Consider the following 144,179-nt stretch of genomic DNA (forward strand, 5'->3'; position numbering starts at 1 on the left):
TTGCTTTTTTATCTGAATAAGCTTGCATGAAAAAAAGAAATTTATTCATTTGTCATTCGGACGGGTTGGTGGCAACAATGGCTGTAGTCGGTCTTGCGTTGTGTGTGTGCATTTTCTTGCAGGTTTCATCGGCTTCGGGTTCAGGGCATTTAAGCCTGAATCCCCAGTACCAGAATGTGGGTGAGGGTGGGACGGCAAGATTCACTAGTCGCATCAACTTTAGGGTTGATTGTGAACAATATACAATTCACTGGAAGAGGAAGCCAATTGACAGCGATAACTATACATTGCTGGCACGTTGCTCAGACATCGTCATTCTATCTGATTTTGAGAAATATTCAGTGTATCTGAATAGCACAAAAGATGCAACAGTCTACACGTTGGTTATTAACAATGCTACATTAACTGACAGTGGGCAGTACAACAGCTATATATTCGACGGTGTAAATCTTCTACCTTCCAACATTGCAATACTCAATGTGACCGGTCATCAACACATCTGTCAAACACCCCTGAACATATCTACCAGAGTTACCCAAAGCCAAGAACTGGTGGTGGGCGATGAAGGAGAGTTTGGCTGTGATGTTGACCCCCTTCCTGACTCATCTACGTTCAGATGGTTCATAAAGGGAGCAGGCAACCAGACTATTTCAATCAACAACACGGACAGAATCACAACTTCAGCCAATCGACTGATCATCTCTCCGTTCCTGGCTTCAGAAAACCAAAGTCAAATAAGATGCGAGGTTTCTGATCCCCAAGAATGTGAGCATTGGAGTCCTTGGCACCAGCTATTGCTGGATGCAGGGACCAAGTCCACACAGACCAGCTTCACTCTGAACAGTTTCACTTCAAACCAGAACAGCACCGATGCAACTCCAACCCCACACCCATTGCAAACCACTGGTCCCGATACGCAGCAGACCGTACCACCCTGGGCGATTATTGGTGCTACCCTCGCCTTGCTGCTCCTAGTAGCTACCTTTCTCGGTGTCTGCTTCTATCGTCGTAAGACTAAACCCAGACCGCGTCAGGCTGACCAAGCCACCCCGACTCTAAGATGCTCTGCCCCCATCTTAGCAAGTGCAGATGCCCAATCATCTGGGGAGGCAAGTGGACGGACTGCCACCCCTTCATCCATCCATCGCCCCATCCACATGCCTGCAGTCGGGGTTCTCTACACTAAGCCCGCAGTGCATCCAGGCCAGATGGCTGTAATGTCTGATGCTTCATCTCCAGGTACAAGTGGTTTGAAAGGAAACAGACAGAGGAGGGACGGGGAAGACGAAATTTCTCTCACACCTGCAAAGGTTGGTGAAGTTCAATCAGTTCAATCTTCTACAAAGCTCTCCGATGACGATAGCGAATCAGATGTCGCTCTTGTGCGATTTCAGGTTGAGGAAGATCTGTACATGATACCAGACAAACATTTTCCCGTACGTATTTAAGGTACACATGCACCTCCAACCCAACCTCATCGAGATAACGTTCCCCCTTCTCCATCATACTCGTTATCGTAGTCGTAGAGTAAGAAACACGATTTTGGTAATATAATCCAGAAAACATTTCATAAAACATTGTACTACCAGTCCTTTCATAGGACTATAAAGCTGTTATATTTAATAATCAAACAGGAATTTGGAACAAATCAAGCAAGAGTTTTGCTTGTAGGTCATGTTGCTCAATGTAACGCCCTCTGTACAAATGTATGTAATGCTTCGCGTAAAAATGATAGTAAAAACATATATTACATCAAGTTTTGAAATAATCTGGGAATTCGATTTGTAGAGGATCTCTGCAATGTCAAGTTCCTTGTAAATGTGTATAATCAAAATTAGATTTAAAAATCCAAATCTTAGCTAAGGGAACAATTTAAATGACAAGTTTGCTTTAAATGTAATTTCTTAAATTGCTCTTACAGATGTGATATACGGAATGGTGCCTTTTCAGTATATTCATAATTTTTGTCTGTATATTTTAAATAGACTTAGAACATCAAAGAGAAAAAAAGAGTAAACAGAATATTTCAATAGTGTTTAAAGGAACGTATGTATAAAAAAATCCCAAAAATTGCTTCGCATGTCACTTTTTTTACCAAAATTTTACAAGGACTATGTGCGCATTTGTTTTAATACCCAAACATCTGACTTCCGCGATGCTGAGCAGAGCTGTTTATTAACCCTAACAGAACTCAACCCATCAAACCCCAACGGCATGTTTTGTTGGAATCTGTCTGGATGGGTACAGTACCCCTAAACTGACGGTCTTTTACATTGGGTTGGCACACCTACAGAATCAAAGTCAGAAATATGTGTGTGCATTTTCCCATATATGGTGTTGGAATTTGCCAGGACGGGTATGGTTCCTAGTAAATCATGCTAGGGAGTTGGGGTTAAAGAAAAAAACCTTGAAAGAGGCATTTTCTATTTGCATTTATAGTAAAAAATATCATCAAACTAAAAAACCTATTATTTGAGCCAAATGTCTCTGTGTACTCTTTTGGAGGAATTTGCTAATAAAAATGCATACAAGTGATTTTGTTGGCCTTTACAATTATTTATTTTTGTGCCATTTATTATGCTTACAGTTTGGTTTCCTGCTTACTCAAGTACTTACACTCACCCACATGTTTGTATAAGACTATTTCAACTTGCAAAGCTAAGCACGGGACCTGTCTTTATATTACGCAAATGGTGAAACTCCAATGTTTTTTTCTGGACTTGTGTTTCCTGCTTGTGGTATTATCGGATAAAAGAGAAACTCATAATGCAAAAAGATTTATTTTGTTTCGGACTTTGCTCTTGAAAAAGCAGCTCCCACAGGGCTATGGATTCTAGTTCAACAGCGCTCTGGGGAGGGGGGGGGGGGTCTTTGACATTTATTCATGAAAGACCCCAAGTGGTCGATCCATGGCAAAAACAGTGTGATATTCTACCTAATCACAGTCGGTATCGCACTCTGCGTATTGCCTTACTCCAAGATGCGTGTGCCATTCCTTCTGCACACAATTGTACTAGAATATCCACTGAAAAGTTTGTGTTCCGTGTGCCTGTTCCATCTTTACTGTGCGTCACGTTTGCTTGAGGATAAATTTGTTATCCCACTGGCGCTCTGGTGCGTCTTGCGTCCCACACAGCTTACCACTCGTCCTTTGGCCTCGTGGTACGTGGGACACAGACGCACTACATTATTCCACGTTCCACTTGCGCTCGCGTGATAGCTCATATAATAATAAAGAAAATAAATGCAATGGTGTTTACATATTCAGAACCAAAAGTTATCCTTCTCAAAGTCATCTCTCCATGTGTTTGCTCAACGATTCACTTTTATTTTCAATGTAGCATTTCCTGTAATCAATCTAAGAATGTGGTCATGTAGGAAGGCTACCTTTGATTTAAATCTGAAATGATTACTTCCTTATCTTAAAAAGCTTGCATGAAAAGAGAAATCTAAAACCTGCAGTTGATTTCAATTGTCATTCCGACGAGTTGGTGGCAACATGGCTGTAGTCGGTCTTGCGTTGTGTGTGTGTGCATTTTCCTGCGAGTGTCATTGGCATGGGATTCGGAGCATTTCAGCCTGAATCCCCAGTACCAGAACGTGAGTGAGGGTGAGACGGCAAGATTCACTTGTCGCATCAACTTTAGGGTTGACTGTATAAAAAATGCAATTCACTGGATCAGGAAGCCAATTGGCAGCGATACCTATTCATTACTGGCTCTGTTGTCATTCTATCTGATTTTGAAAAATATTCAGTGTATCTGAATAGCAAAAAAGATGCAACAGTCTACACGTTGGTTATTAACAATGCTACATCAACTGACAGTGGGCAGTACGTCAGCTATATATTTGATGGAACAAAGTTTCTATATTCAAACATCACAATACTCCATGTGACTGGTCATCAACCCATCTGTTAAACACCCATGAACATTTCTACCAGAGTTACCCAAAGCCAAGAACTGGTGGTGGGTGATGAAGGAGAGTTTGGCTGTGATGTTAACCCCTTCCAGACTCATCAACGTTCAGATGGTTCATAAAGGGAGCAGGCAACCAGACTATTTCAATCAACGACACAGACAGATTCGCAACTTCAGCCAATCGACTGATCATCTCTCCGCTCCTGGCTTCAGACAACCAAAGTCAAATAAGATGCGAGGTTTCTTATTCCCAAGAATGTGAGCAACGGAGTCCTTGGCACCAGCTGAACAATTTCACTTCAAACCAGAATTTGACCACCAGCACGAGCAAGTCGACGCAGTCTCCAGCACTGCACCCACTGCAGATCACCTCTGGTCCCGATACACAGCAGCCCGTGCTAATCTGGGTGCTTATTGGTGCTCCCCTCGCCTTGCTGCTCCTTGTAGCTACCTTTCTTGGTGTCTGCTTCTATCGTCGTCAGCATAAACCCAGACCGCGACAGGCTGACCAAGTCGCCCTGACTCTAAGACGCTTAGGAAGTGCAGATGCCCACACATGGGTCTTTCCACGCTCAAGGGGTACAAAAGTCTGACAGGGCATTGGGAAGTAAAGCAGGATAATAATATCAAGTTGTTGTCCTCTTTTCCGCTTGTTGAGGATTGTGCTCACCAAGACTTTAAGAATTTTCAGGCAAATTTTACAAGATGTGTATGCTCAAAATGTTACATTTGCAACATGGACAGTAAGTTGGGTAATATTGAGAGAAAGATAAAATTACCACAAATGTATTTATCCAATTTGTTTTCCTTTTCATTCTTATCCCTACATAATTGTTACCTGTAAAAACCAAGACAATCTACTGTGTATTTAAGACGTCACACGGTATTATATTCAGATTACGTACGTAACATGGACAGAAATTTGTCACAAATTTCTGTCCACGTTACGTACTTCATTTTATCAACAGTGTATGATCAAATGCTTTATACTCAGCGAGTTCATGTTTGTATGTATGAATTCATTTTGCTCTTTGCCCTAGTTTCATATACATGTACATACCAGAACACAGGCCAGCAATTTGGCATGTTGCCAAGTCTTTCACCTAATTAACTGGATCACCTCACTCAGTTCTCCAGCCTTGCACAGCTGCACTCCATTACCATATTTGGTATGCCAGTGAGAGATTTAGATATGCAAATGAAAAGACCAACTTTGAACCAATGAAAAAAATTGTTTTCTCTTGTGTGGCTTAGTGAAGTGGTGGCCCGAGTTTGAATGTAACAGTGGGCAGTGCTCACTTTTGTCACAGTCATTGAGACAGCAAGATCAGATTTCATCATGGGAGTGTTTCCCATGTACAAATTGATGTGACCGGTTTGCCCAATCATCGGTATCCAGCACAGTTATGAATATGGAATAAATGGAATGAATTAAAAGTTTCAAGTGACTGTGGCAAAAATTCAAACCTGCAAGTAATTCCAAGTGTTTTTGTTATTTGAGTCTAAGTATCAATAACATATAACTGTCTTAAAGACCAAGAATGATGTGCATTAATTGGACATTCATTTTTTTATTCTCTTGGTTTTCAATTCTAACCGACTCTACTTTGTGCTCACAACCAACGAATAAATCTTTTATTATTTGTTTTACCTCCAACCCTGTCAGGAACCCAACAAACTAAATAGATTCATAAAAAAACTTTTCAGGCAATAAGACGCTGTGCTAATGGCAAAGGTATGGAAAATAATCTCTAATTTTACTCAAAGCAAAATCCCAGAAGATGCAAGAATATTACCTTTCATCATATCAGGAGTCTATGGTTTACATTTACTGGTTTTTCATGGCTGTCACTACAGCCAAAACTTCAGTAAACTGCATGGTGCATATATAATGTCAACTTCATATTGTAGAGATGGTCTTTTTTTTAAAGTGATATCCACTCATGATAATCTCATTGCAATAAACAAAACAAGAGACAATACGCACTAGGCATCAATCAGTTTAGCCATCTATACAGGTGCAACTGCACTTTTTTCTTCAGATTTTTAGTTTTGCTGACCGACCACCCATAATTCAGAAGCAAAAAGTATGTGAACCGTAGAAACAAAAAGACATGCACTTACACTAATCTAGAAAAACAGACAGTTTGAAGTGTACACAAACAAATGCAATGGTTTTTACATATATATGTCATTTCTTTGCTCAGCAAACTACTTTCATTTTCAGTGTAGCATTAAATCATTCACTGAAATTAGTCATTCAGGAAAGCGAACTCTGACTGTTTTCTTCAACGATTACTTCCTTATCTGGAACAGTTTACCTGAAGTAAATCATTTTTCATTCGGATGAGTTCATGTCCACAATGGCTGTAGTTGCTGTTGCATTGTGTGTGTGCGTTTTCCTGCAAGTGTCATCGGCATGGGAGTTGGGGTATGTTAGCCTGAATCCTCAGTACCAGAGTGTGGGTGAGGGTGGGACGGCAAGATTCACTTGTCGCACAAACTTTAGGGTTGACTGTTCAAAATATAACATTCGCTGGGAGCAGAAGCCAATTGGCAGCGATGAGTATACAGTACTGGCACGTTGCTCAGAGTCAGACCGCGTCATTCTATCTGATTTTGAGAGATATTCAGTTTATCTGAATAGCGCAGAAGATGGAACAGTCTTCACACTGGTTATAAACAAAGTTATGTCAACTGACAGTGGGCAGTATAAAATCTACATATTAAACGCTGAAATTTTTCTACGGTGTAACATCGCTATACTCAATGTGACCGGTCATCAACCCATCTGTCAAACACCCCTGAACATATCTACCAGAGTCACCCGAAGCCTAGAACTGGTGGTGGGTGATGAAGGAGAGTTTGGCTGTGATGTTGACCCCCTTCCAGACTCATCTAGGTTCAGATGGTTCATAAAGGGAGAAGGCAACCAGACTATTTCCATCAACGACACAGACAGAATCACAACTTCAGCCAATCGACTGATCATCTCTCCGCTCCAGGCTTCAGACAACCAACGTCAAATAAGATGCGAGGTTTCTTACTCCCACGAATGTGAGAAACGGAGTCCTTGGCACCAGCTATTGCTGGATGCAAGGACCACGTCCATACCGACCAGCTTCACCGTTAACAATTTCACTTCCAACCAGAATTTGACCACCAGCACGAGCAAGTCGACGCAGTCTCCAGCCAGCACCGACGCAACTCAAACCCCACACCCATTTCAGTGGACCACTGGTCTGGATACCCCCAGCACGAGCAAGTCGACGCAGCTTCCAGCCAGCACTGACGCAACTCCAACCCCGAACCCGTTACAGATTACCACTAGTCCCGATACACAGCAGGCCGTGCCACTCTGGGTGATTATTGGTGCTACCCTCGCCTTGCTGCTTGTAGTAGCTATCTTTCTTGGTGTCTGCTTCTATCGTCGTCAGCCTAAACCCAGACCGCGTCAGGCTGACCAAGCCACCCCGACTCTAAGATGCTCTGCCCCCATCTTGGCAAGTGCAGATGCCCAATCATCTGGGGAGGCAAGTGGACGGATTGCCGCCCCTTCATCCATCCATCGCTCCATCCATGCCCATGACGTCGGGGTTCTCTTCACTAAGCCTGCAACGCGCCCAGACCAGATGGCTGCAATGTCTGATGCTTCATCTCCAGGTACAAGTGGTTTGAGAGGAAACAGACAGAGGAGGGACGGGCAAGACGAAATTTCTCTCACACCTGCACAGGTTGGTGAAGTTCAATCAGTTCAATCTTCTAATGAGCTCTCCGATGACGATAGCGAATCCGATGTTGCTCTTGTGCGATTTCAGGTCGGGGAGGATCTGTACATGGTACCAGACAAACATTTCCGGGTATAAACTTACGGTACACATGGACCTCCAACCCGACCTCATCGAGATATCGTTCCCCCTTCTCCATCATCCTCGTTATCGTAGTCGTAGAGTAAGAAAGATGATTTCGGTAATATAATCCAGAAAACATTTCATAAAACATTGCACTACCAATCCTTTCATAGGATTACAAAGCTGTTATATTTAATAATCAAACAGGAATTTTGAACAAATCAAGCAAGAATTTGGCTTGTAAGTCATTTTGCTCAATGTAACGCCCTCTGTACAAATGTATGTAATGCTTCACGTAAAAATTATCGTAAAACATATATAACATCAAGTTTAGAAATAATCTGGGAATTCGATTTGGATCTCTGCAATGTCAAGTTCTTTGTAAATGTGTATAATCAAAAATAGATTGAAAAATCTAAATCTTAGCTAAGGGAACAATTTAAATAACAAGTTTGCTTTAAATGTAATTTCTTAAATTTGGTCTTACAGATGTGATATACGGAATGGTGCCTTTTCAGTATATTCGTAATGTTTGTCTGTATATTTTAAATAGACTAAAAACATCAAAGAGAAAAAAAAAGAGTAATCAGAATATTTCAATAGTGTTTAAAGGAACTTCTGTATACAAAAAAAAAAAAATCGCCTCGCATGTCAATTTATTTTCGAGATTTTACAAGGACTATGTGCGCATTTGTTTTAATACCCAAACATCTGACTTCCGCGATGCTGAGCAGAGCTGTTTATTAACCCTAACAGAACTCAACCCATCAAACCCCAACGGCATGTTTTGTTGGAATCTGTCAGGATGGGTACAGTACCCCTAAACTGACAGTCTTTTACGATCGGTTGGCACACCTCCAGAGTTAAAGTCAGAAATATGTGTGTTCAGTTTCCCATATGGGATTGGATTTTTTGCCAGTATGGGTATGGTTCCTCGTAAATCATGCTAGGGAGTTAGGGTTAAAGAAAAAACCTTGAATGAGGCATTTTCTATTTGCAATTACAGAAAAAAATATCAACAAACTTAAAACCTATTATTTGAGCCAAATGTCTCTGTGTTCTCTTTTGAGGAATTTGCTAATAAAAATGCATACAAAAGATATTGTTCGTCTTTGTGCCATTTATTATGCTTACAGTTTGGTTTCCTACTTGCTCAAATGTACGTACACTCACCCACATGTTTGTATCAGACTATTTGAACCATCTGGACTTGTGTTTCCTGCTTGCAGTATTTATCGGATAAAAGAGAAACTCATAATGTAAAAAAAAGATTTATGCGTTTCGGACTTAGCTCTTGAAAAAGCGGCTCCCACAGGACTATGGATTCTAGTTCTCTTCGACACCAGCGCTTTGGGGGGGGGGGAGCCTTTGAAATGTATCCATGAAAAATTCTGATTGGTCGATCCACAGCAACAACAGTGTGATATTCTACCTAATCACAGTCTGTATCACCTTCTGCGTATTGCGCTACTCCAAGATGCGTGTGCCATTCCTTGTGCACACACTTGTACTAAAATAACCGCTGAAAAGTTGTGTACCGTGTGCGTGTTTCATCTTTACTATGCGTCACGTTTGCTTGAGGATAAATGTGTTATCGCACTCGCGCTCTGGTGCGTCTTGCGTCCCACACAGCTTACCATTCGTCCTTTGGCCTCGTGGTATGTGGGACACAGACGCACTACATTATTCCACGTTCCACTTGCGCTCGCGTGATAGCTCATAATATAATAATAAAGAAAACTAATGCAATGGTGTTTACATATTAAGAACCAAAAGTGATCTTTCCTCAATGTCATCTCTCCATGTGTTTGCTCAACGATTCACTTTTATTTTCAATGTAGCATTTACTGTAATCAATCTAAGAATGTGGTCATGTAGGAAGGCTACCTTTGATTTAAATCTGAAATGATTACTTCCTTATCTTGAAAAGCTTGCATAGAAGAGAAATCTAAAACCTGCAGTGGGTATCACTTCTCATTGGGACGGGTTGTTGGCAACATGGCTGTACTTGGTCTTGCGTTGTGTGTGTGCATTTTGTTGCAAGTGTCATCAGGATCGGATTTGGAACTGAAACCGCAGTACCAGAGTGTACGGGAGGGTGGGACGGCAAGATTCACTTGTCACATTAACATTAGTGTTGACTGTTCAAAATATACCATTTACTGGAAGAGGAAGTCAATTGGCAGCGATAACTATACATTACTGGCCCGCTGCTCGGACGTCATCATTCCATCTGATTTTGAGAAATATTCAGTGTATCTGAATAGCACAAAAGATGGAACAGTCTACATGTTGGTTATTAACAATATTACATCAGCTGACAGTGGGCAGTTCATCATTTCTATATTTGATGGTACAAAGTTTCAACCTTCCAACATCGCAATACTCAATGTGACTGATCATCAACCCATCTGTCAAACACCCCTGAACATATCTACCAGAGTTACCCAAAGCCAAGAACTGGTTGTGGGTGATGAAGGAGAGTTTGGCTGTGATGTTGACCCCCTTCCAGACTCATCTACGTTCAGATGGTTCATTAAGGGAGCAGGCAACCAGACTAGTTCAATCAACGACACGGACAGATTCACAACTTCAGCCAATCGACTGATCATCTCTCCGCTCCTGGCTTCAGACAACCAAAGTCAAATAAGATGCGAGGTTTCTTATTCCCAAGAATGTGAGCAACGGAGTCCTTGGCACCAGCTATTGCTAGAATCAAGGACCAAGTCCACACAGACCAGCTTCACCGTGAACAAGTTCACTTCACGGCAGAATTTAACCACCAGCATGAGCAAGTCGACGCAACCTCCAGCCAGCACTGATGCAACTCCAACCTTACACCCATTGCAGATTACCGTTGGTCCTGATACACAGCAGCCCGTGCCACTCTGGGTGATTGTTGGTGCTACCCTTGCCTTGCTGCTCCTCGTAGCTTCCTTTCTTTGTGTCTGCTTCTATCGTCGTAAGCCTCAACCCAGACCGCATCAGAACGACCAGGCCACCCCGATTCTGAGACGCTTTGTCCCCGTCCCGGTACGTACAGATTCCCATATATACAGCAGTCACACATTCCAACGAGGAACCGGGGATGTAAGTGGATGGAATGCTGCCCTTGCGTCCGTCCAGCACCCTATCAACACACGTGTCGACACGGTTCTCTACGCGATACCCGCAAGGCGTCCAGGCCAGGTGGCTGCAAGGTCTGACCCTTCATCTCCAGGTGCTAGTGGTTTGAGAAGTAACAGACAGAGGAGGCATGAGCAAGAAAACTTCTCCCTCACACGTGTACAGGTTGGAGAAGATCTGTACACTGTGCCGAGTAAGGTGAAATCTCGCAGCGTAGAATCGTCTAAGGAGCTCTCTGATGACGATAGCGAATCCGATGTCGCTCTTGTGCGATTTCAGGTCGGGGAGGATCTGTACACGGCGGTACAGCACAAGCATTTCCCCGCATGAACATACAGTGTACCCGCAACCCAAGTTCATCAAGATAAGGTGTCCATCACCGTCATCCTTGTTATCGTAGTCGTAGAGTAAGTGAGGCGTTATCTTGATAGTGTGCATGTAACCCAGAAAATATTTCATCAAGCTTTGTATTACACATATACCCGCTAGGATTACAACGCTGTCTAGTTGAACAATCACACAGGAATTTTGAACAAATCAAGCAAGAATTTTGCTTGTGATCATTTTGCTTGTGATCATTTTGCTTATAACGCCCTCTGTACAAATGTATGTAATGTTTTGCATTAAAATTATTGTATTATCGTGTATTACATCAACTTTTGAAATGATCGGGTATTCCATTGTTGAGCATCTCTGCATTGTCAAGTTCCTTGTACATGTATACAATCAACATTAGATTGAACAAAATTTAAATACTACCTAAAAGGGAATATACATTGTCTGTAAATGAAAATTTTGCTTTATATGCAATTTCTTCATTAATTTGCTCTTATAGATATGATATACGGAATGGTGCCTTTTCATTATATTTATAATTTTTGTCTGTATATTTTAAATAGACATAGAACATCACAGAGAGAAAAAAAGAGAGTTATCAGAGATATTTCAATAGTGTTTAAAGGAACTTCTGTATAAAAAAAACATCTTCGTGTCAACTGTTAAGTACTGGAACTCACTCTCCTTGGCTGCTGTGAACAGCGCAACCTTAGCTGATTGCAAGGGACATGTCAGTAATCTTTAATACAACTTTTGGAGCTAGCTTATTTCCACGTGCAGTGCGTACCCATGTTTGTTTTACATACGCTATGAAGACATTCCTTTGATTTCAAGTAGTTAAGAAAACTCGGTACAAAAAATAACATAGTTCAACCGTGAAAACTCTTTCAACCCTAATTTTTTTCTATGATTCCCTTTAGTGTTTCTCTTCATTTTGCCACAGATAAACCTAACCCCAAAACTGCCTCTAAACCTGTTTTCCAGAGAGGGCGAAATGTTATGTGGACACGGCTTAGTCCACATTACGTCAACACAACCTGCATTATGTGGTCATCTTTTGTTCACAAGTCCACATAGTGACTGTTAGACAAACTCAAGTTAGCGTTTATGTATCCGACAGAATATTTTCCTGACTGAAGCTATAGAGATGGAGATTTACAAGGACTTTGTCCACATTTGTTCAATGCCGAAACATATGAGTTCCGCAGTGCAGAGCAGAGCTGTACATTTAAGAAAGAAACCCTGATCGAGGCATTTTCTATTTGCAATTATAGAAAAAAAATCAACAAACTTAAAAACCTATTAGGTTTCTAAATCTGAGCCAAATCTCAAGTGTATCTGTGTACTCCTTGGATAAATTTAACAAAACCACCCGACTAATTTGCATACCGATATAATAATATAAACAGTGACTTACTGAAAACAACAGATGTTTTCTTTATTTAGCATTTTAAAAGTATTTTTTGCCATGCCATGTATTTTGCTTAAGGTTTCCTACTTACTCAAGTAAGTACACTCCCCCGCATGTTTGTATAAGACTATTTTCACTTGCAATGCTAAGCACGGGACCTGTTTTTAGAAGACGCAAATGTGGAAAGTCCCGTATTTGTTTCTCTGGACTTGTGTTTTCCTGCTTGCGGTATTTATCGGATAAAAGAGAAACTTGTAATGCGTAACGAATATTATTTCGTTTCGGATCTCACCCTTGAAACAATAGCTCCCACAGCACTACGGATTCTACAGTATGTCCCAAAAAGTGTTCGTCCGACTGTTTCTAAAATAGCTACAAAACCATGGGTCAATTTCGAATTTTTTCGCTTGTGTAGCTTGTGCTGTGTCCTAAACCTTGGCCTCAACCCCTATGAGTTTCATTTAATTTCAGTCACACATCACTGCACAATCAAAATTGAGCACAACAACATTTTTCGGACACTGTGACCAAGTTCCTTGCCTGAATGAATTTCAGTGCGTGTTGTGAAGAAAAAGGCTGATGGGGTTTGGGATTGGAATCATTTGCCCTTGAGCATTCAACTGAGGTCTTGCCATGATGACTGATAGCCCAGCAAATGATTCAATCCCAACCGCAGCCCTTTTCACAACATGCAGGATTTTACACAGCTTACTTAACACTGCACTGAAATTGAAAAAGGCAAGGAACTTGGTCACAGTGTCCAAAAATGTTGTTGTGATCAATTAATATTATGTGTAGTGATGTGCTACTGAAATTATATGAAACTCATAGGGGTTGAATAAAAAGGCTTCGGAGTATCTGCACAACCAAACATTTTCAAATTTGACCTCATGGTTTTGTTGTTATTTCAAATATAGTCAGACGGACATCACATTACGTGCACTTCACTTCCACATCACATGCACATGGCATGCACATCACACGCACACATATGCAAACATGTGTTCACCGTCGATCGTGGACGTCCTATTGTCCCTCTTTTGTTTGTACTCTAACTTTTTAGGAAGACTACCGGAGGTTTTGTGCACGACCTCAATCGCGGACGTATGCTGGGAATCGTGGACGATATTGTTCTCTTTCGTTCTCTGGTATTTGTCATCCACGGTTTGAAAAGATGAACATGTACACATACACACCCAATCACATCACATGCACATCACATCCTCGACTATGACACTGTTACTTACTTGTCAACGATGGGAGCCACTTTCTTATCTTGGCTGGTCCACCATTGCCGGACCATGGCTGGTAGATCCTCCAAGATGCTGTAGTACAGAGTGCAGGCCTGGTGCTGTATCTCTTCTTGAGTGGGAGAAATACCTACACAAGACGCAGATAAAGGATTTACTTATGGTTAACTTGTGACTGAACTGTGATTGACTTGTGATTGACTTGTGATTGACTTGTGACGGACTTGTGACTGACTTGTGACTGACTTGTGATTGACTTGTGACTGACTTGTGATTGACTTGTGATTGACTTGTGACCGACTTGAGATTGGCTTGTGATGGTCTTATGATGGCTTGTGACCACTTGTGATTGACTTTATGATTAACTTACTTGTAAAGACTGTGATTGACTTGTGATTGACTTGTGACTGACTTGAGATTGGCTTGTGATTGACTTGTGATTGACTTGCGATTGACTTGTGATTGACTTGTGACCGACTTGAGATTGGCTTGTGATGGTAAAATGATGGCTTGTGACCACTTGTGATTGACTTTATGATTAACTTACTTGTAAAGACTGTGATTGACTTGTGATTGACTTGTGACTGACTTGAGATTGGCTTGTGATGGTCTTATGATGGCTTGTGACCACTTGTGACCGACTTGTGACCCACTTGTGATTGACTTATGATTAACTTACTTGTAAAGACTTTGATTGACTTGTGATTGACTTATGAAAACTGTGAAGACTTGTGCATGACTTGTAAAGACTTGTGATTGACATGGATTGACTTGTGATTGACTTGAGATGAGACGCTATTGAATTCTTAGGATTTTACTTCAAGTTGCATATGACTGACTTGTGACTGACTCGTGAAGACTTGTGATCTTGTGATTGTCTTATGACTGATTTTTTATGACAGATGACATGACAGGTGGTTGGCTCGGATTGGCCTCTGATAACTTGTCATTGGCTTATGACTGACTTACGATTGATTTGTGAAGCCTTGGACCGGCTTGTGATAGAGTTGAGACTAACTTGTGAATGAACGGTGATGTGATGTGATTGAGTTGTGTTTGACTTGTGATTGAGCTGTGCCACTGGTGAATAACTCGTGATTGACTTGCTCCTGAATTGTGACTGACTGTGGAGGCTTGTGACCAACTTGTGACTGACATGAATGACTTGTGATTGACTTACGATGAGTTGTGATTGACTCGTGACTGACTTGTGAGACTAGATGGACTTTTGATTGACTTATTAAACTCCCTAGCATGATTTACTTCAAACCATACCCATCCTGGCAAATTCCAACTCCATATGGGAAACTGTACACACATATTTCTGACTTTGTTTCAATGTAAAAGACTGTCAGTTTAGGGGTACTGTACCCATCCTGACAGATTCCAACAATACATGCCGTTGGGGTTTGATGGGTTGAGTTCTGTTATCAAGATCGATCTATGATTTTACTAAGGACTATCTTGTAATAGACATGTGATTGAACAGTGATGACATGAGATTGACTTGTGATGACTTGTGATAAGGCCAAAAAAAACATTCTCGGTCTCTGATCAGACCAAAGTTCCGGAATAGATGCGGCGATGCGGCTTTGCTTATTTTTTTTTGCTTTTTTTTTTTTTCAAGCTTGGATTGTACAGACAAGGTGGGGTACTATTTTGCTTTTTTTTAATGTCCTCATGTACATTGGTGTCCTCCATAATTTGCCTTGGTGCCCTCATTTATTTGCCTTGGTGCAATTTCCCATTCCTAGGTGCTCTTTGTTAAAAAAAAATTGAGGAGGTGCGGCAATAGAGGGCGCTGTTGGAGCTACCGGAGAACATTTTGGAGAAAAAAAAGATTGATGCGCATGATTAAAATCGACGCGCGCGCTGACCAGAGACCGACTATTTTTGGGGGGGGGGGGGGGGGGGCCTAAGTTATGATCGACTTGCGATGACTGACAATCGAGTACCTTTAGCTTTCATTGTTGGAGCTATGCTGAACATGTTCCGTGAAGTCGATCCCTTGGTACTACTTAACATCGGCGGGTCGGGCATCAGCCTGAAAATATTCATCATTAGGCTAGACACACCGTCTATCTGGCGAAGGTAATTGGCGTACTCGGCCCTGACCTGTGGATGGGGTCAAAGGTTATACAATGCAAGGTCAAGATCAGAAAGCTCCGCCATAAGCCCCACTGAGCTATTGTAGTCACCTGACCAAAAGTCTCAATATGATTGGTTAATGTATGGGAGGGGTGTGGCCTAGTGGTTAGGGTTTGTGACTCATGATCAGAGGGTCAGGGGTTTGAATCCTGCTGCTGGCCATATGTTGTGTCCTTGGGCAAGCCACTTAATCAACAATCCTTTAGACAGTTAGACAGTCCTCGTGATCAGAGGGTCAGGGTTCGAATCCAGCTGCTTGTCATATGTTGTGTCCTTGGGCAAGCCACTCTACCCCAACTTGCCCTCTCACCACCTAGGAGTATAAAGGGGAGCCGGCATCAGCTCAGAGTAACCTGCGATGGACTGGCATCCCATCCAGGGGTATCAGAAATACTCTCAGTCGTTTCATGTCAAGAAAACCAAAGATGGACATCACTTTGCCTTAAAGCAGATTTTCCTTCTTTTTATGTGCACTGTTTGATTGACAAGTGGGAAGGGTCCACCATCCCTTTCCTTAATTCTTTAAAATAGGGTATAACAATTCCTGTGTCCATGAGCTAGACACGATACTCCAAGCAATTAAGGAACTGCTAAGGATGGTGGAGGATGTTCATGCTGAATTGTGGTGTAAGCAATTCTCAAATCTCACCTCAGCCGATGCAGCTTTGAATATCCTGAGGTATAGTCTCCATACCAGCAGGTAAGTCAGCACGCTGGACAGGCTCTGGTGGTAGCCAGCGCTGGTGGGATCCAGGGTCAGGCACTCGCCAACTTGGACATCAGCAAAGATGACTTCCATGTAGGCTGAAGCGGAGTCTAGGATTTCCTTTAACGATTCTGGTGGTGGTCTGTAAGTATCAGAAAAAAAGGAAACCAAAACGATGTTAATTTATGGTATCAGAGTCTTTTTTTAACGTTAAAGGTGGAAAGATTTCCATATACGAAGTTCACTCAACACCCTGTGTACAAACCCTATGAGATTGGACTGAAAAATTCTAAGTGTTTTCGAAGAAAATGCTTGTATTTTCTCACTGCTCAAATTGACTTTGATGACATGAAATTGCTATCTGGGGGCTTGTTAGTCAATACAGAGGAAAATTAGTGAACTTCGTATATGGAAATCTTTCCTTAAAGGCATATAGGATAATTTTGAATTTATCCCAAAAGTAACCTACCAAATTATAACCAAAACGCTTAATTGGATTAAAGATCGTACTGGTACTAAACACCCCGTGAAATTACTCTGTCTGGCTTGCTGTCATTTTATTGGAACACATCAAAAAATGTAGGTGATTTCCAAAGTTATGAAGAAATGCAGGTGATTTCAAAAGAAATGAAGAAATGTAGGTGATTTCCAACGATCAGTCAATTGACTGAGTTTTGGAAATAAAGAGTGCTATTGACGAAATCGTGTTTCGTGATCAAAAGGTTGTGCATGTTTTTTTTCACTATTTTCTCGAAAGTGTAATACCCACTGAGGCCAAGTTCGGGCAAGGACCATTAGTCGACTAGTGGTTGATTTGTGACGTACCTTACGCCTGCGCACTGATAGCAACATGCGAACGTCTCTAGTCAAACGCTGGTCAAAATGTCGTCGCAAAACTTCTGGATCCTGGCTCTCTGCTAGCGTTATGAATGCGCACGGCTATTGGTTACCAGCGAAGCAACCAACCCCAGTAGGCTGGTTCCAAATAGTCGACTAGCGTAGTCAACCATCGTCGACTAGACAGAGTTCGGGCAAACGTTAGTTAACCATTGGTCAACTATAGTCCTTGCGCGAACTTGGCCCATGCTGAAACTTCAACAGGTTGGGTTTTGAACATTCTTCTTGGTAGTTTGAGTGGTGTTATTATTGGAAACGAACAAAATGCGCAAAAAGCAAACGATTCTGTTTACGTTTTGAAAGTGCCAAAACAAAAAGTTCATAGTCTCTGTCATTGCTAATGAAAAAACCTATAAAACATTAAACGTCACAATTTGTTGAAAGTTTCCCTTAAAAATTACTTCTCCACATCATGAACATTTCAGGTTCTTGTGAGGTAAATTCCACTTAAGAACTTCACATCTTGAATTGCATACTTCAAGTAGTTGGAAATTCTTTAAAAATATGTAGAATTTTGGAACTGCAATTAATAATAAGAAAAATATTGCATTTTCAGCATCTAAGGCAATGCCAATGGTATGTAATACAGGTAGTTCAGTTTAATCATAAACTCAAAAATACTGAGAAAAAATGGCTCTTACAATGACGACTCTTCCTCCCTCTGATCTTTGTCACTGCTGGCCTCATCTTTTAGCCGTTCTTCGTCTGCTTTGGCAACTTCATCCATAACCCTGGAAAAATTATTTAAAAAAAACCACTTACTTGACAACAAATAGTACTCACAAGTCAAGTCATGAGTTAATCGCTATTTTTTCATTCTCTTCACAATTCCATAGGTTTTCTCTCAAATTTCATTTGTAATTTTCTTGAAACTCCTAACGTTGCGTTACCTGTACTATTCGAGTTTCATCCCAAAAAAGAGATTCCTTTTCTAAATTGCTATTTTTGAAGTGATACCAAAGTTATTCACTTTTGAAGGAGACATTGACCAAAAAAAAATCGGCCCATGTTTTTATTGAATTATTATTTGACAATTGTGACTTAGTGGCGGCCAGACAATAATTTTGTTCTCGTAGGATAGGCTGGTTCCCGCCCCACAATCAGTATCAATAATGTATGGACCGGGAACCAGTCTGCTCACAAAGTGGATCTGTTTGTGCCAAAAACAAAAAGCTTCTTTTCAAAGGCTTGCAGATGTCCCAAAAAGGAAAAAAAGGAGGTTTTATGATTGCAATAAAACATACAAGCTGAAAATTTATTGATACAAAACTAAACAGAATTTGTTGAAGAGCTCAGGGAATGCAATTGTAAACTGACTGTCTGTATATTGTCTAATTTCTACATGTTTCTTCAATATTTCAAGTGGTTTCCTGTACAATTCTGCAATTACTCCAGTCAAGGGGATATTGTAATCGACAAGTGGGCATTTTTTCCATTTATTCGTCAATTAGAAAAAAGGGAAGGCCTACATGTGTACTATATATTGAACCCCCTCCCCTCCCCCCCCCCCCCCCAAAAAAACCCATCCGACCGACAGACCCTCCTGATATTTTTCATTGGAGGACAACTCAAATATTTTTGGGCATTATACAGTACTGAGCAGTTTGGGGGCAGTATGGGGAGTTACAGGCAGGGCGCTTTGGGGCGATACAGGAACTAATAAGTAAAGCATTTTGACTTTATCTCCGAGCACTCCTACGTTAACCTTCTTTTCACCATTCAATCCCAAAACCACTTCAGACCCTGTTCCCCGATAGAGATCATTTCACTTGATCAATTGGATCGTCGGCAGGTTTTTCGCTGAGGCAGATCTTGACAAATTGCCCAATTACGATGGCTTTCTAACTTCGCTCGGTCCAAAGTGTAAAGACTATTTCGACATCATCGTGTCAACTTTAGTTCCAAGGGAAGGATTGAATTATAATAATTTCAAACAAAAGAAAACAACTGTTAAAGGGAATGTACAACATTTGCTTTTGCTGCAATTTTCAGAAATAAATGGATTTGGAGAATTAGTGTGTTATAGCAAATAGTGCTGAAAAGCCTTGTTTTACGTTGGGCTTGTAGATGCTGGAAAAACCAAGAAAACCAATCATGTTCTTGTAGTCTGGTTTCCTGACCCCACTTAAAATGAAACAGAGCAATTTATAGACTTTTGGGAATTGAAAGGTCAGAGAATCAGTCTATAAGCAGGCTTGTACCTCTTCAGAGGTGTGTAATCAGTTGCAAAGAAAACGTGGAATAACTAATTATGAAAAATTAGGAGCAGTTCTTGAAAAAGCCAGTAATCTCCAACGCCGGTCGGCCGACCAGCGTTGGAAAAATACCATTTTCCTTGAAAATGTCAGCACACCAGGAGCCACAATTTTACAGGATGCTTTAGACTGTCATTCCCTAACAATCCAGTAAGGTACATGTATTTCTTGACAATTTGATCATTTCGTTTTGTGATGTTTGCAAATGTTGTATCTTCCCTTTAAATGAGGTAAATGCAGAAGAAAGTTGATGAGTCCTTTTATATTCTTCTGGCAACTAAAAGAGAGAAGAGATAGAAAAAAAGAAAAAGAAAAAAATTGTTCCAAGATAATAAAATAATCATTTTTGAAATGAAAGCAAAAATCTTGTTAACTAACTCCTCCCCCTTTTGGGGGATTTTAGCAGATAAGCCATGTGTACCAAGTCTATCAAAATCCACCAGCACCAATGGTGGATTTCAACGGATTTAGCCCAGAAGCAATAATGTGAAGCAGAGTGGGTGATGGATTTTGACAGATTTGGTCTTCTACTTAGTAAAACTAAGTAGGGAGCTGGGGTTAATGAAGCAAATATCCAACATGTGGATAATGTTTGTGGTTTCTTTATTTTCTACTTTCAACTGAAAGAGAGATAGTGAATCCCAAAATGTTTCTCGAACGATCAGCAGAAATTGTAAATGACTAGAATTTGCAATTATTACCTATTAGCCATAAAATAGGACATTATTTGTTTTTAAATTAAAGGGAATATACAACATTTGCAAACATCAAAAACAAAACTACCAAATTATTATGAAACACCTTAGTGGACTGTTAGTGAATGACAGTCTAAGCATCCTGTAAAATCATGGCACCTGGTGTGTTGATATTTTCAAGGAAATTGTATTTTTGTATCAATTGCCAACGCTGGTCAGCAACCAGCACTTAAAAAAAAACTTTTCTCAAATACTGCCCCCTATTTACTATATTTAGTTACTCTGCATTTTGTTTGCCATCGATTACACACCTATGAACGGGTACAATTCCCTGACCTTACAATTTCCCGAAAATTATAAATTGCTCCATTTCATCTTAAGTGGGGTTGGGTAACCAGACTACAAAGAACATGATTGCTTCCTTGTTTTTTCCAGCATCTACGAACACCAAACTTCAAGCAAGTCTGGGTAACAATATTTGCTATAAACTACTAACCCCCCAAATCCATCTTTTTCTGAATATTACAGCAAAAGCAAATGTTGTATATTCCCCCTAAATCTACCATGCAACCCAGAGTTGCAAAAAGTTTGTAAAGAAAATATATCTTGAAAGCATGATAAGCGATGATTTATTAGCAAGCTTTAAGTGCTGTCTGGATGAGGAAGTAGTACTGCAATAAATGAATGTAGGTGATCACACTGTGAAAACAATTCTGGGTAAAACGAAAGACTGTGCAATTTTAAAGTGGCGGTGCCGTATACTCTGGAAGCGCAAATATTTATCGTCTGTTGGACCCAATAAAGGTTCATCAGGCTGGCGTTTATCTTCGTTTTCCATGGCATGAAATGACTGAGAATATTTTTATTACCCCTAGATGGGATGCTAGTCCATCGCAGGTTACTCCCCAGCTAATTCAATTCAATTCAAAGGAAACACTTATTTCCATACTTTCCACAAATTAGTCAAACTAATTTTTTAAATAAAAAAAGGTAATTAGATATAGTAAATAAATAATGACATAACAATGTAGTATAACGACTAGATATGTTAAATTAGGATGAAGAGTATGGGGCTGTTCATATAAACCGAAGCTTGTAGAGAACAGCCTTACACATAAGCGGACAATACAGGACAGTTTACACAGGCAATAGGAACAAACACGAAAACAGTCAAAGGGAAACTAAAGACAAGACAAAACAAAATTAACAAAACACGAAACGAGACACTAAAAACCGAGACAAATTGAATAGGTGCGATGAGGATAAGATATAAGAGACGATGAATTGTATGTAAAGAAGAGATGTGGCTATGGAGAGTGGCTGAGGAAAGAGAGCTATGTTACATATTGTGATAGGAGCTCCTTTTTGTACGAGGATTTAAAACAGCCCACGGACGTCATTGTTCTGATTTCGTTTTTAATGGTGTTCCACAAACGGGGACCATAGAAACGGATAATGCCGATATATATTTCTGATAATGTAGAGGCAAGCAGGTTGAGATAAAGTAGCTTGCTCAAGGACACAACATATGTGGCCAGCAGCTGGAAGCAGCTGGATTCAAACCCCTGACCATTTTTATTGTAAATCCCAAACACTAACCATTACGATCGTTTGTTACATTTATTACAATTTTGACTCCAAATTTGAACTTTTGTTTAACAAAACCACTTGTTTGCATTGAGTTAATTTACAACTTGTCTTGAACCATTGATGCATAAACTGTAATTGCAGAGATGTTTTGTACGACACGTAATTAACTATCTGACCTATCGTCAAGGGGAAACAAGGTACAGGATGGACCCAGGAAATTGCGTCCCTCTGTCGAGGAAATAATCGAAGCGCGTTGCTAAAAGCTGAAAGGACACGCCTGACCGCAAACGTTTTTCGAGGATAAAAGAGGGTTCATTTAAACTGATACAATTTGCCGACGTGCAGTTGCACATGCACGGCAGATGTTTTCAGGAAAATTTAGGTCAAAGTTGTGCCAGTATTGTCGGTGTGTCTTTTGGACGGTCAGGTTTCGCGGTTGAATGGTGCTGGTTTGAGAGAGCACTTATCGAATTGTGCTGCTCACTTTTGAGTGGCGGAGGAAGTTATCAATCAATTGTGAATGTTTTGAAGGCGTCAGTCTTTGCATGAGTGGGCAGTTCTTGTGCGTGGACGTTTCATGATTGGTTGATGGTGCAGTACAAGAAGCACGTACTGCAGTGGCACACCAGTATTCGTGCAAAATTACGACAAATTGTGTTCTAAAAAGCGAACAAGTCCATTTCTTGATAATGTCGTGGGTTTGTGATTTGGTGTTCCATCAATGAATCGGTCGAAGTTCAAGTCTTGACATTTCTCAGGAGCGAGGAGAGCCAATTTTTTTTCAGACATGACGATAAAAGCTTGAGACGTTAGGACACTGAGCACAGCAACTGGAGGAATATCTGTTATTCTTTATGTGGTGTTGGTGCATGCGGAAACTACACCAGAAACTATGGAAACTACACCCTTTCTGGAAATTCTAAATACTGCAACCGTATCGACTGGGAATAGCTCAGATTATGGAATCTCGCAGACTCCATTCCAAGTATTCGTTATCACCTTTGCGACGCTTGCAGTTGTGGCAAGCTTTCTTCTGAATCCGTTGATGCTTTTGACGCTTCGACGCGTCGCCAGCATTCAGACTACAACAAAAATCTTCATGGCGTCGCTCACGCTGTCGGATTTTTGCAACGGCATCTTTTGGGTCTTCAAACTCCCGGAACTCTACGCTGCGGAGTGGCTGCTCGGAGATTTCCTCTGCAGGGTTTCAGGCGTGATGGTCAACACGTTTCACGCGCTGGGGATTTTCTCCTTACTACTTTTGACTCTGGACCGCTACATCGCCATATTGTTCCCGCTGCGCTACCCGCGAATGATGACCATTTTCAGAGCCAAACTTGCAGTCTGCGTTACTTGGACTACAGCTTTCATTAGCTGCATTCTGCTCTTTGGGATATACGACCACAAGATTGTCTTGCAGGATACCCCGCGCTTCTGCGTCCGGAGGACGTACAGCGACTGGCGAGCCTACGTCGCAATTCTCGTAATTGCAATCCCCTTGGTGACAATATTCGTCATCTATGCGCATGTTTTGCTGATTGCGCGCCGTCACAGCCGGCAAATCGCGGTCGAGATATCAAGCGACCAAGATGGACGTCGGACACTTCACCGCATCAACCTCAGGTCGACCACAACCATCATTATCATAACTAGTACCCTAATAATCACTTGGGTTCCCTCTGCAATACTGCTACCAATATTAGCCTCAAAGAACTTTTTGGAGTACGACAACATTTTCTTTGCCATCATTTTGCCGAATGTTCTACTGATGTCCAACAGTTGGTTAAACGTCATCATCTACTATTTGCGGAATCGAGATTTACGAAGAACAATCCATGATGTGCTATCGGACATGTGCCACTTTCGAAAGACCAGAGATCCATGTCATAGTATTACATTATGAATAAAAAATTAGCTCATTTTAGAATTAGTTATGCCAAAAATTTGAGAATATTTTTGAAACATATGGACATTGGGTTATCAGAATTGCTAATCGCTACAACAGGTTCAAAAATAGGAAAAAACCAAGGATATGATTTCGTAAAAATGATTAAAACTTTTAAGTATTTGAAAAAAAGGAAGAAATAATGATACAAAATTGTTCCAACCCCCCTCCCGAAAATGGTTTTCAACATTATTTTTGTTTTGCTTTAGTGTTGAAACATCTTTCTGTACATCCAGACATTAACAGAAAAATTTCAAGGAACTCAAATTAGGTAATTTCTCGAGACATTATATGTGGAGTCAGTGCCATGGCCTCGTGGTCTGGAGCATTGAATTCATGGTCTGTGGGTAATTCTGCAGATTGTGGGTTGGAGTCCAGCCTGGGGTTATGGTGCGTGTGCCCTTGGGCAAGGCACTTTGTCACTCATTGCTTCTCCCCACCCAGGAGTAAATGGGTACTTGTGAGGGCAGAGATGGTTGGTTGTGGTTGGTTTTAGCTGCCTTGCGCCAAAATGGCAGCATTGAGCTGTATACTCCCCAGGGAGCTGAGATGGTATTTGGAATGTTTCATGGCCCAGTGAGCAGGGTAATAACGATGCAGCACCTTGAGCAACAATACTGATGGATACGTGCACTTAATTAACTGTGACTATTATTCTCCATGAACTGTTACCAAAAAGTACCCTGCACTTTTAGCATGGTAACCAGATGCAATAAAGTTGCCAAATCTACTCTGAACGTGTACCTAATTTGTACAAAACGATTTCCATGGAAACCATGGTCGTCATTTTCACCACGAGATGTGGATTAACAAAATATTCTCGATAGAACTTAATCAATTTTGCCTTTGATTGACAGCAGCCATTTTAAGTGAGGTTTACTGCACCCATTGAAAAAGGCTAATTAAGAACTGGAACCTGCCACAGCACAGAAAACAACAACAAACACATTAATTAATTCTGCATGAGTGAAGCAAAGTTTTCACCAGGCAGAATTTCATAGCAGCGCTTACGACCAAACAGCAAGTAAAGGGGAGGGGATGGGGGAAATTAAAAAAAAAAATCAATTTTTTTCCAAACCAGTAAAATTTGCCAATTACAGCCCTTTATGAGACACTGCTCTTAACTGGTCCCCTGAGCAATATTAGCACCGCAGCAATGACATAAAACTGGACTCCGTGTAACCGTCTTCAGCATTTCATCAAAATAATTTCTGCAAGAGTGCTGCAACTTTGCTATGTAATCGGAAAAGCAAGCATAATCCAGTTATAAATAAGACACTGCACAGTTGTACAAAAGCACTAAATTCACGGCTACTCGACAAAAGATTTTGGTATCATCAAATCTGTATCACGGATCATGAGCTTTGTAAAAGCGAAAGTGTTCGTTGCAACAGCTCTGCTGTCACTGACACTTGGGCAGGTTGGGGCGATGAACGTCTGCCCAAAAGGATGGGCGGAATGGAACCGGTCTTGCTACATGGTGACCGAGACGAAAATGACGTGGAGAGATGCCCGTTCATTCTGTGGTGGCCTCGGCGCTCGAATGGCCGTTCCCAGCTCGGCAGAAGAGAACGCGTTTATGGTTCGCGCGATGGCAACTTCCAAAATAACGTTTGGTTTATGGATTGACTGCACCGACAGCGACGCAGAAGGTTCATGGGTTTGTGCGGAGGATGGCGTGGCGGGAGCCGGCTACCGCAACTGGTTCCCTGGGCAGCCCAACGATTGGCCGATCGAAGCCGATTTTGTGATTCTGGAAGCCGTCGGGCTTTGGGGCGACTACAACGACCGTCCGGAATACTCGATGTGTGAGATGAAAGCAACGTGCATGCAATGCTGCGTCATCACAGCCGATAACAAATGCTACTAGATAACCAATGGAAAAAAAGGTTAGCTGCGCTATGCATCCTACTTACAGGTATGCAACTTGGAAGAAACAAAAAACCTGGGAAACTCCAATCTTTACAAGACTTTGTACAGTCTTTTTCAATTTTTAATGGCATGAGTGTGAAGTGAAAAACGAGGAAATCAGCTGATCCGAGGAAAAGTTGCATGCCTGTACTTAAGATTTTGCACAGTTTTGTTGCTTCGAATAAAAATACAAAGTTTGGAGAGAAAACGATTTACAGATTAGGCGCTTCAGTGCACTCTGTTTTTTCAACAGAAAAACACCTAACATGAACAGTGTCTCCCTGAAATGACATCACGACAACAGCGCCCTCAGTTGTCCGAAAAGCTTGGAAAGTTTTAAATGTTGAAAGAAGTGCACTTTTCAACACAATTAACCCAAAAGGAATATCAGTTAGTTTTCATACACTTAAGAGGATTAGAAAGTTGCGCAAAATATGTTCCCAAGAAATATTCACTTCATGAGCCCTTTAAAACAGGAGACGTTTTATCCAAATTTGTTTTCATACTGTCAGACCAGAACTGTAGATCTTATTCAGGAGGAAGCCATGTTTGATTGTGTTCCCTGAATCTATTTCATAAACTGTGAATTGTTGAGTGGGATGGTGCCAGACTATTTTATGATCTGCGTTCCAAGCTTCACTTTTATGGGTTTTTTTTTTTTAAATGTGGCTTGAAACATCGGGGCCCAATTTCATGGCGCTGCTAAGCACACAAATTTGCTTAGCACAAAAAAAGTCTGGCTTATAAAAGCAGGTTACCAGCCAAAACTCCACGTGATGTATATTGCTCGTGATTAGCATTCAGCTGTTGTTTGCTTAGCATGAAAATCACATGGAGTTTTGGCTGGTAACCTGCTTTTATAAGCCAGACTATTTTTGTGCTAAGCAAATTTGTGTGCTTAGCAGCGCCGTGAAATTGGGCCCAGGTATGTTCAATCATAAATTTTAAATTATTCATCAGATCAGACTGGTATTAATGTGTAATGAACTTTTATTTCATTGCTTTCACTTCTACTCGCAAGCTCCAAAAATGAAGAGTTACCTCACTTTCAATTTAATATGGCCGACTCGTGAATAAAGACTATAGTGTATCACAACTAAATTGTTCGAAAATTTGAATTTGAATGTTGAACTTGAACACGTTTGTGACCACACATGTAACATGTAAACTGCACTAAATGTTTGTTTTAACTTTCGTGATTTCTTCATCTTTGAGTTTTAGTCATTCATTTAGTTATTCATTAAAGCGCTTAACATTATCATTAGTGTGAGACAAAGTGGTTTCAAAAAATGAACTATGTGTTTGCTCATTTGCATGTTACACAGCCAAATAAATTGCACGGTTTCAAACATATTTTTCTCAAATATTGTTATTTTAGCTTCTGGAAAGGTGCCACAATTGCGACTTTTTCAACCATTTCTCAAAATCTAGACCGAGACTTAGGAAAAAAATAGCACTTGTGAGTTCCAGAACTATCTGAAACACATGATGGATCACATTTGAATAATCCGTTTACTTCATGCTCTACTTTTTAAGCCCGGAGACTTTCAAAATGTCACTTCTAATTTGATTTAAGAACTCTGCACTTGCTATTTGCAAAGCTAGCGTCAGGGCCTGTAATGTCCATGGCTAATATTTAAGCCAATTTGATACTGACGTTCTGTACTTCAACCGAATGAGGAACATATTCGTCTTTGCAAAGTCAACAAGCCACTTTCAAAAATTCATGAATGACCCATTTTGAATTTATCATTATTGATTGATTGTGATTGAACCTACAAATTCAGTGGACTGTTCTGGCCGAACCCTTCTCACATTTTTTTTCTTCATATCGCTCAAAATCCATCCCACACAGTATTAAAATTTCTTTCCTTGGAAATGGAAGTCGTGACTGGTACAGCAGAGCGGGACAAGGAATGACAAGAGCAACATATGCACCAACTCCTGGCCTTTCTGCCAATTTTTGTTGCGCCAGCAACACCAACTTTTAACAGTTGTCGTTGACAACACACTGCAGTAACGTAGATCAATAAACTCTCCTGGAATTGGAAACAATTGGAAAGACTTGAGTGTCAGAAAAAAATGTGGATTTTTTTGAAAAACATCGGGCTTCGAATCTAAATGAAAGATGGAACGCATAGTAAGCCATGAACACAATGATGAGAATGAATCTATGACGTCTCAAGTTGATAAGGAAGATGTCCCTAAAGCATTCTCCACGTTTGTCATCGTCTTCATGTCCGTGACAATCGCGCTGAACTTGTTCCTGAATCCACTGATGCTTTTCGTCCTGCGTCGCGTCGCCAGCATTCAAGCTACCACCAAGATCTTCATGGCCTCTCTCACCATGGCCGATTTTTTCACGGGCCTGTCGTTCCTTCTCAGACTCCAGGAGCTGATCGCGGGGCAGTGGCTGCTCGGTGATTTTGTCTGCGCGTTCAAAGGCGTGACAGAGACAACACTACAGATGCTGCAAGTTTTCTCTCTTCTGCTTTTGACGGCGGATCGTTACATCGCCATCAGCCGGCCTCTACGGTACCCATCCCTTATAACAGTTCTCAGAGCTAAACTTACGATTTCCGCCACCTGGGTGGCAACTATCGTAGTGGGTGTCTTAACCTTAGGGATTTTCACTCCCCAAACAATCCTCAAAGATGACCCGCAGTTGTGCGTCTGGGCCAGCTATCAAACTGACTGGCGGATGTACGCTTCCCTAGTGGGCCTTATTCTTTCACTAACCATTATACTCCTCATGTACGTCCATATTTTTCTAATCGCGCGTCGTCACTTGCGACAGATCTCGATCGCTGGAGCCCGTGAGAACCAAGCCTTACCAAGGGAACAGCGGCAAATCCGATCAACTCTAACTGTTGCCATCATAACGGGAACTTTAATGCTGACCTGGCTGCCTTTCGCCATCACGCTGCCGATAATTTCGGCGCAAAGCGTCAGGTTGGAAGTTTGGGGAATCAGTGCGACCGACACTCTCATGGTGTCCAACGGCTGGCTTAATGTAATCATTTACTACCTGCGCAACAGGGAATTACGGAAGGCTGTGCACGATTTGCTGTTGGCCTGGCGACGTTGTCTGTTTGACTGCTGTGATGTGGGCCATGGCATTTTTAACACTTGAAGGATGGTGAGCAGTGCCAGACACAACAAATATCAGGATATGATCAATTCAACAGAAAAAGTAGTGCAGCTGAACGTGGTAAATTTAAGAAATCTTCACACATGCCTTAACTACATGCATCACAACCTCAGTTGTGGTATCACATTATTAAAAGGACACAACAAGGCCTTTCATTCCAGTGGTGTCCCAGTGAGATGGAATGCAGTTGCTCCAAAACCCCTGTTTATTTTGGCTAAAATTATGGATTTTCAGCAGTTATTTTGGCACCTTGTTTTAACATGTAAAATGCAAATGGGCAATTCCACGGTTACTCACGTTACATTTTTGATGTACTTTTGAGTTTCCTTGGGCTGTAATTACCTTACTGAAAAGGTTTAATAACTGTTATCCCATGGTAGATAGAGTAGACCTAGACCTACCTAAGCACCAAAGATGACATCCAGAAATCGGTTACTCACGTTTCATATTTGTAACGTGAGTAACTGATTTTGTGCGTCTTGTTTATCAAACATAACACATTTTTCTGGATATCATCTTTGGTGCTTAGGTAGGTCTAGGTCTACTCTATATACTACGGGGATAACAGTTATCAAACCTTTTCAGTAAGGTAATTACAGCCCAAGGAAACTCAAAAGTACATCAAAGATGTAACGTGAGTAACCGTGGAATTGCGCAAGAGCTATTGTGATTTTTTGTTTTTAAGGCAGAGTAAAGGTTAATTTTTTATTCCACAAGAGGGTTTTTCCAAGGTGGAATTATAATTTCACCATATGGTTTGAATTTTGGAAACCAGATGTTCGAAACCAATAAGAAAAATTAAGCCTCCACTTTTTTGTGAGACACAAACTTAAGAAGACAAATGGTACCCTAACTAACGTAACTTACTAAGATCACATGTACATGTACGTGTCCTATTACAACTAACAAAACATGTCTAAATGATTTTACTTATGGCTGTGTTATAGTCCTGGTAAGATGTATTGATGGTACCATAATGGAGAACTGATACCCACACATGTTGATAAAGGAGCCCAAAGAGCAGTGCTGTAATGTAACAACCGTGGAATTGCCCGTATACATGTACGTAAAACTATGTAAATTTGGTTGTGCTTTTTATGACGTTGTACCAATTACCAGAATCAAATGATGGATCACACTTGAATAATCCGTTTACTTCATGCTCTACCTAAAACCTTGGATCCTTTTAAGATGCTACGTTAGATTCGATTTAAGAACTGCACTTTTTTAATTGCAACACTGACATCAGGGACTGCATCTCCCTGGCTAAAATTTAAGCTGATCTGATAGTCATCCGATAATTCCATCGATTTGGGTGCCTCTAGATTCGTCTCTGTAAAGTCAATCTAAAATAAAATGCCTCGTCGTGCTGAAAGCTTGACGACATTGCGATGCCATACTTTTGAATGACCCATTTTGAATTAATCATTATCTATTGATTGACCGTAATTAACACTGCGAATGCGATGGACCGTTCCGGCTGATATCTTTTCATTGTTTTCCATCTATCAAAAATTCATCCAAAGCAGTACTGAAATTTCTGTCATCGGGAAACTGAAGCCGCGACAGACAAAGCAGAACGGGACAGGGAATGACAAGACCAACAAAGGCACTAACTACTGGCTTTTCAGCCAATTTTTGTAGCTACAGGAACACCAACTTTTTAACAGTTGCCGTTGACACACACTGTAGTAACGTAGATCAATACATCCTGGAATTATTTGAAAAGTCAGATGAACTCACAGACAATTGGAAAGACTTGAATGTCAGAAAAAAAATGTTGATTTTATTGTAGCTTCGTGCTTCGAATCTAACTGAAGCATGGAACATACAGTAAGCCACAAACTCAAAACCGAGAACGATTCAATGACATCCCAACTTGACGATGAAGATGTCCCAAATGCATTCTCCACGTTTGTCATTGCCTTCATGTCCGTGGCGATCGCGCTGAACTTGTTCCTGAATCCTGTGATGCTTTTTGTCCTTCGTCGCGTCGCCAGCATCCAAGCCACCACCAAGATCTTCATGGCCTCTCTCACCCTGGCCGATCTTTTCACGGGCCTGTCGTTCCTTCTCAGACTCCAGGAGCTGATTGCGGGGCAGTGGCTGCTCGGTGATTTTCTCTGCGCGTTCGAAGGCGTGACAGAGACGATGCTAAAGACCATGCAAGTTTTGTCTCTTCTGCTTTTGACGGCGGATCGTTACATCGCCATCAGCCGGCCTCTGCGGTACCCATCCCTTGTAACAGTTCTCAGAGCTAAACTCGTGATTTCCGCCACCTGGGTGGCAACCGTCATAGTGGGTGTCTTAACCTTTGGGATTTTCACTCCGCAAACAATCGTCAAAAATGACCCGCAGTTGTGCGTCTGGGTCATGTATCAAACTGACTGGCGTATGCACGCTTCCCTCGCGGGCGTTATTCTTTCACTTGCCGTTATAATCTTCATGTACGTCCACATTTTTCTCATCGCGCGTCGTCACTTGCGACAGATTGCGATGGCTGAAGCTCACGAGAACCAAGCCTTACCAAGGGAACAGCGGCCGATCCGATCGACTCTAACTGTTGCCATTATAACGGGTGCGTTAATGCTGACCTGGCTGCCTTATGCCGCCACGCTGCCGATAATTTTTGCGCAAAGCGTCAGGATGGAGGTGTGGGCAATCAGTGTGACCGACACTCTCATGATGTCCAACGGCTGGCTAAATGTAATCGTTTACTACCTGCGCAACAGGGAATTACGGAAGGCTGTGCACGATTTGCTGTTGGCCTGGCGACGTTGTCTGTTTGACTGCTGTGACGTGGGCCATGGCATTTTTAACACCTGAAAGAAAGTGAGCCATGGTATGTTAAACACTTTGTGTGTATGGCACGCAAGGCTGAGAGAGCAGTGCCAGACAACAAATATCAAAATATGGACAATTCCATCAGAAAAATGGGCACAGTGGTAAATTTCACCAGTTCGCGTTGAATGACCTGTTAACACGATCTGGCTGTTTTGATAAACAGGCACAGCTGACAGGTTAAAACATCAAGCGTGCTTCGACTCGCCTCCGGGTGACGTCTAAACAAGCTTATTCTTCATTTGTTTTGCACACACACGCACATGTGTGTTCACCGTCGATCATGTACGTCCTATTGTCCCTCTTTTGTTTGTGCTCTAACTTTTTAGGAAGACTACCATAGGTTTGGTACACGACTCCAATCGCAGACGTATGCTGGGAATCGTGGACAATATTGTTCTCTTTTGTTCTCTGGTATTTTTCGTCCACGGTTTGAAACGATGAACACGTACACACAAAGTCTGAGAAGTCTGTGGAGGCGGACCGTGTGTTGACCTTGAACTGGGCCACTGTGCACGGCCTACGCTCCGTGAGCACACCCCGGAGAGTTGAAAAATATGAACGGCAAGCAATATCGTACGAATACTGTTGAAATGACACATGCGAATCAGTAGTTGTGGCGTTTGGCATATCAGAAGTTGGCTGCTGTACCGTATTTTGCCTTTTTGTGTGGAGGATTTCAAGTATATCTAGGCCTAAATTTATGCACGGCTGTGCTTAAACAACACAAGGTCCGGCCTATCACTTGACTTAGTTCAACTTCCAAATCCAGCCACACATTTTTGTCATAATCTCACTCCTGCAAATCCTCCGTCTCGCAAAGAGGATTTTGGAGGATTTGGGAAGGTAAGGGTTATTAAACTAACCGGGATAACATGTCCCATTACAACTCACAAAACATGTCTCAATAAATTTGCTTTATACGTGTATATGGCTGCGTTATACATGTAAGACCAGGGCCCAATTTTACGGCGCTGCTAAGCACACGATTTTCTGCTAACAGAGCCACCATCTATTTCATGGAGACCGTAAGCATAAGCACAGCAAAAGGTATGCTTACCTCAGAGGAAAATTTTGCTTAACTTAGTGACGTAACAATAGAAATCTCCATGCACGCGCGACCGTTAGCACACACACGCCGTGAAATAGTGCTTAAGGTTAGCAAATTTTTCGCCTATGCTTAACACAACTTTTCTGCTAACTGTTAAGCAGCGCCGTGAAATTGGGCCCTGGTGTGATGTACGGAATGTACCAAAATGGAGAACTGATAGCCACACATGTTGATATAGGAGCCAATGAGCAGTGCTACATTGCTTAACATACAACTAACCGTGGAATTGCCCATATACATGTACATACATGTCTGTATACTTTGGTCCAATGGTTATGGTGTTGGACTCGCGTGCCCTGGTACATGGGTTCGAATCCTGACCATGGGAACATCGTGTTTGTGCTCTTGAGCAAGGCACTTTACCATTATTGCTTCGTCCTTCAGGATGGGACATAAAGCCGAAAGTCCCGTGTGTTGTGCAGTGCACGTTAAAGAACCCAGTAACACTTATCGCCAAGAGAAGGGGTTTGCCCCAGTGTTTCTGGCAGTGGCTGCAATATGCGCCGCAGCACCTTGTAAACCCTTATAAGGTGCTACATGCTGGTCTCATATTGCTCATAAACTTTATTTACCTTTCTTTAATAATAGACATAATTTCCAGCGCCTTGAGTACCTAATTGTTGGTAGATCATGCGCTATATAAGACTCCGGTATTATAAACTATGTCAGTCTCTTCATGCTTTTCATAATTTTGTACCAATTACCAAAATCAACTGATGGATCACGTTAGAATAATCAATTTACTTCATGCTCTACCTAAAAGCTGGGAGCCTTTCAAGATGCCACGTTAGATTCAATTTAAGAACTCCGCCCTTTTTCAAATTGCAATGCTGGCATCAGATATTGCATGTCCCTGGCTAATATTTAAGCTGACTTGAAGCGGAAATTGTCATTCGATAATTCCATCGATTGGGGTTGCTATTCGTCTCTGTGAAGTCAACCTAAAATTCAATGTCTCATCGTGCTGAAATCTTGACAACATTGCGATGCCACACTTCTTGAATGACCCATTCTGTATTAATCATTATCTATCGATTGACTGTAATTAATACTGCAAATGCAATGACCTGCTCCGGCCAAACCCTTTTCAATTTATTTCCCATCCATCAACAATTCATCCAACGCAGTCATGAAATTTCTGTCCTTGGACACTGAAGACGCAACAGACAAAGCAGAACAGGACGAGGAATGACCACAAGCCTTCTTGCATTTCTGCAGCAACACCAACTTTAAACAGCTGCTATTGCTGCACACTGTAGTAACGTAGATCAATATATTGTCCTGGAATTATTTGAAAAGTCAGATGAACTCACAGACAATTGGGAAGACTTGAATGTCAGAAAAAAAAGTTGATTTTATTGTAACGTTGTGCTTCGAATCTAACTGAAACATGGAACATACAGTAAGCCACAAACTCAAAACCGAGAACGATTCAATGACAGCGCAAGTTGACGATGAAGACGTCCCAAATGCATTCTCCACGTTTGTCATCGTCTTCATGTCCGTGGCCATCGCGCTGAACTTGTCCCTGAATCCGCTGATGCTTTTCGTCCTCCGTCGCGTCACCAGCATCCAAGCTACCACCAAGATCTTCATGGCCTCTCTCACCATGGCCGATTTTTTCACGGGCCTGTCGTTCCTTCTCAGACTCCAGGAGCTGATCGCGGGGCGGTGGGTATTCGGCCATTTTCTCTGCGCGTTCAAAGGCGTGACAGAGGCGTCGCTACAGATCCTGCAAGTTTTCTCTCTTGTGCTAATGACGGCAGATCGTTACGTTGCTATCAGCCGGCCTCTTCGGTACCCAGCCCTTGTAACAGTTCTCAGAGCTAAACTTGTGATTTCCGCCACCTGGGTGGCAACTATCGTAGTGGGTGTCTTAATCTTTGGGATCTTCACTCCCCAAGCAATCCTCAAAGATGACCCGCAGTTGTGCATCTGGATCATGTATCGAAAAGACTGGCGGATGTACGCTTCCCTCGTGGGCCTTATTCTTTCACTTGCCGTTATAATCTTCATGTACGTCCACATTTTTCTCATCGCGCGTCGTCACTTGCGACAGATCTCGATGGCTGGAGCTCGTGATAACCAAGCGTTACCAGGGGAACAGCGGCAAATCCGATCAACTCTAACCGTTGCTATCATAGCAGGTGCGCTAATCCTTACCTGGCTGCCTTATGCCGCCACGCTGCCGATAATTTCTGCGCAAAGCGTCAGAATGGAACTGTGGGCAATCAGTGTGACCGACACTCTCATGATGTCCAACGGCTGGCTTAATGTAATCATTTACTACCTGCGCAACAGGGAATTACGGAAGGCTGTGCACGATTTGCTGTTAGCCTGGCGACGTTGTCTGTTTGACTGCTTTTAGTGTTAATTCACGCGTTTGTGACCAGCCGTCTGTAACAGTTTATACAGGATCAATTTTAAAACCCTTTTATTCAAAGCCATTAACGGTCTTTCTCCAAGATATTTACAGGATCTTGCTACTGTTAGGAAAGAATCCAGATACCATCTCAGGTCAGAGAACAGTAGACTATTTTTTTTATTATCCTAGTGGTAAAATGTTGCAACCCCTAAGCTATGGAATGAGTTGCCATGGCACATGCGTAGTGAATACAGACTTGCCTCTATTAAAAGTAAATGTTAAACCTTTCTGTTTAATATAGCATTTGTAAATAAATATGTGACTCCTTTTTAATGTTTTTTTAATGCTTTTTTTAACCAGTTCACGCCGGGATTATTTTGACAAAAACAGAAAAAGGCGCATGATTTATTTTCACTTGACCTCAAGCCAGGCGGGTTGAAGCCATCACCCTCGGGCAGCACACTCACATTTCTGGCCTCGCTTGCTGCGAGCGGATCGCTGACAGATATTTCCGGCCTCGCTCCCTGCGTGTTTATTTGTCATCCGTTCCGAATACCACAAAACCTTTGCATGTATATGCATCCTCCGGCACGAACTGGTTAATAGTCCTTATTTCTAATGTCACCGTGTCAGGTAGTTAGATGATTAATCACGTAGGTAGGGTTAGAGGTGTCTGTCTCCAGGAAAGATCAAGACATCACCGACGTCAGCAGGGTTAGGCTTGAGTAATATTTTCTCGGTCATGTCCACTTGTCTGTTGATAGGTTAGGGTACAAAAGGATGACGCTTCACCTTATACCTGAATTTTGTCGTAAATTTGTTTCAGTATTGTTCCATGTACATTATTACACACCGTTACATAATTCATTGCATTTTGCTCTGTATAATAAGTTTACACGGCATTGTAACATTTTATAGTATGGAAATGGCAACATTGAAATAAATGTTTCTACTACTTTCTACTAGTATATATTCTCCCCACTGGCGGGACAGACGTATTTCCATACTGCGGTTTGAGCACTGGCACGGTGAAATGACTCTATATTAATCATTCCGTGTCTTTTTCTTTTACTTTAAACGTAGTTACTTTCAACGTCGCTACTGTAATGCACTCAAGATGAAACAGAGCAATTTAGAGACGTTGGGGAATTGTGAGGTCAGGGAACCAGTCTAGCTGGCTTGTACCCGCTCATAGGCGTGTAACTGATTTCAAACAAAAGGCGGACTAACTAAATATGGGGCAGTACATTGTATTTGAAAAAAAAACCACATTTTTTTTCCAGCGTTGGAAATTGATACATGTACATACATGTAAAAACCACTTTTCTTGAAAATGACGGCACACTATGATTTTACTGCATGCTGTAGGCTGTTATTCACTTACAGTCCAGTAAGGTATTACATAATAATTTGGTAGTTGTTTGTTGATGTTTGCAAATGTTGTATAAAAAGGGCAGGGTTATTTTGACCACTAAGATCTCGGCCATCGAGTGACGAAAAATTCAGAAAATCGGTACATGCATAGAGCAACTCATCATGAACATGCCCAAGAAATTTCGTAACTATAGGCCTACATGAAGGTCAAAGGGTTTTGGAATTATGGCTAATTAATTATTCGTATGTACGAATGGTAATTGTGCTCTAAACAATGTACAGGGAAAAATTTTTGCTGCGCCGCAACCCGTGGTCCGATTTTTATGTTTTTGGTATCAAAAGATGCGCAAGGCTCGAGGCTAAAAAGTCATAACAGCTTGAGTCGCGTAAAAAAAATTTTCAAAGCCATCACGGAAAAAGTTGAGGCCGCCCCCCCCCCGGCCCTTTTACAGTTAAGATAATCTTCATACATGTCATAAAGCATCACAACATCAAATGTGGTATCAAATTATTAAAAGGGGACAACAAGGCCTTACATTTGAGTAGTTTCGAAGTGAGATGGCATGAGGTTAGGTTTTGGGGTTTTCCCCCAAAACCCCTGTGAATTTTGGCTAAATTATGGATTTTCAGCAGTTATTTAGGCACCTTAGTTTAAAATGTCTTAGTTCGACTTCCTCAAGGAGTTCTGAACAGGATAACCACCAAGTACAAGTATCAAGCAGGTCAAATACAAGAGCTATGCGAGTTTTTGTTTTTAAGGCAGAGAGAAAGGATTATATTTTATGCCACAACAGGTTTTTTAGTGGTGGGATAAACATCAGGATTTTTTAAAATTTGATTTGAATTTCACTATTCGGTTTGAATATTGGAAACCTTCTATTCAAAACCAAGTATGAAATTAAGCTTCTAGTTTTTAAGTGACACAAGCTAAAGGAGACAACTGATACCCTGCCCATTTGACTGATATTTTTAAGAATTAAGAACTGGTAATGACCATTAAAAGGAATGTACATCATTGGCTTTTGCTGGTGATTTTCAGAAATGAAGTATTTGAGGGGTTAGTATAATAGATCAAATATTGTTACACTGACATGTTTGAAGTTTTGTGCTCGAAAATGCTGGGAAAAAACACGAAAAACATAATGTTCAAGTAGTCTAGTTCCCTGACTCCACTAAAGATGAAATGGATCAATTAAAGGGAACCAGTCTAGCTGGTCTGCACCCGTTCATGAACATGTAACCAATAGCAAACAAAATTTGGACTGAAAAAAAAGGTAAATTTGGAGCAGAAGTTGCAAAATAGTTAGGTTTTTCCAACGGCGGTAGGCCGACCGCCGTTGGAAATGTTTAGAAAAATACCATTTTCTTGAAAATGACTTCACACCAGGTGCCATAATTTTACAGCATGCTTTAGACTGTCATTTACCAACATCATAGTAAGGTATTTCGTAAAAACTTTGTAGTTATATTTTTGGATGTTTGCAAATGTTGTATATTCCCTTTAAAACATTGAAATGGCATCTGCCCAAAATCAACTTTTGTTATTATTTCAATCAATTTTTGTTATTATTTACAAGTTGCTCTCTTGTTAACTTCTGACATAGTGTCCTGAAGAATGCCAGTTCACATCCAATTCTACTCAATCCCTTTTTACCCAACCAGCCTTGTAATGTTTTATTTCTGTAGCATGGACCAGGGGTTCTTGTCCCTCAAGACCGGTAACAACGGAAAAGGGGAGCGGACACAGGACTTCCAACAAGAAAACTTTTTATTTGATCAACAAAACTCAGCGGATAACCTTCCGCGCAACTGTCAGAACAACAACTACAACGTTACACTGTCTAGTGCTCTTTCAAAACACACTACAGATAGCAATGTATAACCATTGTCCTTGCTCTATGGTATAACAATGTAGAACAATCCACAGGCCGCCCAGGCACTTTGCCAAATCCCCTCCCGCGCCCGCCAGACCACAAGCGTCCCGAAAAAGAACCCAATTTCCGGTGCGCGCCCAGCACAAAAGAAACAGGTCAGGGCACTCTGCCGGAGGCCCTCCGCCGGCGGCCCTCAGCACCGCCGGCGGCTTACAACAGATTAACATGGCAATAAAAGGCTATACAACTGTCCGTTACATTTCCGAAAAGCACTCATGAGCTCTAGACTTATCTACATCAAATGATGGATCACATTTGAATAATCCGTTTACTTTGTGCTCTGCTTAAAAACAGAGCGCCTTTTAAAACACCTCTTCTAGTTTGATTTAAGAACTCTGCACTTTTCTTAATAGCAATGTTGCCGCGTGGGACAGCACGTCCTTGGCTAATATTTAAGCCGAGTTGATGCGGAAATAGTCATTCGATAATTCCACCGATTGGGGTGCCTTTTCCTTTCTGCAAAGGCGATGAGCCAGTCTTACATCTCACGTCTCGTTGAGTTGATAGCTTGACGGCGTTGCGATGCCACATTTCTGGAATGACCCATTTTGAGTTAATCATTATCTATTCATTAAACGTTATCAATACTGCTAATGCAATGGACTTTTCCGGTCAAACCCTTCTCGTTTGTTTTCCATCCATCGAAGATTCTTTTAACGCAGTCCTGAAATTTTTGTCCTTGGAAACTGAAGCCGCGACAGACAAAGCAGAACGGGACGAGGAATGATCACGAGCAGAGAGTGCACGAACTATTGGCATACCTGCCAGGTTTTGTAGCTACAGCAACACCAACTTGTAACAGTTGCCAACGACGCACACTGCAGTAACATGAGATGAACAATTGGAAAGACTTGAAAGTCAGAAGAAAACGTTGATGTTTTTCATAACATTGCGCTTCGTATCCAACTGAAAGATGGAACGTACAGGAAGCCACAAACTCAATGCTGAGAATGATTCAATGACGTCACAAGTTGATGATGAAGACGTCCCCAATGCATTCTCCACGTTTGTCATCGTCTTCATGTCCGTGGCGATTGCGCTGAACTTGTCCTTAAATCCTCTGATGCTTTTTGTCCTGCATCGCGTCGCCAGCATCCAATCCACCACCAAGATCTTCATGGCCTCTCTCACCATGGCCGATTTTTTTCACGGGCGTGTCATTCCTTCTCAGACTCCAGGAGCTGATCGCGGGGCGGTGGCTGCTAGGCGATTTTCTCTGTGCGTTCAAAGGCGTGATAGAGGCAACACTACCGACCCTGCAAATTTTCTCTCTTCTGCTTTTGACGGCGGATCGTTACATCGCTATCAGCCGGCCCCTGCGGTACCCATCCCTTGTAACATTTCTTAGAGCTAAACTCGCAATTTCCGCCACCTGGGCGACAACTATCGTCGTGGGTGTCTTAATTTACGGGGTTTTTACTCCCCAAACAATTCTCAAAGATGACCCGCGGTTGTGCATCTGGGTCAAATTAAAAAACAACTGGCAGACGTACACTTCCCTCGTAGGCGTTATTCTTTCACTTGCCGTTGTAATCTTCATGTACGTCCACATTTTTCTCATCGCGCGTCGTCACTTGCGACAGATCTCGATGGCCGAAGCCCGTGAGAACCAAGCGTTACCAAGGGAACAGCGGCCAATCCGATCAACTCTGACCGTTGCCATCATAACGGGAACTTTAATGCTGACCTGGCTGCCTTACGCCATCACGCTGCCGATAATTTCGGCTCAAAGCGTCAGGATGGAATTCTGGGCAATCAGTGTGACCGACACTCTCATGATGTCCAACGGCTGGCTAAATGTAATCGTTTACTACCTGCGCAACAGGGAATTACGGAAGGCTGTGCACGATTTGCTGTTAGCCTGGCGACGTTGTCTGTTTGACTGCTTTTAGTGTTAATTCACGCGTTTGTGACCAGCCGTCTGTAACAGTTTATACAGGATCAATTTTAAAATCCTTTTATTCAAAGCCATTAGCAGTCTTTCTCCAAGATATTTACAGGATCTCGTTACTGTTAGGAAAGAATCCAGATACCATCTCAGGTCAGAGAACAACGGACTATTTTTGTATTATCCGAGTGGTAAAATGTTGCAGCCCCTAAGCTGTGGAATGGGTTGCCATGGCACATGCGTAGTGAATACAGACTTACCTCTGCTAAAAGTAAACGTTAAACCTTTACTTTTTAATGTAGCATTTGTAAATTAATATGTGACTCCTTTTTAATGTTTTTTTAATGCTTTTTTAACCAGTTCACGCCAGGATTATTTTGACAAAAACGGAACAAGGCGCAGGATTCATTTTCACTTGACCTCGTGCCAGGCGGGTTGAAGCCATCACCCTCGGGCAGCACACTCATATTTCCTGCCTCGCTCGCTGCGAGCGGATCGCTGACAGATATTTCCGACCTCGCTCCCTGCGTGTTTATTTGTCATCCGTTCCGAATACCGCAAAACCTTTGCATGATCCTCCGGCACGAACTGGTTAATAGTCCTTGTTTCTAATGTCACCGTGTCAGGTAGTTAGATGATTAATCACGTAAATAGGGTCAGAGGCGTCTGTCTCCAGGAAAGATCAAGACATCACCGACGTCAGCAGGCTTAGGCTTAAGTAATATTTTCTCGGTCATGTCCGCTTGTCTGTCGATAGGTTAGGGTACAAAAGGATGACGCTTCACATTATACCTAAATGTTGTCGTAAATTTGTTTTAGTATTGTTCCATTACATTATTATACACCATTACATAATTCATTGCATTTTGCTCTGTATAATAAGTTAACATGGCATTGTAACATTTTAAAGTATGGAAATGGCAACATTGAAATAAATGTTTCTACTACTTTCTACTAGTATATATTCTCCCCACTGGTGGGACAGACGTATTTCCATACTGCGGTTTGGGCACTGGCGCGGTGAAATGACTTTATATTAATCCCTCCATGTCTTTTTCATTTATTTTAAACATAGTTACTTTTAACGTCGATATTGTAATGTGCTTAAGATGAAACAGAGCAATTTAGAGACGTTGGGAATTTTAAGGTTAGGGAACCAGTCTAGCTGGCTTGTACCAACTCATAGGCGTGTAATCGATTTCAAACAAAAGGCGGACTAACTAATTATGGGGCAGTATTTGAAAAATAAAACCATTTTTTTTCCCAGCGTTGAAAATTGATACATAAATGTAAATACCACTTTTCTTGAAAATGACGGCACACTATGATTGTACTGCATGCTTTAGACTGTCATTCACTAAAAGTCCAGCAAGGTATTCCATAATAATTTGGTAGTTATTGTTTGTTGATGTTTGCAAATGTTGTATATTCCCTTGAAGATAATCGTCAAACGTCATATTAGCATCACAACATCAAATGTGGTATCAAATTATTAAAAGGGGACAACAAGGCCTTACATTTGAGTAGTTTCCCAGGGAGATGGAATGAGGTTAGGTTTTGGGTTTTCCCCCAAAAACCCCTGTGAATTTTAGCTAAATTATGGACCTAAAAAAAGGTACCTTAGTTTAAAAGGTCTAAGACTTCCTCAAGGAGTTCTGAAGAGGATAACCACCAAGTACAAGTACCAAGTAGGCAAAATACAAGAGCTATTGTGAGTTTTTGTTTCTAAGGCAGAGAGAAAAGTTCATATTTTATGCCACAACAGGTTTTTTAGTAGTGGGATAATCATCAGGATTTTTAAAATTCGATTTGAATTTCACTATTCGGTTTGAATATTGGAAACCGTCTATTCAAAACCAAGTAAGAAATTAAGCCTCCAGTTTTTAAGTGACACAAGCTAAAGAAGACAACTGGTACCCTGCCCATTTGACTGATATTTTTAACAATTAAGAACTGGTAATGCCCATTAAAAGGAATGTACATCATTGGCTTTTGCTGGTGATTTTCAGAAATGAAGTATTTGAGGGGTTAGTATAATAGATCAAATATTGTTACACAGACATGTTTGAAGTTTTGTACTCGAAAATGCTGGGAAAAAACCACGAAAAACATAACGTTCAAGTAGTCTAGTTCCCTGACTCCACTAAAGATGAAATGGATCAATTAAAGGGAACCAGTCTAGCTGGTCTGCACCCGTTCATGAACATGTAACCAATAGCAAACAAAATTTGGACTGAAAAAAAAGGTAAATTTGGAGCAGTAGTTGCAAAATAGTTAGGTTTTTCCAACGGCGGTAGGCCGACCACCGTTGGAAATGTTTAGAAAAGTACCATTTTCTTGAAAATGACTTCACACCAGGTGCCATAAATTTACAGGATGCTTTAGACTGTCATTTACCAACATCCTAGTAAGGTATTTCGTAAAAACTTTGTAGTTATATTTTTGGATGTTAGCAAATGTTGTATACAGTCAACTCTCGTTATAACAAGGGCAATGGGACTAGCCAAATTACCTCTTTATATAAACAGGAATGTTGTTATAAAAGGACAGCGAAACAAAGAAACACAAAGAGAACCTGAGATTTGGGACTTCAGAATTTGCTCTTTATAAGCAGAACCTCTTTATAGAAGTGCTCTTTATAATGAGAGTCGACTGTATTCCCTTTAAAACATTGAAATGGTATCTGCCCAACATCAATACAATTTGTGTATTCATTTATTAACCTTCCCGCACAAGTTGTTCTCTTATTAACTTATGACACTGTGTCCTGAAGAATGCCAGTTCACATCCAATTCTACTAAATTCCTTTTTGCCCAACCAACCTTGTAAGGTTTTATTTCCCCAAAACACTTGTGAACTCTAGACTTATCCTCATCAAATGATGGATCACATTTGAAGATCCGTTTACTTCATGCTCTGCTTCAAAGCAGAGCGCCTTTTAAAACGCCTCTTCTAGTTTGATTTAAGAACTCTGCACTTTTCTTAATAGCAACGTTGTCGCGTGGGACGGCACGTCCCTGGCTAATATTTCAGCCGAGTTGATGCGGAAATAGTCATTCGATAATTCCACCGACTGGGGTGCCTTTTCCTTTCTGCAAAGTCAATGAGCCAATGTTTCATCTCACGTGTTGTTGAGTTGATGGCTTGACAACATTGCGATTCCACATTTCTGGAATGACCCATTTCGGGTTAATCGTCAATCTATTGATTGAATGTTTTTAATACTGCTCATGCAATAGACAGTTCCAGACGAAACCTTCTCGTTTGTTTTCCATCCATCAAAGATTCTTCCGACGAAGTACTGAAATTTCTGTCCCTGGAAACTGAAGCCGCGACAGACAAATCAGAACGGGACGAGGAACGATCACGAGCAGAGAATGCACGAAATATTGGCATACCTGCCAGGTTTTGTAGCTACAGCAACACCAACTTGTAACAGTTGCTATTGACGCACACTGCAGTAACATAAGATGAACAATTGGAAAGACTTGAAAATCAGAAATAAAATGTTGATGTTTTTCATAACATCGGGCTTTGTATCTGGCTGAAAGATGGAACGTACAGGAACCCACAAACTCAATGCTGAGAATGATTCCATGATGTCGCAAGTTGACGATGAAGATGTCCCAAATGCATTCTCCACGTTTGTCATCGTCTTCATGTCCGTGGCGATTGCGCTGAACTTGTCCCTGAATCCTCTGATGCTTTTTGTCCTGCGTCGCGTCGCCAGCATCCAATCCACCACCAAGATCTTCATGGCCTCTCTCACCCTCGCCGATTTTCTCACAGGCGTGTCATTCCTTCTCAGACTCCAGGAGCTGATCGCGGGGCGGTGGCTGCTTGGTGATTTTCTCTGTGCGTGCAAAGGCGCGATAGAGACGACCCTAATGATGCTGCAAGTTTTGTCTCTTCTGCTTTTGACGGCAGATCGTTACATCGCCATCAGCCGGCCTCTTCGGTACCCAGCCCTTGTAACAGTTCTCAGAGCTAAACTCGTGATTTCCGCCACCTGGGTGGCAACTATCGTAGTGGGTGTCTTAATCTTTGGGATCTTCACTCCCCAAGCAATCCTCAAAGATGACCCGCAGTTGTGCATCTGGATCATGTTTCGAAATGACTGGCGGATGTACACCTCCCTCGTGGGCGTTATTCTTTCACTTGCCGTTACAATCTTCATGTACGTCCACATTTTTCTCATCGCGCGTCGTCACTTGCGACAGATCTTGATGGCCGAAGCCCGTGAGAACCAGGCATTACCAAGGGAACAGCGGCAAATCCGATCAACTCTAACCGTTGCCATCATAACGGGAACTTTAATGCTGACCTGGCTGCCTTATGCCATCACGCTGCCGATAATTTCGGCTCAAAGCGTCAGGATGGAACTGTGGGCAATCAGTGTGACCGACACTCTCATGATGTCCAACGGCTGGCTAAATGTAATCGTTTACTACCTGCGCAACAGGGAAATACGGAAGGCTGTGCACGATTTGCTATTGGCCTGGCGACGTTGTCTGTTTGACCGCTGTGACGTGGGCCATGGTATATTTAACACTTGAGTGTGGTGTTAAACATATTTAACACCGCAGGGGTGCACGCACGTAAGGTAAAGAAAGCATTATCAGAAGCAGCAAACTTAGGATTTGTATACAGTTTCAAATATCCTGGTGTTTATCGTCTGTCATTTCACCGCTAATAAACAGTTACGTAAATAACATGGATACCAGTGACACATGGGTACCAGTGATACCTTTCTCACAGTACGTAAACATCTGATGTCATTTATGTGAATTGTAGCATTAATTAATGTGCATTATTTCAGCAGTGATAATGGTGGACGGTACAAGCGGCATCACTGGCTCGACAGAGATTCTTACTAATGTGGCATGTGACTTTTCTGACCAATCAAATGACAGAAACCACACGGACACCATAAACCCTATTAAAAAAATAGTCTAACGCACTTTATGTCACATCAAAGTCATGCTGTAGCAGAAATGAAATCAGTCAGCATTATGGAACACATATTACACAGAAAAAATTGCGTGAGTGAAATCAATGTTTTGTAGAAGACAGCGTCAAAACTGTGAAGTGTAGTAGCTCAAGCAGATTGTTTATTAAAAAGTTTTACATGTTGTCTATGCCATGTCACTGTAAAAAAAGACATTCTGTCTCAGATTTTTGGTATGAGGAAAATAGAAAAAATATTGATGTAAATAAATTTGTGAATCCAATTCTATGTAGCTTGAAACAGAAGAACAAGAAGGGGGAAAAAAAGAAAGAAAAATCAGAACAAAAATCAGAACAAAAATAAAGGCATGTCCAAAACTCTCCAGAAAAAAAAAGAAACAAAAATCAAAGCAAAAAACAAAAATTGTTCTGTGTATATCTGGAAAAGCCAACAATCAAAATAAAACAGGTTCTTTTGATGTCTCTGGAGAGGCAATTAAAAACAAAACATTTGTCCGAAGAATAAGAAAAATGGGAAAAAGCTTTTACAGACTTACTTTTCGAGGAGTTGGAAGGATGCCAATTTCACCGAACGGTCCGTCTTGAGGAGTACCGGGCACAGCCGTTCCAACAGGATGTGGATTGCATTCTGGGTAGCCGCAGAATCGCTAGACGCTTGCGGGGAACCGGGCACCTTCCCCGGTCCCTCGGAGAGCGCAGACTTTGGCGGGAGCGTGTGTTTCTTGAGTTGCTCTGGGGGCATTTGGCAGATCGCGTCCGAAGCGGACTGAAGCAGGTGATGCCGTGCGACTGTGAGTGAGTCGAAATCTGTCACCTCTATGTACATGAAAAATAGACATAACATTAAAGGCATATAGGATCATTTAGTCTTCATGCATTTTATTCTTTTCCAATAATAACACCACTCAAAATCCAAAGACGAATGTTCAACACCTAACCTGTTGAAGTTTCAGCTCAGTGGATATTACACTTTTCGAGAAAACTGTGAAACACAATGCACAACTTTTGATTGCGAAACATGATTTCGTTAATAGCACTCCTGATTTCCAAAAATCAGTCAATTGACTGATCGTTGGAAATCACCTACATTTCTTGATTTTTTCGAAATGATAGCAAGCCAGACGGAATAATTTCACAGGGTGTTTAGTACCAGTACGATCTTAAATCCAAGTGAGGTTTTTGATAATAATTTGCTCAGTTACTTTTGGGATAAATGCAGATGATGCCTTTTAAAGTCACATGTGTGATGTGTTTATGCAAAATAAGATGGTACTGGGAACATGGTAAACAAGAATTGTTGTACTTGCTTTAAAATTAAAACAAAGTCGTGTTTATACATTATAAAATCACGTCTCATCTGCATTATTATATCTTATTTTACTTTGCTGGCCTTTTTAATTGTTCCCAAGTTAAATTTATTTAATATACATACAGTACCTAAGAACACTTTCCTGGATGTTATGATTTATCACAGTTTATATGTTACTTGAATAATTTTGCACCAAAAAAATATTGTCAACGGTAAGGCCACAAAAAAAAATACTCGGTCTCTGGTCAGCCCGTGCGTCGATTTTAATCATGAGCGTCAACCTATTTTTTTTCTTCAAATTAACACGGAAGCTACAACAGCGCCCTCTATTGCCGCACCTCCTTAATTTTTTGTACCAAGGAGCACCAAGGAATGGGGAAATTGCACCAAGGCAAATAATAAAGGGCACCAAGGCAAATTATGGAAGACACCGATGTATAATGAGGACACATAAAAGCAAAATTGTACACAACTTGTCTGTATAATTCAAGCTTGAAAAAAAAAAAAGCCACCAAAAAAAAAACCGCGTCGCCGCATCAATTCCAGAACTTCGGTCTGACCAGAGACCGATTATTTTTGGGGGGGGTCTAAGAAGGGGTGCGTTGGGGGAGACAACTGGGAGAGACATGCGAACGCAATGCCGATGACACTTGATGCTCATGCGAAGACGAGAGAGGGCGATGTTTGACCACTTTTGTGCGCCACATGAATGGAACACAGAATAATTTGTCAGGCGTTAATATGTGCGGGGCCAGTAAGCGCACCGGTGTGTCCCATTCATTAGGCTCACACAAAAGGTCAAATATCGCCCTCTCTAGTTTGCGCACGGAGCCCATTAGAATACTGAATTAGCTTATTCTCAAAAATCGGGTAGTCTAAATATACGAGGGGCTACTGACCTACAATCGTGACAAACAGGGGTAGCATTAGTGTGAACACTTTGTCGCTGAAGAATTCTCTCCACTCCGTGCAGAGGTTGGCTGGGAGGGATGAATGGCCGGCGGGACTGCCCAACAAGGTCACGGCAGAGGTCAGAAGGTCAAAGGTCGCGCAGAGGAACGCGGTGAGGAGAGTGGAGGGCAAGGCGTGGTCTATACTCTGGCTGCAGGTCTGCGATGAAACAAAAGAGAATGAACCTGTTAGCAGCTGTACATCAACTCAGTGTAATACATTGTACTACAGTATAATACAGTGTACTACAGTGTAATACATTGTAATACAGTGTACTACATTGTAATACAGTGTAATACATTGTAATACAGTGTAATACAGTGTAATACAGTGTACTACAGTGTAATACATTGTAATACAGTGTACTACATTGTAATACAGTGTACTACAGTGTAATACATTGTACTACAGTGTACTACATTGTAATACAGTGTAATACATTGTAATACAGTGTAATACAGTGTACTACAGTGTAATACATTGTAATACAGTGTACTACATTGTAATACAGTGTACTACATTGTAATACAGTGTAATACAGTGTACTACAGTGTAATACATTGTAATACAGTGTACTACATTGTAATACAGTGTAATACATTGTACTACAGTGTAATACAGTGTGATACATTGTAATACATTGTAATACATTGTATTTATTCCCTGGTGTATCCATAAACCAATATGGTGCCGGGGTGGTTCTGGGCGGTAAAGCAGAGTTGTAGTCCAGTTCATCACAAGTCCAATCACAAGTAAATCACAAGTCCTGTTGCAAGTAAGAGTGGATGAACAATAAAGGAATCCTTTTGTCAGGTTCGGCTTGCGATGGGCTTATGATGGACTTGTCATGGCCTTGTGATTGACTAAAGATGGACTTGCGATGGACTTGTGTTGGACTTGTGCTGGACTTGTGATAATTTGTGTGATAGACTTGTGATGGACTTGAGATGGACTTGTGATTGACTTGTGATTGACTTGTGATAGACTTGTGATGGACTTGTGACGGACTTGAGATGGACTTGTGATTGACTTGTGATTGACTTGTGATGGACTTGTGATGGACTTGTGATGGACTTGTGATTGACTTGTGATGGACTTGTGATGGACTTGTGATGGATTTGTGATGGACATGTGATGGACTTGTGACGGACTTGAGATGGACTTGTAATTGACTTGTGATTGACTTGTGATGGACTTGTGATGGACTTGTGATGGACTTGTGATTGACTTGCGATGGACTTGCGATGGACTGGTGATGGACTGGTGATGGACTTGTGATGGACTTGTGATGGACTTGTGATGGACTTGTGATGGACTTATGATGGACTTGTGATCTATTGCAATTCGGACAGGGCCTCACCTGTATCCAGGCTACGATAGAGCAGAGTATAAAGTCCCACGTCGAATCACTCAGCGCAGTGGGTAATCTCTCCACGGCTAGTCTGACCAACTGCATCATCTTGATATTGATGAAGACGTCGTCAAAAACAACCGTCTCACGAAAGTCACTGTCAACAAAAAATACAAATATTCTACTACCTGTAGTGAAAAAAAAAATATTTTTCCAATATTTCAGAGTATGAATTCACATTTTGTTTGGTGCTTAAGCTTGATTTCTGCTGTACCACCAAATGCAGGGCGAGTCAAAAAAACGAACCCAAATGTCGGGACCATTGTTTTAGTGAAGTTCTGCATGTAGCACTTTCAAAATCTAGGATATGAAAGCCCAATTCATAAGCTTTCTTTTAGTACAAGAACCATTCAAATCAATCGTGTACTTTTTCATTTTGCTGAAAGAACACTTACCTTTTTGTGATCTGTGGACAGAACCTTAAAACGGTGGTTGTGTTTAAAATTCTGCTACTTCAAAATTACATGAGTGATTTGAATGATTCTTGTACTAAGAGAAAGCTTATGAATTGGGCTTTCATATCCTAGATTTTGAAAGTGCTACAAGCAGGACTTTACTAAAACAATAGTCTCAACATTTGGGTTTCATTTTTTTTTACTCACACTGTATTTCAGAGTAGTAAACTCTACGAAAGGATTGAACTTTACCATCCGAAGAGGAATCTGTCTGGATACTCCTCCCGCCATTTCACGAGTTGCTGGATGCAGCTGGCCACAATGTCCCCCTGGCTCGCAGCATCAAAGCTGTCTTGTTTGACAATGGCTGCGACAATCGACATGCTTCCAAGACCGCCTGCGAAGGGGGGAGAAAAGGTGGTCTTAAGGATCACTTACAACTCCTCCAATATTTATGAGCCAAACATTCGTCTTTCATTGGTCGATGTAGTTTGTTAGTAACCAGTAACAAACGTTGACATTTTCTACTTAACGTGTTAATTTTCTTACTATGATGCCTAGTTAAAAAGTTACGTCAAATAACCGATTTTCGTCAAAATCCAAGATGGCCGCCAAGATGGCCACCAAATTATACAAATAACGCTTTTAATCGATTCCTCACACCCAAATTACCCAGGAAAACATGTTTGTCTTCCTATGATGCCTTGTTAAAAAGTTACGTCAAATAACCGATTTTCGGCGAAATCCAAGATGGCCACCAAGATGGCCGCCAAATGAACCCCATGGGACAATATTTGATCTTGGGAACATCAAAATTGGTTCATTAGACACCTTGAGGATTACAAAAAAGTAGGTTAAAAAAATATATCCAGGGAATGCATGGGAACCCTATATTCTTCCCCACCTAACTGCTCCAACATATTTTGACCGATTTCAACCAACCTTTGTCAAAAGTGTCAGTAGCCCAGCCCCAACATGTCACATGACTAAACTGGGGTCAAAGGTCATCATAGGGTCACTGGGGCCAAAACCAAGAAGCAAGAATTCGTTGGCCCGCAGCTTCCGAGATATTTCCGATTAAGCTTGTTGTTTTATCATCAATTTTTCAAAAACTAGAAAAGTTGCAGTTTGGATTTGTGCAATGTTTTAATATGCATATTGCTAAAATCAAGATTTTGATGAGTGCACTGGTAGTTGGTACATAAGACTGGTAACTGCATGTTTTCACATCAACACTAGAGAGTCTGGGTTGTGCACAAAGCCATGGGGGTCAGTTTACCGTCAATATGGGTCACCATCTCTCCTTCAGAGGACACCAACTTGGCCGTGTTGATCTCTAACAGCTCAATAGTCTGGTCCCGGCCCAGGTAAGGTAGAAGTGCTTCCAAGGTGTGAATTGAGGGTAACGTCAAAACTGCAAACCTGGTCAAAATATGAGGGAAACTTACGAATTAGTGTACAGATATTGACTACATGAACTTTGAGTGGTGAAGTAAAACTAGCCTCCGGAGGAGATCCATGGAGCGTTCTGGTTTACCGAGGCAAAGCCGAGGGAAAATAGAATGCTCCATGGATCACCGAGGGAGGCTAGTTTTACTACACCACGAGATAAAGCAGTCAATATTTGTTTTATAACGCCTCTCCAACAGATTCTGCTTGATCTGAAGAGATAACTGATTAATTCAACCAAAATCCAACTAAACTTTAACTCTATTTCAATATGAAATTTATAGTTGAAAATTTATTTCCATTTTTCCGTACTACCCTCTCATGAAATGTTTACACCCAGCTCTGTAGCATGTGGGAACAATACGCGCAAGGCCCACACACGTGCACACCCACCTCTGGTTGCTACGTTGGTTGCTATGTGTATAGTACTTTTTCAGTGGTTTAAAAGGGAATGTACAACATTTGCTTTTGCCGCAATTTTCAGTAATAAATGGATTTTGAGGATTAGTATGTTATAGCAAATATTGTTACACTGACTTGTTTCACTTTTTGGGTTCGTAGATGCTGGAAAAACCAAGAGAACCAATCACATTTTCTAGTCTGGTTCCCTGACCCCACTTAAGATGAGACAGAGCAATTTGTAGACTTTGGGAAATTGTAAGATCAGAGAATCAGTCTAGCAGGCTTGTAGTCTTCACAGGTGTGTAATCAATTGTAAAGAAAATGCAGACGAACTAAATATGAAAATTTAGGAGCACGTTTTGAAAAAAAAGCCAGTTTTCTCCAACGCTGGTCGGCTGACCGGCGTTGGAAAAATACGGTTTTCTTGAAAATGTCAGCACACCAGGAGCCACAACTTTACAGGATGCTTTATGCTGTCAATCCCTAACAATGCAGTAAGGTATTTCATGATAATTTGATCATTTCATTTTTTTGATGTTTGCAAATGTTGTATCTTCCCTTTAATAGTTTTTCTGATCATTGTATAGTCTTTTTGACTGTGCACAGCAAGATAGTAAAAATTACGAATGCCATGTGACTGGCTCTCGGCCAATCAAGATACAGAATCTGTGGGTGCGGTGTTTTAATATACAAACAAAATATGGTTTGAGGGTGCATGCCTGTGAATAGGCCAAAAATCCATCCGCTGAGCTCGTGAATAAAAGTTATACCCTCAAAATATTCTATATTAGAGAGTTTGGAGAGCCATACAATTGGGGAATTTAAAAAAAAATATGGCAATGAACCTCTGGCCCATACTTGGGACTTCCAATTCGAAGCATTTTGGAAGCAATTGAGCTCGAAAGTGGCGCTATTTTTTTTCATGTTGTGGAGGGATCGTTTTTCAAGATGGCTTTTCCACTTTGGGAAAAATAGGGGTCGTCTTCTTTGGGTGAGAATTTCTCGAAAAATCAATGGTCAACCCACCAAAAAATGAAAAGAGAATGAAAGATGACACATTGATCATCATTTTTCTGTGCAGCTTGAATACCTGTGAGAGTTCTGAGTAATTTTAAAAGAATTTGGAAGTATGTGCATTTAGCACTAGTGTCTATGGGATTTTCTTTTGCAGGGTTGCACCCTTGAGGGTTGATAGTCGATACTATTTGTGCGTAGGCAATTCCGAAGATTTTTTTTCATAATTAACCAAGCAGCCATTTTGTAATCTTGTGTAATTTCTTGTGAAAATTCCATTTCAATCTGCTGTAGGAGCACGCACGTTTATTCAAAAATGCCTGTGCCTTAGATGCGTAATATACATGATGCGCCTTCCTATTTCCAAAAGAACTTACCGGTCAGAGCCCTGCGCCATTTCCAGTAGGTCTAGTTCCCTTCGCTTTCCCTGGTACCTCGCGTAGCAGCTCAGTAGGTAAAACAAGGAAGAAGACCACAGGTTACCAGCTATCAGGGACCTGTTCAAAATAAAATAAAAAGGGGTGTATTTTACAACTGCAGAGTTCAGTAACTAAATTTTTCCAGCTGATGGCCACGTAACGGAAGTTGAATTTTAGTGCTCCGAAACTACAAAGATGATACAGTGCACAGACCAACTGTAGCAAAAGAAATTCTGCTCTCTAAAAAAATCATTTTAAAGTCATAATTAGTAAAACGGTACTTTTCCCTTTTTTTAAGGGCAATTCCACAGATATCAAAATGAAAATGTTAAAACTTCATAAAAATCCAAATGCCGCATACAACACGTGTATATCATTTTCAAGCTTACTACCTGTATTTTATTGAGAAATGGTTTGTTTCTAACAACGTTCGACAATTCAGCTGTTACTTTTAACTGAAAAATTAAATGATAAGTACAAACAAAATTCAATTTGTCTGAGTACGTCTGACACCACGGTGTTTCGAGCCAATTTTTTATTATTACAGCAAAAAAGTTGGACGAATAGGTTTTTTTTTAAATCATTGTAGAAACTGATAAGTTTTATCACTTTTCTTTACACAGTCATGAATTGTACAATATGTACATGTGCCTCCGACACCGTGTCGTGAAACTGTTCTTATCCCAAAATAATCAGGCATAAAGATTTTACAAGATACTCACATTTCTAGCGTCTCGTACACCAGCCGTTTCCAGTCATCATGAGACAGACCCTTCCATATGCCTTCAAGGGTCGCATTAATAACCATGGCAACCTCCGGACAATATGAAGGCATTTCAGTACTAAAAGTCTGTCGTGGAATCTGAATGTACATAAATAACAAGCTATAATTAAAGGCATATAAAATCATTTGCTTTTCATGCATTCTGTTTGTTTCTTTTAATAACACCACTCAAAATCCAAAGAAGAATGTTCAAAACTTAACCTGTTGAAGTTTCAGCTCAGTGGATATTACATTTTTTTTAAGAAAACAGTGAAAACCATGCACAAACTTTTGATCAAGAAACACGATTTCCTCAATAGCACTCTTTTATTTTAAAAAAAACCCAGTCAATTGAATGATCCTTGGAAATCACCTACATTTCTTGATTTCTTCTAAATGTCAGCAAGCCAGACGGAATAATGTCACAGGGTGTTTAGAACCAGTACGATCTTTAAATCCAAGTAAGCTTTTAGATAGTAATTAGGCAGGTTAGTTTTGGGATGAACGCCAATAAACCTATATTCATTTAAGCCATCTTCCAATAAATGTGCTTTAAGGCCCTGTTGTGCCAGTCCTGTTGTGATGCTTAAATTGTATATGCTTGCTAAGCATGCTAAGCCAAGGACGCAAATAAAACAGAAAATATATCATGGAAAAACATATTTTTAAGACCACGCAATGATTGAAAGTGATGCAAGTTAATAATTCCCCTTGTGATTTATTTGATAATTTGATGATCAATAATATTAAAAGCTATATCCTCTCTGAATGTTTAAAGCTATAGTCCATCATTTGCAGCCATCCGAAAAGTAACTTATTGTTGAAAAACATACTTGGTTGAAAGATAAAAGGGGACTAAACTCCCTGTGAAATTATTCTTTCTGGCAAGCTGTCATCTTGAAGTAATCAACAAAAGACGGCCTTTCCAACGGTAAGACGCACCGTTGGAAAATTTAAATTAGTAGTTCGTTTTGTTATTCGGCGAAGCGCGCGCAAGCATTGGCACGCGCGCGTGGTTGCTATAATTCGTCGGATCAGTGCGCGACATCGCGTATAGCTGCAATCAGCTCGGTAAGAACACGTCTCGGACGCTGAATTCAGGCCCAATTCAAAACATGATTCAGCAACTTTTGATTTGAAATTGAGATCCTAGAATGCTGTTTTTCTCGGAATATACAGCTGAAGCTGAGCTGAAACTTCATCAGGTTTATAATTGTTAGTATCCTTCATTAGATTTTAAACACTTTTGTTGCTTCAAACGAACAAAATGCACAAATTACAAATGATGGACTATATCTTTAAATAACAATCTGCCCTCACAGGTACCCATTCACTCTTAGGTAGGGAGAAGCAATTATGATAAAATGTCTTGCCTAGGGACACAGCCAGGTTTGCTGAATAAGCGCTCACCTGATTGGTCACAGCGTCAATGCCCATGGTTCCCTTACACCACTGCAGTGCATACAACATTCTCTTCAGCACTGGTGCGATGACATCATATCTCCACGGCAACTGCGCCATGGCAACGCATCCTTCAAACTCTTCTCTGTTCTGTTCAGCCACCTCCTCTGCTTCCAGCAGAGGTTTGTCCTCAACTTCAGGGCTGCTTGTCATTTCTAACGGTCGGAGGAGGGTGGCGGCAAAAACGGAATAGACCAGTCCTGTTGGCACGGTAACAGGGTCAAGTGGGGTCATGTCCGGGAGCTCCGTGAATGTCAGGGTCTCTTCGAAAAATGATGAAAGCATCCACTGAAATGAAACAAGTATGCGCCAAAATTAGCGCTGGTCAGTGACTCTGTTTAGAACTGTTTGTTTCAAACTAGCGTTCCAGAGTTACGTTGAACAAACTGACTTGTGATTGACTTGTGACTGACTTGTGTTAACATGTGACTGGCTTGTGATTGACTTGTGACTGACTTGTGCGATGGTACGTGGGTTCAAACCCTGCAAGGAACATGGTGCTTGTGTTCTTGGGCAAGACACTTAACTACAATTGCCACTCTCCAACCAGGAGTTTGACTGACTTGTGATTGACTTGTAACTGACTTGTGACTGACTTGTGACTGACTTGTGATTGACTTGTGATTGACTTGTAATTGACTTGTGATTGACTTGTGACTGACACGTGATTGACTCGTGACTGACTCGTGATTGACTTGTGATTGACTTGTTCTGACTTGTGACTGACTTGTGACGGACACGTGATTGACTTGTAACTGACTTGTGATTGACTTGTGACTGACTTGTGATTGACTTGTGACTGACTTGTGATTGACTTGTGACTGACTTGTGATTGACTTGTGACTGACCTGTAATTGACTTGTAGTTGACTTGTGACTGACTTGTGATTGACCTGTGCTTTACTTGTCACCGACTTGTGACTGACTTGTGACTGACTTGCGACTTGACTTGTGCCTAACTTGTGACTGACTTGTACTAGACTTGCGACTTGACTTGTGACTGAGTTGTGATTGGCTTGTGTCCGAATTGAGATTGACTTTTATTAAAGTGTCTTGATTACAACCAGACTCTGATAATCCCAGCTCCTTCCAATGCCGTACCTGGTTGGGCATGTCCAGGTTTCTCTCCCACTCTGTCTCTGATGGCATCAAGAGCGTCAGGAAGCTCTCCTCGGTGCTTGGAGCATCAGGGTCCAGGCAGGGTGGCAGGCTGGATGCTATGAGGTCCATCAGGGTCACGGCTGGCTTCGCTAATAACTCAATGCTGTGGTCAATAAGCAAAATGAGAGAAAACACAATAATCCAATGTGACCAGCAATTGTTACGTAGGACTTGCGCAACAATTTTGATGAGCAGCCACGCAATAAACTTACAGACAATTTCACAAAACTTGGTGAAGCCGTGCAACATTTTAAATAGTCTAAACATATTGGACAAGGACATAATAACAGCATTTTTTGCAGCTTTGTCTGTATGATTTTGTTTGTTCATTTAACAGTCGTTGAATCACCTTCGCCTGCCCTTCTGAAAATAGTTTTGTCCGACTTCTTTGGAATTGTACGGCAACCCTAAAAACTCTTTCAAGAGTAAAAACGCAAATGATTTACCTCAAACACAAAGCTGTGAGTGTCTTGTACAAACCTTGACATGTTGTGCAATAACAGGCTCCACGATGGTCACAATTTGCTACTAAAATAGTTCAAATTCAGTCGCTATCCCTCAATTTATGTTACCTACAATGATTGAGCAAGTTACGCCATAATTTATTGCGCAAGTTGCTGACTTACGCGGAATGAAACTTTTGTGAAAATGTGTCATATAACTGACATGTTGCGCAGGGAGAAATGTTACGCAACTTTCACAACAAATTGTGGCGCAAGTGGGGTTATGCCACTGCATACGGATCTCACAAAATGAGCCTTAACAGATTTTATCTATTAGTCAATTTTCCACAAGTTTTAAAATATCAGCTCTTCCTTCGCTTTGTAAGGTTAGACAGCGCCCTCTATCCTCATGCACGGAGGCAATTACCCAACGGCCTTACCTGTGTATGTCGTGCGGACCCTGCTTCAGGCTGGCGTTGATCCACGCAGCAGCTTTACACAGAAACCCATCCTCCTTCAGGAACCCCCCTGTTTGCCGGATGAGTGACTCCGCCCCTTTTGTCCATGCTGAGAGGATTTTCTGCTGAACAGAATCTGAAAAGATTAAAGGGAATGTACATCATTGGCTTTTGCTGTCATTTTCAGAAATGAACTATTTGAGGGGTTAGTATAATAGATCAAATATTGATACACTCACTCACAAGTTAGAAGTTTTGTGTTCGAAATGCTGTAAAAACCAAGAAAAAACAAAAAAGTAGTTTGGTTCCCTGACTACACTAAAGAAGAAATGAATCAAGTTATAGATGACGGAGAATGGTAAGGTAAGGAAACCAGTCTAGCTGGCCTGCACCCGTTCATGAACATGTAACCAATAGCAAACAAAATTTGGACTGGAAAAAAATTGTAAATTTGGAGCAGTAGTTGAAAAATAGGTTTTTCCAACGGTGGTCGGCTGACCACCATTGGAAATTTATACAAAATACCATTTTCTTGAAAATGACTTCACACCAGGTGGCATAATTTTACAGGATGCTTTAGACTTCCATTTACCAACATCCTAGTAAGGTATTTCGTAAAAATTTGGTAGTTTTGTTTTCTGATGTTTGCAAATGTTGTATATTCCCTTTAAAAAAAAGGCTTCAACTTAAATACAATCATAACTTGGGAAACAATTAAGAAAGTTCAATGAGAGCAGAAACTCATGCACCATTTTGCCAACACAAATGAACAGAGTTCCTGCACCAGACATTTTGGGGCACCTACCTGGGAAGTTTGTAGCCTCTTTGCAGCCGAGTTGGAACAGAGCCAAGAGAAGATCCTCGGCTGACGATATCAGAAGACAACCCTGCCGGTCAATGAGAAATGAGATAAGACTTCAGACTTTGAACGGAGAAACAACAGCTATTTCGAAAACACATTCAGGGTCAGTTCCATTTTATAGTCCTACTTTTACAATAGCATTCTTAAGTTACTGTTCAGCCCACTGATCTCTACATAAAGACTGGATAGCGGATATCCATACACCATTCACCAGTAGACTTTGCATATTGACCAATTCGCCCCCGGTCTCACGAAGATGGCCGCGTATAATACGAACGTTCTACGCGTACAGCGCGCGTTGTATCAACAGTTGACGCGCATTTTGGTCACATACACATATTATGATGTTCTAAACAGGACATATTTCTGTAGTGATTGTTATTTCCAAAAGACCGAAAAAGTGAACGGCGGCATTAAAAAAGTAAACCACGACGTTAGAAAAATTGTAAAACCTTGGTCAGTGGTCATGGTAAAAATATAAGTTGAACCGCAATGCTACAAACGAAATCATGCTAAAGACAGCAACTTGTCCTTCGTAGATCACCAGCCGGTCTCACCGGCCTCACCAATATGGCGTCAAATTCATTCATTGTGCGGCTCTTTATCCACTATCCAGTCTTTATATAGAGATCAGTGGTTCAGCCACTCTTACTTGAGACAAAGACCTGCAATGGATTTATGATTGAATTGTGCTTGACCCTACAACAATTAAAACTAGTTTTAACAACTTGTTAAAACCAAGACAAAAAAAACCCTGAAAAGGCATAGAAGGTGTACCTTGACGGCACTGAAGAAGTTGGTGGCCACATCACAGATGAAGCTGATACAGCCGTGGACTCTCTGCTCGTTGCCTTCAACTTCGACCTTTGACCTCAGCAGCGTGTCGGTGAACTTACCCAGGATCTGCTCGGCATAGCCGGAGTCAACGGTAGGCTCTGCAGTTAACAAATGAAATAATCTTGAAAAATAGTACTTTTAAAGATTTATTCAGAATGTTACAAATCTTTAAAAAATATTGGGTTTTTTTAATATCTGATGCTAGTTTTCCAGTTGCCCTGGCAAGAAATGATGTTCTACACACAGATGTAAGAACACACACGTTTGTGTATGGTGTAAATCTAGGATTTTCTTTTGTTCCTCTTCCCTTTTCCTTTGTTTGTACTTTAACTTTTTCAAAACAGCTCTCATTGGTTTTGTACACGTTTTCCAACCAAGGAGTCCTCGATTCGGTTTCTGACCTTGATTCACCAATGATGTTGCACGCGTGTGTCCTCGAATTACACCATAAACAAACACAAACATAGCCATACAGCTGTTGCTAAGAGAAACCCCAAATTACTGTTCATTGATTTGAGGGTAACTGCATGTATCCATGTGTTTAAACAAGTGACTAGTGACTTGGACTCAACCTACTGACTCAAACTTGAACTTGGCACAAGTGAATTCTGACTCAGACTCCAAGCGAAGGAACTCAAGACTCACATTTGACTGGTAACACAGACTCAAATTCGAACAGAAGCGACACGTTACTCAGACCCAGACTCAACATATCGGCAAGTGAAATGGCCTTAGTGGCTGGTGACTTGCCCTCAGATACAAAATTAGTGACTCAGTATTTTGACTCTATCCAAGTAACTCTGACTCAGACTCAACTCCCTTGAATAAAGACTTGGGCTAAAACTCACACCAACTGACTCATGACTCAGACTCAAAATAAGTGACTCAGGATTCTGAATCAACCCAAGTAACTTAGTGACTCGAACTAAGACTCAACCCCCTGACTCAAAACTCGGACTCAGACTCGAAAGAAGTGACTCTTGACTCAGACTCAAAATAAGTGACTCAGAATTCTAAATCAACCCAAGTAGCTCAGTTACTTGGACATAGACTCAACCTCTTAACTCGAAACTCGGACTAAAACTCGAACGAAGTGTCTTGTGACTCAACTCAGACTCAAAATAAGTGACTTAGGATTCTGTCTCGACCCAAATAACTTGTAACTCAGACTTAGACTCAACCCCTTGACTCAAAACTCAGACTAAAACTCAAACAAAGTGACTCGTGACTCAACTCAGACTCAAAATAAGTGACTCAGGATTCTAAATAAACCCAAGTAACTTAGTGACTCGAACTAAGACTCAACCCCTCGACTCAAAAACTCAGACTCAAACTCAAGTGAAGTGACTCGTGACTCAAACTCAGACTCAAAATAAGTGACTCGACCCAAATAACTTGTGACTCAAACTTCACCCACCTTCCTCCACCTCCACGGAAAGTCCCAAGTTGATCAGATCCCAGCTCTGCGACACCGACCCCTCCGTTATGCCACCCAGGGCCTGGGAGCATAGCGTATCGGTCAACGCCAACAGTTTCTGGCCAAATACAGCCGACTTGAGCCATGCCCTGACGCAGGCACTGTGAGAGGAATCCAAGATCTGAACATGGAAAAAAAAAATTCAGTTTTAATATCTGAAATTTGGCCTTCATGGACATAATTTTATAAGCAGTGTAAAGTCAGTGCTGAGTGAGGGTTTGTGAAAAGTTAATTCACAAGCTTGCTTATAAAATAAACCAGGCCCTTTTTTATGAAGCTAGTAAGCAGAAAAAAAAATGCTTAGCAAATTTATATATGGAGCGAAAATCAGTTTGGGACCAGTGAGGAGCATTAAACATCACATGATATTTTAGCTGGTAACCTGATTTTGCTAAGCAGATATATACAGCGCTTAGCAAAATTCTGTTCTCCAAGAGTTGTGCCCTGAGAACAAGACTCTTGCTTACTGGTGCTGGGGTTTGCAACTCTTTTAACCATTTCAGAGGGAAAAAAAGTGGCAAAGAAAATCAACAAGTCACAAATTCCAGATTTCAATCGAAAACAAAAAAGGAGTAATTTCAGAGGAAAAATTGAAATGTCTCTCACCTTTCGTATCAGAAGGTACAGCGTCTGCGGCTGACTGGTCCTTTGGCAAAACGCATCCAGGATGGACTCCCTTTCCTCGTCGTCGCAGCAGCCGAATGCAGCCGCGACGATATTCACCACGTGAGGCAGGACCTCCTCCGTGGAGATCAGGACCTCATCTTCATCATGGTGCCTCGCTTCCTCCGACTGCACCCACGGCAACAGAACCTCATCAAAGCACCTCCAGACGATTTTCGACGAGTCCTTTTCATCGATGATATCGGGAGACTGTAATTCGGTATTCACGAAGTCACCTTCTTCACCTGTCTCTAAATTTTCCTCTTCTTCAGGGTTTGATTTTTCATCTGTAGCAGTTCTGCTCTCTCCCATCACCTGTTCCCCTGTTTCTTCGATCCCTTCTTCTGATATCTGCAAATTATCTTTCTCTTTTCCGTTCCCGCTCAACAGCTCTTCAAAAACTTCAACCAGTTGGAAAGAATCCAGAAGCCGGACCATAAACTTCAGGTGTGACAGCGAACTGCTTCGAGCGAGCCTGTTACTCTCCTTTACGAGTTTACGGACGAGGAGGATTAGCTCCGGATGTCTCGTGGAAACTACCGACGACTTGGCCGCTGCCTCTAACAGAACAGGAGACCCATCCTCTGAGAAAGACACGCTACGCTTCTGCATCCTTTTGACCCTCAGCGACTTTTCCGGAAATTGGAGCTGCGCGAGAAGGACTGCCATCTTTTCCAGGGATCTGCTTGGACGTTCCCTTCCTTCTGCCAGACTGACCTCCTCGGTGCAAATACCGTCAAGACTTGTCCAGAACATTTTGAGGGCGTCACTGACCGATGGGGTTTTGTCGAGCTGTTTGCACAGGTGGGTTAGTAGTTTGGAGGTCTGGAGAAACAGGGACGTGGTTGCTAGGTGACTGCCATCATCGGTTATCGACTGTCCAATGAGAGGCATCAGCTGTAAGAGTGATCAAACAAACTTGATTAACTCTTGGATGATATGTGATGGACTTGTGAGGACTAGCAAGGGCTTGTGAGGACTTGTAAAGAATTCTGAGGGCTTGTGAGGACTTCTGACGACTTTGTGGACATGTGAAGCCTTTTAAGTACTGGTGAGGGCTGTTGAAGATTTGTCAAAACTTGTGAAGACATGTGAAGAATTGCAAGTACTTGTGAGCACTTGTTGGGTATTTTGAGGACTTTCAAGGTCTTGTAATGGACCTGTGAGGACTTGTGAGGGCTTGTGAGTACTTGTGAGTACTTGTAAGGACATGTGAGGACTTGTGAGAGCTTGTGAGGGCTTGTGAGGACTTGTGAGTGCTTGTGAGGGTCTGTGAGTACTTATGAGGGCTTGTGAGGACTTGTGAGGGCTTGTGAGGACATGTGAGTACTTGTGAGGACGTGTGAGTACTTGTGAGGACTTGTGAGTGCTTGTGAGTACTTGTGAGAAATTGTGAGGACTTGTGAGGGCTTGTGAGAGAAGGACCTATAAGGATTAGTGAGGACTTGTGAGGACATGCATGGACATGTGAGGATTTGTGAGGACATATGAGGACTTGTGCAGACTTGTGCAAACTTGTGAGGACTTGTCACAGATTGTCACGGATTTGACTACAACACTGTTTACAACTTATGCAAAGCTTACTTCGTCCTGAATGAGGTAGTTTTGCACATTCTGGCTATCCTCGGCCCCATCACCGGTTACCGACTGTGAGATTGCGTATCGTACACACTCCATGTAGGCTTTGACAATGGCGCTGTATTCACTGGCGCTCTGCCGTGCCGAGCTGCATGTAAGGCTGAAATTAAAAATGAAAAAAAACAGCTAATTAATTTTTTTTAAGATTTGATGAGATGATATCATTTTTCCATATTTTGTATTTTTCACTCACCCTTCTTTGATGTTGCCGAAGAACTCTCGGTAGAACATGACCCCTGACCCTGTGACATCACTGGGAACGTGGCTGAGTAGGGGTAGTAGATTAGGGTGTATGACGGTTGCGCTGCCGTTACCGCCCGCCCGCAGCATGGCCCAAAGTTTAGGGAGGACTGCTTTCCGCACATTCACGTGCTCCCAACAATTCTGTCACATTTTCAAAAAAGGCAATATTTCTATAAATTAGAATTGAGTTACACCTTTGTTAGTTCATTACTGGAAAGACTTTGTTAGATTTTTTCCTGAAGCAACCCTTTTTATAGTCTGAGTATCACCCGTTATCCACGGAGCCCAGACTCCTGTCTAACGTGTGATATGTCTGAGCATGCAGATTTATGCGATCTTGCGCCTCAGCCAATCGGAGTCAACTTTACTAAATCGTGACGTCATTTCATTCTCAAATCAGGACTAAACGTTTGATTAGTCAATTTGAATGCAGTGTTTTGTAATGCAACAACAGCCGGGCGCGTTATCGCGAAACATAATATACAGAGCGCATGACGCCAGGCTTTTTAATCCATTGTCTATGACGCCCAACAGGTGAATGACTTAAGACCCGATATAGAAAGCGCCCGCTGATTGGTCAAAATCTAGGAGGACAAGAGGCGGGATCTTGCCTAATTTATCAGCGAATCTGCTCACATATCATAGACCCATGGCGACAAAGACTACCCTTTTTAATGCTCAATATGATGCAAACAATGGAAAAAGGACCGGTGTGTTTGCTGCCACCAACGTCTCAAAAGTCTCTCACTCAAAGTAGTCAAATTTGGGAAAGTGTGTCTGTAGGCATGATTGTTTTTCTTCTGAACTACATATCTTTAGGGAGAAAACATTCACAGGGAATTAGGCCAACAAAAAAAAGGCTCTGGTTTCTGGTATGCGCGCGCTAGCTGTAGCCATGCGCGTCGGTAAAATGAAAAAGTTTTTTTTTTAATGACAGATCGCCAAACTCACTGGTTTGACTGGAATACTGCTGCTGCACAATTTTAACGTGTTTTTAGATTGGGTTATGGTCGAGAATAAGCTTTATGTGGCCTCTCCGGACTCCCATATATTTTGCACTAAATTTAGTCGGGCACCATTTGCAGTCATCAGCCGACATTTGAAGAAAAAAAACAAGTAAAAAAAAAAAAAGCTGTGTTGCCGCACCACTTTTGGGGCAAGCTCCATACCAGAAACCGAAGACTTTTTTTTGGCCTTTATAGTCAGGTTTTTTCCTCAGTGAATCGGTAGCTTCATTTCTGGATAATAACCAATTTTCCTACATGCCTTTATGTCTATAACTTACCGGAAATGCAGACACAACTAAAAGCACCGATTCCCACAAAGCTTGCACAGCTAGGGGGTCCGATTCATCCAGGCCCCCTAGCAAGGTGGTGGATATGCGGGCTAGCTGAGCCTCGGCTATAGAGGGCGCACTCCGCATCAGGCTGCCTTGGAGAGAGTACATGGCGTTCCGAAGCTGAGGTTAAAAACAACAAATTACGAAAATGTAAAAAAAAAAGTAATCTTCAATCCTGATTGGTCGATCCATGGCAACAGCAGTGTGGTATTATTGGGCCAACTTCAATAGCCTTTCATTCAAAGCTGATGGTGTACCAAAAGAGAAATTTTCCTCTTTTTGACAAGTAAAATAAAAATTGTTTCTCGTCCAGGCTTTTTGAAAAAAGCGCAGTCATAATTTGCAAAAAAAGAGCAGTCACCTCTTCTACATAGCTACAATTTTGTTGGAAACAAATAAAAAGACAATTATTGACAGCATACTTGCAAAACATATTGCAAATATATGAATAACAAAAGAAGAAAAAAAGAAGAAGAGGTGTGCAGGAAAAAGGAAGCTGGCGAGGACAAGTCAATTTACAAGAATCTCTTTTGTTATACCTACCATGGGTATTTTTTACTTCAATAGTTAAACTGTAAAGCACCCTCTTTCGGCAATAACAAGCATTCCCTTTGTCCTCCTTACCTGGGGTGATTTGCTCTTGGCTAGCTTCCACAGCTTGTTCTCTGCCAAGATGGCCGCCAGCGTGTCCTGAATGGAGGACAACTCCTTTTCCGGCAGTACCGTCACAAACTCGCCCAGGCCTAGTACCGAGCACGTCTGAATTCGAAGATATTTCTCCTCTTGTTCTTCTGGGGTGTATGATCTACGAAAAAAACAATTAAATAAAACCTTAGTTTATATAGTTTAATCTTTTTGGTAAGGACGTCAAGTTAAGTTTGCAGTAAATTATCTTGCTCAGGAACATATGATCCCCTGGCAGAGTTGAAGTCGAGTGCGTCACATGTCCTCACAAAATCTCACAATTTCTTACAAGTCTTCATAAGTCCTCACAAGTCTAAGCATGTCCCAACAAGTCCTCAAAAGTCTTTACAAGTCCTCACTAGCTCTCACGAGTCCTCATAAGTCACCACAAGACCCAACACATCCTCAGAAGTCTACACAAATCCCTACAAGTACTTACTAGTCCCAACTTGTCCTAACACACCTATCGCAAGTCCTCACAAGTCTTAACACGTCCTCACTATTTCTCACTAGTCCTCACAAGTCTACACAAGTCAATCACAAGTCAATCACAAGTCAACACAAGTCCTCACCTGTCCCTAAAAGTCCCTACAAGTCCTCACAAGTCAACACATGTCCTCACAAGTCAACACATGTCCTCGTTATTCCCCACAAGTCCCTACAAGTCCTCACAAGTCGACAAAAGTAATTATTCTGTTCTTGCTCTTCTCCTGTCACTTGTGACCAGAATTGACTTGTGACGGACTTGATAAAAACACTGCAAAAGGATCCAGCAAAAGACCACTGTGTAAGATCCAAGAAGTTTGGAGGTTTGAAGAGGGGTAGCAACTGCCAAAAGTGGTTCGTTTTTTAAAATCAGGGCCGAAGGAACATCAACTTAACCTTGACATCTGACACAAACTTACTTTGGGTCACTCAGAGATGCTGCTGTCTCTTTGAAGAGATTGTCTTCTAGATACTGAAGTAAAAACGGAAGATAATGAAAATATTTAAATAAATGGCTAAGGATGACAACAAAAAAATAGAATAATTAAATGTGTGCCTACCTTTTTGTACAGCATAAGTACAGTATTAAAGTGGTTGCAGGTTCAATTCTCCCTTCGCTAGGATTATTACTAACAAATTTGAGGACAAAATAGGGAAAAAAAATAATCAACTGAGAGTTACATTTGTTGGCAGAGCATCAGGGTGGTTTTGTAGAGTTTACAGGTTCGATTCCTTCTTTACATGAAGAAAAAAGTTGATTTTTTTTGTTACCCTGAGAATCTCGGTCTTGCAGAATGCCACAGCCTCTCCTTGCTTCGCAGCGGGGAAAGCACTCTGGAATGCCGCCCTCGCCGACAGCGCAGCCGGCGCGTAGGTGTCGCACTGCGCCAGCAGCCACGGGCCCATCAAGGCCCGGAGCTGGGGGGCCAGACTGCGACGGACTCGCAGGATCAGCTGCTCAAAGGCTTGCTGGGTGGCCTCCCGCACTCGCTTGTCATGATCCTGCAACCGAGGACATACGAATTTATCCTAAGCACTGTAAAGGATCAATGGTAGTAAAAACAAGTAAAGTGTGACACGAGCCAATGTGGCCCATCAGGCCAGCATTTTTTCTCAGGTTTCAGTAGCAAGAAACAAGAATATTTCTGTTCCCCCTAGACGGGATGCTAGTCCATCGCAGGTTACTCCCCAGCTAATGCCGGTACCCATTTGTACTCCTGGGTGGAGAGAGGTAAGTGGGGCTGAAGTGGCTTGCCCAAGGACACAACATATGACTAGCAGCTGGATTCGAACCCCTGACCCACTGATCATAAGTCACGAACCCTAACCACTAGGCCACACTCCTCGCGTCAATGGTAATGGCCTAGTACACACCAAGGGCAAACGACAAAGTGATCCATGGCTTTTGGTATACCAGAGGGAGGAAATGGTACCTGATTTACCATACCACCCTCTGAATTTATAACACCCATGGACAATATCGACAGACCACATTTGGAAAGTTGTTTCCTTTTTATAGAAACCACTGTTTTGCCTCATCAGCCAGGTCTAGCATTGCCGCAAACTATTAAGACAGGGGTCAAATTTCATTGAAAAAAAAAATGCATAACAAGTTTATGCGTTAAACAAAAATCACCTGAGAACCAGCAATTAGCAATAAACTGCAAGTGTCATTTTGGCTGGTTACCAGTAATTGCTAAACAAATAGCTTGTGCTTAGCATGTCTGTAAAATGGGTCCCTATTATGCGTGTGAAAAACATGTGTAAAACTTACTGTTGCGAGTCGACTGTACATTCTTGGCCAGTGGGGGAGTGTTCCCTTGACAGCCTCTGCGTTTTTCTCCTTGCACAGCGCACCAAACTCTTGAATGGCCTGCAACAAGTGGTAAGAGCGAATTAAAATGTTTTTAAACGGACGTGCTTTAACACTCAGGCAAAAATTGGAGAAAACAAAATGTGTTTATGCAAAATGGGCTTGTCCTTCACATACCTACATGTATTTCTATACTCTTTTTCTATATCCTGAGGATTGAGGCAATATGGCAAAAATGTGTGGCTGGTTTTGGAGGATGCACTGTGTCAAGGTCTTGGGCTGGACCTTGTGTTGTTTATGCTTAGCCGTGCATAAATTTAGGGCTAGATTATACTTGAAATTCTCCGCAATGCTCCAGGATGTCACTGGCTCTGCCTCAACACATTGGCAATGATAGCTGGAGGATTTTGCAGGATTGAGGTAGTGGTCACCTCTCCAAGGCCCACATTCAAGAAATAATGGAGTACTTTGTAGGATTGAGGCTGCATGAAGTTTTAAATGGAGACAGTTGGAGGATTTTGCAGAATTGAGGATGCATCCTAGCAAATATGCCCAGGGAGTAATAGGGTTCATATTAAAAAAAAAAAAACCTTACATTTAAAAAAAAATCCTTAAGAACTCGAAAGTAATCAAAAAAAGCTTTCATGTTTGTCTTGCTGTAGTTGTACCTTGAGTTTGGTAACCACATCTCTCTTTGTCAGCTTCCTCAGTGCCATGCGGAAATCGGTCTCCAGCGATGAGTCCTGGTCTGATTCCAGGCTCAGCGACTGGGCGGCCGGTACGTAGCCCAGGTCCCCGGACATCGTACCGAAGCCGATGAAGCCCGACGCCCCTGCGGTTGCCCCAGCACCCTCTCTGGCCAGAAGCTCTGCGGCACGACCACTGCTGGATGGCTGGAGAAGGACAGAACAAACAAAAAATTGAAAGTCCACAGAAATCCTTACAATGGCTAGACATCATTGATTGTTGAAATTACTTCCATATTGCCAACTTGACTAAAATGAGGGGTGGATGGGTGGGTAGCTAAGACCTTATTTGTTCTTAATTCTTATACACCCAGTAAGAAAAAAACAGGATGGGTTGATGGAGGATTAATTTGTAAAGAAAATGTTGGCATGCATTCTTGACAAATGAATCAACTATACATTCAGTGTTTGCTGCGCTGCTAATAAGCTTCGTTGCACAGCACGGCAAGAATGCACTTCTGACCAACTTACAAAAAAAACACACAAAAAATATTTCAACAAATGTAGGACAACGCCCCCAAAAATTTGAGGACACACTACACATCAAGTTCAGAGATAACTAAAGTCAAGCAACAGCCGCTGATCCAGCCATGCGCTACGTGACTGCAGTGGTGCAGTGACAGCTAACATGTTGACCTGCACTGCTGCAAGTCACGCTATACTGGAATGCATTGCATGCAACAGGCGTCACCATTACCATGATTACACTTAAATGACGACAAGATTTGATCCTCAGTTGATTGGTATCGACGTCAGTGCACCTAAAACAACGAGGATCTATTTTGACGCGCTCTCATTCAATTTGCGACAACGTGCGCGCATTGCAAGTAGTATGGAACGCCGTATTATCGCGGTACTTATCACGTTTCTCGTTCGGAATAGAGATTGCCCACTAACCTTCCAGAATTGTCCTGTCTTATGTGTAGTATAACTCTTCCTTTTTAAATTAATATAAAAAAATCTGACGGGTGGTGTGGTTTATTCCGTGTACGATGCCTGTGAAAATAGACATGCGCGGCGTGTGTGAACGGAGGTGGACTCCCTATTATCGCGGTATGCGGGAAGTGGTTTTTATAATGATCCCAACTTTTTTGTTCATAGTTTATCTTTGACCAAAACACCCCTGAATAAAGTCTGATATTTTCCCTGTAACGTTCAAGTTGATTAAAGACAAAATGTCTGCAGGATGATTTCTTAAGACCATGCCCTTCCCCCGAAAGGAGAACACAAATCCCTGAGGCAAGTCTACTGATCTGCGATTGAGGGCGCCATTCACTTTACACGGTGTGCCGTTTTATTTTCGCTAACGCGCGGTGCTTATTTTGATCCCGTAAAAGTTGTTACGATTTCGCGCTGCAAATATCGTCGTTCGACTTCATTTTACATTTGCAGCTGAAGAATGGGAACCAGACAATGGAACTTTCATGGACAGAGCGCATTTAAAGAGTTATGTTAAAATATAAACGGTACCTTTTAGCAGACACGGTGAGGGAAAATTTTGCAAGTTTTGGAAAACGTTAATATTTATTAAAATCGTTAAAAGTCCCGAAAGACACAACATTTTTTAATCATCCTTTTTATACAACTCGGTAGAAAATCCTTGATGACTGGTGAACTGGATAAAAATCGCCACTTGAAGGAGTTTTGACACTAAAAAGAGAAATTTCCCATGCCGCGATAATAGGGATGCCGCGATAATAGGGAGTCCGACTATACTGTTACCTGCGCTGATTATGGTGACTCGAGCCGAGGATACTCTTATAATTTTTGGTCATTTTCTCCCAAAAAGGAGGCCTAGGCCTTAGAGTTTCTTTTAATGTCTATATTATTGTTTTAAATTCAAAAGGGGAAATAAACTTTAAAAGTATTGTCTTCTATTTTTAATGGTGATGGCTCACTTGAATCGGTGAGGGCGCTCTTCACGGATTTTAGTGCAGCAACTTACCCGTGTGTTTCCCTTCGTACGTTGTTTCTGCTTACTTGCCATAATTAAGCGAAGAAATTCCGATCTCAGAATCAAGATCCTTGCAATAGCGTTGGTCCCAGATTTCTACTTATATGGCAAACTGTTTTTAACAAGTTTTAAAATTAATCTAGATCCAAGTTTACATCGGATGTTTCCGAAAATTTCACCGCATGGGCGCTGCCATATTTATTACGCTGGTATTCGACAGTTTATACATTTGCGAGTGAAGAAAGCGCTTTTTAACTGCTTGCCTACCAGGGAAGAATGTCCAATACACCGCCCTCTTTCGTTCGCAAAATGCACATGCTACATGCATGACATGCATGAGTGATGATCTTGGTGGTGTGAGGAGCGCAACCATATTGTAACGTCTCTCTGGGTTGAGAGACATTATCAAATAAAGAGTCAGATACAAATATCTTACACACACACACTAGTACTTTATTCGGGATTATTTACATCTCAGGTCAATAGAGGGCGCACTATATACAATGTAAAGTTAATGCGTACATGTGTACATGTCAGGAACTCTGTCGGGGTCAGAGCCCAGAGCAACAATCTAATGCATCATATGCGGGAGCTCTGTGTAGGTCAGAGCTCAGCTCAGGAATCTACTGGGGAAGAGCCCAGTACAACAATGACCAGAACTGCCATTTCTGCGCGCTTTATATAGACTTTTGGGGGCGCGTCTTAGCCAATGGGAGCATTGGATTCTAGTAGTTATGAATAATGCATCCGTGTACAAAGGCATGGGGAAAGTTCTCTATGGGAGATTTGTACACGACTGACTTAGACATTCTAGTGGGAGAAAGTCCGAGAGCAGTGGTTAGCGGGCGAAGTAGGATCACTCGCGGGAGCCTTACGGGGAACTGATCCTCAAGGAAAAGGAAAAGGGAATAACTTCTCGGTACATAGGTTTGTGTACAAGACTTAGTCTCTAGACTAGGTAAGAATCTACACACATATGCTATGGAGTAAAACTATGAGATGAAGGACGTAACCTGACCTCCAGCTACCGTAGGTCTCGGCCAGTGGGTTAGCGGGACACACTCGCTGGGGTGTACGGGGTCACTAAGGGGTGAATACACGGGTAGGTTTTAGCGAGCCACATTCGCTAAATGCTTGGGGTCAATGTGGGTCGGATGCGAGGTAAGGTGTGTGAGGGGAATTCGCATCGACTCCGGGGAAAGGTGGAGGGAAAATGGCCAAGTCCTAAGTACATGTCCCATGGCGGTACATGTTCAATAGCAGTGAGTGCTACACGCATTGCGCGCTATACAATAGCGTACTGTACAATGTGCTGCACACTTGTGCGTGTGTCTAAGACTTCGTGGTAAGCTTCGCGCTGTGTGAGGGCACACAGGATCGCTGCAAGCATTACGCTGTGCACGGAGTGGAATGGATTGGTGGGGAAAGAAGTAAACTACGCAATTTGCGGGAACGCAACACTATCTCCCCCTAGTTTTTACAACGTCCTCGTTGTAATAAAAGGAATTACTGAATAACAAGAGTTAAGGAAAAGCAAAGATAAATGGAGCGCTAAAAACATGCAAAAAGTGTAAAACTTAAAAGTGAACATAAAGAAAACAACGAACGGTTACATTTCCTTTAAATGCGGATAAATGAGAGATAATCAAAACAAAAAGAAGGTAAATATTCATCTAAAACGACGAAAAAAAAAGTTCAGTGTCCATAGCGATGGAGGGTGAAACACTGAGTTCATTCACTCGGCGCAGTTCATCGACCATGAATAAGCGTCGTGAAAGATGGAGGTGGGAGACCAGAAATAATCCTGAAGTCTCGCTGGCCTTCTCTTAGAACGGGTACTCCTCCTCTCTGACAAGGGCGAAGTTCCTGTCGCAGAGGGCGCTACAGTTGGTGTCGGGGAAACAGATACTGTAGCAGGCGGGGCTGATGAGGGGTCATCAGCGCGTTTGGTGCTGGATGTTTTCCTGGCGTTACTGCGGGGGACAGCAGCATCCTTTGAAAGAGAACCCTTCTCCATCAAAGTTTTACGAAGGTCCAGCATCCATTTTGGGACCTCGTCACTGAGATACTGCTTAAGTCGGTCATGGTGAAGAATTTTTGTTCTTCCCCGTTGCTTGAACCGGACTTCAAACAGAAGATCACTCAATGTTCTGAGAATGACGCAGGGGCCTGCCCATTTAGCTCGTTTTAGCTTGGGAGATAACCCAAGGGTTTTTGTGCTGTCTCGCATGTACACCAAGTCACCAATTTGATAGTTTCTTTGGGAAACTCGGGGATCGTGGTCTTTCCTCTGTCTTTCAGCGGATTTACCAAGATGTTGACGAACCAGATGATGGACGGTTTCCATCCGTTTCCTCACGGATGCAACATACTCGCATTCATCTAACGGTTGGTCCTCTGTGTTGGGGCCACCGAGTACAAGCGCAATTGGTAGATGGGTTTCTCGACCTAACATCAGCATATTAGGCGAGTAACCTGTAGATTCATGCTGGCAACTTCTGTACGCTGAAGTTAGAAGTGGGAGGTGGATGTCCCAATTGCGTTGGTCACTGTCAACATACACTGCGATCATGTCAACCAGAACTTGATTGAATCTCTCCGCCTGTCCATTGGCGGATGGATGGTATGGGGAAGTTCGAGTCTTGTGGATTTCCAACAGCTTACAAACTTGTTGCATGAGATGAGACTCATAAGTTCGGCCTTGGTCGGAGTGAATGTCAAGGGGTGGGCCAAAACGGGAAATATATTCGTAGACGATTTTATGAGCCACCGTCTCTGCCTTTTGGTCGGGAATCGGGTAAGCCTCCATCCACTTTGTGAATTGGTCACCGACTAAAAGGATGTATTTGTTCCCATTGTCACTGATAGGGAATAGACCAAGTATGTCCGTGACCAGTCTGTCCATCGGTGCGCCGACTCGATAATCCTCGAGGTGTGCTCTGGGGGTTGTGTGTGGCCTTTTGCGGGCACCACACTTAGCACACTTGCGGACCCAGTCACGAACTGTTTCCTTAAGCCTGTACCAGTAGAATTGGCATTTGATTTTCTGAGCAGTTTTCTTCACCCCGAGGTGAGCAGATGTGACGGCGTCGTGTGCAGCTTGAAGAACGGCACTCTGCAGTTCTCGAGGAATCACAAGTTGCAGGTAAGACTGGGTCTGGTCAGGAGTCACCCATCTTTTAAAAAGAACACCGTCTTTCAGCACCAGCTGTTGCCATAGCAACCACAAGTTCCTAGTGGCGGGACTTTCGCGTGCTATCTGGTCTCTGCTTGGTCTCTCAGGTGATTTGGTCATCAACTCAATGATGATCTTCAGGTCTGGATCTGCTCTCTGCAGATTAGCTATTTCCTCTGTCGTGTAGCCACCGACCCAAGATGTGGCTCGTCCGGCGCTGGGACCGGCGGGGGCGCTAGAAGGGGCACGATCACTCGTGACCTCACCATCTTGGTCGTCTTGCTGTCCGGTTGGATTCGATTGTTCTGCAAGTTGCTGCCCGGCACTTGAACCGGCATCGGCATCCTTTTGCGGGATGCAGGGCGCGTTGCAGTTCAACTCTCTTCCAGCTGAATCAGAGGATTTTGTAGCAGGTTTAGTTCGGTTGTTCGGCCGTACTACCCGAATGGCTGTGGGCAAATTGGCTTGCCCGGGAGTTTCTCCAGTAGGCGTGGCTGTGTGCGAAAAACGACCTTTGAACTGTCCATCGTCAAAGTCGCTGCAGGTAAACTCACTGCACGAGCGCCAAATAAGTTTACCAATGCTGCATACAGGAACCAGTAGGAGGGTAACCAACGTTGCCATCAGTACGAGGACTGTCCGTGGGGATACGGGTTTGGCCTGAGGGCTGACGTCATTGCTCGAGGGCTGATCGTCAGCAGCTGAAGTTCTCTTTGGGAATTGAACTTCAGCGGAGGTAGCGTTTACTCGTCTGGTCGAAAGGGGGACCACATCGTCGACTTGCGAAAAATCGGACCACAGCTCGCTTTTGGCTGTGCACTTCTCGCAACCGCCGCAGGGGAGTTCAGCGAGTATGGTCGTTCCGTCGTAGCACGGACAGTCGTCAGGGTCACATGGCACCCTAGAGAGGGCATCTGCGTTGCCATGTTTCTTCCCTGGTCGATGTTCGATTTTGAAGTCGAACTGAGACAAGATTTGAAGCCATCTTGCCATCTGATCGACAGGCTCACGAAAAGACATGACCCATCGAAGAGCGCTGTGGTCAGTTCTGATGAGGAACTGTTTGCCCAGTAGGTAGTGTCGGAAGTACTGAAGGAAGGTGACGATTGCGAGGAGTTCTCTCCTCGTGGTGCAGTAGCGACGCTGCGGCTTTGTCATCGACCGACTAGCATATGCTATCGGCCGTTCTTCCTCCCTCTGGGTCCGATCACACCACTGGAGTTGCGATAGAGTAGCACCAATGCCACTATCTGAAGCATCGGTATCAATGATGAATAACCCATCATCATTGGGGTATGACATGACTTCGTTGCCGGTGAGGGCGGCCTTTAATTTCTCAAAAGCCGCTTGACAGTCATGAGTCCACTTAAACGTCTGTCCGGCCTCTAACAGACGATGTAAGGGGCTGGCTATCGTGGCGAATTGGGCTATGAACCTACGGTAGTAAGAACATAGTCCCAGGAAAGAGCGTACTTCAGTTATGTTCTTGGGGGTGGGCCAGTTCTGCACAGCAGAAACTTTACTAGGGTCTGGTTTGACACCATCTGGTGTGATGATGTGACCGAGGAACAGAACTTCCGTCTGGAAGAGTTCACACTTGCTCGGTTTCAGCTTCAGTCCAGCGTTTCCTAGTCGGCGTAGGACTTCACCAAGACGCTCAATATGCTCGGAAAATGTTGATGACAGGATTATGATATCGTCGAGATATATCAGCAGAGTTCGCCATTGCAAACCTTTGAGTACTAGCTCCATACAGCGCTCAAAGGTACTGGGTGCGTTGCATAACCCAAAAGGCATGGTCACGTACTCGTACAGTCCACTTCGGGTTACGAACGCGGTTTTGGGACGGTCTTCCTTCTTCACTTCAATCTGCCAGTAGCCCGACTGCAGATCGAGGGTGCTGAAGATTTTTGCCCCACTCAGGCAATCTAGGCAGTCATCAACACGGGGTAGGGGATACGCGTCACGGCGCGTAACATCGTTCAGCTTACGATAGTCGACACACGGACGAGTTGTGCCGTCCTTTTTCCGGACAAAAACCATTGGTGATGCCCAGGGGGATGTTGACTCGCGAATCACACCCGCCTTGAGTTGGCTCTCGAGAACTTTCTCCTCCTCGCCCTGAAATGCCTTGGGGGGACGGCGGGGAGGCTGTCGTATGGGGCGTGCGTCGCCGGTGTCAATAGTGTGCTGCACTATTGACGTTTTTCCCAAATCCTCCGCGGATTTGGCAAAAGTGTTCTCGTGGCTGGCCAAAAGTTCACACAATGCTTTCTGCTGGTGTGGGGACAGGTTTTCACAACTCCTCTCGTACAGTTTCTGTAGGTTTTCTGACCACTTGTCAGAAGGATTTGGGGTGTAGGGGACGGCGGGACTGACCGGGTTGACTGCGTATGACGTTGGGCGGGCATGCTCTCTGCACACTCGCGTTACTCGATAGAGGTGATCGGTTTCACAGTTTTCCTGCTCGGCTATGAGTTCAACCGTATCGACTTCATGCAGATATCCAAGCGTTGTACCTGCCTGAAGTTCAATGTTCTCGGGTGAAGTGTTCACAAGTCGGACAGGTATGCCGATGTCTTCTCGGCGGGGATCAATGAGTGAACTGCCAACCACAACATTGTGACGAAGGTTGGCAGGTTCAACGACTGCATACATGGAACTCAGTTTGTGATGATCAGCTATGCCCTCTGCTACCCACTCGCTGCATGCTGGAATTGTAGTGTTCTGCTTCAGTGCGATCTTAACTACACGGGGAGGGGCTCCTTGGACTGTCCACTGAACCCAGTTACCAGCAATTCGTATGCCGTTGCGTGCCTCCAATATGCAATCATAGTGGTATAGAAAGTCATAGCCAAGGATTCCTTCATCGCTGATGGGGGCGACAAATGCATCCCATTGGAAGTGCTGTTCACCAATCATCATGTCGATTGTGGCAACACCTTCAATGTCAATGAGTTCCTTGTTTGCAGTTTCTAGTTTTGTGCTTTTGCACGGGGGTTTGAGTTCAGGGCGTTTTTCAGCAGGGATCTGGCTGAAAAGTGCTGAAGAAATGATGGTCACCGCCGCTCCGGTGTCGACTAAAAGTTCGCTGTCTTGGTCGCATATCTGCACTCGCAAAAATGCAGACATGCCTTGAAATTGCTGTCTACCCATTCGGATAGTGTTCTGTTCATTGGGACGGACCGGTGCCAGGCCGGACGGCACGGTCCGCGTTAGTTTTCCGTCTGTATGACGACGACCTCCTTGGCCGCTATTTCGGGGCACTTGTTTGCAAAGTGGCCGGGCTTGCCACATTTGAAACAAGTAACATCCATCTGCTGTTTCTTGGCTTCAGCAGGCTTGGCGGATTTCTGCTTGATGGCGGGCTTATCTTTGATCAGTTTGACAATTCCGTTTAACCGTCGGTCGAGGGTGTCTTGGAACTGTTTAAACTGCTTTTGGTTGACGAACCCGGGATCAGCCTCAGATGCTGCCTGTACGGTGTTCACACGATGTGATTTTCCCGAGCTTGTGGTGTCACGGAGGCTCAGGAAGTTTTCCACCGCCGTTGTTGCCTCCTCAAGGGACTTGGGATTCGTCATGCCAACGGAAACTGCCATCTGTTGGTCGGGGAGGCCCTTCAGAAAATGGCGAAGGGCGATGCTCTCTCTGGTAACTGGATCTGCCGTAGGGTAGCCACGGAAGACGAGGCGGCGAATGTCGGCTACAAACTCCGCCAGCTTCTCCTTCGGCTGATGTCTCCTCGCTTCTAGCTGAGCGATGTAGTAATTTGGCAATTGTCGTTCGCCAAATCGTTTACCAAGCTCCTTCACCAGGGTGTCGGACGACTTGATTGCTTCGGGATCCAGTTGCTGGTACACGTACTCGGCCGCCTTTCCACGTAGACTGCTGACAAGTCGGAAGCGCTTTTCTTCCTCGGACCAGCCGCAAGCCTCGGCGAGACCCATCAGAGGTCGGACGAAGCCTTCCCATGACTTCGTGCCGTCAAATTCTCCTTGGCGAGGGAGAGGAACATCCAGCTTATGACTCGGCTGGGTTCGGAGAGGACGGGGCTCTGCTTGCTCTGCTGCTGTTGGTTTAGGGGCGTCAGCTTTTGGAACGGTGGAAGGGGCAGTACTGGGAGCGGACATCACTGGCTGTGAGTCCTTCGGCGATTTCGCTGAAACATTGGCATCTGTCTGCTCAGCCGTTGATGGGCTGTGTAATGCAGCAGCTGCTCGGAGTTGTTTCAGCTCTTTCTCCGCCTCCACTGAACGAAGCTTGAACAGTTCGAACTGTTTTTTAAGTTCTTGAAGTTCTGCACTCTCTGCCTGTAGACTTGAATACAGGTTGGTGTCATCATCATCATACAACGACTGTAACCTGCGAGATTTTCGCTTGGCAGGCATGTTGGCTGCTGATATTGACAAGCAGAAAGTCAGAGTCTAAAGCTGGGAGATCCGTTCAGTGGAGGGGTACATGAAGTGACTTAATTAAAAGTCATGGTATAGTTCGATGGTGTGTGTAAGTTCGTATCCCACCGCTTGCCACCAGTGTAACGTCTCTCTGGGTTGAGAGACATTATCAAATAAAGAGTCAGATACAAATATCTTACACACACACACTAGTACTTTATTCGGGATTATTTACATCTCAGGTCAATAGAGGGCGCACTATATACAATGTAAAGTTAATGCGTACATGTGTACATGTCAGGAACTCTGTCGGGGTCAGAGCCCAGAGCAACAATCTAATGCATCATATGCGGGAGCTCTGTGTAGGTCAGAGCTCAGCTCAGGAATCTACTGGGGAAGAGCCCAGTACAACAATGACCAGAACTGCCATTTCTGCGCGCTTTATATAGACTTTTGGGGGCGCGTCTTAGCCAATGGGAGCATTGGATTCTAGTAGTTATGAATAATGCATCCGTGTACAAAGGCATGGGGAAAGTTCTCTATGGGAGATTTGTACACGACTGACTTAGACATTCTAGTGGGAGAAAGTCCGAGAGCAGTGGTTAGCGGGCGAAGTAGGATCACTCGCGGGAGCCTTACGGGGAACTGATCCTCAAGGAAAAGGAAAAGGGAATAACTTCTCGGTACATAGGTTTGTGTACAAGACTTAGTCTCTAGACTAGGTAAGAATCTACACACATATGCTATGGAGTAAAACTATGAGATGAAGGACGTAACCTGACCTCCAGCTACCGTAGGTCTCGGCCAGTGGGTTAGCGGGACACACTCGCTGGGGTGTACGGGGTCACTAAGGGGTGAATACACGGGTAGGTTTTAGCGAGCCACATTCGCTAAATGCTTGGGGTCAATGTGGGTCGGATGCGAGGTAAGGTGTGTGAGGGGAATTCGCATCGACTCCGGGGAAAGGTGGAGGGAAAATGGCCAAGTCCTAAGTACATGTCCCATGGCGGTACATGTTCAATAGCAGTGAGTGCTACACGCATTGCGCGCTATACAATAGCGTACTGTACAATGTGCTGCACACTTGTGCGTGTGTCTAAGACTTCGTGGTAAGCTTCGCGCTGTGTGAGGGCACACAGGATCGCTGCAAGCATTACGCTGTGCACGGAGTGGAATGGATTGGTGGGGAAAGAAGTAAACTACGCAATTTGCGGGAACGCAACAATATTTTTGTGTCGAAATGGAAGATTTAGTCAAAGAAACTCCCTTAATGGATCCTCAGACGATATTCCAATATGTCTTTATATTCTTCTGGGTCATGTATGTATGGGAGTCCTATCTTTCTTATCGACAGGTAAGATTTTGAGAAACCTTTGTCATGTTTGTCACTTTTCAGGTTGTTACTGTTAGTAGATCAAGGCAAGAGCGCCCTCACAGGACATGTTTTGTTTATGTCAAGTTATTTGGCCGGCACCTGTTTCCATCTAAGTTCTAGTATTAAATCAAATGTTATTTTCACAGAGGCTTTCTCAGATTGGCTGATATTTAAATGTGATCATGGTGATGTTCGACATGTCCTAATTCTATTCAATTTTAATTTTTCAGTATATTTTTCCCACAGGGGCTAGGTCATAATTGGTCCCAGAATAAGGAGACATTGGGGTATGTCAATGTATGTGGTTCCCTAGTCCGAAAATTTGGGACTCTCAATACTGTGTATGAGCAGATGAGAGTCCCAAAACTTAAGGTATCCATATTGTGCAAAAGTTTGTGCTGCATAATAAAACCAGTGTGAATCAAATGTGCAAGCTTCTTACTGAACTACAGTTTCTTCAATAATCCCCGAAACTTCTGCCCTGCAAAGTTGCTGTTGTGAGCATTGCATCACCAAAAATTCAGCGTTTAATTCTAATTTTCGTTATCGAAATCCAAACGCGAAACATCACGTTGATGTGTACTGCAATGCATTGTGCAAAAAGACTCCTCAGCTAAAACATTTTCATCGTGTAGATAAAACAGCGCCCTCTTGTTGATCTGAGTGAATGCAGAATGTTTCATTTTTTATCAGAGGGCGCTATGTTCATTTGGCCATCGATTAAAAAACAAGTAAGCTGCAAGGCTCTTCCTACACCTACCCAGAATACCTTGGGAATCACACCACCATTTCTAAAGCATGGAGAATGACGTGGATGGTTTTTGAACTGTCAAAAACTTGCCTTAAAATTGGATTTAAGGTCTCAAATTTTGCAGGTGACATGCTTGCAACTTAAGCATTTTGATGTATGTGTTGTGTGGGCATTAATTAGCCAAATGGTGAGTAAAAAAACGTCAGTAGTAATTTTGCACGTTTTTATGCACTCACGGTCCCAGTCTGGTGGTTCCCATGATGGGGCTTTGTAATAAAGTCGACAAGTGCACAATTAGCATAATCCTTTCTTTGGTAATCCTTACTTTTAGGACCCCGTTCCTATATAGGAAGGGAAAGACTCACCAAAACAGTTGACTAAATGACACTCAAAATTGACATTCTAATACTTCTTGGCACATCTAAACAATTGGCAATGACACCTTCTTGAATATCAGCAGGTTTAATTTTGTGGAAAGAGGGCAGGGCTTTGATTTATGAGGGAAATTCAGGGGTAAAAGACGACGATGACAACCAGAAAACAGACTCAAAAACCAAGATGGCAAACGTGAAAGCTCGATTCGATGAAAGCTCGATGCTGATTGGCTGATAAAAAAATAAACATCTTATTTATTTTTAGTCTGCTTAGCCAAGAACTTGATGGCCAAGAACTTGAACCAAAAGATTCAGGAATAGTCAGAATCTGTTGGTCTGAGAACCAGACTAACTTATTTTGTTTTTAGTCTGGTTCCCAGACCAAAAGATTCAGGAGTAGTCAGAATGTTTTTGGTCTGGGAACCAGACTAATTAATTTTATTAGCAGCCAATCAGCATCGGGCTTTCATTATGTAGGGCTTTCACGAGTGTGAGAACTACAACATGCACGTCTGACTGCGAAAAAAGGTAGGAAAGTCACATTTTCTTCGAATGTGCTTTCAAAACTACAACTAACATGAGTTTATATGAAGAAAAAAGACTGCTTTAGCCTGCAAAAGTCACTTTGGTACTGGAGAGTTATCTGCAAAAGTCAGTTTTGAACAGAACTTGTAAAAAATAGAGGTGTCCTAAAAGTAAGGATTATCCTTTCTTCCTCTGTTTGTTTTGTAGAGGCAAGTCTACCGTAACACTGCGGAGGTACCGGCCCCGCTACGTGACATCCTAGACCATGAGACCTTTGAGAAGTCTCGCCTGTACCAGCTGGACAAGAGCTCCTTCGGTTTCTGGCAAGGGGTCTTTTCGCAGCTTGAATCCTCGGTGAGTATTTTTGTGTAGCTATCCCAAGAGCGCGAGTGGAACGGAATAATGTGAGTCTGTGTCCCATACGCCACTAGGCACTTCTTTTTCCGTCTTCAAGTGGGATAACGAATTTACCTTCAAGCAAACTTAAAACATATTATTCGAGATGCAGTACATATGCTGTGGTTATGTTTCAGCTGTTAATTGTTATGACTTGTGATGGACTTGTGATGACTTGTGATGGCTTGTGATGGACTAGTGATGACTTGTGATGGTCTAGTGATGACTTGGGATGGACTAGTGATGACTTGTGATGGACTAGTGATGCCTTGTGATGGACTAGTGATGACTTGTGATGGACTAGTGATGACTTGTGATGGACTAGTGATGACTTGTGTTGGACTAGTGATGACTTGTGTTGGACTAGTGATGACTTGTGTTGGACTAGTGATGACTTGTGTTGGACTAGTGATGACTTGTGATGGACTAGTAATGACTTGTGATGGCCTAGTGATGACTTGTGATGGACTAGTGATGATTAGTGATGACTTGTGATGGACTAGTAACGACTTGTGATGGACTAGTGATGACTTGTGATGGACTGGTGATGACTTGTGTTGGACTAGTGATGACTTGTGATGACTTGTGATGACTTGTGATGACTTGTGATGGACTAGTGACGACTTGTGATGGACTAGTGATGACTTGTGATGGATGGATCGCAGACATCATGGATTGCAGACAGTACAATATCAATTTTTAATTCTTTTCTATTGTTTTGTTTTTCAGGCTATTCTCCTCTATGGGGGCATCCCATACATGTGGGGAGTAGCAGGACATGCCATAGCGTACTTTGGTTATGGCCCGGAAAACGAGGTACATTTGTATGTATTATCTCAAACCCTACAGAACCCTTCAAAATCCATCAAAAAGTTTTGTAGGATTGTGCAGGATTGAGGAAGGTAGAGCCTAGCTACTATTAATTTACATAGGGCTTGAAGCCCCTTGAAACTTGGTAGTACAGAGAGTGTGCCATTGGTTTCATACACAGTGGAGAATATGTAGGAGTTAGGAAGACAGAGCCCAGTTACTAGTTCTTTTCATAGGGCTTCATGCTACTTCAAACTTGGTTGGTACAAAGAGCTTGGCTTAATAAATGCACCATTTGATATTTCCACATAGATCATTCAGTCCCTGATGTTCATGCTGCTAGCCTCCGTTTACAGCACCATCGTCGGCCTGCCATGGACCGTCTATGGCACGTTCGTCCTGGAGGAGAAACACGGCTTCAACAAACAGGTAAACATTTAGGGATAGCTTCAATATTGACTGTTTGCGAGGTCAGCGAAGTTCGCGAACTAAATTTGATACTTAGTTACGAGTAAACATCGAGCTCTGCAGGTGCATTTGCATCGCATGACAATGCGCCTTTGTTATGCTAAAACTATGCTAATATGCTGCAGCTGCTGAGTTCGCGAAGTGCGCGAACCTATCGTACGTGGAGTTCCCGTCAGCTACCGGTCAGTGCTCCGGTAATATTCAGGCTTTGTTGCGTCCGCGGTATTTGTTAAGCCAGGAGCAAGGGGTTGTGTTCCCGAATATTTTTTGATAGGTGGCAAATTTGGCTTATCTAGCTCCCAGACCTATGTTCTTGAAACTCAATGGTTCTTGAGTCTGGAGTACTGACTGGTAACACATAGTGACCGATAATAACACACACGCTAATAAAAAGGTATGTCATCATCTTGGCTGACCATGACGTTATGCCGCGCTGCCCTCTACCAATGTCTCAAAGTGCTTAGCAGTTATATTGCCCTGTTCATCAAACCACGAGACCAGTTTTCTGCAGCAGCCTGAGATCAGCACAAACTGGAGAGAGGCAGTTATTGTAAAGTGCCTTGCCCAAGAATACAAACACCACGTTCCTGTGACTTATCGTCAGGTTTTTTGCATTTGATACAGACAGCAGGGTTCTTCATCAAGGACCAGATCAAGATGTTTCTGGTGACCCAAGCTCTGATGGCCCCCATTGCATCCGGACTGCTCTACATCATACAGATGGGTGGACAGTACTTCTTCATCTATGCCTGGGCATTTGCATTCGCCGTCTCTTTGGTAGGTCAAGTCCTTGGTACTCATATTTTTTGTTTGCTGGAATGACCCTGTACATATCTGTCGAGATATATTTTTCTTCAGGGAACACTAAAATTGACATTCATTAGTGCTGTGTATATTAAAGACAGTTGCGAGAACGTTTTAAAAATAAATTGTGGTAAAGTATCCTACTTAGGAACACAAAGAGTATGATGTGTGAGTTCAAGTCTCAATGATATTCTGTATTGTGTGAACAGGGGACCACCAGAATTTATGCTGTACTACTCTGTTTTCATCGCTTACATGAACTTTTATAAACAGATTGCAATAGAGTGTCTTGCCTAGGAACACAAGGATTATTCATGTCTGGTTTCCTGTATTACGTCCACAGATTATGATCACCATCTACGCCGACTACATCGCCCCACTCTTTGACACCTTCACCCCTCTGCCCGAGGGAGAACTAAGGACAAAGATTGAGGGACTCGCCAAGAGTATTTCCTTCCCTCTCTACAAGCTCTACGTTGTTGAAGGTTGGTCAACGTTTTGTTTCACACAAGAGGCAGTAACAATTAGCCGACTCTTGTAAAAAGCTGTTACAAAACACAGAATTGATCAAACACTGAAGCGAACATTTCCTGTTGATTTTCTGTAGGATCTAAGAGGTCCTCTCATAGCAACGCCTATTTCTACGGCTTCTTCAAGAACAAACGCATCGTTCTGTTTGACACGCTGCTGGAGGATTACAAGCCAGCCAGCAAAGAAGAGGTAGGAGGGGATGGGGAGAGGCGGGGCATGGAGAGGGGTGGGGTGGGGGGTGGGAGGGGGATTGAGATACCTATGTTCTTTCTAGCTTTTGTGGAAAGATGCTTTTTACCTGAAGTGCCGTGGCCTTGTGGTCCAGAGCATCAAACTCAAGATCTTTGGGTAATTCCGCAGGTTGAAGGTTGAAATCCAGCCTAAAGGGTTGTGGTGCCTGAGTCCTTAGGCAAGGCACTTTACATTCATTGCTTCTCCCCATCTAGGGGTAAATTGGGTACCTGTGAGGAGAGAGTTGGTTTCTGTATATGATTTTAGCTTCTTTGTGCCGAAATGGCAGATTCAAGCTATATACTTCGCAGGGAGCTGAGATTGTCTTTGGAATGTTTCATCTGCCCAATGAGCAGGTTGAGTAATGATACACCAGTACTGGTGGATATATGTGCATTTTGTAAGTTTGCATCATTATTCCTCTTTTATTCTTCTTCAGGATAAACCCAAGGAGAAAAGCGAATCCTCCGACGAGAGTCCGGTGCCAGACCAAGGAGAGGAGACCGGACCAAAGGAGGGCGTGGCAGACGAGCCAGCAAAGGAGGGAGAAAAGAAGAAGACTGGTTGCAATGACCAGGAGGTGCTAGCTGTGCTGGCTCATGAGCTGGGTCACTGGAAGCTGAGCCACAACCTCAAAAATCTTGTCATCAGTCAGGTAATATAGACTTAACACAGCATGCTGCCGCTGTACATTCATGGAGGCTCCCTTCAATTTGGAATGCAGTTTGCAGACTATGGGCTGCTGCCTTACTGCTGCCAGCTGCTGGGCTGCTGCCCCACTGCTGGCTGCTTCCCCGTTGCTGGCTGCTGCCCCTTGCTGCTGGCTGCTGCCCCACTGCTGGCTGCTGCCCCACTGCTGGATGCTTCCCTGCTGCTGGCTGCTGCCCCACTGCCCGCTGCCGGCTGCTGCCCCACTGCTGGCTGCTTCCTTGTTGCTGGATGTTTCCCCGCTGCTGGCTGCTGCCCCACTGCCCGCTGCTGCCGTGCTGCCCCACTGCCAACTGCTTCCCTCTTACTCGATGCTTTTAGACTACTAGCTGCTGCCCCACTGCCGGCTGCTGCCCTGTTGCTGTTGCTGGATGCTTCCACACTGCTGGCTGCTGCCCTCTGCTGCCCCCTGCTGCCCCCACCCCTCCCCCTTTCAGATGCTCCCTGCTGCATGTCTCTGCAGGCAACTGCTGTGCTGCTAGCTGCTGCCCCATTGCCAGCTGCTTCCCTGCTGCCCCATTGCCAGCTTGCTTCCCTGCTGCCCCACTGCTGGCTGCTTCCCTGTTGCTGGCTTCTGCTGCACTGCTGGCTGCTGCCCCACTGCCTACTACTGCCCCCTGCCCCTGGCCAGATGCTCCCCCGCTGCATGCAGGCAACTGTCCTGCTGCCAGCTGCTGCCCCTTTGCCGGCTGCTTCCCTGCTGCGCCGCTGCCAGCTGCCGACTGTTGCCCCCATGTGGCTGATATTGGTGCACTGTGAAGCACATTCTGCTCTTGTTGATCTTGTTTCCTGTGTCATTATAGGTGAACTTGTTCCTGTGCCTGTTTCTCTTCGCCCTCCTGATCGAGAGAAAGGAACTGTTTGAGGCGTTTGGTTTCTACGACGTCCAACCCACTCTCATAGGCCTCGTCATCATCTTTCAGTTTGTTTTCTCGCCATACAACGAGGTGCGTCCAGAATGATTGAAAATAAATCTTCCATTATTTGTTTATCCTTTTCCAACCTGATTAATGCCATTCCGAGCCAAAATGTCATCCAGTAACTGAAATTAAGCCTTGGTCTGTGGTTTCCACTTTGAGAATTCAAAGAACTTTGTTTTTGTTTTCCCACAGGTGCTTTCGTTCTGCATGACGGTGCTGTGTCGCCGGTTTGAGTTCCAGGCCGACGCTTTCGCCAAGTCGCTGCGCCGCGCCACGGAGCTGCGGTCGGCGCTGATCAAGCTACACAAGGACAATCTGGGCTTCCCATTGGCCGATTGGCTTTACTCCACCTGGCACTACTCCCACCCTCCCCTCCTCGAGAGACTCGCTGCCCTCGGGGAGAAATTGGACTGAAATCGATGGTCTTCTTTTGGGTTGTGGACTGAGCACCTCTACGTACACCTGTAAGCACAGACAATTTTCTGAGCTTGTTGTTTTTTAAATGTGCCATTCAAAACTAAGAACAAAACAAACCACTGTACTGCTGTTTAAAAGATTAAATATTCTGCGTTAACCTAACTCCCTAGCATCTTTTACTGGGAACTGGACCAATTCCATCAAAATCCATCAATCAGTGTGCGTCTAATACAAAACTGTACCTGACATAATGGAATCCACCACTGACGCACTGGTTGACATTCATGGACTCACTACACGTTGCTTTTATCACAATAGCAGTACAGTAAGCTAGGCAAAATCAATCGGATACCACTAGCACTGCTTCAGGTCATTAGGCCTAAGTCTATCATACTCCATCAATATTAAGTCACGCCAGGTCTTCTGGACCAAGTCCCCCAAAATCCACCAAAATGGGGGGGGGGGGATGGATTTTGATGGACTTGCCAGTTGCTACAGCCATTTTGAGATTTGTTGGATGCAAAAAGAGGGCGCTGTTTGCCAACTGATAAAAAGTCTGTTAAGTCTCCAGAGCTACAAATCTTTTACAATGGAAATAGATTGGAAAGACACAAAAAATTACCATTTATCCTGGGGGAAAAAGTAGACATTTCTAGGCAATTCTAAACAGTATCCTTTTTTTTTGTCCTGTCGATAGTTATTGTTTTGTCAGAGGCTTATGAACTATGAAAGACAATTTGTTGCCAAAATAACTACATTTCCAAATTTTAATTTAGACCATAGATCTGGCTGGCAAAATGGTCACGGTTTTTTTTTTCTGTGAAATTTTGGGGTTAGGAATGTTACAGTAAGTAAAATTGGCCTGTTTTGTTTTGTAAAAACAAATGCCATATTTTGTTTTACATTTTTTTTTAAACCGTTCATGGTTTTAGTCTGGGCATGAACTCTTGGATATTTTCAGTGTACCAGTTAATTTAGTGTGAATTTCTGGATCTACTCTTGCTATATATTGTCATAATGCTAATGCAAAATAAAGGTATTGTCCGCTAAAGAATTTGTGATGTCACATGTGTGTTTAATTAGCTGTGTCTGGTCGTACCCGTTTCATAAATTCGAAATTCAATGCAACACATTTCTAATAAATGAAACAATACCTTTTTTGCGCTTTTTAATTTTTATTTGAACCATTCATACTATTAGAAATGTTACTACATTTCATCAAGACCTTAAAAGGTGCGTTTACGAGTACAATGTATAATCTCTACCAATTCACACTACAATTGGAAATACACATGTACATGTACGTGTAGTTAACAATGCATTTGCCAATTGTTTTGCCATAAGTGTGCAGTCAATTAAATTCTATTAAACTTCACATTTATTTCCATGCTTCATGAAGAGAAAATATGTATACATAAAAACTTTAGAGAAAAGGGTTAAACAATAAAGCAGTAAATATCAAATTAACAGCAAAATTAAAGAAGCAAATAAGAGCATGGGGCTGTTTTAATAGGCAGAAGCTTGTGGAAAACAGCAGACAAACAACACGGGCCAAACAAACAAACAAAGACATTACAATGGTAAGTTTGCTTCATCATTACAGTGCTGTGAGGAATTAAAAATACACAATGTAGCCAGAATGTATTGTGGAATTAGGCATTTCGCTGGTGTACGAGCACCATTCAGCCCAGCTATATTGAGCAAGGCTACCAGTGATGGGTCACTCCAGGGAAATTGTCCTCAATATATGTTTCTATTGGACTGGCAAGTGCGTTAGGAACATAGGTTGAAGCTAGTAGGGTGCCATCTTGGGAGATTCTTAATCTGTTCAATAAAATATCAAATCTTGATAATGCTTGATCCGAGTTGAAATGGCATGGATTATTTTACAAGCCAACAGGTATGACAGACAACATTCTTTCCAATTTTTTTATTAGCCAATATTTAGTCAATGCTTGTATTGAGAGGCTCACCAATAATGGCTTCACAGATATACATTGTAAGCACAGCAATGGATGGAGACATCAGTGCAAGAGCCATGCGCCATAGTATGTTCAATATGCAATGTACATGCATATGAATTTTTTAATTGTCCGCACTACAACTGGATACAATGCAGTTACAACATACAAATTTACAAGTACATGTACACACTGCACTATTTTCTGTAATTCTGCCATGTTTGTTTAACGAGATGAACTGCAATGTTTATACCTTGTCATTTTAAATCTCATTTATTCATTTGACAATTGGAATATCTACTGTTTCTGGGTGAAAAAAAATATAGGGCTGTAAACTAGCTAACAGTGAACTTTAGTTTTAAAATTTAGTCTCACACTTACAAGTCTTACAATGATAATTGAATGTACATGTACATACCTTTAGAACTAAACATTTCGATCTTTCTTGCTGATCAGTAAACTTTATCACTAAATATGAAAGTATTACATATTGATAGAAAACAAAAACAAAATTCAACAAAACCATAAATCAATTTCCCATTCAAAAAAAAAACTATTCAAACCCAACATTCCAACCATGTTAACATATATGCTGCAATAGAAGAAATAATAAACCCCAAAACAAAACTAACACCAATTAAAATCCTGCTGTGTAATTTTTGCAGGATATTTTGTAACAATTTTGTGAATAACGCAATTTACATTGATTGCTTTTAATACATTAACGTTAGGCATATGTACCGGTACATGTATATCTGCATGCGTGTTCAAACTTGGCAATTTCACAATTACTTATCAAACATAACTGCTTCAACTTGAAACACCTTTTTAAACTTACAATATTATCACAGTAAAGTATTTTACTATAGAAGTCTAGAAAAAAAGTTGTTATCATCATGCCAACAAATTCTTTCTTCAAGACATTTCTCACTACTGCAGACCCGCTGCGGTCAACTGGCATAATTTAAACAACTGAATAAACACCGACTTCTCATTGAATATGAATCCAATATCCAGGTGTGTTCTATGTCACAGCACTTGTGTTACTATTTAGAGTATTACATAATTTTTTTTTCTCCTGAGTGTTTAATTTCATTTCAGATTTGTGATTTTTTTTTCCATTACAGTTATAACACAGAGTATTACCTGTTAATCATAACAAAATGTACAAAAAGAAGTGAGTAAAGCAATTTTAACTAACATATTCCATTCAATTATATTACATTTATTTCCATACTGAAACAATAACATAACAGAAAGCAAAATACAATATTGTAAAGGCACAATCCTAATAAGCTAACATAAACAGGTATAAGAGAAAAAAAGTGATTATAGAAGCCATTGTAACTAACAAAACATATATATAAGAAAAAAAGAAGTGTCGTCATTAAAAAATGTTTTTAATTTTGTATCAAATACCATGGACGTCGCCAGGATTTTTTCTAGAGGGGGGCAAAACATAATTTTTCCAAAAAAATACTTGTATTTCTCAACAAATTCTCGATTTATCAGTTTTAGAGGGGGGCAGGGACATTTTGCCCCCCCCCCCCCCACTCATTAAGTTTACACCACTATGATTTCACGCCTCTTTATCTTCTCTTTTGTTTTCTTTTGTTTTCTTCTTTTTTTTCTCTTTTTTCTTTTTTTCCGGGGGGGGGGGGGAGAAGCCCCCCCCCCACAATGCCCATGTCAATTACATTATAAACACAACATTCTGTATAAACGATTACCAATTGATGACTAATATGAAATATTTGAAAACAAGTGCATTGTATAACATGAACTCTTAGCTAAAACAAAATTCAACAAAAAGTGGCAATCATCAAAAATGAAATCCACACCAAACAATAACGTATGTACATGTAATTCTACCAAATCGGTTGTTTGCTGTCTTTTGTGGAATCTTTAGAGATAACGAAGATTACTCTATCATTGTACATATTTTCATAGTTTCACACAGTACATGTAGGTAGTTTACACAAAATATGGAGAAAGGTACAAATAAGGCCGGCCACCCGCCCCCCCCCCCCAACATGTATTCTTCAATGGTTGACTTGACTAGGTTTTGAATTTGCCAGCAAGCTACCTAATCATATAGGCTCTGTGCACAAGTACCCCTCAACGGTAAGAAAGGGAGAGTTAGGGGAGACCACTGAGAGAGACATTGGAACGCATTGCCGACGCGACGCCCGATGTTTGCGCAAAGACGCTACAGATTTGTGCACATTCAGAATAAACTTAGTCGAGCGTACTTTTGCGTGAACCAGTATGCAGTGTGTTCCTCCCAGGAACAGAGCGCCCTCTATTGTCCATGCACGGAGTCCATGCTGAACTCTTGTGGGATTAGTCTTAGTTCAAGATGTTTGCACTTTGAGCAATCGCCCATCATTCTGAACCAAGACTACAGCAGAATCAATTTCATGGAACTTCTGAGCAGAAATTTAGTGCTAAGCTACGTTTACATGCTAAGCATCGTTAAAGGTACATCATTTGTTTTTGTGCATTTTTTTTGTTCGAAGCAGCAACAATGCTCAAAATCTTAAGGAAGGTGCATGTATCATGTTGAAATTTTAGCTCAGTTGCATTTTGAGACAACAGAAAATATTATATTCACGTTATATTTTTGGGATCTTAAAACTGGATTCCATTGCTAACAAAAAAGTGTGCCCCTGTTTGAAAATCACCTTAAATGATCATTTTCTTTCGATGGTAACCAATTCTGGTAGAATAAATTCACACTTTTTTGGGGACCGATCACATCTTCACTTTGAGTGAGCTGTTTCTCTGTAAGTTGGCATTTTTTCTGGGTAATTACCGTAGCAATGTTCTTTCCCTGCCTTTCATAGGGGTGTGCATCGGGAACGGGTTACCCGAATACCCGACCGCAGATGTCAGGAACTGGGATCGGGTACCCATAACCAACTTGACAAATTACTTAGTAATTTCTCAGAAAATGAAAATAGGTTGTGACAGCTATTAATTTGTGGTGGAGAGTTGCAGTTTACACCTTAAAGCTGTAAAACCCTTTCAACAACTTGCGGGATTTAGATTATGGGGTTGGGTTTCTTCTACGGGTACCCGTGTTTTACTTCAATAGATACCCGGTTTCCGTACTATAATCGTAAATGAAAAAAAAAACTACGTAGTTCCATGAAATTGGCAACTGCTCCTTCTAGCTAGAACCCCCAGTTTTAAAGTTCGAATGCCACTGGCTAATAACCCTTACATCTAATTTATAAATGCACATCTCACAGTTTATGTTATGCACTAGCTAGCATACTGGAATCACGCGCAACGTAAGGATTAATGGGTACATAAAGGAACAAGACTGAAAAAAATCCTCAACAACAACAAGTTCCCTCAAAAAGCCTACACATAAACACAAAATTTTTAGGGCTGTCCATTTCCGAATAAATTAGTATTGAGATATTTGAAACTGTGTTTTGACTGAATATTTCGGATGTTCAAAATTTGGCCGTCAAGCTTACGTGTGCCAGTTGCAACTGCATGCCCCTCCTGTCAAAATTCGCATGCAAAGCGCGCTGGTTAAAATTTACGCTTGGCAATTGATGTTATGGGACGCAGAAGTGTTTTGCAGCAAGTATTTTTTAATTTGTCAAGGGCTTTTACCCTGGCTAAAAGGATGGACAATGAACCGCCATCAACAAAAAAAAGTTACTGTTGACAAAAAGTGGCATATCTGACAATAAAGTGCAGTGACTTTACAATTACAGTAACATCACAGATGTGCGTGTACATGGGTAGTTTTCTATCTTTTGAATCTTTGAACCGGCAAAAAGCTATTTGAATATTCCATCGATGATCGAATATTCAAATTTTTGGGACAGCCCTACAAATGTTGTTTATGAAGTTAGGGATAATAAAAAAAGTATTACTTGCAAATGCCCTACCCCAGATTTTTTAAATATTTTTTTTGGGGGGGGGGGGCGGGAGTGGGGCGGCCCTTTTTTTTATTCCCTACAAAATTGTACAACCAACACTACAAGATATCAACAAAGACCTTGTTTCTTCCAACCTGCTCATATTCTTAAAATGCTTGCCTTGATATCCTAGCCGTATTATACTTGTATTATTGTACAGTTTTAACTTTACAAGCTGATTTGCCTTTCCGTAAAAGCTCTACGTTAGGGTATGGAGCTTGCCCAAAAAGTGGTGCTGTGACGCGGCTTTTTTTTTTTTTTTACCCGACTTTTTTGCTTCCAATGTCGGCTGATGACTGCAAATGGTGCCCGACTAAACTTAGTTCAAATAGGCCTTTATGGGATTGGGAGTACAGAGAGGCCACATAAAGCTTATTCTCGACCATAACTCATCTAAAAACACGTTAAAAATGTGCAGCAGCAGGATTCCAGTCAAACCAGTGAGTTTGGCGGTTTTGAGACATCATCTTTCATTGAAAAAAACTTTTTCATTTTGCCAACGCGCATGGCTACAGCGACGCGCGCGCATACCAGAAACCGGAGACTTTTTTTTTTGGCCTTACATTGAGAACTTACCTGCATTGTTTCTAGTGGGCATCGTATTCCCAGTTGTATATTTTGCTGAGCCAATTTTCCCAGTAGATGTCAAATCTTACATCAGTTGAAAAAAAAGTTTTTGGTCTGGCATCATGATCGGCTCATTAGGACTTGAAGACTTTGACGACGTTGGTGATGGTCTGTCGGCATATCGGGCAATAGCGGAGTGAGTTTGCGCACATATCGCACACTACGAGGTGCGTGCACGGCATGAGAACCGTGTTGGCATCATTGTCCATGCAAACTTTGCACAGCTTCTCGTCGCGAAGTCGCTCAATCTCCCGCTCAATCTCTTCGGCTGAAAAGTCAAAATAAAGAGGGAACGAATAAAAATTGTGGAAACTGCAAAGAAGGTGTATCATAGATATCACGGCTATACTAGAATGCACAAAGGGCGTAGTTGTGCGACAATGTTGTGGGGACTTCTGCTGTCCCCATAGCTTCTTCAGTCCCCACAGTACCATGGGAACACTCATGGGTAGTCACCACACCACAGAAAACGGTCTTTGAACCTAGGTTACGTGCTTAGTCTATGGGAGAGTGTTATAATTACAGGGACAAAGGGAAACACAAAGCATTGTCCTCAGAGGTATAGAAATCCAAAACTGAGTGTATGTGTGTCTGTGTACAGGCAGTGCATATTACATGGACCTGTGAACAAAAGATGTCCACACAGTGCAGGTAGTGAAGAAGTTGTGTGGACTTGCCCACGTCCACACAAGGTTCCCCGTCTCAGAAAAACACTTTTAGAGGCATTTGTGGGTGAGAGTTATCAGTCGCACAATAAAGAGGAACTCTCAAGAAAATCATGATCAAAAATATGGGTTCAAAGAGTGTTCATCTCAGTGAGTAAGAGGACTTTTCCCCCGAATTTTCTTTACTACATGAAAACACAGGAATGTCCACACAACGTATGTCAGGTAGACATGTTGATCAGAGAGTTTAACTTTGTAAAGTGCAATCCAAAGACGTACGTGATTGTTGATGCTGCCATTCTGTCGGTTCTACTCTAGTCGGTCCAACCGTCGCAGTGGCCTGATGCTCACCAACTCTCATCCCTTCAAGCTTTTGTGTCAGCACGCCAAGTTCATCCTCTCCTCTCCCAGCATCCTTCCTCCGTTTCTCGGGCACCTGTGCAATGAATTGCTCCGCCCCACGCTTGGCTCCGCCCCTGAACTCTTCCACCTCTTCTTCTTCAACGTCTTCTTCCCATTTTCCAGCTTCTCGTAATTCCTCGGCCTGCCAAACGGCTTCCAAAAGATCGTTGGTGTTTTCGAACGCCTTCCCTGCTGTCCGGAGTTGCCGGCGGACGACTTGCTTGACCAAGTCGGCGTCATAGCCCTTTTCCAAGACACATTTGGTCAACCGACTATTCATTGCTTCGTCTGTTTGAACGCAAGACAAAAAAAACAACCTCTCAACTTGAATATTGGTGTGCGAATAAAAACAGATTTGTGAATGATTTCAACCATTTCTGGGTTTATTCATTGTTCTTTGCCTGTTACTAGTGACCTTAAATACTGTTTACTTTCTGATCATCTTGTGATGGATTTAAGATGGACTTGTGATTTGACTTCTGATAGACTTGTGATCTTACTTATGATTTGCCTTGTGATTGTTTGTGAACCGGAGTTTGATTTAACTTGTTGATTTACCATTTTCTCTGCACAAATTTCTCCTGTGATTAACATTTGATTTGACTTATGATTATCCTTGTGATTGCCTTGTGAATAACTTGTGATGAGTTGTGATTAATAGTGAATGATCTGTGATTGGTAGCAACTGGCTTCTGGTTGCCTTGTGACTGACTTGTGATGAGTTGTGATTGACTGTGAATGACCAGTGACTGGGTTGCGACTGACTTGTGATTGTCTTGTGATTGTCTTGTGATTTGCCTTGTGAAGAGTTTTGATTTGCCTTTTGATGAGTTGTGATTAAATGTGAATGACATGTAATTAGTTGCGACTGGCTTGTGATTGCCTTGTGATTTGCCTTGTGACTGCCTTGTGATTTGCCTAGTGTCTGCCTTGTGATTTGTCTTGTGACTGCCTTGTGATGAGTTGTGATTAATTGTGAATGACCTGTGATTGATTGTGACTGGGGTACACCCGACTTGTGACTGCTTTTTAACTGCTTGTGATTTATTGTGATCGATCGGTCTTGCGTCTTCTTCTTGGACTTTGAGATAGACTACATCTTTGCGATTACCCTGAGCCAACGCTTCGCATCTTACCCAGTGGGTCATCCTTGGCCAATTTCTTGTAGATCACACCGGCCTCGTCTTCAGGAGGTTCTTGGGAGGCGGAGGCTGTGGGGCGTGGGGAGGTGGCTACCTTGGCTGGAGTTGGTGCGGGCGCTGGAGCTGGTGCTGGGGCTGCTGACTGGGCCTGTCATGGAATAACTTGTTAATGCAATCCTTGAAAATGCACCTTTGCGTCCCATTTCACTTCGTTTTCCATTCTCAACGTTTTCTTGCAGTTTTGATTTTTATGTTAATGCAGATATCCATATGCATAAACAGAAGTGTGTTGTCATTTTAGGAAGACATTCTTCAGTTGAGGAGTTTTCTGTTCAAATCGTGAACCCATAATTTGTTCACTGAAAACAATTGTAAGAAAAGTTAGCTCATTGGCTTTCTGTCATGTACTGAAACAACAAATCACCGAAGAATAGAAAATTTACGACAGCAAAATATCCAAAACTCTGGCAACTTTTGGTACTGAAATAGCTGCAACACTTAAAACTTCTATCGGGGTTTAAACCCATGTACCATGCTTGCGCCGTTGGCACACAGTGCTCCACTGTATAATTATAGAACCTTCCATTTTATTCAAATTTCAACATCATTGGGACTTACATTTCTGGCTTGTTTCAACTGCCACGTGTCAACCGGGAAGTTTCGGACAACGTAGCTCACAAATGTCCTTCCCCGCTGTTGGAGCAGCCACTCACAGACTGAGAACCACTTTGCGTGCTCTGTCCAGGGCTCATCGGTGGATTCCCAGTGTTTGAGCCCCCCACCGCAATAGAAGCACTTGGTGCTGTCTCCCTCACCTGCGTCAAAGAACAAGGAAAGTTTAGCCAGAGTGGAATGACTAGAGTCAATGACTCGACTCGAGTCCGACTCAAGTCACAATTTTTGGTGGCTTGACTCGACTCGAGTCCCTAAGGGTAAATGACTGGACGCGACTCGAGTCACTGCAAGCAAATGACTTGACTCAAGTCCCTAATTGGAAGACTCAACTTGACTTAATAAGACTCGAGTGTCAAAAATAAGAGCAAAACTTTGTGAAAAGTATTTACAATGACTTACAGTGCGAAATAAATGTTCACGTCTCTTTGCGAATAAGGAAGGGTACAGCAGTCGCTTGTCATGTACAAACATACGTGCCACAGTCTCCCAAGGGCACACGCACCACGACCCCAGGCTGGACTCGAACCCACAACCTGCAGCTTTACCCGCAGACCGCGAATCCAATGCCCTTAACCACAGGGCCACAGCACTCCACGCACGATTTAGGGCATGGGGTACCTCTGACTAACTGGCCTAAATATTGAAGTTATCTAAAGCTAAGTTTATTCTGTTTCTCACCTGTGTAAAAGAATCCCGCTCGTGCTAGCTGTTGCGGCGTGATCCCCAGGATTCCCGGCCAGCCTTTGTCATAGGTGGCCACTCTTGCATTCTCCCAAGCATAGTCTGGGTACTTGGGCCTGTTCAGGACACGATTTGGCGAAGCCACTTGCTCCCACTGACTCGTCACTTTGGCTGTATGGGGCAGAGCCGCTTCCAACTGCTTTGAGAATTGTTGCAGTGTGTTTTCGTATCCTGATGGCTCCCGGTAGGCTATACTGACTGCGTTGGCCATCTGCAGATCTGTGATTGGCTCGTTTTTGACATCCAGACCCTTGACAAAGGGGCAGCTTGGGAAACGCCGTGCGTGCTCCTGCCGAGGGATGTCCTGAGGTTTCCAGTTCTGGATTTTTCCGTAGCAGGCGAAGCACTGCACTACCGGTATGTCGTCTTTTTCCAGGAAGTAGAAGCCGGCCTTTGCCAGGTCGCGAGGATCCATGGGGTGGTTCCGGGGCCAGCTGCAGTACGACAAGAGCCGCTTGTACTCACTCCGAGAGGTCAGTTGCACTTCAGTTTCGAAGGAATCAATGATGGGTTGCCAAGTTGGATTTCCCTCACTGGACTTCTGGTTCTCATTAAATCTGCCACCCTTCACAGGTTTCCCGGACCCTTTCTTCCCACTTTCAGATTTCTTCGGGGCTTTAAAGAGCTCTGAAACTGTCTCTTTGGCCCGTCTCTTGTGAGTCTGATCGCGGACGAAGGGGCAATTCGGGTAGTGCTTTTTGTGTTCTCCCATCGCAAGGTCACCAAATTCCCATTCTTTGATGATTCCTAAGCAGGCAAAACACTGAACCTGATCGCCAATGCCCAAAAAGAAAAACCCAGCTCTAGCGAGAGCATTAGCTGTGACCGGCGCGCTGTGCGGCCAATTTTTGAAAGTCGCAAGCCGGTTCATCTCTTGTTCCATGTTCAGGGAAGCAAGGGAAGGGGTTTCGTTCTTCACCGGTTTCCCATCGAACACCGTCACTATGTTGTTGGATCCAATGATGCTGACATTTCCAGCATCATCAATGCGAACTTGGTTGGGTCTCGGTATGTGGTCCTTCTTGCCGGCCCCATTGTTGTCCATATTCGACAGCTCAGTAAGTTTGTCGACTGATAACTTGATATCTTCAGCAGATATGGAGCTCAACGTGAGGCTTTTGAGCTGTTGCAATTGTTGCTTTTGATTGCCAAGTCGACGTTGGCAACAGTCAGGTCGTCACACTGCAACATTGTTACTTCTTAAGTTGTAGCAACAGTTGCTTTGGTTGGCCACGTCGAGATTGGTCAGTTTCATCAAACTGCATCATTTTTTCTTCTTTACTGATCGTTTTCAAAACGTTATGAAGTTTTTGAATAAACAGCGTTAACTTTTTATTTTAAGCGGGAGGGGGCGCATGCACATTCTCCCTCTATTTACTAAGGAGGATTGACAAGCTTCGATTTTAAAGTGAAGTTTCCCATTACAGAACTTAGAGAGTTGTACTATTCCAAAGAAAGTAGACATTGACTGTAAGAAATCACAATGGTGAATGAGGGTTATGTTGTGTAATAAAAGAAAACCATCTTATATACAAACAGTTAACTTGTAAATAATCTTCTTTTCAACAATTTCTGGTCCAAGATGTTTAATTAACCCTATAAACCACCCATGCTCACCCGTGCATACATGTAGGCCTTGATTATAGGCCTTCTTGAAATCCTCCGCAATGCTCCAGGAGAATTTCAAGTAGGCCTATAATCACTGCTATGCCGGAGAAGATTGCTGGAGAATTTTGCAGGATTGAGGTTATATATTTTTACATGAAGGCAGTTGGAGGATTTGGGTTTTAAATTATTTAACACACTGTACAGCCACATCAAGTTTCTTGTCATGAATTGTAATTCTATTCTGCAACTGCGCAATTAATTTATTGTGCACGACCTTGCATGGTGACCGATATGTAATGTTTTGTGAAATTGAACTCATCTGCATGATCTGGATGGTTTTAAATGAGTTTGCCCCCAAAAAAGCTTTACCGTTCTCTTGAGGTGTCCATAGCTAGGCCGGTGTAGAGAATGTTTCAACTGCTGTGAACAAAGAGGTAAAATAGAGGTAAAATAGCATGCTTTTTTTTTTAATACAAAATGGCGTCGGTCCATGCAAACAATGGTTTTAACTTAATACGTGGACACTACATTATTAGTACACATGTCCATGTGGACGATAAGCATCTTTAGCAGTCCTCAAACATATGCATAAAGTGAGCAAACAATATGACTGCATAAGAATGGAATATAATTGAAAATAAAAGTCTATTTACCACGGAAAGTACTCGTGCTGTGAAAAAAAGTATTATCGTGCTGCGGCTGCGTAATGATAATGAATGAGGTCCATTACATACTGCACCGCCCTCTATTGACGGGCCGAACTGGGTCAAGCATTTAATTGACAAGTACATATGTGCACAAGCCACTGGTGCATTGCATCTATCATTGCAAGTGAAATAAAACCCACAAAGTAGTACAACATGGAGGGATGACTCTACCAATATGTAGCTGAAGAATGGCGCAAATGGAGTCAAAGATTTGAGTTGTACCTGACGCATGACCACGAGTGGAATCGAAAAGAAAGCTGGCCCCGGTACAGTGTGAATGTATGCTTCATGTCATAGGTGAGGATGCATTGGAGATACAATACATTCACCTTAATTTGCTGCTTTAGCTTGGATACTCTCATGGAAAAGTTTGCAGCACACTTTGAACCACAGAAAAATGCTACACATGAAAGACAACTAGTGTTCAAAACCAGGGCACAACTAACAGTCAAATGAACCTGTGGATCAATTCATAACTGACCTCAGACTGAAAGGTAAATGATGTGAATTTGGGACATTGTGTGACAGTCTCATCAAAGATAGAGTAGTTGTTGGGATTACAAGTGACACAGTGAGAGGAAGACTGCTTCGTGAAAGAGAATTGACACTCATAAAGGCCATTGATATTTGCTATGCAGTTGAAGCTAAGTACATGTAATATAGTAAACAACTAGACAACATGAAACCCAACAGCAGTGACTGTAAGATTTATGTGACACGGCATTAAGATCTCTGCAGTGTCGTTTTACTGAGTGCTCATACCCAAGTGAAGAATACGTACAGGAGACAGCACAGAATATTTGGTGTTGTCCTAAGGAATCGTATTACAATGGGTTCTCATTGGACAGTGGGAGGTGGTCTGATGTGGTCTGATATGTCTGACCATACTATGGACCAACTAACATTGTTACATCTCCCTTTTTACAAATTCAAAACATTTGAATTGAATACATAAGGCCAAAAAAAAAAAGTCTCCGGTTTCTGGTATGCGCGCGCGTCGCCGTAGCCATGCGCGTCGGCAAAATGAAAAAGTTTTTTTTCAATGAAAGATGATGTCTCAAAACCGCCAAACTCACTGTTTTAACTGGAATCCTGCTGCTGCACAATTTTAACGTGATTTTAGATTGGGTTATGGTCGAGAATAAGCTTTATGTGGCCTCTCTAGACTCCCATATATTTGCACTAAGTTTAGTCGGGCACCATTTGCAGTCATCAGCACACATTTGAAGCAAAAAAATCAGGTAAAAAAAAAAAAAGGCCGCGTCACCGCACCACTTTTTGGGTAAGCTCCATACCAGAAACCGGAGACTTTTTTTTTTGGCCTAACTTAACTATGCTTTTTTTTAAATTAAATACAATTATAAAAAAGTACGGTATGAAAGGAATTGGCTTGGCTGGCAGGGCCTGAAGCTTCTAAAGTGAACCTCATGGCAGAATTATATGAAAAGCAATGGCCCGGCCTGAGAGTTTTGGGGCGATAGGATGGGGAGTTACTTAGAACACTCCTCCCCGGTGCTGCAAAGGAAGTGGTGCTTGTCACAGCAACTGTGAGCCAAAGCTCAAAGTCAATCTCCCCCCAGGAACGTGCGGGGTTTGCCTCCTGCCTGAGGTGGAACTGCTCATCATAGGCTTGCCAGCTAAGCCCCGGGAATGGTATGGATGCCGTGCGGATGAGCTCCGCATACTTAAAGCTATAGTCCATCATTTGCAGCCAAAAAGTAACTGGCGAATTATTGTTGAAAAACATACTTGGTTGAAAGATAGTAAGTGGACTAAACTCCCTGTGAAATTATTCTTTCTGGCAAGCTGTCATTTTGAAGTAATCAACGAAAGAAGGCCTTTCCAACGGTGCGTCTTAAGACGCACCGTAGGAAAATTTAAATTAGCAGTTCGTTTTGTTATTTGGAGCAGCGCGCGCAAGCGTTGGCACGACGCACAGGCACGCGCGGTTGCTATAATTCGTCGGATCAGTGCGCGACATCGCGTATAGCTGCAATTCAAAACATGATTCAGCAACTTTTGATTTGAAATTGAAATCCTAGAATGCTGTTTTTCTCGGAATAAACAGCTGAAGCTGAGCTGAAACTTCATCAGGTTAGTTGTTCAGTATCCTTCATTAGATTTTGAACACTTTTGTTGCTTTAAACGAACAAAATGCACAAATTACAAATGATGAACTATATCTTTAAGTTTAAGGAGTTCCATACAACGGGACAGTTGCTTAGTTATGTAAATCGACATAAACACATTAAATGCCGATTGCCACACATCAAACGCTTCAATCTTTTTGCACTGCACTCCTTGCTTCTATAGGGAGCGTCTCAAAAGTCAGAACGGTAACGTTCCGTTGGACCCTTCCATTGGACCATTCCAGCGTTCTGTTGGAACAGTCTGTGTGCCCGTCGGAACGGCGAGCGTTCCGTTGGACTGTTCCACCATTCCAGGGGAATGGTCCTTTTCCGCTGGGCACATGCATGTGCCCATCGGAGCATTCCGCTGGGAACGCAAACGGTCCAGTTGGGATATCCGTAATTGAGTATCATGCACCCATCTTAAACTGTTTTCTTTCGTTTGTGATGACGATGAGGTAAGTTGTTGAAATAGATAAGTTAGGCCTAATGTTATAAAGTTGCAATGGAAAAAAGTTAACAGTAATCTGCAGTTCGATTCAATAAAACATGAAACCCAAACAGGGAAAAAAGTTTGCTTCTGTGATACATCTTCAGTAACCGCAAGATTCGCGCGTGACTGCATGGCGTACATGTACGTAGGTATACCATGTAAACAAACACACACGCACACACACACACATACTGAAATTTGTATCACTGTCATGACTGTGGAGGCATTTCTTTGTTCTCGTGTAGTAAAGTTTTCGAGTTTGAAAGTGAAGTTTCAAAATGCTCTTATCTTAACCAGAATTAATTTCCTTGGCTGAAATTAGGACTTAATATCCCTTTTCTAAAACTCTTCCATTTGCGACCGATCAACCCACCTTGGAAATTCCTAGTTTTTGAGTAAAATCCTTGTATTTTGTGAAAACCTTGTGGAGACGTATTCATCTATAGAAATTGCCCTGTGGAGACGTATACAATCTTTTGTTCCCTATTGTGTGCATGTCTCCAGAAGGCACGATGTATCAGATCACAAAGATGCACGATAACCAATGTTGATGAGTACAGTACCACCCTCGCTTGGTTGGAAACCGTCATATCCGCACTTCGGCGAGTATATTTCCTCTAGAAGACCGTTCCGGCTGACTGTTCCGATGGAACATTCCGCCGGGCACATATGCCAGGAAAAGTATGGAACGGTCTGACGGAACGGTCCAACGTAACGGCAGCTGTGTTGCGGAACGCCCGGTGTTCCGCTGGGCACAATGACTGTGCCCAGCGGAATGGTCAGTGTGCCCAGAATGACATTACCCCCTTCAATAGCCAAAGTCATGCTGGCTGCATGCTGTTCATTGGACTTGGCAATGACCGCTGTTGCGGCGTCGTTATACAAGAGCGAAAAATCCACAAAAAAACCTTGACAAATTTTGTCACGCACAGATTGGGGGACATGTAGACAAGCGGGGAGGCAACACTAGGCGCTAAAGTTGGACAACCTGTCAAAGCATTTGATGTGGCAATATTAATCCCGGTACATACCGTTATTTCATTTTACCGTTTTGGATTTCCTCAAACTCAAAAACGGTAAACAATCCATTGACCCTTTTATCGTTTTACCTACAGTTTAGTAAAACGGTCAAACGGTATTAAGACAAATACGGTTTTTCCATTTTATTAGTTTAGTAAAATTCATTACAGCATAGCGATCAATGATTTTTGTTTTACAGTTTTACACACAAATAACCTTGAAAAACAGCAAAACGGTCAGTATTGAATACAGACTTTTTTTTAAATTTCAGTGTCATGGTTTAACAGTCAGTGGTGCATTTTTGGCGGTTGGCAAGGGGGATGGAGGGGGACTATGCCGTACACGAAATACATCGGCATAATTAATGCGTAGTGTGATTCCTGGCGAGACCCTGACTCCCTTCTCATGCAATTCATTAGTTGGTGGGGCTAGTTAAAGAGTTGCAAGCAAAAAGGCCCTCAAAATATGTACTTTTAATGTGACGTCTCATGTCACATGATGAGGTCACCGTGACGTCACTTAATGTTTCATCTATAACACATCCCGACCTAGGTACTTCCAAAGTTTCAACCCCATTGGCCTTCAAAATTTGCACTTTGAATGTGATGTCATATGTCACATGATGACGTCACCGTGACGTCACTTAAATGTTCATCTATAACACATCCCAGTTTAGGTACGGAACATACCGAGTTTCAACCCAATTAGACCTGTAGTTCTGTAGAAATTGGCCTTCAAAAATATGCAATTTTAATATGACGTCATATGTCACGTGATGATGTCATCGTGACGTCACTTGAATGTTCATTTATAACACATCCAGTTTTAGGTACATACAAGGTTTCAACCCAATCAGACCAGTGGTTCTGTAGATATTGGCCTTCAAAAATATGCAATTTTAATATGACGTCACATGTCACGTGATGACGTCATTGTGACGTCACTTCAATTTTCATCTATAACACTTTCCGATTTAGATACATAACAAGTTTCAACCCAATCGGACCTGCAGTTCTGGAGATTTAGGCCTTTAAATTATGTCAAGTGATGACGTAATGATGACGTCACATCAACTTTCATCTAGAACTATAATTTTATTGTAAAGACTTTTAGCCAGAATATACATACATGTACATCATTGAAAGCAAGTTCACATCTTTCACCAATTTTGAATTACAAGGCACTTCCGGTTTCAACCAGATGGAAGGGTCACATGATTTTGCACATAATATCAAAAATAAAAACCCTGGATTTATTCCCGCAATTTTCAAGTTCAGGTCGCTCACGGTTGATTTTATTATTGATTTTCAAATATTAAATCTATTAAACAGCCAAAAAGAAATTGTTTTTTGTGACTTAATACCGTTTGACCGTTTTACAAAACTGTAAAACAGCAAAATGGTCAATGGTTCATTTACTGTTTTTGTTTTTGAGGAAATACGAAACGGTAAAACGAAATAACGGTATGTACCGGGATTAATATTGGCAGGTAAAATATGTGAACTACAATTAATACAGTGGGGCGTTTGCCCAGCGCTAGTGATTGTAGGGGTAGTTGCGGGAAAAGAAATTTGCTGCCGGATAGGCCTCAACTCACCCCAGCCACAAGATTGGAGTAATATTGCTGTGATGAAACCCCGGGCGGGATGGACATCCCCAGGGTCTTGCTTCAAATAGGGCGAGGTACTGAACATGCACTGTCCAAGTTATTTAAGTTCTCTTGAACTTGGGAGACTTTCGGAAGCAGCCCAGCTGCACCGCTGGTCATCATCCCGGTGGAGGTAGGCATGGCTGGCAGACTTAACGCTGATGGCGGCATGATATTCAATGCCGGAGGAGCCGAACTTGCCAGGTACAGGTACTGGTGCGGTCATGGTGTGTGATGCCGCCTTGGAACAAATCCTCGGACCGCCAGCCATGCTGAAATGGGCTGGTGCCTTGGCGAGTGGTTGTAGGGGCGGTGAACTCATGCCACTCAAAAATACCAGTGCCGTAGGAATGAAAATTGTCCCAGGATCCGCAGAGGAAACCGGAAGGGTTTGACATGCACCATTTTTTTCAGGACGCCCTGTAGTAGTATTACCGGTAAACAACCCTGTATGTTACTGTGCTGTGTTAGATCATGGAACAGCTCCATGGTTAGATAAGCATTTCTTGTCTTTTTTCAATAGCCCTATCAGGCCCCGCACTGATAGACTCTGTGCTGAAGTACAGAGTCTACTCCAGTGAGGGGCCATACATGTAAACCATTGTTGACTGGGGCTACATTTGTAGTTTCCAAGTGCCCACTCAAATTCAAAATAGGCCCAATAATTTCACAGTGTTTAATATGAATTAGAAAAATCTCAATACTGATTAACAGTAACTGAAAATGTGCTAAACTAAAGGGAAAAAAATAATTGAGGCCAAAAAAATAATCCTTTCAATTACTTTAAAATGGTTAGGCCTATCAGTTTACTTTGTAGCGTTTCTAGAGACTTGGAGTTGGACTTTGGAGGCAGCTGCAGGTGGCGTGATGTTTATCTAGAACAAAAGTATGTTTTTTTTTCATGGTGTAATCATTTGCAATTGGGTCATTCCACAAAGTTGAGAGACAAAGTGTGACATTGGGGTCAAATTTTCAAATTGCTTACACAAGTTTTGATTATTTGATAGCCCATACATTGTGGTTTAACCATTCATTCAAATTTAAGTCACATGATTCTGGAAAGTTGGTAAATTTGTACACAAACTATATACATGTAATGACTATGGAGAAGTTGTGGATGTAACCGGAAGCCACATCCTGTTACATCCAAACCTTGTTTTGTTCATAATAATACATGTGCTTCAAAATGCTTCAGTAATTTTTAATCTAAAAGTAGCTTAAGAAATTGGCTTTCCAGTCATTCTTATTTTTGCTGTTACATATAATTTAAATATTAAATATTTTTTTGGGGGGGTTGGGTGTGTTTGAAATGTGTTTGAAATTTTTTTCGCTATGGTGGTAGAATTAATACCTTCTATCTTGGTCAAATTAGATTTAAAGTCATGAAGGATGAGATCTATGTTGGCCATTATCAAACTGATCTTTGTCACAGACAGATTTGTATAAACACTGTACATGTATACTGTTTGAGTGTTGACATGGTTGAGGCTTTTTGGCAAAAAGGTGTGGATGATTTTGGACAATGCACTGTGTCAAGGTCTTGGGCTAGACCTTGTGTTAAGCTCAGCTATATAAATTTAGGCATAGATTATACTTGAAATGTCACTGGCTGTGCCTCAACATATTGACAGTGATTGCTGGAGGATTTTGCAGGATTGAGGCAGTGGTCACCCCTCCAAGAACCACATTCAAGAAATAACAGAGTTTGTACGTTAGGATTAAGGCTGCATGGAGTTGTAAATGAAGGCAATTAGAGAATTTTGCAGGATTGAGGATGCATCCTAGCAAATATGCCTTGGCAGTAATAGGTTTCAAATTAAAAAAAAAAATTAAGAAATAGAAAAAATCACAAAATGCTATTGGAGTTGGACTTTGGAGGCAGCTGCAGGTGGCGTGATGTTTATCTAGAACAAAAGTATGTTTTTTTTCATGGTGTAATCATTTGCAATTGGGTCATTCCACAAAGTTGAGAGACAAAGTGTGACATTGGGGTCAAATTTTCAAATTGCTTACACAAGTTTTGATTATTTGATAGCCCATACATTGTGGTTTAACCATTCATTCAAATTTAAGTCACATGATTCTGGAAAGTTGGTAAATTTGTACACAAACTATATACATGTAATGACTATGGAGAAGTTGTGGATGTAACCGGAAGCCACATCCTGTTACATCCAAACCTTGTTTTGTTCATAATAATACATGTGCTTCAAAATGCTTCAAATTCACACCAAACTTGATTTTATCACACATTTTTCAAAATTGTGTGCATATACCTATTACCTAACAAACCAAATACAAAAAGAATTTTGAATTTAGCACGTTGCGTTCGTGATGTGGCTTTAAGGTCCAAAAATTCAAAAATTCATATAAAATCGCACGATGACGTCATCATGACGTCACATCATTTTTTACCTAACACATCCCGGTCTATGTACATTGTACATAACGGTGCCAAGTTCCAACCCAATCAGACTAACAGTTCTGTAGATATAGGACTTCAAAATATGCATGTTTGTGATGACGTCACGTGAACCCTGATGACATAATCATGCTGTCACTCTTCGGGACACGTCTTTGCCATAAGGACAATGCATATGCTTAATTTGAATGATAAGGCCAAAAAAAAAATAATACTTCTGCTTCCGGTTACCCGACCGACCCTACTTTTAGGCTGCGACCCTAAAAATTTAAACAGTGATTAAAAAAAACCCCAATAATAATGATTGAATAAATAAAAATAAAAAACCTGTTGTTTTTTCTGTCTTCACAAAATACCTCTTGACAACACTTTTGCATAAAAAAAATGCTTGTATTTATTTGTTTTCTTACTTACATTCGCTATTTTTTTTTCGAAAGAAACCTCCGTTATTTTTACAAATTCGCTTCGGGATATAACTACATGTACTTCGCATTCGATGTCACGGTGACTATAATCACGTGTGTAAATCTAGCTCAATGTGGCGACGACTGGTTCCCGCCGCGCCGCTCAGGGGCCAATTTAGAAGACATGATGAAAATGCAGTAACTAGTCTGTGAATGGCTATGCGATCGCTAGCGCTAGCATGGCTATGCATTGGGCACGTGCACTGTCAACTGGTTGGATTCGACATCGTAAAAATGCCAAGAAAACACCGATGGAGAAAGAACATTTTTGCAAGTTAATTCACAGAATTGATCTAGCTTGTCTGTGTACATGTATGTATTTTCCGTGTTCAAGAGTTCATTTTGAGATCGCACTACACGTATTTGACGTGATACAATGCAGCGTGTTTCCCGAAATTTTTGACCGTAAAAACGAGGTCTGTTGGCCGCGCCACACATGCACAGTGCATCACACACTTCAAAGTTTTGGCCAGCTTCCCGTCTTGACTAGCGTTGTGCATATGGTGCGAACGACCTGATTTTTCCATTATTTTTTACGAATTACCGAAAGTAAATATATTGACTATAATCTAAGTAGGTTTTATTCACTATTTGTGGCCATTTTGTGTATAGCTTTCGTAGTGCAATGGAAAAAATTCAAGCTACAACTTCGCATATAATACCCCATTCAATCTGCATAAAAAAAAATTGGCCAAATGTTTTTTTTTAAAATTCAGACCGATTGACCCTATTTTTGAAAGGCATGTAATCGGAAGCAGAACTATTTTTTTTCGGCCTTGGACAAAGATAAATGCCATAAGTGGCGTGTACTAAACTTGTGTACAAAGTCTATTGGCAGCATGGAACAAAAAGAAGAAACCCCCAAAAAGCTAGACATGCTAGAGGTTCTATGTCTGTTGGCAACAGAACATAGGGCTTTTTTCGCATTATGCTTATTAGTAATATTGTTTTCATTGTACCAAGTTTGAAATCAATCCGATGAAAGAAAGTGTACAATTTTGGAAGCAGAATAAAATTCAAAATATTAAAAAAATCATTAAAAATCAACCGATGACATCATCGTGATGTCACTTGGGATTTTGCATACCAGTACCATTATCTACCTACCCACCAAGTTTCATGACAATCAGACTTTCCCTAAAAATCGCATTTTTGACGACGTCATGATGGCGTCACACATTATTCAAATTTTTTTTTATATACCTCCTACGTAACAAACCAAATACAAAAAGAATTTTGAATTTAGCATGTTGCGTTTGAGAGATATGGCTTGAAGGTCCAAAAATTCAAAAATTCATATAAAATTGCACGATGACATCATCATGACATCACCTATTTTTTTTTGTGTCTATAACACATCCCGGTCTACCCACATACCAAGTTTCAACCCAATCAGACTAACAGTTCTGTAGATATAGGACTTCAAAATATGCACGTTTGTGATGACGTCACGTGACCCCTGATGACGTTATCATGACGTCACTCTCCGGGACACAACTTTGCCATAAGAACAATGCATGTGCTTAATTTGTATGACGTATGAAAAAGATAAATGCCAAAAGTGGCATGTACTTATATCGTGTCTATGGGATTTATTGAACAAAAAGAAGAAATAAGGGGGGAAAAAAAATCAGAACAAAAACAAAGGATTTTTTCGCAAATTTGCGAAAAAGCCCCCCAAAAAAATCAGAAAAAAAAGAAAGGCTTTTTCGCTGAATTGCGGAAAAGCCAATGACTGAAAAGCCAATTTCATCACTTTTAGATGATAACAAATACTTAAATTGCTCAATCCGTTCAAAGAATATCATCATTTAAACCAGGCATGCAACTGGGAAATCACCAAAAAAGAGGAAATTCAATTTTTTCCCAGACTTTGTACAGTGTTTTTCTATTTTCAATGGCACACATGGGAAGTAAAAAAAGAGGAAATCAGCTGATCCGAGGAAAAGTTGCATGCCTGTTAAACACAATGACCCTTAAATCTGTCTCTCCCAAAAATGCGATTTCAAGAATCGTGGTCACAATTGTCTTCAAACATCACCGGCGATAAACCCTCAGTTTACAAATATGCAACAAAGTCCTTTTGAATGCCTGCCAGTATTATGTGTCATTTTCTTTGTTCCCCACAGTCAATAACACACAACACATTGGGGTTTTTTGGACGAGATAAGTTTACGGGTCAATGTGATTATGGTGGTATTTTTTTGAACGGATTGAGCAATTTCAGTAATTTTTAATCTAAAAGTAGCTTAAGAAATTGGCTTTCCAGTCATTCTTATTTTTGCTGTTACATATAATTTAAATATTAAATATATTTTTGGGGGGTTTGGGTGTGTTTGAAATGTGTTTGAAATTTTTTTCGCTATGGTGGTAGAATTAATACCTTCTATCTTGGTCAAATTAGATTTAAAGTCATGAAGGATGAGATCTATGTTGGCCATTATCAAACTGATCTTTGTCACAGACAGATTTGTATAAACACTGTACATGTATACTTTTTGAGTGTTGACATGGTTGAGGCTTTTTGGCAAAAAGGTGTGGATGATTTTGGACAATGCACTGTGTCAAGGTCTTGGGCTAGACCTTGTGTTAAGCTCAGCTATATAAATTTAGGCATAGATTATACTTGAAATGTCACTGGCTGTGCCTCAACATATTGACAGTGATTGCTGGAGGATTTTGCAGGATTGAGGCAGTGGTCACCCCTCCAAGAACCACATTCAAGAAATAACAGAGTTTGTACGTTAGGATTAAGGCTGCATGGAGTTGTAAATGAAGGCAATTAGAGGATTTTGCAGGATTGAGGATGCATCCTAGCAAATATGCCTTGGCAGTAATAGGTTTCAAATTAAAAAAAAAAAATTAAGAAATAGAAAAAATCACAAAATGCTATTCATGTTTGTCTGGTAGTTGTACGGTACCTCGAGTTTAGTTACTCTCTTTGTCGGCTTCCTCAGTGCCATGCGGAAATCAGCCTCCAGCGACAAGTCCTGGTCTGATTCCAAACTCAGCGACTGGGCGGCCAGTACGTAGCCCAGGTCCCCAGACATCGTACCAAAGCCGATGAAGCCCGACACCCCTGCAGTGGCCCCAGCGCCCTCTCTGGCCAGAAGCTCTGCAGCACGGTCGTTGCTGGATGGTTACAGTTATAAGAACAACAGAACAGACAAAAAATTGATAGTCAACAGAAATCCTTACGGAGAGAATTCCATACTGGGCCACCACTCCTGACCTCCAGAGACCTGCATAAAGTCTATGGACAAAGAATTCTGGCACTCCTTAAATAGGCCTAGTGATTCTTCATCAGATTTACAACTTTCGGTACTTCTCAGGTCATATCATGAGTGGTGGACAGTATGGAATTCTTTCCATCTTTAACATGTTTAAGACTAGCTGGTATGAACAAAGCCCTGAGATGCAGGCCAGATTTTTTCTCCCAGAGAATAGTCAACACCTACTGACCTACAACGATCTACCAAGTTATGTTGTGAATGCCAAGACTACAATTTTTTCTTTCAAACATGAGCTCGACGAATACTGGAAGAGATATGGGGTCATAAAGGCTTATGAAGCCTAATACTTATTCCCATTTAATCATAAGTGTAAGTGATCGAGCCGGCCACGCGCTACATGACTGACAGTTAACATGTCGACCTGCAAGTCTCACTTTACCGGCATGCATTGTGAAGCCACTTTTTTTTTCATCTCAATGAAGCCTTAAAGGGAATATACATAATTTGCTTTTGCTGTAATTTTCAGCAATGGATGGAATTGGGGAGTTGGAAATATATAGCAAATATAGTTACACTGACTTTTTTGAGGTTTGGGTAAAAACCAAGAAAAACAATTGTTTACCTGTAGTCTGGTTCCCTGACTCCATTTAAGAAGAAACAGAGCAGTTTACATACATTGGGGAATTGTAAGGTCAGGGAACCAGTCTAGCTGGCTTGTACCCATCCATAGGTGTGTAATCGATTGCAAACAAGTGCGATGGTCAACTGGGGCCAGTATTTGAAAAAAAACCCAGTTTTTTCCAATGCTGATCGGCCGATCAGCATTGGAAATTGATACAAAAATACCACTTTTCTTGAAAATGACAGTATACCAGGTGCCATGATTTTACAGGATGCTTTACACTGTCATTCACTAACAGTCCAGCAAGATTTGGTAGTTTTATTTTTTGATGTTTGCAAATGTTGTATTTTCCCTTTCATTCATTGCAAAAATGATGATTATTTATGACTCTGGGACTGAGAAACATTTCCAATTTTGTTAGGAAACACTTACTTATAAAATTTTCTGGACTCTCCATCATCAACCTAGCGAAATCGTCCTTCCGTGACAAAAACTGAACATTACTGGTATCAAGCATTCTTATCTTGAACATGTTGAATCTGCATTTACGCCAAATCTTGCATTTGAACGAAATTCAAGGTAACATCTGGCCCAAGAATTGGCAAGATCTCGATGTCCTGCAACCTCCTCCGATCCTGATTCATGTGATTTACTGGACTCACGTTTCCAATAGCATGAATAGGAAGCAGGAAGTGGAGATGAGGTTGGACTCTCCCCTGCTGACACATGCGCCTTATACCGTCATGACCGTCTTGTTCCGTATGATTCGCTGCTGTTTCCTGTCGCAGCTAAAATAAGACATCATTTTGGACAAGTTTCCAGTCCTTTCCTCTCTCACCGCACGCGGACGCACTGCTCGCCAGACGCGAAGGAAATCTTATTCTTATTTTTCTGAACAAATAACAAGGTCCTACTTTATAAATAAAAGGAATTCCTAAGCAAAAACTGCAAAGTAAATTTACACCTTTTGAACATTTTAGTTCAAGTGCTTAAATTTATTCAATAAAAAATAAATATTAACACAAACGGGTGACCTTTAAATTAATTGAATTCATCAGATAAGAATATTCTTGTCTTTTTTACTTTAAGTTTAACATGTTTAATATCCCAATTTTATTAAAATTAAGTTTAAAAATGCAGTCATAACACCTTTCTTCACCTTTTGTGTCATTTTATTGGCAAACTTTAACAGTTGCTCTTCATGCTCTAGCTTACACCTGCTACTAAAATCAGAAACGAATAAATAAAAAAAATGCCAGGCATGAAAAAGATCCTTGCTGATCTTGTTGGTGAATTAAAGATATATAGTCCATCATTTGTAATTTGTGCATTTTGTTCGTTTGAAGCAACAAAAGTGCTCAAAATCTAAAGAAGGGTACTCGGAGCAACTATAACCTGATGAAGTTTCATCTCAGCTATTCAAGCTGTATATATAATTATTGGGCCTGAATTCAGCGTCCGAGACACGTTCTCAATGAGCCGTTTGCAGCTACGCGATAAACGCACTGATCCGACAAATTACTACAGCAACCGCCCATGCGTGTGCATCGTGCAAATGCTTGCGCACGCTTCGCCGAATAACAAAACGAACTACTAATTTAAATTTCCTACGGTGCGTCTTAAGAAGCACCGTTGGAAAGGCCTTCTTTTGTTGATTACTTCAAAATGACAGCTTGCCAGAAAGAATTATTTCACAGGGAGTACGTTTAGTCCCCTTACTATCTTTCAACCAAGTATGTTTTTCAACAATAATATTACGCCAGTTACTTTTCGGATAGCTGCATGGACTATAGCTTTAAGTTCACCACAAGGACAATCCAGAGGTCTTCTTATGGACAAAAAGGATGCAGAAGCCATCCTCCCCACAGGATCTAGGATGCGACATGAAACAGTCGTCAATCGGTCCAAGCGACAACCATAATTTCATCTGCCCAATGTACATGTACATGCAGGTGGAGTAATGATGCACCGGGTGAGTATACTGGTGGTTATGTGCATTTTGTAAGTACGCATCATTATTCCTCTTACATTCTGCTTTAGGATAAACCCAAGGAGAAAAGAGAATCCTCCGACGAGAGTCCGGAGCCAGACAAAGGAGAGGAGACCGGACCAAAAGAGGGTGTACGTGGCAGACGAGCCAGCAAAGGACTCAAGGAGGGAGAAAAGAAGAAGACTGGTTGCAATGACCAGGAGGTGCTACCGTGCTGGCTCATGAGCTGGGTCACTGGAAACTGAGCCACAACCTCAAAAATCTTGTCATCAGTCAGGTAATATACTGCTGGCTGCTGCCCTGCTGCCCTGCTGCCCTGCTGCTGGCAGTGTTTCCCTGTTGCCAGATGCTTCCCTGCTGCTGTCTGCTGCCTCACTGCTGCCCTGCTGCCCCACTGCTGGCTGCTTCCCTATTGCTGGATGCTTCCGTTGCAAGCTTACTGCTGCCCAGCTGCCGGTTGCTACCCTAGCTGCTGGCTGCTTCCCTGTTGCTGGATGCAACCACACTACTGGCTGCTCCGGCAGCCCCACTGGCGGCTGCTTCCTTTCCCCTTCAGATGCTCCCTGCTGCATGCCTCTGCAGGCAACTGCCCTGCTGCTAGCTGCTGCACCATTGCCGGCTGCTTCCCTGCTGCCCCATTGCCAGCTGCTTCCCTGCTGCCCCCATTGCCAGCTGCTTCCCAGTTGCTGGCTTCTGCTGCACTGCTGGCTGCTGCCCTACTGTGAGCTACTGCCCCACTGCCTGCTAATTCTGCGCCCCACTGCCTGCTTCTGCCCCACTGCCTGCTAATGCCCCCTCCCCTGGCCAGATGCTTCCCCACTGCATGCTTCTACAGGGCAACTGCCGTGCTTCCAGCTGCTGCCCCATTGCCGACTGCTTCCCTGCTGCCCCGCTGCCAGCTTCTGCCAGCTGGTCGCTGTTGCTGGCTTCTGCTGCACTGCTGGCTGCTGCCCCGCTTTCAGCTACTGCCTCACTGCCTGCTACTGCCCCGCCCCTGGCCAGATGCTCTCCCGCTGCATATGCCTCTGCAGGCAACTGCCCTGCTGCCAGCTGCTGCCTCTTTGCCGGCTGCTTCCCTGCTGCCCCATTGCCAGCTGCCTCTCTGCTGCCCCACTGCTGGTTGCTTCCCTGTTGCTGGCTTCTGCCTTACTGCTGGCTGCTGCCCCGCTTATGAGCTACTGCCCCAATGCCTGCTACTGCCCCTGGCCAGATGCTCCCCTGCTGCATGCCTCTGCAGGCAACTGCCCCGCTGCCCGCTTCTGCCAGCTGCCCCGCTGTGGCTGATATTTTGTGCATGGTGAAGCACATTCTGCTCTTGCTGATACCTTTTCCTATGTCATTCCAGGTGAACTTGTTCCTGTGCCTGTTTCTCTTCGGCCTCCTGATCGAGAGAAAGGAACTGTTTGAGGCGTTTGGTTTCTATGATGTCCAACCCACTCTCATAGGCCTCGTCATCATCTTTCAGTTAGTGTTCTCGCCCTACAACGAGGTGCATCCAGAGTTTTTGAAAACAAATCCTCCATTATTTTGTTCCCCTTTCCAACATGATTTATGCCATTTCCAGCCAAAATAATTTATAAGGCTTGGCTTGTAATTTCCGCTAAGAATTCAAAGAATTATGACCTTTTTTTCCACAAGTACTTAATTTCCTTCTGCATGACGGTGCTGTGTCGTCGGTCAGAGTTCCAGGCCGACGCTTTCGCCAAGTCGCTGCGCCGCGCCACGGAGCTGCGGTCGGCGCTGATCAAACTCCACAAGGACAATCTCGGCTTCCCATTGGCCGATTGGCTGTACTCCACCTGGCACTACTCTCACCCTCCCCTCCTAGAGAGGCTCGCTGCCCTGGGAGAGAAATTGGACTGAAATCGATGGTCTTCTTTTGGGTTGTGGACTGAGCACCTCTACGCACACCTGTAAGCACAGACGATTTTCTGAGCTTGTGTTTTTTTAAATGTGCCATTCAAAACTGAAAGAAAAACCCACTGTGCTGTTTAAAAGATTGAATTTTCCTCGTTAACCTAACTCCCTAGCGTCTTGTACTAGAAACTGGACCAATTCCATCGAAATCCATCAATCAGTGTGCGTCTAATACAAAACTGTACATGACATAATGGAATCCACCACTGACGCACTGGTTGACATTCATGGACTCGCTACACATGGCTTTCATCACAATAGCAGTACAGGAAGCTAGGCAAAATCAATCAGATACCCCTAGCACTGCATCAGGCCATTAGGCCCAAGTCTATCATACTCCATCAATATTTAGTCACGCCAGGCCTTCTGGACCAAGTCCCCCAAAATCAACCAAAATTGGGGATGGATTTTGATGGAGTTGGGGTGGTAAGGGTTTAATGACTTGCCAGTTGCTACAGCCATTTTGAGATTTGTTGGAGGCTTACAAACTATAAAAGACAATTTGTTGTCAAAATAACTACATTTCAAAATTATAAGTCAGACCTTAGTAATTTGGCTGGCAAAATGCTCACAGTTTTCCTTTCTTTTTCCTTTGTGAAATTTTGGGGTAATAAAATTGGCCTATTTTGTGTTGAAAATAAAAATGGCGTACATGTATTTTGTTCTACATTTTTTTTAATGTTCATGGTTTTTTTTATCTGGGCATGCCATGAAATCATGGATAATTGTAGTGTACCAGTTAATTTAGTGTGAATTTCTGGATCTAACATTACCCTTGCTGTATACAATGTATTGTCATGATGCTAATATAAAATAAAGGTCCTTGTCCGCTAAAGAATGTGACTCCATATTTGTGTTTACTTAATGAGCTGTTAATTCTGGTAGTACCCTTTTCATGACTTTGAAATGAAATAAACTGTGTACACGCATTCTGCAACACATTTCTAATGAACGAAACACAAAACACATTCTGCATTTTACTTTTTTTTTGAATATTTCTAAACAGTTTTACTGATTGTCTTTAAAAGCTACAGCTACAACGTCAAGCCCTACAAATTTGAAATAGTTTAACACTCATTGATCATGCCAAATTTGTTGCCACAAAAATCACTTCAATCTCCTGTTTATCGAAACCTGTTCTAAGTTGAAATGGCATGAATTACTTTACTAGGTATGTGAAAACATTCTTTTCAAGTTTTTCTATAGCCCAACGGCCCCATGTTTTAGTCGATGCTCAATAGAAAATGAAGTACATGTACATGTATTAGGCTGTGTCAAATTAAATAATGAAAGGTTTGCGGAAACACCATGTGCGAATACTTTCTCAACTAAGAGAATTGTTCTGAAAAGAACCAGAGGTATAAACTTGACGTTCCAGTCAGTATGCTCTGACCGTCTGCAGGAGAGTCCTGAAGACTGTCAGAGCACACTGACCGGGTGGTCGTGTTTATACCTCTAGTTCTTTTCAGAACCATTCTCTTAGTTGAGAAAGTATTCGCACATGGTGTTTCCGCAAACCTTTCATCTCCACCATGCAAAGCCTCAAATCTTACTCGTGTCAAATTAGTTGGCTACCATACATGTAGTTGGCGTGTGTATTCAGACACAACCTAAATACATGTATAATAAAGTCAACATGCAATGTACATAGCATCTATGAACACTTTCAAATGTTTGGCACTGCCTATTTTTAAAACGCACACGGCTACCATTACACATTGCACTATTTGTTGTAAGTCTGCCATACTTGTTAAGCAAGATGAACTGCAATATCACAGAAGCCATTACATGTATTTCATTGTCGATTCATAAATACCTCAGACAGTTTAGCCATTCCTATTGGTCGAGAGCCCGTCACGTGGCCGGTCTTAAACGGATGATAAAGACATGGCTAGCTGGTCTTAAACACTTTTCCAGTGTCGCAATAAAATGTAGACCCCTAAAAATCCAGTGCCTCTGACCGTTTCATTGGTTGAACGTTCACAATCCTCACGTAGGCATGCGCAACACTACCAGCGAGTCAGAATTTTATAGTTCTAAATTCAAAACGCATCGCGCCAGGTGCGTTCTGCGCGACATCGCTCAGAACATGCCACGCGCGCGTCAATCTCCATAAAAGGGCTGTTTACATCTTACTCGCCAGCTGAACACTCCATTATTTTGCTAGAGGGATGTTTCAAAAAGCATGAAGTGAACTTGTTGAACAAATCGGTATTTTTTGAACGAATTATTTGATATTTTTTACCAAAAAGGTATTTATGAATGGGAATAAATATGTGCTCAGTCGGTATTTATCACTCTGTTTAAGACCACTTAGAGTCTGGGTGCTGATAATTACCCTCGCCTCCGGCTCGGGTAATTATCAGTACCCAGACTCTAAGTGGTCTTAAACAGAGTGATAAAAACCTCCAGAGCACACATTTATTCCCTTATTAAAACAGTATGTACCAGTTCTGTGTAAATAAAAATATAGGGGTGTGCACATGTAAAGTAAAAATCAAAATTAGCTTTATGCTCTATATAAATTTCTTTAGATTAAAGCTATAGTCCATCATTTGCAGCTATCCGAAAAGTAAATGACGTAATAATTGTTGAAAAACATACTCGGTTGAAAGATAGTAAGGGGACTAAACTCCCTGTGATTTTATTCTCTCTGGCTTCTTAAGACGCACCGTTGGAAATTTCCGTTACTAGTTCCTTTTTTTTATTTGGCGAAGCGCGCGCAGGCGTTGACATGACGCACATGCGCGTGCAGTTGCTATAATTCGTCGGATAGGTGCGTGACATCGCGTAGCTGCAATCGGCTCAGTGAGAACGTGTCTCGGATGCTGAATTCAGGCCCAATTAAAAACATGATTCAGCCACTTTTGATTTGAAATCGAGATCCTAGAATGCTGTTTTTCTCAAAATGTATAGCTGAAGCTGAGCTGAAACTTCATCAGGTTAGTTGTTCATGTACCCTTCTTTAGATTTTGAGCATTTTTGTTGCTTCAAACGAACAAAATGCACAAACTACAAATGATGGACTATACCTTTAAATAAACTAAACATTATACTAATAATTATCATTCAATATTGAAAGTATTGTTACAAAGCAAAACAAATGTCCATGAAACCATAAAACCAATTTCCTCTTTTTTTTCTAGGTTTTGAGAATTTTAGAATTTCCCCAATACATGTTTCAGGTAGTTCGAGGATCAGACATGTGCAAAGCCAGACTACAAGTATATATATCAATATTTAATATATGCAAATATGTAATTTTATCCAAAACAAGGATATCATTAGAGCAGAATTTCAGCCAAAGCTGTTGATTGGTCAATAGCTGCCATGTTTTTCTCATAGAACACTGGGTTAACGAAGACACGATAGAAGGCGTCTGCTGTTTTGTCAGAATCTGTAGGTCAATACGCAGGTTTGCATAATCTGAAGGCATATCATAGACACGTCATTCAAGCGTCCATTTCACTACAGACTTAAAATATTTTGGCGCAAACCCAACATTCCAAATATTCAAAGTTATCAAATGCTAGCATATGTGATCCAAATATGACATGTATACCAAAATTAATCCCCAAAACAACCCCAAGCCAACCATAATCATTCCGTGTATTATTTAATTGTACAGGATACGTTTGTAATCCTTTCTGTAAATAATGTGCATGTAGATAAAATCTTTATGTCTGGGTGTGTTCTATGTTACTGCAAAAAAGTATACATTATTTATCGATTGTGTTCTGAGTATTCAATCAAAATTAAAATATTTGTTTCTTTCCTGAGTTTTTTATACATTTCAGATTAATTTTGTGTTTTTTTCTATCACACGGATAACATAAATTACACAAGTAAATCATGTTTGTGTAAGTAACAAAAATATTTAGTAATGCCCATATATATATATGTGCGACTTACACAAATCAATGGCTTAGTTACAGGGGGAGGGGGCAGAGGGAGGCTTGGGAGAGGGAGGGGGAGGGGAAGGGAAGGGGAGCATGCATTAATCAACACATCAGTGCATGTTGTTGTTTTTTTCTTTTCCACTTGAAAGCAGAAAAGCATTGTTTCTGTTCCGTTTTTTTTTTGTTTTTTTTGGCTTTTCCGCTGGAAAGCTGAAAAGTATTGTTTCTGTTCCTTTTTTTTTTTTTTTTGTGGCTTTTCCGCTTGAAAGCTGAAAGGCATTGTTTCTGTTCTGTTTTTTGTGTGTTTTTTTTGCTTTTCCGCTTGAAAGCAGAAAAGCATTGTTTTTGTTCTGATTTTTTTTTCCTTTTTCTTTTTGTTCGAACCCAAATCCCATAGACTTCGTACATGTTTTACATGACCGCGGCACTTTGGACCTAAAACCAACTCGTATGCTAATGAAACCTAACCTATGTAAAGACCCCATAGTGAGTTTGTGTCCCGAAGAGTGACGTCATGATTATGTCATCATGGGTCATGTGACGTCCTCTTAAATGTGCAAACTTTAAGACTCTATATCTAAAGAACTGTAAGCCCGATTTGGATGAAACTTGATATGTGGGTAGACCGGGATGTGTTAAAGATAAAAATTGAGTTGACCTCATCATGACGTCATCATGTGATTTTATATCGATTTTTGAAGTTTTGAAGATTATCATTATATCTCAAGAACCCAACATGCTAAATTCAAAAATTCTTTTTGTATAAGGTTTGTAAGGTCGTACGTATGTGCATACAAAAAATATTAGTGGGTGACGTCATGATGACATCATCAAAAATTGAATTTTTGGACCTTTAAGCCATATCTCAACAGAAGACCTAATTTCAAAAAACAATTTGTAATAGGTATGTAAGGTCATACTTATGTTCAACAAAAAAATATACGTGTGTGACTTCATGATGACGTCATCAAAAATAGATTTTTTTTTTGATTTTTTTTTTTTACCTTAAGCCATATCTCATCAACAGAACAAGCTTTTTTCAGAATTCTTTTTGTAATAGGTATGTGAGGTCATATCTTCATGTACACAAAAATGTATAAGTGTGTGACGTCATGATGAGGTCATTAAAAATGCATTTTTTTAAAATCACATATAAGGCTCATACAGTCTGATCGTCTTGAAACTTGGTGGGAAGGTAGTAATTAAAATAAGTATTGAAAACCTGTTGTTTCGTCATGATGACTTCATAACCTAATGTTGTATAATTTTAAGAACTTTTTACATGTTCTTCTCATGCAAAAATAGACAAAATAAATTTGTAAAAGTAATTCTTTTACTTGAATATCTTTAAAAAAAACGGAAAAGCTTATGTCCTGTTCATCGAACAGGCATAGCTCTAGTTTGTTTTTTGGGGGGTTTTTTAACATGTTTTTTTTGCTTTTTTTTTCTCTCTCTCAATATTTGGTATATTCGGACCACAGAGCTACATATACTAAACTACTAGAGCGCAGAGACACTCTGAAGCCATCCTAGGCGCAGACATTTTGAATTAATGAGCGTTTCTGTAGAACATAATGAAATTAGATGGATTGAATTTTGAAAGTGTACTCTAAATGCAACGGGCAAGTAGAACGTACGCGAACAACATACATGTAAGTGCGTCATGACGGTTTAAAAACAAGTCATGGTAATCATCCGCAGCGGTTTTCGTTGAGCAGAAATGAAACGCTCATTTGCTGATCGTGCCTTTAGTTTTGGGCCTATCAGCTTCGATAACGCACCTTTTATAGAATACAAACGCAGATATGCAAATAGCCGTACAAAAGCCATACTCAATTTTGAGTTTTCCATAGGTTTGTGCACAAACATGGATGCGCCCAGCAGGCATCACTTTGTACATGAGTCAGCGCTCTAGTAATTTAATATAGCTCTGTGACTCGGGCCAGCCTTACTCCATTAAATTAACTAACTGGGCCTTACTCAGGCCAAATCTTATTCTTACTTTTAGAAAAAGAGAGTAATTTAATACTCCCTAGAGATTTTCTGGTGCATTTAAAATACAAGTTAAGTGTGTACACGTACACACATGTACAGGTACAGTGAAATCTCGATAACACAAACTCTGATAACTCAAAACAACTGTTAAGTCAAACAAAGAATCCATTGCCTTCAGTGGTATAACAGTGATATAAAACCCTGCTTAACTCAAAACTCTGCTGAAGTCAATTTTTGAACCTGGGCCCAATTTCACTGCGCTGCTTAAGGTAAGCATAGCAGAAAAAATTTGCTAACCTTAAGCACTATTTCACAGCGTGTGTGTGCTATCGGTCGCGTGCATAGAGATTTCTATTGTTAATCACTAATTTAAGCAAATTTTTCCTCCGAAGTAAGCACACCTTCTGCTGTGCTTATGCTTACAGTTTCCATGAAATAGATGGAGGCTCTGTTAGCAGAAAATCATGTGCTTAGCAGCGCCCTGAAATTGGGCCCTGTTCTCTTGAGGTTTGACTGATCAAGATTTCACTGTATAAGTTAATAAGTATTTACAAAGTTTATAAAAAACTTCAGTTTGTCTTTTGAAATGTTTTCTATATCACATGCAAGTTTATAAATTGTTACTCTATTGTATATGAACAAGTGTAAAGCAAATAATAATGAAATGAAAATTTGCTCCTTATATAAGCCGCGAAAAAGGTCAAAACTAGAATTGTTGAATGTTCACAGTGAAAAATGCAATTTCCTTTCCGCAAAGTCGTTTTTTTTTTTTAAGGAAGGTTCATTAATTTATTTAATTTAATAAATGAAAAACTGAAACATGAAACAACAGATTTTGCTGAAAAGCCAATAATCAAACATCTTTCTCTACAGGAATTTAAAGAAAAGTCTTTCAGACCCTAAAAAAAACTTCATTTATCTACCACTACTTTAAACTATCCTTCACTAAAGTACGTTTAATTACGATATAGATAAAACAATTAGTAAACTTCAATATATGTACACTGTAATTAAGGATAAATGTTAATGTTGATATTTCATATTGAGTCTTATTTTCTTTCTAAAACATGTAAAAGGCCCTTGCTTCCACATTATCATTTGTGTTGATCTTGATCTTGCTGAGCAGGTTTTGGTTGATATTGTGATAAATCATCAACTATAATACGTTTTGTACACACGTGAACTGTATTTACATTCCTTATTGCTAATAAGTCACTCATACTAGAGCAGTAGTCCCCAATAGGCCCATACAATTAGTGGGCGTGGCTTAAGTCAGCTACTGAGCAATACTGCATTTTGATGGTTACCACCCTTTGTATACTTTAGCAATGATGTGCATTTATTGTTAGCAAATGTAATTGGATCATGTTGGCCTATAAAAGGCAGAGTGAGAAGGAATAAACCTCACTTCTTCGCTGAGTGGGACTAAAGAAGTCAAAGAAGTCTCCTGTCTCTGTTTTATTGTCTAATTGTCACTAGTTACGGTGTAAGTCTCCACCACTTGAGCCACTTGAGCCACTTGAGCCACTTGAGCCATTTGAGCCACTTGAGCCACTTGAACCACTTGGGCCACTTGAGCCATTTGAGCCACTTGAGCCATTTGAGCCACTTGAGCCACTTGAGCCACTTGAGCCACTTGGGCCACTTGAGCCACTTGAACCACTTGAGCCACTTGAACCACTTGAGCCACTTGAGCCACTTGGGCCACTTGAACCACTTGGGCCACTTGAGCCACTTGAACCACTTGAGCCACTTGAACCACTTGAGCCACTTGAGCCACTTGAGCCACTTGAACCACTTGGGCCACTTGAACCACTTGGGCCACTTGGGCCATTTGAGCCACTTGAACCACTTGGGCCACTTGAGCCATTTGAGCCACTTGAGCCACTTGAGCCACTTGAGCCATTTGAGCCATTTGAGCCACTTGAACCACTTAAGACACTAAAGCCACTTGAGCCACTTGAACCACTTGAGCCACTTGAACCACTTGGACCACTTGGGCCACTTGAGCCACTTGAACCACTTGAACCACTTGAACCACTTGGGCCACTTGAGCCACTTGAACCACTTGAGCCACTTGAGCCACTTGAGCCACTTGAGCCACTTGAACCACTTGGGCCACTTGGGCCATTTGAGCCACTTGGGCCACTTGAGCCATTTGAGCCACTTGAGCCATTTGAGCCACTTGGGCCACTTGAGCCACTTGAACCACTTAAGACACTTGAACCACTTGGGCCACTTGAGCCACTTGAGCCACTTGAACCACTTAAGACACTTGAGGCACTTGAGCCACTTGAGCCACTTGAGCCACTTGGGCCACTTGAGCCACTTGAACCACTTGAGCCACTTGAGCCACTTGAGCCACTTGAACCACTTGGGCCACTTGGGCCATTTGAGCCACTTGGGCCACTTGAGCCACTTGAGCCATTTGAGCCACTTGGGCCACTTGAGCCACTTGAACCACTTAAGACACTTGAACCACTTGGGCCACTTGAGCCACTTGAGCCACTTGAACCACTTAAGACACTTGAGACACTTGAGCCACTTGAGCCACTTGAGCCACTTGAGCCACTTGAACCACTTGAACCACTAAAGCCACTTGAGCCACTTGAACCATTTGAGCCACTTGAGCCACTTGAGCCACTTGAGCCACTTGAACCACTTGAACCACTTGGGCCACTTGAGCCACTTGAACCACTTGAGCCACTTGAGCCACTTGAGCCACTTGAACCACTTGAACCACTTGGGCCACTTGGGCCATTTGAGCCACTTGGGCCACTTGAGCCATTTGAGCCACTTGAGCCATTTGAGCCACTTGGGCCACTTGAGCCACTTGAACCACTTAAGACACTTGAACCACTTGGGCCACTTGAGCCACTTGAGCCACTTGAACCACTTAAGACACTTGAGACACTTGAGCCACTTGAGCCACTTGAGCCACTTGAGCCACTTGAACCACTTGAACCACTTGGGCCACTTGAACCACTTAAGACACTTGAGCCACTTGAGCCACTTGATCATATTGCCAGCATACAATTTAAAGAAATGACATCCTGGAAATCATTTGGCAGTGGTTACAGACTCAAGCAAAACTTTGAAGACCTTGACAAGCTCCTACTATTTTTTCATCATATCCATCAGTTACGACTTAAAGACTTTGACAACGTTTGTAATGGTCTGTCGGCATATTGGGCAATAGCGTAGTGAGTTGGCGCACATATCGCACACTACGAGGTGCGTGCACGGCATGAGAACCGTGTTGGCGTCGTTGTCCATGCAAACTTTGCACAGTTTCTCGTCGCGAAGTCGCTCAATCTCACGCTCAATCTCTTCGGCTGAAAAGTCAAAATAAAGAGGGAACGAATAAAAATTGTGAAAACTGCAAAGAAGGTGTACTAGATATCATGGCCATACTAGAAAGCGCAGTGGGCGTGTGTGTGTGTGTTTGTTTCTGCATTCAATAGGGGACGTTGAACAATAGAGGACAATAGGGTGCCAAATTCCCGAAAGTCCCCAATTTCACAATGTGTAAAAATCATATGGGAGGTCTTCCTAAAAAGTTGAAGCACAAACAAAAGAGGGAAAATAGGGGGTCCCCGATTGCAGGTAAATACACACTTGTGTTTGTTTAGCTTGTGTGTGTGTGGGTGTTCTCGAGTACCTATGCAGAATGTGAAAATGTAGTTCCAAAATGCTCCTATTTTAACCGGAGTTAATTTCCTAGGCTGAAATTCAGATTTTATATCCATTACATGAAATACTTCAATTTGCGATCAACACACTTTGGAAATTCCTAAGTTTTGAGTAAATCCATTATATCTTTTTCGTGATAACCTTATTCACCTTTAGAAATCGCACCATGGAGACATATACAATCTTTTTGTTCCCTATTATGCACATGTCTCCACAGGGTACCGTGTACCAGATCATGAGTTGATCAAAGAGTTTAGTTATGTTTAATCCAAAGACATACGTGTTTGTTGATGCTGCCATTCTGTGGGTTCTACTCTAGTCTGTCCAACCGTCGCAGTGGCCTGATGCTCACCAACTCTCATCCCTTCAAGCTTTTGTGTCAGCACGCCAAGTTCATCCTCTCCTCTCCCAGCATCCTTGCTCCGTTTCTCGGGCACCTGTGCAATGAATTTCTCCGCCCCACCCTTGGCTCCGCCCCTGAACTCTTCCACCTCTTCTTCTTCAACGTCTTCTTCCCATTTTCCAGCTTCTCGTAATTCCTCGGCCTGCCAAACGGCTTCCAAAAGATCGTTGGTGTTTTCGAACGCCTTCCCTGCTGTCCGGAGTTGCCGGCGGACGACTTGCTTGACCAAGTTGGCGTCGTAGCCCATTTCCAAGACACGTTTGGTCAACCGACTATTCATTGCTTCGTCTGTTTGAACGCAAGACAAAAAAAAAACTAAACTTGGAATATTGGTGTGAGAATAAAAACAGATTTGTGAATGATTTCAACCACTTCTGGGTTTATTCATTGTTCTTTGCCTGTTACTAGTGACCTTAAATAATGTTTACGTTCTTTCTGATCATCTTGTGATGGATTTAAGATGGACTTGTGATTTGACTTCTGATTGACTTGTGATCTTACTTGTGATTTGCCTTGTGATTGGTTGTGAACCAGATTTTGATTTAACTTGTTGATTTACCATTTCTCACATTTCTCCTGTGATTAACGTTTGATTTGACTTATGATTATCCTTGCGATTGCCTTGTGAATAACTTGTGATGAGTTGTGATTAATTGTGAATGATCTGTGATTGGTTGCAACTGGCTTGTGATTTGCCTTGTGACTGACTTGTGATGAGTTGTGATTGACTGTGAATGACCGGTGACTGGGTTGCGACTGACTTGTGATTGTCTTGTGATTGTCTTGTGATTTGCCTTGTGAAGACTTTTAATTTGCCTTTTGATGAGTTGTGATTAAATGTGAATGACATGTAATTGGTTGCGACTGGCTTGTGATTGCCTTGTAATTTGCCTTATGATTGCCTTGTAATTTGCCTTGTGACTGCCTTGTGATTTGTCTTGTGACTGCCTTGTGATGAGTTGTGATTAATTGTGAATGACCTGTGACTGATTGTGACTGGGTTGCAACTGACTTGTGACTGCTTTTTAACTGCTTGTGATTTATTGTGATCGATCGGTCCTGCGTTTTCTTCTTGGACTTTGAGATAGACTACAACTTTGCGATTACCCTGAGCCAACGCTTCGCATCTTACCCAGTGGGTCATCCTTGGCAAATTTCTTGTAGATCACACCGGCCTCGTCTTCAGGAGGTTCTTGGGAGGCGGAGGCTGTAGGGCGTGGGGAGGTGGCTACCTTGGCTGCCTTGGCTGGAGTTGGTGCGGGCGCTGGAGCTGATGTCGGGGCTGCTGATTGGGTCTGTCATGGAATAACTTGTTGTTACAATCCTTGAAAACGCACCTTTGCGTCCCATTTCACTTCGTTTTCCATTTTCATTTTTCCGTTCTCAACGTTTTCTTGCAGTTTCGATTTTTATGCTAATGCAAATTTCCATATTCATAAACAGAAGTGTGTTGTCTTTTTAGGAAGACACTGTTCAGTTAAGGTGTGTTCTGTTCAAATCGTGAACCCCATAATTTGTTCACTGAAAACAATTGTGAGAAAAGTTACCATAGCTCATTGGCTTTCTGTCATGTACTGAAACAACAGATCACCGAAGAATAGAAAATTTATGACAGCAAAATATCCAAAACTCTGGCAACTTTTGGTACTGAAATAGCTGTAACACTGAAATTTCTATTGGGTTGAAACTGATGTACCATGCAAGGCCCTGTTGGCACACAGCGCTCCACTGTATAAAGAACCTTCCATTTTATTCAAATTTGAATACAAGTACTTACATTTCTTGCTTGTCTCAACTGTGATGTGTCAACAGGGAAGTTTCGGACGACGTAGCTCACAAACGTCCTTCCTCGCTGTTGGAGCAGCCACTCACAGACTGAGAACCACTTCGCGTGCTCTGTCCAGGGCTCATCGGTGGACTCCCAGTGTTTGAGCCCCCCACCGCAATAGAAACACTTGGTGCTGTCTCCCTCACCTGCGTCAAAGAACGAGGAAAGTTTAGCCAGAGTGGAATGACTAGAGTCAATGACTCGACTCGAGTCCGACTCAAGTCACAATTTTTGGTGGCTTGACTCGACTCGAGTCCCTATGGGTAAATGACTTGACGCGACTTGAGTCACTGCAAGCAAATGACTTGACTGGAGTCCCTAATCAGAAGACTCAACTTGACTTAATAAGACTCGAGTGTCAAAAATAAGAGCAAAACTTTGTGATAAGTATTTACAATGACTTACAGTGCGAAATAAATGTTCACGTCTCTTTGCGAATAAGGGTACAGCAGTCGCTTGTCATGTACAAACATACGTGCCACAGTCTCCGAAGGGCACACGCACCACGACCCCAGGCTGGACTCGAACCCACAACCTGCAGTTTTACCCGCAGACCGCGAATCCAATGCCCTTAACCACGGGGCCACAGCACTCCACGCACGATTTAGGGCATGGGGTACCTCTGACTAACTGGCCTAAATATTGAAGTTATCTAAATCTACGTTTATTCTGTTTCTCACCTGTGTAAAAGAATCCAGCTCGTGCTAGCTGTTGCGGCGTGATCCCCAGGATTCCTGGCCAGCCGTTGGCATAGGTGGCCACTCTTGCATTCTCCCCAGCATAGTCTGGGTACTTGGGCCTGTTCAGGACGCGATTCGGTGATGCCACTTGCTCCCACTGACTTGTCACTTTGGCTGTTTGGGGCAGAGCCGCTTCCAACTGCTTTGAGAATTGTTGCAGTGTGTTTTCGTATCCTGATGGCTCCCGGTAGGCTATACTGACTGCGTTGGCCATCTGCAGATCTGTGATTGGCTCGTTTTTGACATCAAGACCCTTGACAAAGGGGCAGCTTGGGAAGTGCCGTGTGTGCTCCTGCCGAGGGATGTCCTGAGGTTCCCAGTCCCGGATTTTGCCGAAGCAGGCGAAGCACTGCACGATGTCGTCTTTTTCCAGGAAGTAGAAGCCGGCTTTTGCCAGGTCGCGGGGATCCATGGGGTGGTTCCGGGGCCAGCTGTGGTACGACAAGAGCCGCTTGTACTCACTCCGGAAGGTCAGTCGCACTTCAGTCTCGGCCGAATCGATGGTGGGTTGCCGAGTTGGATTTCCCTCACAGGACTTCAGGCTCTCATTAAATCCGCCACCCTTCACTGGTTTCCCGGACCCTTTCTTCCCACTTTGAGATTTCTTGGCATTATTCGGGGCTTTGTAGAGCTCCGCAGCTTTCTCTTTGGCCCGTTTCTCTGCCGGAGCGCCACCGGCAGCTCCCGATTTGGCTTGTTCGGCGACAAGCGGAACATTCTTGTAAGTCGGATCCCGGACAAAGGGGCATCTCGGGAAATGCTTTTTGTGTTCTCCCATTGCATGGTCACCAAATTCCCAGTCTTTGATGATTCCTAAGCAGGCAAAACACTGAACCTGATCGCCAATGCCCAAAAAGAAAAACCCAGCTCTAGCGAGAGCATTAGCTGTGACCGGCGCGCTGTGCGGCCAATTCTTGAAAGTCGCTAGCCGGTTCATCTCTTGCTCCATGTTCAGGGAAGCAAGGGAAGGGGTTTCGTTCTTCACTGGTTTCCCATCGAACACTGTCACTATGTTGTTGGATCCAATGATGCTGACATTTCCGGCACCATCAACGCGAACTTGGTTGGGTCTCGGTATGTGGTCCTTCTTGCCGGCCCCATTGTTGTCCATATTCGACAGCTCAGTAAGTTTGTCGACTGATAACTTGATATCTTCAGCAGATATGGAGCTCGACGTGAGGCCGTTAAGTTGTAGCAACAGTTGCTTTGGTTGGCCAAGTCGAGATTGGTCAGTTTCATCAAACTGCATCATTTTTTCTTCTTTACTGACCGTTTTCAAAACTTTATGAAGTTTCAAAATTTTTTGAAGATACACCAAATAGAACAGAACTAATATTTTTTTGACGCTGGCTGTTTACAAAGCGTCTGTATGTTATAACTTAAAGTGTGATTGCAATGTTTATCTAAATCAAGTCTTATTTCAAAACTTAATGAAGTTTCGAAAAATGTTGCAGGTACACCATATAGCGCAGAACAAATATTTGTAAGGCGCTGGCTGTTTACAAAACTGCTTTACGTTATACTTAAAGTAATTGATCAAATGGAAGATGTGAAGAAAAAAAAAAGAGATATGATTTTGGGCTAAATAAGAAAGGCAACTTTTGGAAAGTTCAAGTCTGGATTAATGTTGCTCAGGTTGTTTTTTCCTAACGGTGAGAGGCTGTGAATGTCACTGTGAATGTCAGGAATGTCACTTGATGACGGCTGAGATGTCACTTCAAGAATGCTATAACCCAGGAGTTTGTCATAAACATGTATTACTCTCCGCCCCCAAAATTTGGAGGGTGTTAATTTCTTTGATGAATGTTCAAAACTGTCGACAATGCAAGGAGGTGCACAAAAAGTGTTGCCAATCACAATGCAATGTCCATAAACGCCTGAGACAGAGAAATTAGCGCCCCTATTACTTTCTCTAGGGGGCGTTTTGTTCCAAATCCCTGCACCAGCATGCACCCAACCTGCTCTGGCTTGAAAGCAAATATGGTCCCCTACACACAGATCACTAAATTTTGATTCTCTATCCTGAGTAACAGACGTTTTCTTTAGAGTCCTTGCACTCAAAAGATCTCTGTATGTTTCCGACTGATGTTTCACAGCAGGTTCTTCAAAGTGTTGCCCCTTTGGGTGAGCACCAGGCGTGGTCTCTCTAATCCTTTCAGAGCAGAGACGTAATTTGACTCTTCGTGATTGATGTCCCACAGAACCGCAAACAACAATCACTTTTCTGATACCGGTAGCTCCTCTCTGTATGTTTCTCTTCTGATTAATTCGAACACGCAAAGGAATTATATGATCACCGTACATGTATGGGCCAATATCAGTCTTAGGAAGGCCTGCAAAACACAAACACACACAAAAAAGTGATGTCACAGATGTGGATTTTCCAGGCATTTGACAATATTCAGTTGAAATCCTTTGACCAAGCAAAACATCTCATACATGCACTTCATACAGGTACGTACATATGGATCATTCCACCAGGTTGGGAAGCAGTGCATATTACATCCATATTGATTATAATATTAAAAGTATCAATGCATTCTAAACAATTGCTTCTGTACTTTAGAAAGTTTGAAATCATTTGAATGTACTTTTAAATATGAGCAAAAATGTATAAATTTGGATTACATCCAACTATTCCTGTTTTGCCATTTTTTTAAACGTATGTAAAACATTACCCAAACTGACATACATGTACCCCATAGCATATTTATAACTGGACACCTAATGCACCAAGAAAAGCTTTTGTTTTGGTTAAGTCAGGGTTCAATTATAGCAGAAACAATACCTCAAGTGTGGATGTAACAGTGTAAAAATCACTTAATGGAAGTGTGAAATTTGGGATTGACATCGTGACAATGTTACGACCAACCAAGCTATCATTTCTGCTGTATTTGACTACCATAACAAAAGCTTTTCTTATTGTGTTGCATGTATAGTAAGAAGTACGTATAGTGAATTTGGGTAATGTTTCCAAAATTTTAAAAGAGGTAAAAATGTCATATTTGGACGTAACATTGACACGGTGTCAATGCTACGTTCGAAATGACATTTTTTGTTCATATCTTTGGCAAAATACATTGAAATGATTTAAACTTTCTGCAGTGGTGAAACACCCAACAACAAATATTATGTAGAGCAACTGCTAGCAATGCATTCATGCTTTTCTTAATATGGTCATATGTCACACATTGTTCCCCAACCCGGTGGAATGACCCATATACACCTATGAATCATTCACCCTTACCCCCTAGGGCGTGTGAAAAATTGCAGGATGCAGGATGCAGGACTGTAAGGGTTAAAGGCACATGTACAGTAGAGCAGTAGAGTATTTGTCATTTGTGAATTTTTTTAAGCAACAAAAGTGCTCAAAATCTAAAGAAGGTTGCTTAATAACAAATATCCTGAAGAACTTTTAGCTCAGTAAATACTGTACATGTATACTCCGAGAAAACAATATTCTAGGATCTTGATTTCAATTAAGAAGTTGCGGAGTCATGTTTTGAATTGCGCTGGAAATCAGCATCCGGGACGCTTGCAGAATGCAGCTGCGCGATGTCACACACTAAACTGACAAATAAAAGCAACTGGCCACATGTGTGCATCGTGCCAACGCTTGCGCGCACCCATAAGGGAATCGCCTGCACAATTACAAACCAACTATAATGGAATTTTCAGAAATACATGTCAATAACCTTCTTTTACTGTTTTCTTCAAAGTGGCAGTATGCCAGAAGGAATAATTTCACAAGGAGTTTAGTGCCATTACTATCTTCAAACCAAGTAAACTTTTTCACAATAATTTGGTCAGTTTCTTTTGGGATAGCTGCGAATGATTTACATTATACTCTACCTCTTACCCAAACCTTTCCATCCACACTTATGTTCGTGTTAAATTTGATCACCTGTTCATGCGCGGGGGGTCAACCCCCCCCCCCCCAAACTCTGTCAAAATGTTGGCTTTTTTTAATAGATATTCCATAAAAATAATGCTTTCCTTCTCTGGTCAAATTCTCTCCCTTTACCGTCTGTTTTATAACAGTAAGTGGGGGCCTATGCAATCGAAGACAGAATCATTACTACATCTACATGTACTAAGCAAAACTCTTGGGTCTGACTAGGGTTGATGCTATGCTGCAAACATAGTAAGTACATGGCCATATTATGAGTGATTAGGCCCCCCCCCAAAAAAAATATTTCTGCTTCCAAATTACATAGCTTTCGAAAATAGGGTAGGGTAGGTAGGGAATTTTTTTTTCGGCCAGAATTTTTTTTGTGTACGATCATATGGAGGCGTCTGCGTGAAATCAAGGGTAAAAGGTCGAAATTGATGGTTTTGGGTGTTTTTTCTCATTTAGGGTAGGTAGGGAAACTGCAGAACTGTGGTTTTTTTGGGCCCTGTGGTTAAGGTCTGTACTCTCTCATCAACACTTGGCAGTGCCAGATTTCCTTGTCTGGTTGAACACCCCCCCCCCCCCCTTTTTACCCTATGTAAACCGCTCTAAGTTTATAGATGCATTATATATTTCTACATACCTTTCAGACTTTCCCCCACTTCACTCCAATGCGGGAATTCAGAGTGGTAAAAGTTTTCCCGCAAATGTAACGCTGATCCCATCGCTATGGTCCGTGTTGATACAAGCAGTAATTGATAGGACATTCACTTTCCAACATTCTGAAAATAAAATGTCATAATTTCATGGGTTAGCAATAACAAAATTGAGTCTAGTTATTCAAACTGTAGTTACTGTACCTGTATTTTTCCTAAAGTTGTACCAGTACACAACAAATGGTGAAATCGGACATGTCATCATAAAATGAGTATAAAGTATGTAGGTGCTAAGGGCTTTCCCAAGTATACTGCATATTCCATTATTTGACCATCAACGAAGAGCTGTTTGCCGGTTTGAGCAATGAGGCATCTCAGCGTGGAGGAAGGGAGTAAAGGAGAAAGTTGCCAAGGGTATAGGGGACCCATAGGCTGACTAGGGTGGGGGAACTACATGTAAGTTGTCCTTGGGTATAGAAGACCCATTGGACTGGGAGGTGAGGATGGTGCACCAGTTGTCGCTAATGGAGAAACCAATGTCTTGGGGTACCGTATCATGCTTGAAGATTTCGATGGCCTCTCTGATGCGACAGGGCAACCAGTGCTCAATGCTGGTGATGAGTTCAGCCTGCTGCCAGTTGATCTGATGATCTTCGGTGTGGGAGTGCTTGACTACGGAGGACTTGTCAAATCAAGTCAGATCTTGAGTTCTGACTTGACTGGTAGGGAGGTCCCTTCCAGTCTCACTGATGTACACTTTGCCACATTGGCAGGGGATTCTGTTCATTAATGGTCTGCACTTGGGATCTTGCCGGTCCTTATATGCGATTGCAGCAGGTTCTGGATCTTCAGGAGTGCTGTGTGGAAAACTCGGATGCCATGCTTGTGGGGGATAGGTTGAATGTGGGGGGGGGGGAGAACTACCCAAGTAGGGGAGGCTAATGGAACTAGTTGCCCTAACTTGTTGACCTTGGATATAAGAGATCCTCTGGCCGGGGGTAATTCTGGGATCTTGAGTTCTGAATTGGCTGGGCTTGTATCCGTTGTGTGTAGTGCTGTGGTTATGTGATCAGAGTTCCAAGGGAAGGTGTTCCTCGTCGCAGATGTCGTACATGTACGCCCTGTGGACAAGCCCAGTTAACAGAAGCCTTGATCTTGGCAAGATTAAAGGAATTGCTGGGGAGGTACAGTGTTTCTGTCAGTGGGCACTGATTTCTGATAGATGTTGCAGGTGAGAGCGCCATCCTACTTTTGGTGCATGGGATGTTTCTGTGAAGCCTGTTGCAGTGTTCTCAGTGGAGCAGGAGCTTCAGGAGCAGGAGCTTCTCCTGCCATTTTGCTGCCAGATGATGAAAGCCAGATGGTCCGCTGTGGCAATGGCGGTCTGCTTTTAAAGTTAAACTCTTCCATGAATATGTCGGCCAGAACAATAGGTGTACATCCCATGGAGGTTCCAGCAGACTTTCAAAGAATTTACCACGCCAATGGAAGCTGGATGAGTTGACGCAGGTGAGGCGAAGATCATGAAGCTGGTCATCAGGTGTGAGGTCGGTGTGCATCCTTGAGGGTGGGATCTAGTTGAAGTTGTCTGTGGCGATGTGGCAGGCATGAGAGGTAGAAACATTAATGGAGAGAGAGACAATTTAAAAGGTGACCATGATGTCATCTGGCTGAATGGTGAGATCTTGGATGAAAGTGGCGAACTGGTGGGAGCTCTTGATGCCGTGTTCTGTGTTGCCTACCAAAGGGTGGAGGATCGTAGCGAGATGTCTTGCTGTGTTGGAAGTCGGGCCTCCCCTGGAGACCATGATTGGGCGCAGAGGAACACCTTGCTTGTGGATCTTGGGCTGTCCAAAGAACTTGGGCATTTGGAGCTGGATTGCTGGAGTTGCCGGTACAAGGACTGGAGAGATGCTGCCGGACCGCTGGAGGAAGAGGAGCTTGCTTTTGAGCCTCTTCTCAAGACACGGTGCAGGCTACTTGCGAAGTACACATTAGGAACCCGAGTCCAGGATGTCCTCCACCTTGCCATCATACTCAGTCTTGTCCACGACGACCGTGGCATCCACATAGTCAGCTTTGAGGATGTGGATGGAATGATCTCGACGAAGTGATATGATGGCTGGCCAGTCTTGTTTGGAGATGTTGAGCTTTAATAGCTGGTTTGTGTTTCCGGAGGGATGCAGGCAGATCTCTTTGGCAGTGGAGTTGTCAAGATGGCAGATAGAGGTGGGCTCGGTGCGCTGGATGATCTCTTCTGAGGGACTAGTGCAAAGTTCATGCCTAAGTAGAGAAAATGTTGGTCTCATCGGGGAATAGTGAGTGACTACATGCATGGTTGACTACGGTGTGCTGGGTGAAAGAAATTAAATTGAAGTTGGAAAACTAATTGTGAGAAAATTGCATTTAAATCCCCCTGACGTATTATAGTTAATGAATACTAAACTAATTAAACGGTATGAAAATAGGTTTCAAAGGCGTTTGAGAACAAAACCAATGGGAAAAGGTAGAACAAATGGCAAATTTCTGAAATGATTGCGCAAGTTTACATAAGAGTAGACTTTATTGCACAAGTTACGTAATAATTTACTGCGCAAGTTTCTGATTTTACGCATCATGAAACTTTCGTAAAATGTGTCATAACTGAAATGCTGCATAATGTAAAATGTTGCGCAACTTACGCAGTAAATTGAGGTGCAAGAGGATTGTTACGCCATTGAGTAAAGTTTCTTGAAATCGGCTGCTGTTGCTATAAGAGAAAGAAAATCTCAACTTGATGTTATTGGACTCACACATACTGATATTTGTATCCATAATCCTTGTGGAGACATTTCTTTGTTCTCGTGTAGTAAAGTTTTTGAGTTTGAAAGTGAAGTTTCAAAATGCTCTTATTTTAACCAGAATTAATTTCCTTGGCTGAAATTCGGACTTAATATCCCTTTTCTAAAACTCTTTCATTTGCGACAGCTCAACCCACCTTGGAAATTCCTAGTTTTTGTGTAAAATCTATACATCTATTTTGTAAAAACCTTGTGAAGACGTATTCATCTATAGAAATTGCCCTGTGGAGATGTTTACAATCTTTTGTCCCCTATTGTGTGCATGTCTCCAGAGGGCACGGTGTATCAGATCACCCAAGGATACTAGTTAGTGATGATTATAAAAACTGACAGGAATGTTGTTGATAGAGAGCAGGCTTAGATTTATTTAAGGGAAATTTTGGGGTAAAATAACGATGCAACATCATGCAGACGACACCCCCCCCCCCCCCAAAAAAAAATAAATAAATAAAAATGACCATCACTGCAATGCACAGGCCCTGACCCCTGCGAAAAGTACCGTGTTCATTCACATGGACTTCATCTGAAAAATGCACGAGAAAATTGCATTTTCCACCAAATGATACTGTTCAAAATTAGGGTCATTAGAATTAAAAGAAGACTGCTTCAGGTTGCTGAAGTCATTTTGGAATGATTACTACACTTAAAATGAAGGACCAAAAGCAAATAGTTGCCCGTAAAATCGACTAGCAATCGTGTGGTTTACATATTGACATGGTTTGAAATCTCTTTTGATTTTTCAGAAAAGCAAATGTTTTTAAAAAAGCAAATGTCGTCACATGGAAGTATTAAAAGTAAAATAAATCCAGTACATCATCAATAGTATCAGTGGACTAGTGAAGACCTGAACAAGTCTAATGATTACGCCCACTAGCCAAATACATGTAGGCCCACTAGCCAGTCACTAGTCAGCCATGCAAGCTCATTTACATGTAAATACAGAGGCGGGACTTCACCTCAATTAGTCAATGCAAACTATCTCCTTGAAACCTTCCACTGTAATTTAATAGTAGACAATGGTACATGTAGATAGAGGAAGTACTTTATACCCTATGGTAAATATTACCACAGCCACACCTCGGATCGTCAAAGCTTTTTTGGTGAATATGCATACATTACATGTAATAAACAGGGTTGCACATTACAATTTTCCTTTCCATAAATGTCCAGTTTCTGGTTCAAGAACAATCGATTTCATTTCTTTTAAAACTTGACAAATAAGCTAGTAAGTATGATTGTTACTGCAGTGTTACTGTTAGATGGGTATTTCCTTATCTTTTTCATCAAAGAGAACACAGTTGAATATATTCCCCAATTTACAAGTGCCAACTCAATTCATTTGGGGCAACATATGGGACGTCAATTCATGAATGATACTGACATGACTGATTAACAACAACTGAAAATGTGCAAAAGGGGGCCGACAAATATATCAAATACTTTTGAAATGGTTCACTTCTGACCAAGTTCTGTTAACTTTGTAGTGTTTCTCTACCGACTTGGAGTTGGAGGCAGCTTGCGTCATCTAAACAAAAGTATGTTTTTGTTATGAATCATGAAATCATTGGCATGTTAACATGTTTTACCTGTGGTTGATTTTCAACTTGAACTTTAATTTTTTAGGATAGGCCAACTGCATTTTTTTCCATGACAAATCATTATAAACATGTTAAACCTTAGCCCCATAAATGTGGCCTATTTACTGGACTGCCTCCGTAAACATAGGCCACACATCCACATGTACAAAAATCGTGTCGACTTCGCCAAATTTTGATTTTCACATTTAGGCTTACTTTGTAGGGTTTTTTTGCTTTAGAAGCATTCTCACCCTCTATATAGGGTAATCAGAAAGTGCTGCCTTTTTCAGATGTATATTTTTTGTGAAATTTCCAGATTCATTTTTTACACGTTTGCGTATCAAAATTTCAACATGAAATTTCACAAAAATTAGACATCTGAAAAAGGCAGCACTTTCTGACTAGCCTATAAAGAGGGTGAGTATGCTTCTAAAGCAAAAAAATCCTACAAACTAAGCCTAAATGTGAAAATCAAAATTTGGCAAAGTCGACACGATTTTTGTACATGTGGATGTGTGGCCTATGTTTACGGAGGCAGTCCAGTAAATAGGCCACATTTATGGGGCTAGTTAAACCTGAACCTGAAAGCAAAATGAAATACATCATCACGAGCATGCAGTTATTGTTTAAGTAATCATGTAGTCCCCCCCCCCCCCCCCCCCCCCCCCCCCAATCATGCCAATGGTGGGTAAAACATAGAGGTGTCCTAAACGAATTCCACCTTTTTTTTATCCAAAAGTAAACTGCTGTTGCTAAAGTGTGCTACATGTCATGCATGTAGTGCTAGTACATCGACATCCTCCTAATATTTTCCGCCCCCAAAACTACAAAATTCAATGGGGCGAATTGGTAAGGGCGAGGTTTTTGTCAGCAGAAAATCCCGTTAAAACTAAACTTACCTATCATTTTTGCATGTTGGCTTACTTCTATAACTGACAAAACTTGAAAATGACTATAGTAAACTATTGTATGACCTTTAAAAAAAACAAAGCTTTGTCTAGTTTGTGCCTGGTTCCAACGGCAACGGGCCCGTGGTTGTTAAATATTAACGTTACACGTATTCTTATTTAAAGCCGGAATTCCCCGGCCCCGTGCAATATGGCTGGTACCTGGCGCGCGGGTACCATACCAGTACAACTACTCTTTTTCTTCCTTTGGCTTTGCCATGATGTTTCTGTTCTGTACTTTCTGTTCCAAAAACGTATGTTGGCCATGGTGTTTTACTGTCTGTATATTCTACGTACAATTTACGTAGGAATTAGTTGTACAATAGAGCAAGGAACAGCTCTATGTTTTTACACACAACAAAAGTTGGGTTGGTTTAGGCCTAGCCCTAGCTGGAGTTACCCAGCCCTGAGTTTTATCATTGGGTTGTCATAGATGACAACCCAATGATAAAACTCAGGGCTGGGTAACTCCAGCTAGCCTAGCCCCATAAATGTGGCTATACTGGACTGCCTCCGTGTTTACGGAGGCAGTCCAGTAAATAGGCCACATTTATGGGGCTAGTTTAGGCCCTATGCCTAGTTTCGTTTTCTGTACTTCTCCATGGCCATGCTTATTTACTGGGCCTACTGTTTTATTCGGCCATATTGACCATTGCAGCTCTCATCATGTGTAGTGCATTCTAGGTTAGCTATGTTGTTGAACATGACGATTGAGCGGGCAATACTGCACTGTCAATGACTGTGCATGTGGTGTTGCGTGGGCAAGGGGAATATTCAGCGGATCTAGGCAATCGGTCGGTCGTGCTTTGTATATATGTTTCGTCAGTCGCGCCTCCATCAGTGGATCACCTTTCTTTTTGATTCACGGCTGTGGCTAGGGTAGTCTAGTCTATGGAATATCACTTCGCACAGCAAGAGTCTAGTCTATGGGGGAAAATAGTATGTAATGCGAGTAGATTCGGGATAAATGCAAAATAAAACTGCATCTTGACCTCCAGATTCTGAACATTCAGCAGGCGCCAAGTTCTTACCACGGGTCTTCTAGTAACCCGTTGTGGTATTACAAAAACATGGCATCCAAATCAACCAATCAACAGCTTAATCCACATTTCTGATCGAAATGACATCACAGCCTAAAAAAAAAACCACTCCAATTGGCTGGTGCGCAGGGTCGCATAAAATTTGCGAGTGTGCATTTATCAGACATTGATTCAAACGTGGCTTTGCCCACATGAATGTCATTGTCTGATCCTCAGAGTCAGAAGACTAGGCTCTAGCGAGTAGCGGATTTGTTTTGAAAATGGGAAGTAAAATCTAAGATTTTCTTAAGGATGGACCGATCGTGCAAGTGCATTTCTGCGCAATTGAGTGAAAGCGCAGATCCATTGAATCAACTGTACTTTCTTTGTAATGAGAGCCACACACAAGTAATGTAGGAAACTTCAGACTTTACTTCCTTTGTCAAAATAAGTCCTCCAGAACTGTGATTTAGAAGGAAAAGGTGATCGACAGATTACCGATGGCAGCATAGACTTATGGTGGCACGATCGACCGAAATATGTGAAAAATAGCGAAAATGTGGGGGGGAAATAGCGAATATGTGAGGAAAAAACAGTCTAGATTTCAAATTCAGAAAACAGGAATTTTCATGGAATTAAGCCTGGCAATGCATTGCTATGTGGCTCCAAATACAGTGGAAGTCCAGTATTTGAAATTAAATGACCTTATCAGATTCCTTATATCACACAGATTTGTAATTGTTCTGTAGGTTTGACAGCTGACCTCTAAAACACCATGTTTGAGGGGGCTTCAATTACCTGCACCCAGGTGGACCCAGAGACCATCATATGCAATGGCACCACGTTCAAGGAGACAGAACCACCCCTGGACTACCACGACGAGATGTTCTGGGTCTACGTTGGCATTTACTGTGCACTAGTCCTCTTTGCAGGTGGGTGGTAGGGGTAGTCTTATATCTTCCCTGTAATGCCTTATCCAGCCCCCCCCCCCCCCCCCCCAAAAAAATTTGGACTTCAACATCCTGGCTACCTTTCTTTGACCAATCCTGAATTTGCTGCTAAACATACTTCTTCTTTTAGCCTTAAGCCGGTCATATTTTGAGAGAATGGAATATAATAAGGCGAAGTAAAAAAAAAAACTTGTTTCTTGTCCCTGCCCGCTTCTTTTTTGAAGGCCGCCTGGATTTTTTTATTATTTCTTTTTTTTGAAAAATGCAGTAAAAAAACACGGAAAAAATCAAATGCATCTAAAACTGTTCATTGTAGACCAATGCAACTCTAAATTACACTGTAAATATGTTCAGTTCTCTTGTCCAACTTGTCTTTCATTTTAAAAGTGTCTTTGAACAGTGGAAACACCAATGGTTGCAGGAAATTTTAAACTGGCGGCCATCTTGAAGAAAATAGAAAATATAAAGCCCCGCTTCCTTCTTATTTTTTTCAAAAACCCGGACAAGAAACATGCTTGTTTTTTTTATTTGGCCTAATTTCAATTTTCGGGGTACAGTCAAAATTGCACGCAGGTGTTATTGAGTAACTTTACCAAAAGGCAAATAAAAGATTGGTAATCGTGTAGTTTAAGACCCTGTTCCATACTGTGTAAGGGAACGAAAATACTCTTTGATGTTTTTGGACTAAACATTAGGCGATGATACAAGTAGGAAAAGTCACTTTATGAGCTTGGACTCACATAAATAGTTCGCTAAGATACCAGTTCGCTAAATAGTTTGCTAAGATACCATGTTGAATATCAGCAGGCTTAATTTTGTAGAGTGCAGAGTTTTGTTTTATGGGGGAAATTAAAGGGTAAAACTTTCTGTGACTCACTAGTCACTAACTGCTAAAATAGGTAACGAAGTTGCTTTTTCTTCCAAAGTACTGATCAATTTATAAAAACCTCAAAGAGTTCACCTAAATAAAAAAGATTGTTGGAGGCTGCAAAAGTCATATTGGAATTGACAGTCCTTTGCAAAAGTAATTTTTTTAACTGAACGGAAATGTAATAAATAGAGATGTCCTAAACTACATGATTCAAGTCTCTTTATACCCCAAAATACATGTATGTTGTTACTAATTAAAGGTATGGCCTATTGTTCTCAACCCATAAATTGTTTTCCCGCACACATTGAAATTTTAACATCTTTTGATTCCACCCAAAAGGTTTGATGTCAGGCCTGACCATGGGACTCCTCTCCCTCGACATCCTCAGCCTGCGCGTGCTCGCAGAGGGCGGCAAACCCCACGAGCAGCGTTACGCAAGACGCATCACTCCTATCGTGGAGCGCCATCACCTCTTACTGGTCACGTTACTGTTGGCCAACGCGGGGGCAGTGGAGTCGATGCCGATCTTTCTGGGCAAAGTCACCAACGAAATTATTGCCATCGTTGTGTCGGTCACGGCAGTGCTGCTCTTCGGAGAGTGAGTAGTATTTGAATTTAGTTTTGCTCTTTCACCAAAGCTTGGGATTTTTGTTACTAGCTCTGGGGCACCACTGAGCACTGTTGTTGTTTGTCCATCATAAGCCATGGTCATAGGTCTTTTCAAAAGCAAATTACTAGTCAATCAAAAATTCACCTCCAAAAGTAAATGAATGAACAATAACAAAATAACTAATAACAAAATAACTAATATTTTGAAAATCACGGTAATTTTAGGTATTTTGCTAAAGAACAGCAGCAGACATTGAGAAGCTGTAAGTTAGGGCAGAAATTATTGTAATATTCTCAGTTTTGTTGCAAATATTATACAAATATTGAATGCTTCGAGTGGTGTAGTAAAACTAGCCTCCCGAGGTGATCCATGGACCATTCTATTTTCCTGAGGCGAAGCCGAGGGAAAATAGAATGGTCCATGGATCACCGAGGAGACTAGTTTTACTTCACCACGAGATAAAGAATTCAATATTTGTTTTATAACACTTCACCCACAGATTCTGCTTGGTTTTAAGATTTTAAATTATTTAAATCTGAACACAGTTGAAATAAACTTCAATTTCAATACAAAATTGGTGGAAAATGTATTTCTCTCTTCCAAACTACCCCTTCACGAAATGTTTGAACCCAACTCTGTGGCGCGCTCTCTTTGGAACAAAACGCGATACGCACAACGCGCAACGCGCACACCAGCATGCATTTGCACACAAATACCGCACCGTGGAAATAGTACTTTGGTTGCTAATGGTATAGTACTTTGGTTGCTATGGGCACAGTACTTTTGGCCGTGTACAGAAAGATAGCAAAAATAGAAAGTATCATGTGATTTGCTCTCGGCCAATCAAGACACAGAATCTGTGGGTGAGGTGTTATAAATGCAAGTATAAAACGTTTTGATCATTACCTCTGTTGGTACTGGTATTCATTTGACATGAGTTTGTTCGCATGAATGTGATTCAAAGGTAGGTCCTTTACTGTTGTTGAATGATGATCCTGGATTTGAAAATGAAAAAGTAAGACGAAAAGTTTCATATCAGCAGGATGTCATTCATTGTAAATCCATGCATTCATGCATACCGTTCCCCTGGGGTGGGGCAGAATATACTCTGGATTCTGGAACTTTCAGACTGACTGACTGACTATCACTCCCGCCCTGTTGGCTGGCGAGACAAGCCGGGCAGTGACATCATATAGGATTACCGCATCATAGGCCCATTGTTTACACAACAAGCATGAAAAGACTTCCAGTGAATAGCCGTTCTGGATAAATTGAATAGATTTCTGTGCACTCTGAGACCTGCTTTAGGCCCAAAAAAAAGTCTTCGGTTTCTGGTCTGCGCGCATGTCGCCGTAGCCATACGCGTTGGCAAAAATTTTTCAATGTAAGATGGTGTCTCAAAACTGCAAAATTCACTGGTTTGACTGGAATCCTGCTGCTGCACAATTTTAACGTGTTTTCAGATGGGGTTACGATCGAGTGTAAGCTTTATGTGGCCTCTCTGGACTCCCATATATTTGTACTAAATTGAGTCCGGCACCATTTGCAGTCATCACCCGACATTTGAAGCAAAAAAAAAAAAAGTCGCATCGCCGCACCACTTTTGGGGCAAGCTCCATACCAGAAACCAGAGACTTTTTTTTTTGGCCTTAGAAACCTTACCTTGATTTTGTTTCCTGTTTTCAGTGGTAAAATTCAATAAAATGAAAACATTAGTTTTGCAACTTTACTTTCACTATCGGAAACAAGTCAAATTTATGCTCTTGGTTACAACTTTATATAATTCGATCATTTTACCAGAGTCGTATACAATCCATATCGCTACACGGGCAAAGTCTGCCCATTGTTTTATTTTCTCCTTTTTTTCAATCTTCACATTTGCAGAGTTGTACCGCAGGCTATATGTACAAGGTACGGGCTGGCGATAGGAGCATGGTTATCTCCGTAAGTATATTTGTAAAAAATGTTGCTGGTACATGAAAGTAAATTTGGGTGTTTTTTTCTGTTTTAAACAGTTTTCAAGACAATTCTTGGATTTTAGTCACTTCTAAAGGTCATCCTTATGATACTTGGCCCGACTAAATTTGGAATTTCAACTGGATTGTTTCAATTTCTACAAAGTCCCCTTTTTTTTAAGAGAATAACCATTCTAATTGGACTGAAACTTGGTAGGTATATAGACTATCCAACATTAACATTTCGGGGAGGGTTAAGGTTGCGGAGTAGTGGAAAATAGCTTCCATACCGTTAATGTTCAATAGCAAAGTTATTCCCTTTTTGTGGTAAACAGTCTTTAATTTGTTTTTGTATTTTTTTTTGACAACAGATTGGTTGTAATTTTGATGATCCTATTTTTCCCGATTGCTTGGCCCATCTCCAAAGTCTTAGACTGTATCCTGGGACACGAGCACGGAACCTTCTTCCGAAGAGCAGGTTAGATTTTACAGGAACTTTTGCTCTTAAATCAAGAGACATTTATGGGAACAGTCGGGGAATTTGCGTCAATGCAAAAAAGTTAACACACTTAAAAATAGTGCCATCCTATTGTGTCTACCATATTTAATACTAAATCCAAGGGCAAGTTCGCGCAAGAACTATTGTTGACCAATAGTTAACATAGTTTGACTAAAGTTAGCCCGAACTCTGTCTAGTCGACGATGGTTGACTTCCGTAGTCGACTATTTGGAACCACCTAACCGCGGCTGGTCATGCAACGATTTATAGCTGGTTATCAAGAACAATTTCCATAGCGTAGTGCAGCGGGGACCAACTATCAACGAAAATGGCGGAAAACAAAACTGCGAGCGCTAAATTTCATTTTCATTGCACAGTTTTTGCATTCTGTCACTTTTGTCACCATTGTACAATAATATTGGCGATTACATGTATGTAAGATGTCATAAACTGTACACAATCACTATTATTTGTGTAGTTTGTAAATAAAGAGAAATAACAAGTGTTGAATAATTGTGCGATCGCCATTTTCTGACAGTCGTTCACATGACAATAGTTTGACTAAAGTCGTTCGCACTTCAACTTCAGTGTGAATGCGCTAGGTATGTCACAAACCAACCACTAGTTAGCTGGTACTTGCTCGAACTTGCCCTGGGCCGTCAGTGGAATTGTTTCTGAATTTGGATGAGCAACGAAACTCAAGTTGATATGACATCCAGACTTAATCTTGTTTTGTGTTGGTATTGTTTTTTCGTTAGAGCTTAGTGCCATGGTCAGCATTCACAAGGAGAAACAGCAAGAGAATGAGGAACCACTGACAGAAGACGAGGTGCTAATCATACAGGGCGCCCTCAGTATGCGCAACAAGGTGGTGAAGGACGCCCTCGTGCCGTTGGAGAGTATCTTCATGCTGGACGCACAGAGACGAATGGATGCCGAGTGTATGGAAAAGGTACGGCATTTTATCAAACTTTTTGAGGTCGTCTCAAAAGAATGTACTTTTGGGCGTAAAAGCATCCAAAAACCAAAAATCTTTTTTTTAAAGATGGCTGCAGATTCACAAAAATTTGAAAAACAGCAAATTATTTTGTTCGCGTATGTAAGTCTTTCTATTAATTTTTACTATGTTTTCTCATTCGGCAGGTCTTCGTCAAGGGTCCCTACTCACGGATACCAGTTTACAAGGGTCACCGTGGCAACATTTTGGGCATTCTATTGGTCAAGACTCTGGTGAAAGTCGATCCCAACACGGCCCCCACTGTGGGGGAGATCTTCCGAGAGCACGGCCGGACCCTCCCCACGGTGCCCGGTCACTTGCCTCTCTACGATTTGTTAAACGAGATGCAGACTGGGAAATGCCACATGGCGGCCGTCACGTCATCGACAGACACCGCGATTCCGAGGTCACCTCTAGAGGGCGCCGACCAAGTTGACAGTTTCAGTTGGAAGGAAGGGGTAAGTTGCAT

The 144,179-nt window shown here is 42.0% G+C and overlaps 6 protein-coding genes and 2 long non-coding RNA genes across 10 annotated transcripts in view; 4 read left to right on the forward strand and 4 right to left on the reverse strand.

The window, feature by feature from the left end:
• Positions 1 to 13,602: 13,602 nt before the first annotated feature.
• Positions 13,603 to 70,290, reverse strand: LOC119730348 (E3 ubiquitin-protein ligase listerin-like). Its single transcript, XM_038203200.1, has 27 exons — positions 70,042 to 70,290; positions 68,019 to 68,243; positions 67,312 to 67,410; positions 66,309 to 66,539; positions 65,957 to 66,009; positions 64,992 to 65,172; positions 64,314 to 64,487; positions 62,979 to 63,169; positions 62,732 to 62,885; positions 61,091 to 62,044; positions 60,425 to 60,605; positions 58,948 to 59,105; positions 58,114 to 58,195; positions 57,291 to 57,444; positions 56,348 to 56,510; positions 55,197 to 55,535; positions 53,746 to 53,885; positions 52,982 to 53,101; positions 51,019 to 51,161; positions 49,992 to 50,136; positions 49,294 to 49,441; positions 47,882 to 48,092; positions 46,210 to 46,489; positions 18,287 to 18,376; positions 16,692 to 16,890; positions 15,850 to 16,009; positions 13,603 to 14,024 (listed from the first exon to the last, which is right to left on the reverse strand). Exons 1-27 carry the CDS (start codon positions 70,081 to 70,083, stop codon positions 13,888 to 13,890), a joined length of 5,154 nt encoding a protein of 1,717 aa, XP_038059128.1. The 5' UTR covers positions 70,084 to 70,290; the 3' UTR covers positions 13,603 to 13,887.
• Positions 22,159 to 24,405, forward strand: LOC119730350 (galanin receptor 2b-like). The gene has a single exon (XM_038203203.1). It carries the CDS (start codon positions 23,078 to 23,080, stop codon positions 24,086 to 24,088), a length of 1,011 nt encoding a protein of 336 aa, XP_038059131.1. The 5' UTR covers positions 22,159 to 23,077; the 3' UTR covers positions 24,089 to 24,405.
• A 53-nt stretch (positions 70,291 to 70,343) lies between the features above and the next one.
• On the forward strand, positions 70,344 to 86,036 carry LOC119730349 (CAAX prenyl protease 1 homolog). 2 transcript variants are annotated; one of them, XM_038203201.1, is made up of 11 exons: positions 70,344 to 70,421; positions 78,847 to 78,976; positions 80,855 to 81,001; positions 81,773 to 81,859; positions 82,166 to 82,282; positions 82,946 to 83,098; positions 83,469 to 83,610; positions 83,733 to 83,845; positions 84,327 to 84,542; positions 85,399 to 85,542; positions 85,708 to 86,036. In XM_038203201.1, exons 2-11 carry the CDS (start codon positions 78,863 to 78,865, stop codon positions 85,927 to 85,929), a joined length of 1,455 nt encoding a protein of 484 aa, XP_038059129.1. In that variant the 5' UTR covers positions 70,344 to 70,421; positions 78,847 to 78,862; the 3' UTR covers positions 85,930 to 86,036. The 2 variants fall into 2 exon arrangements, with proteins under 2 accessions (XP_038059129.1, XP_038059130.1); XM_038203202.1 differs by having other exon boundaries at positions 70,381 to 70,424; positions 78,856 to 78,976.
• An 810-nt stretch (positions 86,037 to 86,846) lies between these two features.
• LOC119730351 (baculoviral IAP repeat-containing protein 7-like) lies at positions 86,847 to 98,120 on the reverse strand. Its single transcript, XM_038203204.1, has 6 exons — positions 98,064 to 98,120; positions 96,024 to 97,554; positions 95,289 to 95,485; positions 94,665 to 94,818; positions 93,406 to 93,816; positions 86,847 to 92,729 (listed from the first exon to the last, which is right to left on the reverse strand). The coding sequence occupies exons 2-6, from the start codon at positions 97,129 to 97,131 to the stop codon at positions 92,536 to 92,538; spliced, it is 2,064 nt and encodes a 687-aa protein (XP_038059132.1). The 5' UTR covers positions 97,132 to 97,554; positions 98,064 to 98,120; the 3' UTR covers positions 86,847 to 92,535.
• Positions 98,121 to 112,592: 14,472 nt separating this feature from the next.
• LOC119730352 lies at positions 112,593 to 114,390 on the forward strand. Its single transcript, XR_005271365.1, has 2 exons — positions 112,593 to 112,699; positions 113,768 to 114,390. It is a non-coding gene; the product is annotated as an uncharacterized LOC119730352 (long non-coding RNA).
• An 8,544-nt stretch (positions 114,391 to 122,934) lies between these two features.
• Positions 122,935 to 129,057, reverse strand: LOC119730353 (baculoviral IAP repeat-containing protein 3-like). The gene is made up of 5 exons (XM_038203205.1): positions 126,838 to 129,057; positions 126,107 to 126,303; positions 125,462 to 125,624; positions 124,207 to 124,617; positions 122,935 to 123,568 (listed from the first exon to the last, which is right to left on the reverse strand). Exons 1-5 carry the CDS (start codon positions 128,147 to 128,149, stop codon positions 123,375 to 123,377), a joined length of 2,277 nt encoding a protein of 758 aa, XP_038059133.1. The 5' UTR covers positions 128,150 to 129,057; the 3' UTR covers positions 122,935 to 123,374.
• Positions 129,058 to 131,851: 2,794 nt separating this feature from the next.
• On the reverse strand, positions 131,852 to 136,928 carry LOC119730354. The gene is made up of 3 exons (XR_005271366.1): positions 136,762 to 136,928; positions 134,127 to 134,194; positions 131,852 to 133,797 (listed from the first exon to the last, which is right to left on the reverse strand). It is a non-coding gene; the product is annotated as an uncharacterized LOC119730354 (long non-coding RNA).
• Positions 136,929 to 136,982: 54 nt separating this feature from the next.
• The window catches only part of LOC119730694 (DUF21 domain-containing protein At4g33700-like), a 13,544-nt gene continuing 6,347 nt past the window's right edge, over positions 136,983 to 144,179 (forward strand). The window contains exons 1-7 of one of the 2 annotated variants that reach the window (XM_038203690.1): positions 136,983 to 137,063; positions 138,578 to 138,760; positions 139,989 to 140,247; positions 142,144 to 142,203; positions 142,586 to 142,692; positions 143,472 to 143,665; positions 143,857 to 144,168. In XM_038203690.1, the coding sequence (XP_038059618.1) occupies positions 138,604 to 138,760; positions 139,989 to 140,247; positions 142,144 to 142,203; positions 142,586 to 142,692; positions 143,472 to 143,665; positions 143,857 to 144,168 (1,089 nt within the window). In that variant the 5' untranslated portion in view covers positions 136,983 to 137,063; positions 138,578 to 138,603. Of the gene's footprint in view, positions 137,064 to 137,083; positions 137,103 to 138,577; positions 138,761 to 139,988; positions 140,248 to 142,143; positions 142,204 to 142,585; positions 142,693 to 143,471; positions 143,666 to 143,856; positions 144,169 to 144,179 lie in introns of those variants that run through there. The other variant, XM_038203691.1, reaches the window with a different exon arrangement.

This window comes from Patiria miniata, unplaced genomic scaffold (assembly GCF_015706575.1).
Source record: "Patiria miniata isolate m_02_andy unplaced genomic scaffold, ASM1570657v1 HiC_scaffold_22, whole genome shotgun sequence".
Taxonomy (NCBI): domain Eukaryota; kingdom Metazoa; phylum Echinodermata; class Asteroidea; order Valvatida; family Asterinidae; genus Patiria; species Patiria miniata.

What these genes read in the sequence shown, in the direction of transcription:
- LOC119730353 (XM_038203205.1), bottom strand. Translation starts at nt 128,149, where the DNA reads ATGATGCAGTTTGATGAAACTGACCAATCTCGACTTGGCCAACCAAAG. An exon ending in AGCTGGATTCTTTTACACAG is followed by an intron (nt 126,304 to 126,837) that starts GTGAGAAACAGA and finishes TCTTTGACGCAG; the next exon opens with GTGAGGGAGACAGCACCAAG. An exon ending in ATGGCAGCATCAACAAACAC is followed by an intron (nt 123,569 to 124,206) that starts GTATGTCTTTGG and finishes TTGACTTTTCAG; the next exon opens with CCGAAGAGATTGAGCGTGAG.
- LOC119730348 (XM_038203200.1), bottom strand. Translation starts at nt 70,083, where the DNA reads ATGGCAAGTAAGCAGAAACAACGTACGAAGGGAAACACACGG. An exon ending in GCATCTCTGAGTGACCCAAA is followed by an intron (nt 65,173 to 65,956) that starts GTAAGTTTGTGT and finishes TTTTTTTCGTAG; the next exon opens with ATCATACACCCCAGAAGAAC. An exon ending in CCTGTTTGTCACGATTGTAG is followed by an intron (nt 46,490 to 47,881) that starts GTCAGTAGCCCC and finishes TCATGTACATAG; the next exon opens with AGGTGACAGATTTCGACTCA.
- LOC119730350 (XM_038203203.1), top strand. Translation starts at nt 23,078, where the DNA reads ATGGAAACTACACCCTTTCTGGAAATTCTAAATACTGCAACCGTATCG.
- LOC119730351 (XM_038203204.1), bottom strand. Translation starts at nt 97,131, where the DNA reads ATGGACAACAATGGGGCCGGCAAGAAGGACCACATACCGAGACCCAAC. An exon ending in AGCGGGATTCTTTTACACAG is followed by an intron (nt 95,486 to 96,023) that starts GTGAGAAACAGA and finishes TCTTTGACGCAG; the next exon opens with GTGAGGGAGACAGCACCAAG. An exon ending in ATGGCAGCATCAACAATCAC is followed by an intron (nt 92,730 to 93,405) that starts GTACGTCTTTGG and finishes TTGACTTTTCAG; the next exon opens with CCGAAGAGATTGAGCGGGAG.
- LOC119730349 (XM_038203201.1), top strand. Translation starts at nt 78,863, where the DNA reads ATGGAAGATTTAGTCAAAGAAACTCCCTTAATGGATCCTCAGACGATA. An exon ending in CCTATCTTTCTTATCGACAG is followed by an intron (nt 78,977 to 80,854) that starts GTAAGATTTTGA and finishes TTTGTTTTGTAG; the next exon opens with AGGCAAGTCTACCGTAACAC. An exon ending in CAAGCTCTACGTTGTTGAAG is followed by an intron (nt 83,611 to 83,732) that starts GTTGGTCAACGT and finishes GATTTTCTGTAG; the next exon opens with GATCTAAGAGGTCCTCTCAT.